The following is a 141,844-nucleotide window of genomic DNA, read 5'->3' on the forward strand; positions in this document are numbered from 1 at the left end:
AACCACTGAGCCTAGGGCTTGCTGATCAGAAGGTCGGCGGTTCGAATCCCTGTGACGGGGTGAGCTCCCGTTGCTTGGTCCCAGCTCCTGCCAACCTAGCAGTTCAAAAGCACGTCAAAATGCAAGTAGATAAATAGGAACCGCTATAGTGGGAAGGTAAACGGCGTTTCCATGTGCTGCTCTGGTTTTCCAGAAGCGGCTTTGTCATGCTGGCCACATGACCTGGAAGCTATACGCCGGCTCCCTCGGTCAATAATGCGAGATGAGCGCGCAACCCCAGAGTCGGTCACGACTGGACCTAATGGTCAGGGGTCCCTTGACCTTTACCTTTTATCCCTCATGTATTCAATGTATTTTTGTAATATTTAGGCACAGTCTTGGAACAGAGCCCATCAGTTATAGAGAGTTACATTGTGAACTGAGATATGGAGCTGATAGGGCAGTGGTGATTGGTGCTGAGAAACCTGTGGCTCTCCAAATATCGTTGGACTCCCATCAGCGTGAGTCTGAATGATTCATGGTTAGCCATGATGGGAGTCATAGACAAGCGAACTAATGCCAGTGTACTGGAAGAAGCAAAGAGCAGCAGTGTCGAAGCAATGATTCTTCAACATCAATTTCGTTGGACTGGTCATGTTGTTCAGATGCTTGATTGTCGTCTTCCAAATCAACTACTCTATTCCGAACTTAAAAACGGAAAGCGTAATGCTGATGGTCAACAAAAGAGGTTCAAAGACTCTCTCAAGGCAAATCTAAAAAAATGTAGTATAAACACCAACAACTGGAAAACACTGACCTGTGAGTGCTCCAATTGGAGAACAGCCTTTACCAAAGGTGTCATGGGCTTTGAAGACACTTGATCTCAGGACGCAAGGGAGAAACGTGCTAAGAGGAAGGCACGCTTGGTAAATCCACACCGTGATCAACTCCTGTCTGGAAACCAATGTCCACACTGTGGAAGGATGTGTGGATCCAGAATTGGCCTCCACAGTCACTTACGGACCCATTGTTAAAATCTTGTTTATGGAAGGAAAGACAATCTTACTCAGCTACGAGGGATCGCCAAAGAAGAAGAAGTCCAGCATCCTGTTCTCACAGTGGTCAAACAGATACCTTTGGGATTCGAAAACAAGAGCCCTCTTCCCTCCTGTGGTTTCCAGCAATGGGTGTTCAGAGGCATTGCTGCCTCCGATCATGGGGGCAGCAAAACATGTTCATCACGGCTAGTAGGAATTGGCAAATCTGCCAATTCTGGATTCTGTTTCTCACTTTTCCATTACCAACACCAGCTTTTCCACATTTCCACATCAGTTTACACACTCTCTCTCTTTTTTTAAAGACCTCATGAAAATTCATCAGCATTTTGCTGCAAATTTCTCCTATCAGACACGTGTTTATATGCAATTTTGCTTGATGTACACGTTTTTCAAAAACATATTTTGCCTGAAAATGGGAAACTATTGCTTAGCAGAAGGTAGAACAGCTGGATGTCACCGCAGAGTGAATATTTAGAATAATTTTTTTTTGTATGTAACTGATAGATGGAAAATTGGAAGTCATTTTATCTCTTTTCCCCCTTTCTCTCTCTCTCTCTCTCTTATATTCCTCTCTTAATTTTTTCTTCCTTATTCTTTCTTTCTTTGCTTGTTTTTTGTTTTCCTTGGAGTCCTCTGTTCCGGGTCTTTACTGGGATTATATACACATGAAGGTGATGGATGTTTAACGAAGGACCCTGCGTGAGAGGCAGGGAAATGAAGATCTCCCATTGGGAGAAGAACGGGAAGGCTCCCAGGTGAGAGCTGGGTGGGTCCACCTCTTCCTGTGTGAGACAAGAGCTACCTTTGAGAGAGCACTCTGCATTTTCCTTTCTTTTTCTGATTGCATTTAGATTAGCTTGTTTTTAAGTGCATTATGTTCCTGCCAACCTAGCAGTTCGAAAGCATGTCAAAAATGCAAGTAGATAAATAGGAACCACTACAGCGGGAAGGTAAACGGCGTTTCCATGTGCTGCTCTGGTTTTCCAGAAGCGGCTTTGTCATGCTGGCCACATGACCTGGAAGCTATACACCGGCTCCCTCGGCCAATAATGCGAGATGAGCGCGCAACCCCAGAGTCGGTCACGACTGGACCTAATGGTCAGGGGTCCCTTGACCTTTACCTTTAAAGTGCATTATGAAACAACCTTAATAAAATATTATGGACAAAACACATCTTTTGCCTAATATAATGGATGTTTGTGCGTTCTTTTCACTAGCACATGCATTCTTATTCACACTTCCCCATAGTGTGTGCATTTTTGCACACCTCGGGGGGGGGGGGGAGCACTGCGTTGCAAAATCCACATTGCGGATTTCCAAAGGAGTTCTGTGTTTCAGTACAGATATCGTTTCGGAAGGAGCAGATTGGGTTGGTTTGCCTCTAACTGTGAGCTGAATTGAATTCCCCCCATACCCAGGCAGAAGAAAACGTCTCTGTGTGTTTTAAGGGTATATCTTTGTGCAATAGATAGATCTAAAAACAAACATACAGTCCCATTCTTTTTTATTAATTCAGATAGCTGATCCTTTTTGTAAATTCTGCCCCTTATTCCTGAAGAGACCAGCCAGAGCAGTTCTTAGTTTTAAGTGGAATCCAAAGAGCAGTGGAGCCTTTAGGGGGCATGGACAGAAATCTGATTAAAATCTGCAAGCCGTCGTATCTTGCACTTAGGAGCTGGTTTACCTGCAGAAGAAGGAGATGACTCTCTTCTGTAAAATAGGACACGTGTCCACTCTATGTCTTTGCATGGTACTAATCACAATCTGAGCTCTCACAATGGCACCCATTAGCTGCCTGGAGCTGCAAATGCAGCTCATTACGCCAGCTCCAGGCCTCGTAAAAGTTCTTCAAACATCTTGCTTTCTCTCTAAGTCCTCCTCTGAAGTGATAATAATAATAATAATAATTTATTATTTATACCCCGCCCATCTGGCCGGGTTCCCCCAGCCACTCTGGGCGGCTTCCAGAAAAACATAAATTCTAAAATACAGAAATCCATCAAACATTAAAAGCTTCCCTAAACAGGGCTGCCTTGAGATGCCTTCTAAAGGTCTGGTAATTGTTCTCTTTGACCTCTAGTGGGAGGGCATTCCACAGGGTGGGTGCCACTACCGAGAAGGCCCTCTGCCTGGTTCCCTGTAACTTGGCTTCTCGTAATGAGGGAACCGCCAGAAGGCCCTCGGAGCTGGACCTCAGTGTCCGGGCAGAACGATGGGGGTGGAGACGCTCCTTCAGGTATACCGGACCGAAGTGAATGTATTTCCAGTGTTTTCTTGCCTCTATAAAACTCATCAAACTTTTGCAACATGTCAAAGTTGGCCTTCTCAGTCTGGCAGTTGCATGCTATTAAAAAAAAATGTCAGCTGCTTCAGGTCTTGCAAAATTGAGGAGTAAAGTCTTTCCTACTCTTTTTTTTTTTTGTCACAGCGCTAAATCTCTTCCAAGGTTCTTCAGTGTGCCTTGAGAACTACGGTTCCTGTGGGACCTTCAGATGCTTCATCCATTCAGCGCTCTCACTTCATCGCGTCAGTTTTCTTTCTGATCAAAGTTGCCTTAGAGATCCCACTTCTGGCGGCATGCTAAGTTCTCCTTCATTAAAACCGATGGAACCGAAGGCTATCTTAATGTAATTTGTGTTGGTGTAGCAAATAGATTCTCGCCCCAACTCTCATCTGGCATATTTTTCTCCCTGTTGCTCTCATGTGCCTTCATCTCGACTGAAGATGGTGTGTACGGCCATTCAATGAGCGACGGGGGTCTGTTCAACTGGGACCGTCTTCACGCCCAGACAAAAGTGTGGCAGGCAGATGCACCTCTTTTTTCCCCCTTTCTTTTTCTTTGAAATCATTTTTCTTTGATTTTACAAATGCAAAATTATAACAACCGAGGAGACTCTTGAGAGTCCCATGGACTGCAAGAAGATCAAACCTCTCCATTCTGAAGGAAATTAGCCCTGAGTGCTCACTGGAAGGACAGATCGTGAAGCTGAGGCTCCAATACTTTGGCCACCTCATGAGAAGAGAAGAATCCTTGGAAAAGACCCTGATGTTGGGAAAGATTGAGGGCACAAGGGGAAGGGGACAACAGAGGACGGGATGGTTGGACAGTGTTCTCAAAGCTACAAACATGAGTCTGACCAAACTGTGGGAGGCAGTGGAAGACAGGAGTGCTTGGCGTGCAGTGGTCCATGGGGTCACGAAGATTGGACACAACTAAATGACTAAACAACAACAACAAATATATGTATTACTCTGAACCTCACAACTTCCCCTCACCCCTCCGTGGGTCTTATTATCAACTTTTACAACTGCATATTATTCCATAATCTATATTTTATATCAATCCATGTTATTCATTACAAGTGAGATTAAAATCCTGCTAATGTTCCCATCTGCTTGCAGTGGTCTCCTAAATAACGGATAGATTTTCCCCATTCTCTTTTAAAGTTTTTGTCCTCTTGGTTCCTGAGTTTTCTAGCCAGCTTTGCCATTTCCATCAATTTAGCTTGCCATTCCTCTCTGGTAGGGACCTCTTTTCCATCTCTGGGCTAATAGCGTTCAAGCGGCTGTTGTCTCATACATAAAAAGTCTTCTCTGACCTTTTGGGATGTCAGAACACAAGGAGAGCCTGATGAATCAGGCCAATGGCACATCTAGTCCAGCCTCCTGTTCTCATAGTCAGTGCCAGATTTATGTATAAGCTAAACAAGCTATAGCTTAGGGCAGGCATCCCCAAACTTTGGCCCTCCAGATGTTTTGGACTACAATTCCCATCATCCCTGACCACTGGTCCTGTTAGCTAGGGATCATGGGAGTTGTAGGCCAAAACATCTGGAGGGCCGCAGTTTGGGGATGCCTGGCTTAGGGTCCCACTCTCTTGGGGTCCCCAAAAAAATTAAAGAAAAAAAACTGGATGTACATTTCCAAAATATAAGATAAAAACAAATAAAATAAAACCTACATACAGCAACCGTGTTTTGTGTTGTGTAGGCTCCTATGATGTAAGTCGTGGGCCCCGCCTGCTCCCTAAAATATCACTGGTTTGCTCATCTCTCTAGCAATTACTTTGATAAAATACATATTTTGTTATGTGCAAATGGCTTTAGATACCTCTTAGGTCCATAAATTACCATATAGCATATATTCAACACACAAAAACAGCAACCATTTGTTGTTGACAAAGGACAGCTGGACATATAAAGGGCCCCATTACCTTCAGTAGCTTAGGGCCTCATCCAGCCTAAATCCGGCCCTGCTCATAGTGGTCAAACAGATGCCACTCTAAGGGGAGATCATTTCAGACAGAGGGTCCTTGCTCATTCCCTAACCCCAAATCCTGGCAAGGGACAGAAGAAGAGCTCCCCAGTGCCCCCAATATGAACGATTGAATTAGCTGGTTTTCATAGAATCATAGAGTTGGAAGAGACCACAACGGCCATCTAGTCCAACCCCCTGCCAAGCAGGAAACACCATCAAAGCATTCTTGACATATGCCTGCCAAGCCTCTGCTTAAAGACCTCCAAAGAAGGAGACTCCACCACACTCCTTGGTAGCAAATTCCACTGGTTTTGGAGAAGCCCTCCTGCAGTTGTGTCCATCCTTCAGCCTTTCGGATTATGAGTGTAAATTGTGCATGTTGCATTAATTTTGTTTCCAGCGTGGGTGGGTGCCCAGGGCCCCACCTGCCCAGGCGTCACGTTCTGCGTCACTCCACTACTTCCCTCCCACGCGCAGAAACGTCTTCTCTCCTTTTCAGTTGCAATTTTCATCACGATCCCCTCTGATCCTCCGCATGACTCTCCCCTGGGTTGCACATCGTTCCTGATGCCGCGCCCGTCTGGCAAACACCAGCGAATGGAAATGGCATTCTGAGTGGCAGGAAGCACCAAAAGGAGCAGAGGGAGGGAGGGATAGCAGTCTCAGCATCGACTGAGCCTGCCCCATGTAGTATCATACATGGAGAAACAAGAGGAAGACTATTGAGAGGCTAAAAGTAATAGTATCACTCTATTCTGCTTTGGTCAGACCCCCACCTGGAGTCCTGTGTCCAGGGCCGGATTAAGATGATCAAGGGTCTGGAAACCAAGCCTTATGAGGAACAGTTGAAGGAGCTGAGTAACAGGAGGCTGAGATGAGATATGATGGCCATATTCAAATATCTGAAAAGCTGTCACATGGAAGATGGAGCAAGCTTGTTTGTTGCTCAGAGGGTAAGACCTGAACCAATAGATTCAAATTACAAGAAAGGAGATTCTAACTAAACATCAGGAAGAACTTTCTGACAGTAAGAGCTGTTCAACAGTGGAACAGACTCTTGGGATATAGTGAGCTCTCCTTCATATGAGGTTTACAAACAGAGATTGGATGTCCACCTGTTAGGGATTCTTTAGCTGTGGTGGTGTAGTGGTTAAGAGCGATAGACTCCTAATCTGGGGAACCGGGTTCGCGTCTCCACTCCTCCACATGCAGCTGCTGGGTGACCTTGGGCTAGTCACACTTCTCTGAAGTCTCTCAGCCTCACTCACCTCACAGAGTGTTTGTTGTGGGGGAGGAATGGAAAGGAGATTGTTAGCCGCTTTGAGACTCCTTCGGGTAGTGATAAAGCGGGATATCAAATCCAAACTCCTCCTCCTCTTCTTCTTCTTCTTCTTCTTCTTCTTCTTCTTCTTCTTCTTCTTCTTCTTCTTCTTCTTCTTCTTCGCTGTGATTCCTGCATTGCAGGCGGTTGGACTGGATGGCCCCTGGGGATCCCTCCAAACTCTACAATTCTATGAATCTGTGGTGCTTCTGCAGAATGTTCAAGTGAAGCCAAGGCTTCCCTCGAGGGGAGCAATTTCCCACCTCTGTTAGCTGTGGGGCACAGCCAGGTCTCTAGAATCCGTCACAACCAGAAGTCGGTGATGTTCATTAGTGGCTCTGCATGGATGGAGACTGGTCCATTAGAGTTGCTGTTGTAGAACTCGGCAGGAAGACAAAACCAGAATTAGCGCCACATTCACACCATACATTTAAAGTACTTTGAACAGTCCCCCCCCCCAAAAAAAATCCTGGGACCTGTAGTTTGTTATGGCTGCCGAGAGTTGCTAGGAGACCCTTGTTCCCTTCAGCATCCCCCCCCCCATCCCCCTTTGTTTTGACAGCTTGGAGGAGGCTTGGGAGTGGCGGGCAGGCCACACACCAAATGTCCACCATTGGCGGCTCACTCCACCCCCGTAGACAGCTTGTTCCGCCCCTGGCTTCAGGGCGCACGCGCCGCTCCGTGCACCCGAGTGGCTATTCCGCACCTGGAAGGGCACCCACTACACCCCACTCCCCTCAGGAGCATGCCCGCCCTGGGCAGCGTGGGCATATGCTCTGCCACTGCTCAGTGATTCGAACCCTGGCCTCCCAAGTCCTAGTCTGCCTCTCTAACCACAACACCAGCTCCCTTATCGCACTACCGTTCCTCCGAGGAGCTTAGGTTGGCACATATTCTTCACAACAGCCCTGTGAGGTAGGCAAGGCTGAGGGCAGGTGGGTGACCGGCTTGATGTCACCCAGTGAGCTGCGTGGCTTGATTGGGAGCCGTCAGGTTCTCCCAGCCCAGCTCCACCCACTATACCACGCTGTGCCTATAGCGGAAAACAGACAACAATGATGGTGATTTTTTAAAAAAATCTGCAGAAATGTGGGAAATGAACCGTTTTCCCCCATGGAGGAAGAAAACTAATGTTATCCTGCCCTCCCCAAAAATCAACAATACAAAGCTCTCTGTGTGTCTTTTGTGGGCCTTGATGCACAACAGTTTTTTCCATTCAGTGTTTCCGACAGTGGTATAACTACACAGAGCAATAGACAAATGGAGGAGAATAGAATAGTGTGTTTCTCATTTGTAGTGGAGGAGGAGGAGGAGGAGAAGATGGTATTTTCTCCAGCGCAGGTTGCCAAACACCCTGCTGGCCAGAGCAAAAGTGTCAGGATGTAGCAATTTCAATTCTTTTGCCCGAACTGTTCTGCGGGAACCCACGTGGGAAATAACAACCTAGCGAGGTAAAATTGCTTTCGGGGGTCACGATCGACGCGGATAAAATTTTGGGCTCGGAGGAGGTGCTGAAAACTTGCTTTAAATAGCGCAGCAGCCTCCTGGGGTCGAGCAGGGTGTGTCCATGTGTGAACTTAGGGTGGCACTGACGGGGGTCTTTCGCAAGATGACCAGAAGGAAGCAGAAAAGGAGATGAGAGATGAGCAAATTGGGCCACAAATTGCTCGTACGCTTCACAGCTTGATATATCGCATCCCACCCACCCTTTACTGTCAATGCTCCCTGGGGCAGCGCAGGAGAATGCAGAAAGCCATCAAAATAAGCTGGCCGTTCGGGGGGGGGATATTAAAAGTGCCTTGCAATAAAACCATGGAAGCAACAGAGGGAAAAGGAGAGCGAGAAAGAAAGAAGCAATGTAGTATTTTAAAAAGTCAAGGAATTTGTCTGGGGCTGGGAGGATAGAGACTGGGCCATCATAGTAGTTAAGTTGTCAGGCTGGGACTGGAGAGGAACTTGGGTTCAAATTCCCACTCAGTTACAGAATAATTGAATCTGAGAATTGGAAGGGGCTCCCAAGAGTCGAGCAGTCAAATGTTATTTAACCGTTATTTATTTGCGTAGTCGAAGCCATTACAAAAAAAACCCCAAGATACACAGAACAAAATAAAATGCATTACATTGTTGAAATTATTAATAACAGGCATTTAAGAGTTCGCTCCCCTGAAGAATTTATCTTATCACCCCCACAAAATTTTCTCCCTAAAATTTATCGCTCTAAAAGCAACACAGGCCACTTTTTTGGAAGTGTAAGGGGACTTGGTCCCTAATAAAATGTTACCCAAACAAACTATCAGTGGAAAGATTTAAAGTCCTCGTAGACTGGGCAAACCAGTAAGGCTCATCTGGTCCAGCCCTAATTTATTTATTCATTGCATTTAAATCCCACCATTTCCTCCAAGGACCATGAGGTGCTGTACTACATAATTCTCCCCCTCCTCATTTAGTCCCCACAACAACCCTGTGAGGTAGGTTAGGCTGAGAGGAAGTGGACTGACCCCTAGGTCAGACCCAGCGAGCTTCATGGCCAAGCGGAGCTCTGAACCCTTGTTTCCCAGGTCCTAGTCCGACGCTCTAACCACTACACCACACTGTCTCTCTGAAGCGGACTAGACGAGAACAGGGATGGGGAGCCTGTAACCCTCTGAATGTTCTTGGGAGTCCAACTCCCACCAGCTCCAGCCAGCAGAGGAAACCATCAAGAATGATGAGTGTTGGAAGCCTATAGGGCTGGCAGATCAGGTCGAGGAGGCTCCATATCAGACTGGGTTCACTCAGGAGAGATCTGGGGCAGTTGAGCAGCAAGGGGGCCGGAGGAGATGCATGCAGGTTTTGGAGAAGGATCCTAGCAAGGTGGGAGGCTCTGTGGGCGAGTGATTCCCAGGTCTGGGAAATCAATCTATTGCCTGCCCTAGAAGGGGCCGCACTCCCCCAAAGAACAAGCTCTGTGCATAGCTGTCAAGGTCTCCCTTTTTTAAAGGGAAATTCCCTTACGCTGAATAGGCTTCCTCGCGAGAAAAGGGAAAACTTGACAGCTATGGCTCTGTGGTCTAGAGGGGTTTTCCTTGACCCATCACTGCCAATTTGCTACCAGGACATGCTCAAGGTGTCGGTGCAAACATGTAAGGCCCTGTACAGCCCAGGACCAGGGTACTTGAGAGACGGCGGTATCCTATTCACCTGCTCTGGTGAATTTGAGATTAGATCACTGCAATGCATTATATGTAGGGCTGCCTTGGAAGATACTGTATTTTTCCGTGTAGGTTTATTTCCGGAAAAATAAGGTCCAAAATTTGGGGGCATCTTATACACAGGGGCCATCTCCCCCCATTTTCTTAAATCGGAGTCCCCCCCAAATAGGGGGCGTCTTATACATGGGGGTGTCTTATAGACAGAAAAATGAGATAGTTTGGAAACTTAGGTTAGAGCAGAATTTAGTGGCCAAGTTGCTCAATGGAGCAAGACGGTTTGAGCATATTACACCGATCCTGGTCCGACTGCACTGGCTACCAATTAGTTTCCGGGCCCAATTCAAAGTGCCGGTTTTGACCTATAAAGCCTTGCGCTTGTTGCAGCCTTCTGCAAAAAGATGAAGGGCAGTGTGCAAATTTAATAAATAAAATAATAAATAAAAATATGCTTCCTATTTTGCCCTAGGATCTGTCAGGATAAAGGAAGGTTGGCCAGATGGCTGGGAGGTCGCCTGCTCTGGATGGGGTTACGCTTCCTCTGAAGGATCAGGTTCGTAGCTTGGGGGTCCTCCTGCATCCTTTGCTGTCGCTCGAGGCTCAGGTGGCCTCAGTGGCCCAGAGCGCCTTCCATCAGCTTCGGCTGGTGGCCCAGCTACGCCCCTATCTGGACAGAGATGGCCTAAATACTTTCGTCTATGCTCTGGTAACCTCAAGGTTAGAGTACTGCAATGCGTTATACATAGGGCTGCCTCTGAAGGCGGTTCAGAAACTTCAGCTAGTGCAGAATTCAGCAGCCAGGTGGCTCAAGACGATTTGAGCATATTACACCGATCCTGGTCCGACTGCACTGGCTACCAATTAGTTTCCGGGCCAAATTCAAAGTGCTGGGTTTGACCTATAAAGCCTTAAATGGCTCAGGACCGCAAAACCTCAAGGACCGCCTCTTTCCATATGAACCTACCTGGACCCTGCAATGATCAACATCTGAGGCCCTTCTTCAGGCACCTCCTCCGTGAGAGGTCTGGAGGGTGGCAACACGAGAACGGGGCCTTTTCTGCGGTGGCTCCCTGTTTGTGCAATGCTCTCTCTCCAGGGAGGCTCACCTGGTGCCTTCATTATACACCTTTAGGCACCAGGCAAAAATGTTCCCCTTTAACCAGGTCTTGGGGTGATTGACATCCAATGCCCTTTTAAAATGTGTCGGGGAGATGGGGGTTTATTGGGTTGTTTTTATTTTTATTTTTATTATGTATTTTCTGTTTTTACATTGTGATTTTATGTTATGGACACTGCCCTGAGACCTTCAGGTATAAGACGGTAGACAAATTTAATTAATTCTAATAGCGATAATAATTTTCCTTTATACAGACAGTAGGTCACTGCATTCTTCAGGAGCGTTTATCATTAAATTCTCGAAAATACCAGAAGCCTGCTGCACATCAACGGGGAGAAAGGCTTTTAGTATCTGCCTTAGGCTTTTAAAAACAAAAGCACACACACAAAAAAAATCCAAGGCAGAATAAACACCGATCTGTGGTTGTCATATTCTGTAGTGCTTTTAAAGCTGTTTTTATTTCTTTTGCTGTTGGTCACCTTGGAGACACATGTGGAAGGCAATCCATAGATTAATATAATAAAAAAATGATATTGTCTCTCGTGTGACACCTGCATTTAAAATTTGATTTTCATATTTTACTGTAACCTGCTTAGGGATTCTGGGTATTAAGTGTATACATCTATTATTTTTATATAATCAACATAGATTTGGAGGCTAGCAGGTGTGTCCACACACACACACACACACACACATCAAGTTATCTTGATATTCCTGTATTGACTTTTTAAAATCTGGAACAAGGCAGCGTAGGGATCATTTGATTGAAAGGCAGGGTTTAAATCTTTAAAATTAACAACCAAATGGTTCTGCTTGCGCTGCTCTGACTCCTTTCTTGTTCCATATCATGTTGTTTTTCGGAGTACATACGCAGTGGAGCTCAGCGGGACTTCTCCCTGTGTTCCCAGATCTGCTGTTGCAAAAATGAACCGTCATGCATGTTGCATGGGCTGGAGCTCAGTGGCGCAGCATCTGCTTTGCATGAGAAAAGTCTCTGTTTCAAACCCCGGCATCTCATGATGCTGAAGTTGGTTGCTAGCTCCCAGTTCTGTCTTTGCTCAAGATTCCGAAGCACTGAAAAGTGAAAGTTTGTGTATCCCCGGACTCCAATTTAGGTTAGTAGACCCTGAAGCCCCAAATAATCACTGGAATGCTCATATACGGTATTATAGATTGATACACACACACACACACACACACACACACATTTGGGATTTTAATAACCAAGCAGTGAATAAATATGATAAAAGAAAAAATTGAAAAGATTATTTTGATTGAATCACATTATTGTTGAGATCAAAGGTGGGAGAGTCCCCTGATCCAAAGAACTTAAGAAGAATCTGCTGTTCTCGTGGTGGCCACCCAGATGTCTGTGGGAAATCTGCAAGCAGGATCCGAGCGAAAGAACAACCCCCCCCCGGTGGTTCCCAGCAACTGGGATTCAGAAGCATAGATGCCTCTGACACTGGAGGCAAAACGAAGCCATCATGGCTAATAGCAATCGATAGCCTTCTCCCCCAATGAATTTGTGCAATCCTCTTTCAAGGCTATCTGGGTTGTTGGCCATCACTGCCTCACGTGGAAGTGAGTTCCACAGTTTAACTGTGCATTGCGCGAATACGGTTTTTCTTCTCTGTCCTCCATCTTCCAGCATCAGCTGCTTCATTGGATGCCCATGAGATCTATTATTATTATTATTATTATTATTATTATTATTATTATTATTTGAATTTATATACTGCCCTATACCCGGGGGTCTCAAGGCAGTTCACAGAATAAAATCAAGATATAAACCATAAAATACCTAATGAAAACAAAAACAATAACCGTAGCCCCCCCCCCAAAAAAAACACATTTTAAAAGGGTATACAATCAGATCAGCCAAAGGCCTGGTGTACAATGAAGGCACCAGGCAAATTTCCCTGGGGGATAGCATTCCACAGACGCGGAGCCACCACAGAGAATGTTGTGTTGAACCCTCTTGTGTTGAACCCTCCGGGCCTCTGGCAGAGGCGGCACACAAAGAAGGGCCTCAGAAGATGTTCTCAGAGGCATTATGAGAGAGGGAGAAAAGCTTTCCCCTGTCCACTTTCTCCATGCCATGAATAGTTTTTAAAACTTCCATCTATGCCATCTCCTACTCGCCTTTTCTGTAAACCAAAAAGTCCTTTCTCCGTGCATATTAGGTATTATTATTATTATTATTATTATTATTATTATTATTATTATTATTCTGCTGTGTACCCTTTGAAACCCTTTCCTATACCCTCTGGGGAATGCATGCCACACTTTGGGAAACATAGATAAGATAAGATATCTTTATTGTCATTGTCCCCTTGCGGGAACAACAAAATTACTCATAACGAAATTACTCACATAGGATACTACCTCTCCGTTTTTCTCAAGAGCGTCTGCGTTGTGTGCAAATAAGGAACTGGGAACCACGAACCGCGCCCTGGGCATCTCCGGCTGGGTGAGACCCGTGCTGGGCAAGACCCTGGATAGCAGCTGCCAGTCAGTGCAGACAATAACGGTTTGGATAGACCAAAGGTCTGACTCGGTATAAGGCAGCTCCCTGTGTGGCTCTGCCTTTTCGGCAAGGGTCGTGTGGTGGAGCAGATGGTCTTTGGGGATCCTTCCCTTTCACAAACTAAAAAGCGCGCAGCCCTCCCTCGCCACCTGCTGCCCTGAACGCGAAGCAGATCGCAAACGGAGGGGGGATCATCGGGGCCGCTAGCGGTGAGAGGAGAAGCCCCGGGGGTAGGGGTGGGGGCGGAGAAAAGCAACTTGCAAGGAAGGCCGTGTTATCTGGAGACAATTTTAAGGCGCTTAAGAGGCGAAGAAGCCACTGCCCCTGAACGCAGGCAGGAGGATAGCGGATGAGCCGGAGATTGCGTGCTCTGAACGGCAGGGATCACTCGAAGGCGAAGGAAGGAAGCCACGGCTGACCTGGGATTGCAAGTGTCACGTAACAAAAAGATGTTGTTGTTTTATTGAAATGGCTCTTACAACAGTGCCAAAAACTCAATCCGACCAGCGCGCCCGGCTCCCTCTTTTGCTGCTGTCCTGCCACTCAGCTAGTTAGCAAAAACGGGCGTGGAGGCGCATTTGAAACGGAACCTGTTCTGCAGGAAACATTTGCCAGTATATTAAAGGGAGGCGGATAGGGGAGTTAGACGGTTGCCGTTGCCGCTGACAGGCTCCCTGCGCGGAGCGAGGGTTACACTTCGCTGCAAAAGAGAAAAGAATTCAAAATTGCCTTTGCTCCGCCTTCCCTTGGTCTCTGCCATGATGCGGCTTCCTGCGTGCATCAGAAAACACGCGTGTCTCTCCATCAGCCTCCTAGAGAAACAACCCTAGCACACACGTGTCTTTGCTTGCCTGGTAATCAAATTAGTTAACTATTAATGGATGGTATCTGAATTTAATGGTATCTGAAGAATATTATTATATTAATGGTATCTGAAGAAGTGTTGCATGGACTCGAAAGCTCACACCAATGACAAACTTAGTTGGTCTCTAAGGTGCTACTGGAAGGAATTTTCTTATTTTGTTTCGACTACGGCAGACCAACAGGGCTACCTACCTGTAACTATTAATGGATGGGCCAAACCTGGTGGGTTTAGTTGCAATGCTCTGTTTTTCTGTTAAGAATCCAAGGGGCTGCTCTGCCTCATCAAGGGTGGAAGGATTTTAGCTTCATGGTAGAGAGTATCCGCTTTGCATGAGGACCATAGTTCAATTCCTCATCACATCTCCAGTTGGCACCGTCTGAAATCCTGCAGGACAGCTGCTGCCAGTCAGTGTGGACACTACTGAGCTAAATGGACCAGTGGACTGACTCAGTATAAATCCATTTCCAGTGTCCCTGAGTGCTGTGCAATGTCCAGAGAGTGATGCCTGTCTTCCTGCACAAATGAAAAAAAGAAACAGCCTTTTCTTTCAAACTTCTTGCAAAAACAGCCAGATCAAATAGGGAGGGTGAGCCACGCCTCCCGGCCAGAATTCATGCGGCACACCCAGATTTCTTTCATTTGCATGGTAGGTTCTGTTTGATGGAGTTTCATCTCTGGTCGGTGGTTTTTGAGTCCAGGCAGGAAAGTGTCCTCACGCAGCCACAGACTAAGCTACCCGGACAGTGGCGTATTCTGAATGCTCCTCTGTCTTCCTTTGCTTAGGTCTCCGCAGGCCGCTGGGATCCTTCAGGTCTGCATAGACAATCTCATTATTGACAACACCCTGGAAGAAAAGAAAAGAAAAGTGTGATTTCTCCTCTTCAGGGCTGGCATTCGGGGCAGGACAGCATATGCTGCAGTTCTCTCCAATAGCAGGATGTAATCCTGGATGAGGCTTCCTAAAAGTTCTGGCTTCTTCTTTTTTAAAAAAGGATGGTTTTTCTAGCCCTTAAGATTGTAGGTCGTTTAGGAATTGCTAAACATGGATGTTCCGCAACAGGCCTGTCAAGAGATTCAGGTGTGGTCTGTTGCTATGACCGAGAAAGTGACCTGCCAGATAATCGAGGTCAGAGGCAAGATGAGTGCTTTATCCTTTTACAACACCTGACATCCATTCATCTCCTGTGCAAGACAAGATGTTCGGTCCAGACAACATCCCCAGACCCATGGCAACTTCGGGAGAGATTTATTGCATTAAAGACTTTATGTGCATCGTAAAGTAAAGGCTCTGATTTTAAGACGTTGTTACGCTTCTCCCCCTGAGATGACAGGCTAGCTGCTGCTGCTGTTGTTATTTATTGTAGTTTTAATTATGTTTATTATGTGTGAAAAAAGGAATAAAACATATTCTCAAGCCAACAAAAATAATAATAGATGCTTCAAAGTGATGGGACCTGAAAGCCAGACTGGGAACTGAAGAAACTCTCCAAGGATTTGGTTTAGGTGTCTCACCCCCTCCTGAAAACTAGCAGAACCAGCATGGTGCCCCAAAGGAACATGATAGAATAAGTTATTTAAAAAATCAACCTTTTCTTGCAACAGGATTTCAGAATTCCTGAGCACGCAGCCCCAGTTAATTATTATTATTATTATTATTTATTTATTTATTTATTTATTTATTTATACCCCGCCCATCTGGCTGGGCTTCCCCTGCCACTCTGGGCGGCTTCCAACAAACATTAAAATACATCAAATATCACAGATTAAAAACTGCCTTTAGGCAGTTAAGCTAAGGCCACATCCACACCATGCCTTTGAAGCATTCTTTCACCACTTTAACACTTCCTCTAAAGCAGGGGTCAGCAAACTTTTTTAGCAGGGGGCCGGTCCACTGTCCCTCAGACCTTGTGGGGGGCCGGACTATATTTTGGGGAAAAAATAATGAATGAATTCCTATGCCCCACAAATAACCCAGAGATGCATTTTAAATAAAAGAACACATTCTACTCATGTAAAAACATGCTGATTCCCGGACTGTCCGCGGGCCGGATTTAGAAGGCGATTGGGCCGCATCTGGCCCCCGGGCCTTAGTTTGGGGACCCCTGCTCTAAAGAATTCTGAGAATTGTTTGTTTTAAGGTGCCAAGGGTTGTTAGACTCTTCACAGAGCTACTATTCCCAGCACTCGCAACAAACTGCAGTTCCAAGGATTCTTTGGGGGAAGCCAAGACTGTTATGGTACAATGGTGAAGGTGTGCTTAAAAGAAGACCTTTGGCTGCATTCATGTGAACCTGTTGCTACCAGGACCCCTGCATTGTGACCCCTGAGCTGCTCCAGGGACTTGTGAATGAAGCTTGCAGAGGGCAGCCAACGGTATGGATCTCGCTGCCCAGCTGGGAGAGAAGAGACATCTAAACAAATGAGACGTTCATAAAGTTGCATCAGTTCCCCACCCCCACCTCCAAGCAAACAACATTGAATCATAGAATTGTAGAGTTGGAACTTGGAAGGGACTCCAAGGCTTCTTCAAAACATGCAATGGGCCTTGTGTATAATTCAGTAACTCAGGGGGCTTGCTTATGGGTCTGTGAGAGCTGGAGGCTGCTCAGAGGTCCTGGGGTGGGTGCCATAGGACCCCCCCCCACACACACACACCTGCTGAAGGACACAGCCTGACAATTTGAACTTAGCCATGCATGGGAGGGAGGGAGAGAGAGATGGATGGATGGATGGATGCTTGGAGTTTTTGCAACCCACGGGCAATAAACCGTGGAGAAGAAAAAGTTCCAGGGACCTTCTGTTTGCTTTTGGGTACACTGAGGCTTATTCACATAAGACATGGTCTTTCCCCCTCCTTCTCATCTTGCAGTTTGCAAATAAACTGACATTACACCAACACGCCAATGTTTTTAGCCCTCTTTCCTCCCAAGGGAACTCATCCTGAAAAAGCTGTCCCAGTGACTTCCTGGTCTTTAGGGAAGGGGGAGGAGAGTGCAGACCAATATTATTCTTCATACCTGTTTAGGAAGTCTTGTGTTCTCTCGGGTGGGAGCTTCAGGCCTGGGGAGGGGAAAAGCACACCGAGCAAAAATCATCAGCAAGGAGAATTCTTGATTATATACCCTCTTCAATTTTTTTGCAGTAACAAGGGCCCTTGCTATACAGGTTGTGTATCCTTTTCCACACACCCCACCCAAATCCCAGCTTCTCTGCCCGCAAAACCCAACATTTGAGCACCCCAAAGCATCCAGAAATGATACAGAAAGATGCTCCATTTTTCATTAATTTCTTTGTATGCTTTCTGATGAACCAGAGATCCAGGTTGGGGGAGAAATTCATTGGAGAAGGAGCTGTTTACTAGAATTTAAAGGTAGAAAACTGAGTGTTAGAATCATAGAACTGTAGAGTTGGGAGGGACCCAAGGGTTATCTAGTCCAACCCCCTGCAATGCAGGAATATGGTAGATATATAGGAGACTATGGACTGAGGCAACATGAGAGGGGGCAGAACAGTGTACAGGCCAAAGTGCTCTTAAATCAGTTGGTTTAGAGCATGCTGCTGATAATGCCAAGCTTGAGGGTTCAATCCCTGTAAGGGCCAGCTGCACATTCCAGCATTGCAAGGGCTTGGACTAGATGACCCTCAGGGTCCTTTCCCAACTCTATGATTCTATGGAGTGATTAAGTGGCCAAGGGCCAATCCACCTATTGCAACCCTTCCGGGGGCTACATGGGTGGGCGTGGCTAAGCAAAGATAAGCAGTGTTGAAGCAATGATTCTTCAACATCAACTTTGTTGGACTGGTCATGTTGTGCGGATGCCTGATGATCGTCTTCCTAAGCAGCTACTCTATTCCTAACTTTAAAAAGGAAAGCATAATGCTGGTGGTCAACAAAAGAGGTTTAAAGACTGTCTCAAGGCAATTTTAAAAAAATGTAGTATAAACACCAACAATTGGGAAACACTGGCCTGCAAGTGCTCCAATTGGAGAACAGCCTTTACGAAAGGTGTCATGGGCTTTGAAGACGCTCAAACTCAGGGCGCAAGGGAGAAACGTGCTAAGAGGAAGGCATGCTTGGCAAATCCACACCATGATCAACTCCTGCTCGGAAACCAATGTCCCCACTGTGGAAGGACGTGCGGATCCAGAATTCGCCTACACAGTCACTTACAGACTCATTGTTAAAAACCGTGTTTATGGAAGACAATCTTACTTGGCTACGAGTGAAGAAGAAGAAGAAGAAGAAGAAGAAGAAGAAGAAGAAGAAGAAGAAGAAGAAGAAGAGTAGTTTGGATTAGATCTCTTACCTTTCATTCCCCTTAAGGAGTCTCAAATCGGCTATCAATCTCTTTTCCCTTCCTCTCCCACAAGAAACACTCTGTGAGGTGAGGGGGCTGAGAGACTTCAGAGAAGTGTGACTAGCCCAAAGTCACTTCACAAGCAGTTGCTTGTGAAGGAGTGGGGAAGCGAACCCGGTTCACCAGATTACGAGTCCACCGCTCTTAACCACTCTTAACCACGCTGGGTGGCCGTGGCTAAGAAACTGCCCATGGGCACTCCATATCCTCATGCACATGCCATATTTGTATATCAGAGTGTGTGCACACACCTGCACAGAGATGGAGACAGACACAGAAGTCGAGCCGATTCCTCAGCTGGTCTATGCTAGCCATGACGGCTATGTTCCCCCTTCACTACAGTGTTTCTCACATTTTAAGACGTGCCTATAAAATAAGCCATGGCACGATTTTCATGCGTTGAAAAAAATATAAGACATACCCCGAAAATAAGCCATAGTGCTAAGTGCAGTTCTGGAGGGCCTCGCCAAAACACCCAGCAGCGTGCACCGCGTGGAGCCCCAAGGCAGCGGGACCCAGCAACGTCCGCAGCGCGCGCCGTGTGGAACCCCGAGCCAGAGGGACCCAGCTGAAGCGCCGACAAAGCGCCCGGCAGCGCCGCGCAGAGCGCCCCGAGCCGCAGGAGGAGGAGGAGGATTCAAAGTGCTACAGAGCACTGCTGGGTCCTGCTGGCTCGGGGTGCTCCGCGTAGCGCTGCTGGGCGCTTTGTCGGCGCTTCAGCGGGGCACCAACAAAGCGCCCAGCAGCGCCATGCGGAGCACCCTGAGCCAGCGGGACCCAGCAGTGCTCTGTAGCACTTTGAATCCTCCTCCTCCTGCGGCTCGGGGCGCTCTGCGCAGCGCAGCCGGACGCTTTGTCGCCGCTTCAGCGGGTCCCGCTGGCTCGGGGCTCCATGCGGCACGCACTGCTGGGCGCTTTGTTGGCGCTTGAGCAGCAGCAGCAACTTACCGGTTAGTAAAAAAAAATAATAAGACACCCCCCGAAAATAACCCATAGACTTATTTTCTTGAGTAAAATAAATATAAGACGGTGTCTTAAAATGTGAGAAACACGGGTATCAGATGCAGCATGTCTCTGAGAAGCCATCGCTGGAAACCACAGGAGAGGCAAGGGCTGAGGTCCTGATGGCTGGTTTTCCTGTTGGGGCCTCTGGTTGGCCACTGTGAGAACAGGATGCTGGACCAGATGGGCCAGATGGGCTCTTCTTGTATTCAAGTGTGGCATAGCAGCAGGTATTTTCCTCCCCATCCTTTGAACCTGTGCACTTAGCCCAGGTGGGCATACCTGCAGAGCAGAGATGGCTCCACTGCCCTCTGGCATCCCCTCCACCAGCCCACTGCTGCAATGTTGCCTGACACAGATCCTGCTGCTGCCACCATAAAAAAAGCCACGTGGAGGAAAAATGGGCACTGGTGGTTTGCCACACCTGTCCGAAATGTCAGAGTCCTTTGAGGACCCCCTGTTGCAATATATCTCCACCTCTAGGAGGGCAGGGTGACTCTGCTTCCTAAATTCTGGAACTCAACTTCTGTATCTGCGCACGGGATCCACGTGGGATTCTGTGAAATGAGCATAGCAAAGCAAAACGAAAAAAAACCAAGGGGGTGGGAGCTGTTGTCTTTCACTCTGTGTCAGAGTTGATTTTTAAATAACCCTCAATCGCACTAAGCTGTCCGCTGGAATTATAGCCTGAAGTTTTACGCAATGAAAATAATGGAGGCAAATGAGCTGCATTTTATCCATTATTAACGTAGTGGACATGACTCCATTTGATTTCCCCAATGCTGCCTCTTAATAGGCACTTGGACTAAGATTTATTAAGCCTTAAGGCATTTGCGTTTTTCAAAGCACTTTCGAACCTTTTAAAGTGTCTAGTTTGGGGCTAATTGGAAAAATGTGTGTGCAAGAGAGAGAGAGAGAGAGAGAGAGAGAGAGAGAGAGAGAGAGAGAGAGAGAGAGAGAGAGAGAGAGAGCTCTTAAAATTTGGATTTGTTGCATGCCACCCCAATCTCTCAGGAGTTCCTTGGAATGAGGCACGGCGGAGACTGTGGAGTCTTTATGATACAGTATATCGTTTATTTACATATACAGTGGAACCTCGGTTTTCGAATGTAATCCGTTCCGGAAGACCATTCGACTTCTGAAACATTCAAAAACCAAGGGGCAAAGGGCCGTTGGCAATTTCCACTGAGAAAATGGAAACACACGCAGCGGAAGCCGTTTCACTTCCAAGGCGCGTTAGAAAACGGAAGAAGAAGAAGAAGAAGAAGAAGAAGAAGAAGAAGAAGAAGAAGAAGAAGAAGAAGAAGAAGAAGAAGAAGAAGAAGAAGAAGAAAAAGAAGAGGAGGAGGAGGAGTAGTAGCAGTTTGGATTTGATATCCCGCTTTATCACTCCCCGAAGGAGTCTCAAAGCGGCTAACATTCTCCTTTGCCTTCCTCCCCCACAACAAACACTCTGTGAGGTGAGTGGGGCTGAGAGACTTCAAAGAAGTGTGACTAGCTCAAGGTCACCCAGCAGCCGCATGTGGAGGAGCGGAGACACGAACCCGGTTCCCCAGATTACGAGTCTACCGCTCTTAACCACTACACCACACTGGCTCTCACACTGGAAGCATTCACTTCCGGGTTTTTGGCATTCGGGTTCCGAAACCTTCAGCTTCTGAGACGCTCAGAAACTGAGGTTCCACTGTATATATAACCTGGGCTTGCAGTCGAGGGTTTCCCCAAACACTAGGGAAAGTTAATGAAATTGCATTTTTAAATATATACAGACCTTGAGGTTTCTTGGTTTCTGCCTAGATACACACACGGGAGAAGAGAAGAAAAGAGACAGTAAATTGGCTTTCAAACATTGAATGCTAACTAGTTTTACTACATTTACACCCCTCTGCTCTTCCAGGGATCCCGGGGTTAGCAGTTCTGGCCTTTCCCTTCTCAGATGCCATGTCATTCTCACAAGCACCCTGCGAGGTAGGCCAGGCTGAAAAGAGCAGCTGGCTCAAGGTTGCCCAGTGAGGTTCATGGATGAGCAAGGAGTTGGATCAGGGTGCCTCAAGTCTGGAGGCCAAACTGTACATGGCATCAGTTGTGTGTTTAAAATAAACACTCTCCATTGGGCAGCTTCATATTCTTGGGGGGAAGCAGTTGTGGGCCCCTGATCTGGCTCTGGGCTCTGAACCAGTTTTCTGCTGAAAACGATCCCTTCCTTTCTCCTCCACAATCCCCCAAGGGGGTTCTCAGCAAAAAAAGCAGCCAGGGAAGGGAGCGATTTTCAGAGTTAGGCCACAATCTGGATCGGAGGCAAGTTCTGGATCAGGGCCACATGATGTTTTCCCTTCTCTTCAAAATAAAAGCAACCTGGCTAAGCAGGCTGGTGTTTTGTTTTCAATTCAGAGCAAACACCAAAAAAATGAACACCAGAATGAAACCACGCTGTATTCAGAACTCAGAGCATCAGTCAAGCACGTTTAAACACATGATGAGCATCGCATGCCGACAGCATCTGCACTATACATTGAAAGCAGTATCATACCCCTTTAAATGGACACGGTTTTTCCCAAGGAATCCTGGGAATTGTAGTTTGTTAAAACAATCTGGGAATCGGGGCCAGCCTGCCCATGAGGCAAACTGAAACAGACACCTTGGGGTGCCAACCCAAAAGGGAACACAGCGGCTTCCGTCGAGATCTCATGGAACTCTCGCAATCTTGCTGGTTTCGGTGGAGAGGAGCAGCACCTTCCCGTTTTGCTTCGGGCTGGGCCACCCCACCTCTGCGAGGGGACTAGGAGCCTCCAAACAACTCACAGCACCCATAAGAAACCACAGTTCCCAGAATTCTTTTGTATGGGGACCCTGGCTGTTTAACGTGGTATAAAGGTAAAGGTAAAAGGACCCCTGACCGTTAGGTCCAGTCATGACCGACTCGGGGGTTGCGGCGCTCATGTCGCTTTATTGGCCGAGGGAGCCGGTGTACAGCTTCCAGGTCATGTGGCCAGCATGACAAAGCCGCTTCTGGCGAACCAGAGCAGCACACGGAAACGCCGTTTACCTTCCCGCCGGAGCGGTACCTATTTATCTACTTGCACTTTGACGTGCTTTCGAACTGCTAGGTTGGCAGGAGCAGGGACCGAGCAACAGGAGCTCACCCCGTCGCGGGGATTTGAACCGCCGACCTTCTGATTGGCAAGCCCTAGGCTCTGTGGTTTAACCCACAGCGCCACCCGCATCCCCTTAAAGTGGTATGGCACTGCTTCAAATGTATCATGCAGATGGGGCCCAAGGCTGATCCCGCAAGGTAGACTAGTCTGAGCAGAAGTGACTGGTCCAACATTTGGGCGCCACATTTTTCAGAAATTCGGGGTGGGGTGGAAATATAGGGCCCTCAAAGACTATATGGGAAGGATTTATTCTGCTCCGCTGACTCGAGGGAGAGGAGGGGCCAGTTGCTTCCAAACATAGGTGCTAAACTCACCTCTCCTCTTCTTTACGTAGATGTAAACTGCCACGAGGAGCAAGACAGCGAGGAGGAGGATGCTCACCCCGGCAACCAATGGGATGGTTTTGGGAGGTGGTGACGAATCTAGATGAACGTAGCGGTGTAAGACAGAAAGTTAGGACCAGAAAATAATTGACCTTGAAAATCAAACTTCCTTGGTGGTGGGCAATGCAGGGGGTGGGGGTGGGGACAGAGTCCAACACAAGAACAACTTCTTCATTTGGACTCTCCTTCCTTAGAGAGGCTTTTAAGCAGAGGTTGCATGATCATCTGTCATGGATGCTTTAGTTGAGATTCCTGCACTGCAGGGGGTTGGACTAGATGGCCCTTGGGGGTTCCAACTACAATTCTATGATTTATGGAAGGAATGGCTAGCCACTCTTTTTTTTGGACCAAGGGTTAGAGTTAACCCTGGACAGTTAAGTCCAGCCCCTTCATGGATCAATGCCTTGTCGTGGCGAAGGGGCTTGAATAACTCAGAGAAGCTATGAGCTATGCCATGCAGGGCCACCCAAGATGGACAGGTCATAGTGGAGAGTTTTGACTAAACGTGATCCACCTGGAGAAGGAACTGGCAAGCCACTCCAGTATCCCTGCCAAGAAAACTCCATGGACAAAGACAACAGGCATATAAAAGTTATGACGCTGGAAGATGAGCCCCTCAGGTCGGAAGGCGTCCAACATGCTACTGAGGAAGAGCGGAGGACAAGTACAAGTAGATTCAGAGCTGATGAAGCGGCTGGGCCAAAGCCGAAAGGATGCTCAGTTGCGGATATGCCTGGAAGCGAAAGGAAAGTCCGATGCTGTAAAGAAAAATATTGCATAGGAACCTGGAATGTAAGAACCATGAGTGGAGGTAAGCTGGATGTGGTCAAAAATGAGATGACAAGAATAAATATCGACATCCTGGGCATCAGTGAACTAAAATGGAAGGGAATGGGCGAATTCAGTTCGGGTGACTATCATATCTACTACTGTGGGCAAGAATCCTGTAGCAGAAATGGAGTGGCCCTCATAGTCAACAAAAGAGTGGCAAAAGCTGTAATGGGATGCAATCTCAAAAATGACAGAATGATCTCGATACGAATCCAAGGCAGACCTTTTAACATCACAGTAATCCAAGTTTATGCACCAACTACCGGTGCTGAAGAAAGTGAAATTGACCAATTCTATGAAGACCTACAACACCTTCTAGAAATGACACCAAAGAAGGATGTTCTTCTCATTACAGGGGATTGGAATGCTAAAGTAGGGAATCAAGAGATAAAAGGAACAACTGGCAAGTTTGGCCTTGGAGTTCAAAATGAAGCAGGGCAAAGGCTAATAGAGTTCTGTCAAGAGAACAAGCTGGTCATCACAAACACTCTCTTCCAACAACACAAGAGACGACTCTACACATGGATATCACCAAATGGGCAGTATCGAAATCAGATTGATTATATTCTCTGCAGCCAAAGATGGAGAAGCTCTATACAGTCAGCAAAAACAAGACCTGGAGCTGACTGTAACTCAGATCATCAGCTTCTTATAGCAAAATTCCAGCTTAAACTGAAGAAAATAGGAAAAACCACTGGGCCAGTAAGATACAATCTGAATCAAATCCCTTATGAATACACAGTGGAAGTGAGGAACAGGTTTAAGGATTTAGATTTGGTGGACAGAGTGCCTGAAGAACTATGGATGGAGGCTCGTAACATTATACAGGAGGCAGCAACGAAAACCATCCCAAGGAAAAGGAAATGCAAGAAAGCAAAATGGCTATCCAACGAGGCCTTACAAATAGCGGAGGAGAGGAGGCAAGCAAAATGCAAGGGAGATAGGGAAAGATACAGGAAACTGAATGCAGATTTCCAAAAAACAGCAAGGAGAGACAAGAGGGTCTTCTTAAATGAGCAATGCAAAGAAATAGAGGAAAACAATAGAATGGGGAAAACCAGAGATCTGTTCAAGAAAATTGGAGATATGAAAGGAACATTTCGTACAAAGATTACCATAATCAAGGACAAAAGTGGTAAGGACCTAACAGAAGCAGAAGACATCAAGAAGAGGTGGCAAGAATACACAGAAGAATTATACCAGAAAGATATGGAGGTCTCATACACCCCAGGTAGTGTGGTTGCTGACCTTGAGCCAGACATCTTGGAGAGTGAAGTCAAATGGGCCTTAGAAAGCACTGCTAATAACAAGGCCAGTGGAAGTGATGATATTCCAGCTGAACTATTTAAAATTTTAAAAGATGATGCTGTTAAGGTGCTACACCCAATATGCCAGCAAGTTTGGAAAACTCAGCAATGGCCAGAGGATTGGAGAAGATCAGTCTACATCCCAATTCCAAAGAAGGGCAGTGCCAAAGAATGCTCCAACTACCGCACAATTGCGCTCATTTCACACGCTAGCAAGGTTATGCTTAAAATTCTACAAGGCAGGCTTAGGCAGTATGTGGACCGAGAACTCCCAGAAGTGCAAGCTGGATTTCGAAAGGGCAGAGGAACCAGAGACCAAATAGCAAACATGCGCTGGATTATGGAGAAAGCTAGAGAGTTCCAGAAAAACGTCTACTTCTGCTTCATTGACTATGCAAAAGCCTTCGACTGTGTCGACCACAGCAAACTATGGCAAGTTCTTAAAGAAATGGGAGTGCCTGATCACCTCATCTGTCTCCTGAGAAATCTCTATGTGGGACAAGAAGCTACAGTTAGAACTGGATATGGAACAACTGATTGGTTCAAAATTGGGAAAGGAGTACGACAAGGTTGTATATTGTCTCCCTGCTTATTTAACTTATATGCAGAATTCATCATGCGAAAGGCTGGACTAGATGAATCCCAAACCGGAATTAAGATTGCCGGAAGAAATATCAACAACCTCAGATATGCAGATGACACAACCTTGATGGCAGAAAGCGAGGAGGAATTAAAGAACCTTTTAATGAGGGTGAAAGAGGAGAGCGCAAAATATGGTCTGAAGCTCAACATCAAAAAAACCAAGATCATGGCCACTGGTCCCATCACCTCCTGGCAAATAGAAGGGGAAGAAATGGAGGCAGTGAGAGATTTTACTTTCTTGGGTTCCTTGATCACTGCAGATGGTGACAGCAGTCACGAAATTAAAAGACGCCTGCTTCTTGGGAGAAAAGCAATGACAAACCTAGACAGCATCTTAAAAAGCAGAGACATCACTTTGCCGACAAAGGTCCGTATAGTTAAAGCTATGGTTTTCCCAGTAGTGATGTATGGAAGTGAGAGCTGGACCATAAAGAAGGCTGATCGTCGAAGAATTGATGCTTTTGAATTATGGTGCTGGAGGAGACTCTTGAGAGTCCCATGGACTGCTAGAAGATCAAACCTATCCATTCTTAAGGAAATCAGCCCTGAGTGCTCCCTTGAAGGACAGATCGTGAAGCTGAGGCTCCAATACTTTGGCCACCTCATGAGAAGAGAAGAATCCTTGGAAAAGACCCTGATTTTGGGAAAGATTGAGGGCACTAGGAGAAGGGGACGACAGAGGACAAGATGGTTGGACAGTGTTCTCGAAGCTACGAACATGAGTTTGACCAAACTGCGGGAGGCAGTGGAAGACAGAAGTGCCTGGCGTGCTATGGTCCATGGGGTCACGAAGAGTCGGACACGACTAAACGACTAAACAACAACAACAACAAGTTAAGTCCAGTCAAAGGTGATTTTGGGGTGCAGTGCTCATCTAACTTTTCAGGCTGAGGGAGCTGGTGTTTTTCGACTGACATTTTTTCCGGGTCATGTGGCCAGCATGACTAAACCGCTTCCGGTGCAACAGGACACTGTGATGGAAGCCAGAGTGCATGGAAACACTGTTTACCTTCCTACCACCATGGTACCTATTTGTCTCCTTGCACTGGTGTGCTTTCAAACTCCTAGGTTGGCAGAAGCTGGGACAGAGCAACGGGAGCTCACCCCGTTGTGGGGATTCAAACCACTGAGTTTGCGATTGGCAAGCCCAAGAGGCTCAGTGCCACCCATGAGAGCCAGTGTGGTGTAGTGGTTAAGAGTGGTGGACTCGTAATCTGGGGAACCGGGTTCACGTCTCCGCTCCTCCACATGCAGCTGCTGGGTGACCTTGGGCTAGTCACACTTCTCTGAAGTCTCTCAGCCTCACTCACCTCACAGAGTGTTTGTTGTGGGGGAGGAAGGCAAAGGAGAATGTTAGCCGCTTTGAGACTCCTTCGGGTAGTGATAAAGTGGGATATCAAATCCATGTCAATGTAGGCATGGGCAAATTCCAACAGAGTGCATGGCCAAGTTGTTGTCAAAGGGGCATATTTTGTGGGTCTTAGGTGGGTGGGGCATCTTAGAACCTTTTGGCATCTTAGAATTACTCACATCAGTAGACCTACAGGGGTGGTCAGGGAAGCATTTTTTAAAATAATAATTAACATTTGGAGGGATGAGGTTTTCGGAAGGCCATAATAGACTCTTAGGCACACAGGAAGCTGGTCTCTCTAGCCATTGGTCTCTCTAGCTCAGTATTGTCAATACTAGGGACTGAGAGCCTGCAGCCCTCCAGAGATTAGTGGTCTTCAACTTCCTTCAACCCTGGCTACCGCTTATGTTTGCTGAGGCTGATGGGAGTTGTAGTTCGGCAGCATCTGGAGGGCAAAGAGTGCTCCACTTCTCACACACACTGGCTGGCAGTGACTCTCCAGGGTCTCAGACGAAGGTCTTTTGCACCCCTGCTACAACAAAACATGTCTCTCCCACATCGGTAACTCTCCAATAGTTTGACTTTGACACAGAAGGAGCATGCCTTCCATTGTCTCCCGAGACAGATGGATGGCAACAACAACAGGAACTTCCAAGTTCCTGGGGCAACCCAGCCAGATAGGTGGGGTATAAATAATAAAGTAATAATAATAACTATTATTATTATTATTACTACTACTACTACTACTTCACAAAAGTTACCCAAAGCTACTTACAAGCACCACCATGCTCTCCGAAAATAAGACACCGTCTTATATTTATTTTTCCTCAAAAAACACACTATGGCTTATTTTCAGGGGGTGTCTTATTTTTTCCTCCTCCTCCTGCAGCGGCCAGCATTGCTGCTGCGCCTATCACTATGTCTTATTTTCGGGGTATGGCTTATATTCCTTGAACGCTTAAAAATCCTGTTATCACTTATTTTATGACTACGTCTTAAAATAGGGGAAACAGGGTATCAAAACACTAAAGCCAATTGCAAGAAACACAACCATTAAAAATCTCGAAAACACATCTCTACAAATGCAAAATGGGTCTAACAAATCCTGCAGCACTAAAAAAAAAAAGTCCACAAGTACTTGATTCCTTCCACTTCAGGGCCAAAAGCCCAGGTAAAAAGGCAGAGCACTCCACAAATGGGGAGCCACACTGAAAAGGCCCCTTCTAACATTGGCACTCCCGTGATGGAGGCACACAGAGAAGGGCTTCGCCTGTCAGCCCCAAGTTCCCTATATTTTCTTGCTACACTGAGGCTCACCAACCTGGTGCCCTCCACACAATTCCCAAATATATCGGGGGCACTAAGATATTGATGGTGGTGGTGGTGGTGGTGGTGTTCCAAATAGAGGGAAACGGCAAATAGAGGGAAACGGCAAAGAGCCACTCTCTGTGAGTCAGCATGGTGGTGGTTGATGGGGCTCCTTTTGTTGTCTGCTCTTTTAGATGCCACTGCCATCATGCCATGACCCATGGACTCCATTTTGTGACTGGTGTCCACAGAACTTTATCAGAAATCCTGATGTGCCCACTGGGCTCAAAAGACTAAACACCCCTGTCCGATCATATGGTGAGAATGAATTTGGCCACTGCTGGGATGCAGGGACTATATTGGGAGGTGGGGAGCCCTGGAGAACTCAAAAAACCTGTAGCTGGACTTGACCACCACACTAATCCAAGGTGGCTCTAAGGCAATGAAATTTTTAAAAAAGAAAGAAATTCCATTAGTCTTCCACCACTCACCTGTCACAACCACCTCAGTTCCACTCCCAAGTAATATGATGTCTTCTCTTCCAGATTGTGACTTTACCTTCCCACAGTAATAAATACCAGCATCCTCCCAGGTAACATTACGGATGACAACGGTGAAATCTTCATTGGAATTTTCATTATTTCTTGTTACTCTCTCAAAACGTCCAGCACCTGCATAGATAACCTTCTTTGTGGGACCTTCTCTCAGGAACCACCTCACAGGTCCTGGCGGACCCTTCCCAGTCACCCGGCATTCCAGTGTAAGATCCTCTCCGATTTGTACTGAGATAGGATCCTTTGGCTGGTACACCTGTAACGGCGGCTCCTCAGCACCTGAAAAGAAAGACACTCGGCAGTCTGTTGTGACAGCTCATCCTCCTAACAACCTTTTTGACCCTTTGATTTTGTGGGAGCAATTACTCTTCAGCTGTGGTCAACAACCACTGCTGCTCTGTGGTGGACGTTCCCTGGAGCGAGCCCAGGCTGAAAATAACCAAGGAAGGAAAAGGCTAGCCAACATGAAATTCAGGCACTGCATTCTTCCCCTTGATGCTGGTGTTGCGTGTTTAGACCTTTAAAGCTCCCCCTTAAATAAATTCAGACAAGAATTTATCTGAATTGCAATGGATTCAAACTACAAGAAAGAAGATTCCACCTAAACATTAGGAAGAACTTCCTGACAGTAAGAGCTGTTCAGCAGTGGAATTTGCTGCCAAGGAGTGTGGTGGAGTCTCCTTCTTTGGAGGTCTTTAAGCAGAGGTTTGACAGCCATCTGTCAGGAATGCTTTGATGGTGTTTCCTGCTTGGCAGGGGGTTGGACTGGATGGCCCTTGTGGTCTCTTCCAACTCTATGATTCTATGATTCTAAGACTCAAATTTTGGTTTTGTTTTTGGGAGAATTTAGGCCACAACTTTATTGATTACATCAGGTGAGTGGTTGCATAGGCTCTGGTTCGACTAGCTCTCTGCACCGTTGCAGGTAGCACTGACCCAGGGCACCACCATAGGTCAGCCTAGGGTGAACACCTGGAATGGCAGAAAGCTGAGGGCTTGCTATGTCCACCACCCAGATGTCCCCCTGGACTCAGACACGGGCAGAACCCCTCGCAGGGTTGACCAAACCATTGAGTCCCTGGATTCCTTTAATGGAATACCCCTTCACATAGGGATGGCGAGAGCGTTCCCCCATCTCTATCACCTGAACCAGAGCTTATCCGCCACATGAGCCCCGCGCTTGCCACCTACCACTCACGCCTGTAACCAATCCCTTAACCCTGCTGACACGGAGGTCAGCCATAAATCATTCCCAGTCACAGACAGATGAACCCCAGCAAGCCTGTAAAGGGACGCATTGCGAAAGGAAATGCCCCTGTGATGGATCACCGTCCAGCCCAAGGCCAAAACCTTCTTGGCCACTGCACTCTGGACGCACCTCCTGGCCCTCTCGGTAGCAGCTGGGCAACGACTTCCTCTCCATTCGCGTCACAGCAGCAGTTGTGACCAGAATAGTTTAAGTCCAGGAAGAGCTGCCTACAACTCTTCCAGGTCCTCTTGCATGCGGGTCCGCAAGTTTAAGCCAGGAGCTTCCGGCAGGTCGTTCTTGCCCAGCTGCACCCATACCTGCCAAGTTGCTGTCGGAGAAATAAGGGACCGGGCTGGAAGTAGCAAACCGGAAGTAGCGCTGCCGCCATTTTGGAACTGGGCGGAGCATGCTCAGAAGTGACTTTTGATGCTGCTTTGCCCAGTTCCAAAATGGCCGCCACGCCAGAAGTCGCACTGCAGCCATTTTGGAACTGGGCAGAGCAGCATCAAAAGTCGCTTCTGAGCATGCTCTGCCCAGTTCCAAAATGGCCGCCGCGCCAGAATAAACAGCTGGAAAAACGGGGATTTCCCGGGGAATACGGGAGACTTGGCAGCTATGGCTGCACCACCATCACTGCAGGCGTGCCTTCCACAGACTCCTTCACCCGCACCATTGGAAGAAGCTCCTCCCAACGCATTCCACGTCTGGATACCTATTCTTTCCTTCTTGCATCTAACCTTTCTGCTTGGGCAAAGCAGCTTCTAATGAAAACGACTGCAGCTGAGGTGTTGGTGGTTCCTCTTTTGGAGTTGTACATGTCTGAGTTTGTGGGTGAAAAAAGGAACTAGGCCTTTGTAAGAGTCATGCTTGCGTCAGACTTGCAATTTTCTTTGTCTGTAGCACAAGAGGGAGGAATCTTTGCCCTTCCAGATGGTGATGAACTATAACCAGTGCTATTTTTCTAGAAAAAGAGGTGCTGGGACTCACCGTGAACAATTCCCTTGTTCTCTTATAATGTAAAAGGCGCCCACCTGACAGGTGCCGGAAACATAGCTGCCAAGTTTTCCCTTTTCTCGCGAGGAAGCCTATTCAGCATAAGGGAAAATCCCTGTAAAAAAGGGATAACTTGGCAGCTATGGCCGGAAATGAGTTCTGGCAAGTTCCTGCTGAAAAAAAGCCCTGACTCTAACTTCCACTTAGCCAGCAAGGCCAATGGCCAGACTTGATGGCAGCTGGAGTTCAGCAACATCTGGAGGGCCGCAGGTTGCCCCACTCCAGCTATCTCAAGTGGTTAGTAAGAATATAGAACATCTTAGGGAATTGTACGTAGGAGAGAAAAGCCCAGCACAAACCGTTTGGGTGTCTATTTCAGAAACTCAATCTCGGAGGCCTGCTTCTGCACATAGAACAGTCTTCTCGGATGACTGCGCCGTGACAAGTGGTCACTTTCATCTGTGAATGAGCCATCAGAGGTCAAGCCCACACAGACCCAACTGAGGCACTGCCACAAATAATCTGATTGGTGTTTTTCAATGGAGCCAGGAGGTCACACATTCAGCTGGCAGCCAGAGACTCATAGAGTTGTAGAGTTCATTGGATAGTAAGTTCTCGACAAACATGGACCCCAAATCCACATTCTTCCTTTTAAAAACTTCCCTCAGTGCCTTGTACTTTTAATATTTTGTTGGGAGCCGCCCAGAGTGGCTGGGGCAACCCAGTCAGGTGGGTGGCATATACCGTATTTTTTCCATCTATAAGACGCCACCATGTATAAGACCCGCCCCCTATTTGGGGGGACTCAGTTTTAAGAAAATGAGGGGAGATGGCCCAGAGTTGTTGAGCTTCTCCCACCCCCCCCACCCCCCCACGCAGCTGTGGGCAGGAAAAACTCCCTAGATTATTTCCCCCGTGCAGCATCGGAGGAAGTTGCACTCCCGCCAACCGCTGGCAGGCAGGCGCACTGCTTCTCCCCCTCCCCCCATACCACTATCCGTGCATTGGACGACAATCCGTTTTTTGACAGAATTTTCGAGTCAAAAAACCTTGTCTAATACACGGAAAAAGATGGTAAATGATATCGTCGTCATCATCATCATCAACTACCACCACCAGGTGATAAGTGTTTCCCACCACTTATCTCCATGGCTTGAAAGAGCTTCACCTGTTAAATTTCTGTCTGTCAGGTTGTAGGGGCCAGTAAGAATTTGGCAACCCAAGTCCCAGGGAAGACATAGCTTATGGGTCTCCTCTAACTTTCCCATGAGCATCTGGTGGGTCATTGTCAGAACAGGAGACTCTCGCTGGAGCATCAGGGTAATAAGCCATCAATAGCTCTCTCCTCACTGAATACTGGGCCAGATGGACCACAAACCTGGTCCAGCAGATTCGTCACATGTTCTTCCTCTGGAAAGCAGCTGACAGTCAGTGTAGACATTACTGAGCTCGAATAGGACCTAAGACCCGATGATCTAAGGCAGCTTTCTGGAGTCCTCTATCTCTAGCTGCTAATTGAGAGGCAAAAGACAAATGGAGAGGCCTTTGTGTCTTTGTAATTTGGAGTTTAGGACTTCAGCTCTTAATCCTGCAGCTCTTTTTCAGAGTGAATCGCCACCGAAATTAGTTCCTCTCTGAGAAAAAATTAAGTGCTTCTTTTATCTACCCATTATCCTGCTACACACTGATCTTCCACAAGCACTCCAACATTATTTCAGGTACTTAAGCAATAAACAATAACAACGAATAGATTTAAAGCATAACATGGGAGGATTTGCAGTGATCCAGACTCTTAAGGAATCATTCACAGATAAAAGTCTAAGAGAGAGATTCAACTAAGACATGGAGCAGACCCACTTTAATCAGAGTAGAGGCTCAAGTTATTAAAGTCAGGTGACATCAGTGTGTCTACTCAGAGGTGTGACTTATGTTTGATATCACCTGTATTATTATTATTATTATTATTATTATTATTATTATTATTATTATTTGATGCCACTAAAATGATCTGCAAAATGTAATAGAGGGTTAAGAAGTTATGATTATTTAAATAATGGGAATTGCTCAGTCCATTGATGTTAACATATTCAACTAAACAAGCAGGAAGGACTAAAGGAGATCGGACTGAATGGGAGAATGGTTTTGCTTCATAGAATCAGAGTTGGAAGGGACCCTCAAGGGTTATCTAGCCCAACCCCCTTCAATGCAGAAATCTCAGCTAAAGCATCCCTGACAGATGGCCACCCAACCTCTGCTTAAAAACCTCCAAGGAACAAGGATTCAACCCCTGGTCTCCCAGGTCCTAGTCTGACACTCTAACCACTACAGCACACTAAGAAGGTAACACGCACACACACACCAAAAAACCCAGCCCCATTGGGATGGAGCAGCCTCAATGGTCACAGCATGCTGTCTGAAAACCAGGGGGGAAGGAATGGAATGGAGTTTCTCACTAAAGGGCATGTCTGGCTGGCTGTAACCCTGACGAGGAGCAACGTTGCTGGTCTCACTTCTTCAATATAATTTTCCTAGGAAGTTCACACTGTGGCCGTGTACTCACCTTCCATTCCTTTTGAAAACTGGCTCATCAGCACACTGAAAAGCAGGCACCCAAGGGGGCCCTTGAAAGCCATCTGAGACGCTGGTTGCTATGAAAGGAGAAAGAGTCCTGGGCGCCTTCGGCACTGGCCACTTGAATGTGGCATGGAAGAGGCTGCTGCCCGCAGATCACCAGGCACCACCTTGGGCACTTCTGCTGCCTTGCGGCCTCTGGGTTCAGCCCACAAAGCACAAACAGGAAGTCGCAGCAGGAAACCGAGTCGCGCTGGATTCAGAATGTGGTTTGAAATATACTCGGAGTCGAGAGTGAATTTCATGCTCTTTATTCAGCTCATATTCATCAAGGAGAAGAAGAGAAGACGAATGGCTCTTTTCCCAAAACCATCTGCTTATATACATTATTTACACAATGGGCCTTGCGTGATTGGCTACTTCAGGGCTACACCTGTGGGCCAATTATATTGTGGATTGACTTCTGCCTGCAGCCTGATTGGCTGCTCCTACAGGCCAATCAGGTAGCAGATTCACTTCTGCCAGCCGCCTGATTGGCTGCTCCAGCAGGCCAATCAGGTTGCGGATTCACTTCCACCTGGAGTTGGATTGGGTAGCTCCCGCTGATTCTGAATCCTATTGTTCTAGGATTCAGCTCAGTACATAACACCCCTCCCCTCTAAGTTCCAGTCCTGCCCGGGAAGTTGCATTCGTAGTCACCAAGGTCTGCTGGCCGCCTCCGTGTGCGTTGTGGCCTGGGGTGTTCCTTGGTCAGGGGTTCTGGTTCTGGCTCGTGTTCCGAGGCTGCTGGCTGTGCCGGGGCTGTCTGGTCTGGCGCCACTGAACCACTAGGTTGTGACTCTGGTTCCGGTGTCCTTCCAGCCTCGGGGCGCCCCTCTGTGCCTACTGCTTCTGCTTCCCCTGCCCACCCCTCTCGCTCTACAGGCCTCACTGCCCTGCTGTCCCCTTGGGACCCCTCTGTCCCGCTCTCCTCCCGGGTTCCTCCTGGGAATCGTCGCCGTAGCTGGTCGCAGTGGCGGCGCCAACATTGCCCCCCTTCCGTTAGTACCTCGTACGACACGGGACCGGTCACCTTGGTGACTGTGGCGGGTACCCATGCTGGGCCTGCCCCAAAATTCTTTGCATACACTGGGTCCTGGGCCACAAATGTCCGGGGGTTCCTGCCTTTCCCCACCACTACCTCATCCTGAGCTCTGTCGGGGTGAAGTCGGTCCAGTCTAGTTGCAAGGCGCCGGCCCATGAGTAGTTCAGCTGGGCTCCGGCCCGTCGTTGTGCTTGGGGTGCTGTGCTGTGCTAGAAGAAATGCGGCAAGGCGGTATTCCCAGTCCCCTTGTGTTATGCGGCGGAGGCTGTCCTTGGTGGTCCGCACCATGCGCTCCGCTTGGCCATTGGTGGCAGGGTGGAATGGTGCTGAGCGGATGTGGCGGATGGCGTTCTGCGCTGTGAAGGTCTGGAACTCCTCTGACGTGAATGCGGTTCCATTGTCTGAGACGAGGGTGTCAGGGAGCCCGTGGGTTGCAAACAGCTTACGTAGTACCCGGATGGCTGCCGCCGTAGAAGTGGACGGTACCAGTGCGACCTCCAGCCATTTGGTGTAGGAATCCACCACTATGAAGAATGTTTTTCCCTGGAAGGGGCCAGCGAAGTCCACGTGCAAGCGTGACCATGGATGTCGGGCGGACTCCCAGGGCTGGACTGGGGCCCTTGGGGGATCCGGGCGGGATTCTTGGCAGGTCTGGCAGTGTTGGACCCAGGCCTCTATCTCTCTGTCAATCCCCGGCCACCACACATAACTCCTGGCAAGGGCCTTCATCCTCACTACCCCTGGGTGTGTCTCGTGTAGGGCTGTGAGGACCCTTTTGCGGAGGGGCTGGGGAACAACAACCCTGCTTCCCCATAACAGGCACCCCTTGTGGGCCGACAGTTCATGTTTGCGGTTTGTGTAGCCAGCGAATTCTGGCCCGGGGCTGCTGCTGGGCCATCCTCGCCACACCCAGTCCAGGACCCGGGAGATGACCCTATCTTTTGTGGAATGGTGCGCAACTTCTTGTGCCTGAATGGGTCGGTCGGGAAGCAGCTCCAGGGTCATAACCTCTTGCGCAGGCGCTGGGTCGGGGCCTGTTTCTGGTAGTGGTAGCCTGCTGAGTGCGTCTGCGTGGCCCATCGCCTTCCCAGGGCGGTGGATTAGTGCATACTGGTAGCCGGCAAGGAAAATTGACCACCTGAGGACACGTGGAGACAACACTTGGGGGGTCTGCTTCTCGGGGGCAAACAGGCCAAGCAACGGCTTGTGGTCAGTCACTATGGTAAAGGGCCGCCCGTACAAGAAATCATGGAATTTTTTTACGCCCTTCACGATTGCCAGACCCTCCTTGTCAATCTGTGAGTAGTTTCGTTCGGCTGCAGCAAGCGTCTGGGAGAAGTATGCCACCGGCACCTCTCTTCCATCCGGGAGTTGGTGTCCCAGGACAGCGCCGATGCCATAGGGAGAGGCGTCGCATGCCAGCACCACTGGCAGCCTCTCGTCGAAGTGTGCCAAGACCGAGTTTGAGACGAGCAAGTCCTTGACTGCCTGGAATGCGGCCCTTTGTCGCTGGCCCCACACCCAAGGGGCCCTTTTATCTAGGAGTCTGTGTAGGGGCTCCGCTACCGCTGCCTTATGGGGAAGGAAGGCATGGTAAAAGTTCAATAGTCCCAAGAATGACTGAAGTTCGGGCTTGCTCTTGGGCGCTGGGGCCTCACAAATGGCCCGTACCTTGTCACCGGTTGGATGGACCCCTTCTGCATCCACCTTAAATCCCAGAAAGTCCACCTGCGGCACTCCCAGTAAACACTTTTCCCGCTTCACCTTGAGGCCCGCCGTCTGGAAACGGTGCAGGACGGAGCGGAGGCGGTCCTCAAATTCCTCTGGTGTGGGCCCGGCGATCAGTACATCATCGAAGAAGGGGGTGACGCCAGGAATCCCTTTAAGGAGAGAGTCCATTAGATTCTGGAATATGCCTGGTGCCACGCTAACGCCAAATTGCAGCCGCTTTACTCTGAATGCCCCTCTGTGCGTCACAATCGTCTGAGCCTCTGCTGTGGCTTCGTCCGCAGGCAACTGTTGATACGCTTGGGCCAAGTCCAGTTTGCCAAAGATTTTTGACCCAGCCAGGGTGGCGAGGACATGGCTGACCACTGGCACTGGGTATGCATGGGCCGTGAGAGCCTTGTTTATGGTGCATTTGTAGTCTGCACAGATGCGGACCGAACCGTTAGGCTTGACGGGTGTGACAATTGGAGTTTCCCAGGGGGCGTTGGGCACCGGCTCCAGCACTCCTTGCTCCACGAGCCGGTCCAATTCCTCGTCTATGCGGGGTTTCAGGGCGAACGGGACCCGGCGGGCCTTGTGCCTGATGGGTCGTACAGCGGGGTCTAGCTGTAGGGCAATGGGGGGTCCTGTATATCGTCCCAATGCCCCATCGAAAACCCCTGGAAACTCTTTGCATATGGCGTCCACGTCCACTTGTAAGCTAGTGCGGTTCACCCCGGTAACGGCTAGCCCCAGAGGTCCAAACCATGCCAGTCCCAGTAAGCTAACGTAGGGGCCCTTAACTACCAGCAAGTCCAATTGTTGCTTTCGCCCTCGATATTGCACCCTGAAGGTCCCCACCCCCATTGTAGGGACCTTACGTTTCTGGAAGTCCCGGAGGGTGAATGGGGCCGGCCTTAGTTTGGGACCCCCATTAGGGCACAGTTCCCTTAATGTTCGGGCCGAGATTATGGATAGAGTTGAACCCGTGTCCAGCTCCATGCGGCATGGGGCTCCCTCTATCTGTACCTCTATATAAATTTTCTCTGTGCTGGGATGGGGCAACTGGAATACCTGGTAGTCCGTGATCTCCGTCGAGTTGCCTTGGTGCATGGTGCCGTGTGACCTGGGGCTCCTGGGTCGGTCATCTGATGCTTGTCGACGGGTGAGTCGAGCCCGACACACCCGGGCGATGTGTCCCAATTTTCTGCACTGCCTGCACTCTGCGTTGCGGAAACGACAGGTCCTCCTCTCGTGGTTCTCCCCGCAGCTTGCACAGTTCCCTCCTTCTCGTCGAGGCTGCTGTGGTGTGTGTGCTGCTTGAGTGCGCCGCTGTACTCGGTGTACTTCCTCCCTGTCAGATTCGGATTCGTCGGTGAGGTCTTCGTGGTAGACCCTCGGTTGGGATGGCGGGGCCGGTCGTGCCTCTTGCGTTGACCTCTCGGCGGCTTCGGTTGCCAGGGCTTCCTCCAGAGCAATCTGGAACGTGAGGTCTTTTTTGGCGTAGAGGCGTCGTTGCAACATCTCGTCCCTCAGGCCACCGACGAGGCGGTCACGAAGCATGTTCTCCAACTCTGAGAAGTTGCATAACCGGGCGGCTTGGCGGAGGGAGGTCACAAACCCAGTTATGGTTTCCCCCGGGGCTTGCCGCTTTGCGTAGAAGGCATTTCGGCAAGCTACCACCGAGGGCTGTGGTGAAAAGTGCTCCTTCAGCCGTTCCATTATTGTTTGGTAAGAGACGGTAGCGACATCTCTAGGTGCAAGGAGAGCCCGGGCGATTTCAAACGTCTCCTCTCCACAGACGCTGAAGAATGTCGCCCTCTTCATGGCATCGTTGGTGACTTCTTTCGCTTGCAGGAGGAAGTTGAAACGGGCGGCGTACCCTTCCCAGTCTCCTGATGCTGGTTTGAATGGCAAGAAGCTGCTGTCGGTTGCCATTCTGGGTTCCTTGGGTCCTGGAGCTGAAACCTGGATGCACGGTGCGATGCAGCGGTGCAGCAGGTGGCGGTGCTGCGGTGCAGTGCGTGGTGGCGGTCAGCTCAGCAGGATCCCATCCTCGTCGCCAGTGAAATATACTCGGAGTCGAGAGTGAATTTCATGCTCTTTATTCAGCTCATATTCATCAAGGAGAAGAAGAGAAGACGAATGGCTCTTTTCCCAAAACCATCTGCTTATATACATTATTTACACAATGGGCCTTGCGTGATTGGCTACTTCAGGGCTACACCTGTGGGCCAATTATATTGTGGATTGACTTCTGCCTGCAGCCTGATTGGCTGCTCCTACAGGCCAATCAGGTAGCAGATTCACTTCTGCCAGCCGCCTGATTGGCTGCTCCAGCAGGCCAATCAGGTTGCGGATTCACTTCCACCTGGAGTTGGATTGGGTAGCTCCCGCTGATTCTGAATCCTATTGTTCTAGGATTCAGCTCAGTACATAACACCGTTCAATCACTGTTCGCTGTGCTACAGTCACTTGGCAGTGGTGGGGAGCAGCCTGCTCACAGACAGTGCACTGCGATTCATGTAGACAAAACATCCAGCAGGGTTGGTTTTCCATGGTAGACAAAGGCCATAGGAGGCACTGGGACAATATTCAGAAAGTGTTTTGATTTGCGGATCATTTAATTGAGTTTCCCCACTGAAATCTGCTGGAAGATTGAAACTAATGAAGCTTCGGCTTCAGAGCCCCTAATCCATGTGTGTGTGTGTGTGTGTGTGTGTGTGTGTGTGTGTGTGTGTGTAGAAGCAACTTTAGTCCACATTGCTTTTTTAAAAAGAAAAGAAATAGAATAGGTCTAGTAAACCTGATTTGAGTCACACAACTCAAATCAATTAGGTATGGGGGGGGTTGTATATATTTAAACAATCCCAAAGTTTGAGAGTCACTAGCACATTTTCCCAGTAGTGATGTATGGAAGTGAGAGCTGGACCATAAAGAAGGCTGATCGCCGAAGAATGGATGCTTTTGAATTATGGTGCTGGAGGAGACTCTTGAGAGTCCCATGGACTGCAAGAAGATCATAGAATCATAGAGCTGGAAGAGAGACCACAAGGGCCATCCAGTCCAACCCCCTGCCAAGCAGGAAACACCATCAAAGCATTCTTGACATATGCCTGTCAAGCCTCTGTTTAAAGACCTCCAAAGAAGGAGACTCCACCACATTCCTTGGTAGCAAATTCCACTGCCGAACAGCTCTTACTGTCAGGAAGTTCTTCATAATGTTTTTAGGTGGAATCTTCTTTCTTGTAGTTTGAATCCATTGCTCTGTGTCCACTTCTCTGGAGCAGCAGAAAACAACCTTTCTCCCTCCCTCCTTTATGACATCCTTTTATATATTTGAACATGGCTATCATATCACCCCTTAACCTTCTCTTCTCTTCTTCTCTATCAATTCTTAAGGAAATCAGCCCTGATTGCTCACTGGAAAGACAGATCCTGAAGCTGAGGCTCCAATACTTTGGCCACCTCATGAGAAGAGAAGACTCCCTGGAAAAGACCCTGATGTTGGGAAAGATGGAGGGCACAAGAAGAAGGGGACGACAGAGGATGAGATGGTTGGACAGTGTTCTCGAAGCCACCTACAGGAGTCTGACCAAACTGCGGGAGGCAGTGGAAGACAGGAGTGCCTGGCATGCTCTGGTCCATGGGGTCCGACACAACTAAACAACTGAACAATAAAGCACATATGTTGTAAATGAGGTGAGTCATGTTAAGTTGGCTGTTCTGCTGTGACCAATGTAATTCCCAACCCCCTTTTTAACAGAGGTCAAGAAGAACAACACTGAGTTCACGAAAATACTTGCGGATACCCAAACCGCAAAAAAAATGGATTCATGGAAGATTTGTGGTGAACTGTCGTGAAACAACGCCACTGAAGAAAATAACAGTGGTTGTGAATGGGGTCTCCATGAAGGTCCAAACTTCAGGCCATCTCGAGTCTGTCTTCTGTGGCATTGCTACCCCTCCCTGTTTGGTGTCATCTGCAAATTTGATAAGCATCCCCCCAATTCCTTCATCCATGTTATTTATACATTGAACAACAACTGGCCCAGGTCAGAACCCTGCGACACCCCACCTATCGCTTTTTTCCGAGACGATGAGGAACCATTAGTGAGCACCCTTTGAGTTTGGTCAGTCAGTGTCCTGAAACCCAGCATACTCTGTCAATCTAGAGAGGTAAAAGGTAAAGGACCCCTGGACGGTTAAGTCCAGCCAAAGGCGACTATGGAGTTGCAGCGCTCATCTCGCTTTCAGACTGAGGGAGCCGGCGTTTGTCCACAGACAGTTTTCTAAGTCATGTGGCCAGCATGACTAAACCGCTACTGGTGCACTGAGGACCATGACAAGTGCCAGAGCGCATGGAAATGCAGTTTAGATAGATACTGTAGATAGAAGATAGATAGATAGATAGATAGATAGATAGATAGATAGATAGATACCGGAACTTTATTGTCATTGTACATAGTACAACGAAATTGAATGCCATCCCACAAAAAACAAAACTAAAACACAATCACCGCCCCACACACACGCATACATACCTTCCTGCCGCAGTGGTACCTATTTATCTATTTGTGCTGGTGTGATTTCGAACTGCTAGGTTGGAAGGAGCTGGGTCAGAGCAACGGGAGCTCATCCCATCGCAGGGATTCGAACCGCCGACATTCCGATCGGCAAGCCCAAGAGGCTCAGTGGTTTAGACCGCAGTGACACCCGCGTCCCTTCTGTCAACCTAAAGCACGCCGAGTCTCAATTTCCTTTCCCTGTGCAACTTTCAGGGTTTTTTGAATATCTATACATGTACTGGGTTCTGCCAATAAGCATCACATGGGCATATGTCAGCAACATCAGGTTCCCCATTCCTGGAGGACAGCAGTCCCAATGAAAGTTCATTTGCTATGATTTAGGAGGAGGAACTAACAGTCCCCCCCCTTCCTTCTACAAAGGCAACATCTGACGGGAAATGAGATGATGCCAGACACAGCCCTGAAGGGGTTCATTTCTGCCGTCCTGGTGACTGCCATGGGCTCATTCCCTGGGTCTCCTCGTTCATTTCTGCTGCTCCTTCTCCTGCAAATGCTCGGTGAGTGTTCAAAGGTAGACATTGAACTTGCAGGCTTGCTCAGATTCTTAGCTACGGTAAAATCCAGTATAACCCATAGCTTTCCAGAATCTGCCACTCTGGTACCCCCAAGATATATGGCAATTGGCTATGGACAGCACCAGGTTAGTGAGCCTCAGAGTAGCAAGAAAATACAGGGAACCTCCAGCAGCCATCCAAGGTCCTTCTCTGTGTGCCTCCATCATGGGAGTGCCAATGACAGAATGGGCCTTTTTGCTGGGGGCTCCCCATTTGCAGAATGCTCTCCATTGTAACCTGGACTTTGGGCCCTGAAGCTGTAAGGTTTCAAGTACTTGCAGACTTTTTTTTTAGTGGAACAGGATCTGTAAGACCCACCTTGTATTTGTAGATATTTTAAATGGTTCTAGTTACAGGTAGGTAGCCGTGTTGGTCTGAGTTGAAACAAAATAAAAAAATTCCTTCAGTAGCACCTTAAAGACCAACTAAGTTTTTATTTTGGTATGAGCTTTCGTGTGCATGCACACTTCTTCAGGTATCTGAAGGAATTTTTTTATTAAATGGTTGTGTTTCTTGTAATTGATCTGAGTGTTTAGAGAGTGTTTCTATGTAGCTTTGGGTCACATTTGTGACTTAAAAGTAATAAAGAATAGTGCAAGGCAAAGTAAGGGAAGCTGTTCAATCTCCTCACTCTTGCCCCCTCCTTTCTTGGTCTGAGAGGGCAAGTGGCCAAGCACAAGAATAAGGCTGACCTGGGGGCCGACAGCAGGTGCCTAACACTGCTGAGCCCCATGTGAGGGCCGGCAGAAATAGACCTTGCATCCTTTCAAAGCCATGGTCCTTTATTATATGCTTGCTTTAAATTCTCCTAGAGACATTAGAAACTGGCTTGTCCGAAATGAACAGCACCATCTCAGACAGGGTGACTTTCCCTTGACCACCTACTCGATCTTCTGACATGGGCTCTGTCTTGCTTTGCACAATTGTGTTCCTCATATCCACAGTGCTATTTTGGTTTCTTCCTTGTTAAAGGGCCCTCCAGGCTACTGTTTTATTGTGGGTGGGTGTGCTCTGCAACATGTTATTGAAACATACTCCATCTATGTGCTGGAGAGGCTGGAGAGAGGGGGCAGCTAGAGGCACTTGTGGTGGACATGCCCAAAGGTGTCAAATTTGGGGAAACCAGTATTTTAATGATGTAAGTAAAGTTACTTTGCTTATCACAAAGTCTCCAGAGTTTGCATTATTGAATTTGCATTTCCATGAAAACCAGAACCTGGAGACTCATAAGACATTGGTTCTCTCTTCGGCTTCTTTTTGAAGAAGAATTACAAGACTTCCTGCATTTTGCAAGTCAGAATTTTTTATCTCCTACTGTGCTTGAAAAGCTCATTTAGTTGGTTTGAGTGCCTCATTTCCAAATGTTCCTCCTAGTTTCCCCATTACTGCTTTAAATGTAACAAATAATAAAACACAAGGCAGTATTGGAGAGAATTTATATCTTTGTCTTTGTTCTGTTTTTACTGACTTCCCGCTTTTCAAACAAAATATCCACGCTAAAGGACTGTGATTAGAGTTGAAACCATTTCCTACCCCTTGATTCTCCTAAAAATCAATTATCCTCTATGAACAGGTTTCATGCTGATTTATTATCTGAATATTCAATTATTTGCTGAACATTTCACATCAATATATTTGCAGTATTGAATAATCACCTCCCTCAGTATAAGCAACACTACAGTATTTGGGAGAAAGAAGGGATGCAGTAGCAAGTAGTACTTGGCAGGACTTGGTAACAGCTGCTAAAATGAGAGAGAATTTAAAAAACAGAAAAGGGGAGTAAAATTTATTATTACCAGCTAATCTGAAATAGGAGTGCCATGTGTATTGAAGATAAAATAATTGCATAAATCATAACAAAATAAAAAAATCCTTCCAGTAGCACCTTAGAGACCAACTAAGTTTGTCATAGGTATGAGCTTTCATGTGCATGCACACTTCTTCAGATACACTGAAACAGAAGTCACCAGACCCTTATATAATTGAGAGGGTGGGGAGGGGTATCACTCAGAAGGGTGGTGGGAATGGGTGGTAAACCTGTTGACGACTGTTAATGACTTTTAATGACTGCAATTGGTCTTGCAGGAAAAAGCAAGGGGTGAGATGGCTAAAGAAAGCTTGATCATGTATAATGAGATAAGAATCCAGTGTCCTTATTCAGACCAGGTCTCTCCATGGTTTTAAGCTTGGTAATGAGTTGCAATTCAGCAACCCCTCCCCACCCTCTGACTATACATAAGGGTCTGGTGACTTCTGTTTCAGTGTATCTGAAGAAGTGTGCATGCACACAAAAGCTCATACCTGTATACCTGAAGGAGCATCTCCACCTCCATTGCTCTGCCCGGACACTGAGGTCCAGTGCCGAGGGCCTTCTTGTGGTTCCCTCATTGCGAGAAGCCAAGTTACAGGGAACCAGGCAGAGGGCCTTCTCGGTAGTGGCATCCGCACTGTGGAACGCCCTCCCACCAGATGTCAAAAAGAAAAATAACTACCAGACTTTTAGAGGACATTTGAAGGCAGCCCTGTTTAGGGAAGCTTTTAATCTTTTAGAAATTAGTGTATTTAAATATTTCTGTTGGAAGCCACCCAGAGTGGCTGGGAAAACCCAGCCAGATGGGCGGGGTATAAATAATAAATTATTATTATTATTATTATTATTATTATTATTATTATTATACCAATGACAAACTTAGTTGGTCTCTAAGGTGCTACTGGAAGGATTTTTTTTATTATTATTTTTTACTGCATCAGACCAACACGGCTACCCACCTGCATAAATCATGCACCTCTAGTGAAATGCTTTTGAGAAGAATTGAGGTGAGCAGGGCTGTGCTGTCCTTCACCTTGCTTCTGTTCCCCCATCTTCATTCCCTGGATTAAATGCATCCTTGTGGTCTTCCGGTCCTGCCTGCCTTAATGGAGGCAGCCCCCACAACAGTGGGGGATCGTTGGCAAAAAAAAAAAAGGATGACTGAGGATAAATCATCCTTGCAAATTCTCCCCCAGGGAATTTGCTTTACTCACAGTTCTCCTTGGTACCTGGCTCCCGCTCCAGCATGGAATGCAAGAGGCACGGAGGCACAGAGTAATAATAATAATAATTTATTATTTATACCCCGCCCATCTGGCTGGGTTTCGCCTGGCGAAAACCCTCCTACGCCACCATTAAGAAGCAGAGGTTCTCCATTTAATTTGCCTTTTAATTGGCTTTAAAGTACTGCCGTGTGATGGGAAAGGGTTGCAAGTTACAACAACATACTGTGGAATATACCAGCTACATGGATTAAAGGTTTGAACTGAGATAAGATTTTATTCGGCCTGAGAGTTGATTGGAGAGAGGGAAGCCCATGATTTACTTATTTTATATATTTATGATTCGGCAGCCCTCTCCAGAATATAAGATATAAGATAAGATATTTACAAGTGAGGAAGGGATGTTGGAGTAATATTGATATTGACAGGCAAAAATGGAAACTGTGTGTGATCTGAAATGAAGAAAGAAGTGGGAGGGGAAGCTCAAGACTGTGTTGGAAAGACAGAGTAATTCCTGCCTCACCTCCGTTTAAAAACAACAAACACTGTAAATGGACAAAAGGTATCTCCACGGACCTAACAGTTTCAAATGCAGGGCAGAATAAAGATAATAGTTTGAGTTCCTCACTTGAAGCTTTATAAATTGTATATTGCAACATCACGAATAGAAATCATTAATTACAGTATGTTGCTGTTGACAGAATTATAAGCCTGATAGATGAAGGGAACGCTGTGGATGTAGCCTATCTTGATTTCAGCAAGGCCTTTGACAAGGTGCCCCATGATATTCTTGTAAAGAAGCTGGTAAAATGCGAGCTAGACAATGCTACCATTCAGTGGATTTGTAACTGGCTGACTGACTGAACCCAAAGGGTGCTCATCAATGGCTCTTCCTCATCCTGGAGAGTAGTGACTAGTGGGGTGCTACAGGGTTCTGTCTTGGACCCAGTCTTATTCAACATCTTTATCAATGACTTGGATGATGGGCTTGAGGGCATCCTGAGCAAGTTTGCAGATGACACCAAATTGGGAGGGGTGGCTAATACCCCAGAGGACAGGATCACATTTCAAAATGACCTTAACAGATTAGCCAGCTGGGCCAAAGCAAACAAGATGAATTTTAACAAGGAGAAATGTAAAGTACTACACTTGGGGGGGGGATGAAAGGCACAAATACAGGATGGGTGACACCTGGCTTGAGAGCAGTACATGTGATCTAGGAGTCCACAAACTTAACATGAGTCAGCAGTGTGATGCAGCAGCTAAAAAAGCCAATGCAATTCTGGGCTGCATCAATAGGAGTATAGCGTCTAGATCAAGGGAAGTAATAGTACCACTGTATTCTGCTCTGGTCAGACCTCACCTGGAGTACTGTGTCCAGTTCTGGGCACCACAGTTCAAGAAGGATACAGACAAGCTGGAACGTGTCCAGAAGAGGGCAACCAAAATGGTCAAAGGCCTGGAAACGATGCCTTATATGGCTTAGGGAGCTGGGTATGTTTAGCCTGGAGAAGAGAAGGTTAAGGGGTGATATGATAGGCATGTTCAAATATATAAAAGGATGTCATATGGAGGAGGGAGAAAGATTGTTTTCTGCTGCTCCAGAGAAGCGGACACGGAGCAATGGATTCAAACTACAAGAAAGAAGATTCCACCTAAACATTAGGAAGAACTTCCTGACAGTAAGAGCTGTTCGGCAGTGGAATTTTGTTCTATGATTCTATGATTATTATTATAACTGAAATGTAACTGACATTAATTAAGATTATGGAACACAGGGATATAAGATCGGAAATGCACCCAAACCAACATGTGGGGGGGCACTTTAACTAAAATGTATTAATTGGAAGTTGATTGGCATTTTGATAATTGTATAGTTTGGGAATTAATTGTTATTGTTTTAATTTGTCTGTTATTGGGGGTATATTGGAAAACTAATAAATAAATAACTGCATCATTGTGTGAGAGGACGTCTGCTCATGCTGTGGGATTCCACTTTCCTCTTCTTCCACTGCAGCCCCTCGTGGACCCTCAAATCCTGCTCTAACCCTCTCAAGCAGATTTTGAGGGCACTCGGGGGCTGCAAGGAGGAGAAGAGAAAATGAAGCACGCCACACATATGGGTGGAAGTCAGTTTCACTCGCATACAATGCTGGATACAAGCCCAAATTCTGGAGATAAAGAAGAAGACGGTGCCACTCATTTTGTTGCAGGTGCCAAAGGCCAAGATTTGGAAGTTCTCCAGCCCCCAGGACCCTTGTGTGTGTCAGCGGGAGAGAACCTCATTCTGACATGTACAGTAAGCGGAAATGGTCCACCAGGAGGCGTGATATGGCACAAGGGCTTGGGCAGAAACCAACCCACCATTTTCAGTGGAAGAGGACAATCTCCCCCCCGTGTGACCAGGGTTGTTCCTGGATCACAAACAGACTTCACCATCCTCATCAGGAACATCCGACCTGAGGATGCTGGAACCTATTACTGTGTGAAGTACAGGGCAGGAGCCCGAGACATAGAATATAAATCAGGAGGGGGCACTGAGGTTTCTGTGATTGGTAAGTATCCCACAATTTCTCTTTGTTTCCTAGGAGGACAATCCGCCCCCCCCCTCACCCCATAAGCTCCACGTTATATAGAAATGCAAAGGCATCTAATGAGGCTCGGACCTTTTAAAAAAGTGAAAAATAGCCGGGAGGGGCATGTTTGAGTGAAGCAGTGGTGAGAGGAGAAAGGGTACATCACTCCTTCCCTGTTGACGGTTTTTCTGCACAAAAATCTATTTTCTTCCCCTTCCCCAAGGGTCGAAAAGCTGCTTTTCATTCTTTGAAAATCTACACTTATAAGCATTTGTATGCAATGTAAATTTAACCGGTACAGAACCGCAGCCCAATGGAGAGCCTGCTGTGAGATTGGGGGTGAGGGAGAGATGGCAACCTTTTTCATCCTAAGGACTGTATTCCCTACTGGTCAACTTCAAAGGGGCACATGCCAGTGGACGGGACAGTGTCGAAAAGTGGGAGAGTGACCAATGTGAAATTTTACCAGGCCAGCAAACCATGACCAATGAGGGCATGGCCTGGAAAGAAGGGGTGTGCCTGGGGGAGTCCCAGGGGCGAGGTGGTTCTGTTTCCACTCCAGCAAGTTCTCTTATGGCTATCCTTTCTAAGAAATCCTGCTCTCAGGATGCCTGCAAGATACCTGGGTCTTTATTCCATGGGAATAGGTGTACCTGACTCCGCCCCAGACTGGTCTGATTTCCTAATTGATCAGTTAATTATTTGGGCCTTTGAGGGAAGAGGGAGAGGGGCAAAAAGGATCTCTCTTTGATGAAGCACAGTGGGGGCTGATGAAGGAGTCTTTTTTTTTTTTTACTATTGATTGCCACCCTGGATAGAGCTGGTTAGAGCAGGGGTAGGCAAACTAAGGCCCGGGGGCTGGATCCGGCCCAATCACCTTCTAAATCCTGCCAACGGACAGTCCAGGAATCAGCATGTTTTTACATGAGTAGAATGTGTCCTTTTATTTAAAATGCATCTCTGGGTTTTTTCTGGGGCATAGGAATTCGTTCTCCCCCTCCCCTCCCAATATATATATATTCCGGCCCCCCACAAGGTCTGAGAGACAGTGGACTGGCTCCCTGCTGAAAAAGTTTGCTGACCCCTGGTTAGAGCATGGTGCTGATTGTTAAGATTCATTCCCCGTGTTGCAGTCATGGGATTGGTTTTCATTCCACATTGTGGGAAGTGACAGAGACAGGATGTTTATATAACTGTGTATCTGTGGTATGGGACATTTGTCCTATTATTTTTTCTCTTTGCTGTCTGATGCTGAAGAGGAAGGAGCTGAGTTACGATGCTCTGAGTGTGTATATGTAAATAAACATAGTTTAGCCAACATAATACTGTATAATAATAATAATAATAATAATAATAATAATTTATTTATACCCCGCCCATCTGGCTGGGCTTCCCCTGCCACTCTGGGCGGCTTCCAACAAACATTAAACTACATCAAATATCACATATTAAAATCTTCCCTAAACAGGGCTGCCTTTAGGTATTTTCTAAATGTCAGGTAGTTGTTTATCTCTCTGATCTCTGATGGGAGGGTGTTCCACAGGGCGGGTGCCACTACCGAGAAGGCCCTCTGCCTGGTTCCCTGCAGCTTTGCTTCTCGCAGTGAGGGAACCGCCAGAAGGCCCTCGGCGCTGGACCTCAATGTCCGGGCAGAAATATGGGGGTGGAGACACTCCTTCAGGTATACTGGACCGAGGCCGTTTAGGGCTTTAAAGGTCAGCATCAGCACTTTGAATTGTGCTCGGAAACGTACTGGGAGCCAATGTAGGTCTTTCAAGACCGGTGTTATGTGGTCACGGCAGCCACTCCCAGTCACCAGTCTAGCTGCCGCATTCTGGATTAGTTGTAGTTTCTGGGTCACCTTCAAAGGTAGCCCCACATAGAGCGCATTGCAGTAATCCAAGCGAGCGATAACCAGACCATGCACCACTCTGGCGAGGTAGTCCGCAGGCAGGTAGGGTCTCAGCCTGCGTACCAGATGGAGCTGATAAACAGCTGCCCAGGACACAGGAATTAACCTGCGACTCCATGGACAGCTGTGACTCCAAAATGACTCCCAGGCTGTGCACCTGTGTCTTTCAGGGGCACAGTTACCCCGTTTAGGACCAGGGAGTTCTCCACACCTGCCCGCCTCCTGTCCCCCGCAAACAGTACTTCTGTCTTGTCAGGATTCAATCTCAATAATAATAATAATAATAAATTATTTATACCCTGCCCATTTGGCTGGGTTTCCCCAGCCACTCTGGGCGGCTTCCAACAGAAGTATTAAAATACAACAATCTATTAAACATTAAAAGCTTCCCTAAACAGGGCTGCCTTCAGATGTCCTCTAAAAGTCTGGTACAGTGGAACCTCTACTTACGAATTTAATCTGTTCCGAATGCACATTCATAAGTAGAAACATTCGTAAGTTGAAACGATGTTTCCCATAGGAATGCATTGGGAATGGATTAATTCATTCTGGGGTCTAAAAAAAGGCACTTTAAAGACTGGCGGGAGGTCGCCAGCAGGAGGCAGCCGGTGGCGGCTGTGAGGGCCCGATGCGGCCCTATGGCCGGATCGACAGGTGGGGGCGGCAGCAGGAGGCCAGCGGCTGCAGCGGGGAGGGCCCGATCCGGTCCTATGGCCGGATCAGTAGCTGGGGGTGGGCGGCGGGAGGCTGGCAGCTGCGGCGGAGACGGTCCAATCTGGCCGGGCGGGAGCCGGCAGTGCCTTCGGATGTCAAAAAAATTCATAAGTGCTCGCCAATTATTTTAGTTCGTAAGTCGAATATTTTGTAAGTCGAGTCATTCGTAACTCAAGGTACCACTGTAGTTGTTTTTCTCTTTGACATCTGGTGGGAAGGTGTTCCACAGAGCGGGTGCCACTACCGAGAAGGCCCTCTGCCTGGTTCCCTGTAACTTGGCTTCTCGCATTGAGGGAACCGCCAGAAGGCCCTCGGTGCTGGACCTCAGTGTCCGGGCAGAACGATGGGGGTGGAGACGCTCCTTCAGGTATACTGGACCGAGGCCGGGCCCCCCACAAAGTCTGAGGGCCAGTGGACCGCCCCCCTCTGAAAAAGTTTGCGCTACTGAGTCTGAACACTGACTGCCTATACCAGGGGTCAGCAAACTTTTTTCAGCAGGGGGCCGGTCCACTGTCCCTCAGACCTTGTGGGGGGCCGGACTATATTTTGGAAAAAAATATGAACGAATTCCTATGCCCCACAAATAGCCCAGAGATGTATTTTAAATAAAAGGACACGTTCTACTCATGTAAAAACATGCTGATTCCCGGACCATCCGCGGGCCGGATTTAGAAGGCGATTGGGCCGCATTTGGCCCCCGGGCCTTAGTTTGGGGACTAACTAAGGTCTTGCAGAATGACACCAAATAAGGAGGGCACCAGGAAGGGAGGAGCTTCCAGTCACCCAACACTGTCCAGTCAAAGTGCGTAAGTTGTTGAGATTTTTTACAAAGCTAAGTTTTTCAACTATTTTTAAGGAAATTCACCCAAAAAAAACCCCTTCCCTTTTGACATGGGTTGGCACATGTCTCAGTTGTTCCCTGAATATTGCTTTGTCAGAGTCTTCAGACAGAGGCTCTCCTTGCTGTTGGGACAAAGTTTTTCTTGGTGGTTAATCTCCTGTCTTTTCCCTTGCAGATCATTTTCTGCTGTCCTCCTTCGGTCTTTTTATCGGACTTATTCTGGCCAACAAGCTTATTGTTCTCGCCCCTTTCCTCATATACCTCTTCCTCAAAAAATAACGTGGCAAGACAAACCTGAGAAACAGCTGTGAGCACCTAGGGACAGGAGCTGGAGGAGACCTTCCTAGAACTTGTCTACATCTCAAGGTGCTGGCACGGGTGAACAAAGACCTATGCGGTTGGGGGGCCAGGATATATTGGAGATCGTCTCACCCCTTACCATCTCATGAGATCCATTCTGCACAATGTGGGAATGGCGCCAGCTACCTTTGAAACTTCCTTCCATCATGTATCAGAAAGGCACCCTCCATAGTGCCCAGGGGCGTACCCAGAATCAAAACTGGGGGGGGGGGCAAGCCATGGTCGTTCAGGTTGTGACATTTCAGCACGGAAAAGGCGAATGAAACCAAAATTTTAAGAAAATTATATATAATTATAGGAGAGGCAACTCTGGCTTACTTTCCTTTTTGGAAAAGAGGTTCAGAGATAAAATAAACCAGCGATCGGAAATAAAGCAACTGGGGAGAATTGGACGTGTACAAGTCGGTGCGCACGCACGCGCACGGGCAGCCCAGAAGGAGCGAGGTCTCACCATTGCAGGGAGAGCAGCCCGGACGCCCCCACCATGGTCCCCGCTGCCCCGCTGCTCACGTGGTCGGCTGCATCTGCTCTGCAGTGGTTCTTCACGCCGTCATCTCCTCCGGATAGAGGCGAAGCGGGTGTCTCGCATGGCGGGGAAGGAGCGTGCCGCCTCGACGATTCGCTCCGTCCTGCTGTGCGAGACACACATAGATTCTTCTACCAGTCGCTAGGTGGCTCTAGATACTTCTCGGGTTTTACACCATTTCAGTGTGGTAAACAACTGATTATTCGCCATCGCCCTACCTAATTTTGTTTTGTTTCATCACTTTATAACCCTTTATTTTTATTTTGCTTCTGGGGGGCAGCTGCCCCCCCTGCCCCTCGCTGGGTACGCCCATGCTAGGGCCATTTCTGTGCCCGCTGAAGTCCTCCTTTTCTCAACAAGTCTTTTCCCTGGAGATGTTTGTCCTGTTATGTATCTGTATTGGATGATAAACTGTTTCCAGGGATATTTTTCATTGTCCACCCCCACCCCCCCCACCCCTGTGTTTTTTATTGTGATTTTCCAGCATTTCAGAAGTTGATGCCCCTTGTACTGGAGCAACAGAAATTGTTGCTGTTGTTTAGTCGTTTAGTCATGTCCGACTCTTCGTGACCCCACGGACCAGAGCACGTCAGGCATTCCTGTCTTGCACTGCCTCCTGCAGTTTGGTCAGCTTTGAGAACACTGTCCAACCATCTCGTCCTCTGTCGTCCCCTTCTCCTTCTGCCCTCAATCAGAAATTATTAACACCTAATCAACTCTTTCAGATTTCTTTCCTGGAGACACTACCATGCTAACCAAGTTATTCTCTTGCAGTAGAAGCAAGTTATATTACAGCGAGAAGCAAATAAATATAGTTGCTTGTTTGACCTTTAAAGCCCTAAACGGCCTCGGCCCAGTATACCTGAAGGAGCGTCTCCACCCCCATCATTCAGCCCAGATACCGAGGTCCATCTCCGAGGGCCTTCTGGCGGTTCCCTCCCTGCGAGAAGTGAAGCTACAGGGAAGCAGACAGAGGGCCTTCTCAGTGGTGGCATCCTCCCTGTGGAACACCCTCTCATCAGATGCCAAGGAAATAAACAACTAGAGTGGTACCTCAGGTTACGAAGTTAATTCATTCCGGAGGTCCATTCTTATCCCAAAACCATTCTTAACCTGAGGCGAGCTTTCACTAATGGAGCCTCCCGCTGCCGCTGGCGTGCGATTTCCGTTCTCATCCTAGGGCAAAGTTCTCAACCTGAGGTACTACTTCCGGGTCAGCAGAGTTTGTAACCCAAAGTGATTGAAACCCGAAGCGTTTGTAACCCGAGGTACCATTGTATTGGACTTTTAGAAGACATCTGAAGGCAGCCCTGTTTAGGGAAGCTTTTAATATTTGATGAATCATTGTATTTTAATATTCTGCTGGAAGCTGAGAGTGGCTGGGGAAACCCAGTCAGATGGGCGGAGTGTAAATATTATTATTATTATTATTATTATTATTATTATTATTATTATTATTTACACTATCCCACAAACGGGTGTACACCTTTCATCTTCCGGTGTGTTTGTGAACATAATGAAGTTCCACCATTCTCTGGTGAATGTCCCCTTGTCTTTTATTCCTCTGGATAGTTTCAGGTTTTGTGTTTATTTCTCCATGAGGGTTATTTGCCACACTCTCTCAGAGCAGGGTGCTACGGGAGCTCCTTTGAGGTCTTTCCAGAACTTGGCCATAGCCACACACGCTCCCATCAACACAACTCCAGTTAAATGTTTGTTCACCAGCTCTTGGCTTTCAATTGTATGAAAATTCAGCAAGGCTACCTCCAGAGTTTGGGTCAGAAATGTTATCTATTTGACCCATCACCTGGTTCCAAAATTTCTCGAGGCAGAAATTCTACAAATCTCATGATCGTTAAGGCTACGCTTGTGTATGTTAAGATTACAGCCTGACCACTAAAGTGGGGTGGGTGGGGAGGGGGCCAGTTTAGAGGGAGCCTGACTGCTTGGGTTGAATAAGTATTTGAAAGGACTATATTTGGGGATTGCTGGGTAGAGGATGGAACACGCAAAATGATGGAATGCTCTCACGGACCCTTTTGGACTCTGTCCTGTAATACATTACTCAATAAAAGTCTGATAATTTAGTTTGAGTCTCAGAAATGAATTTTCTCCCACAGTTGCCACCTTTGGTCGCGTCAACCACATGTGCCTGTAGCTGTCCCTGTTGCCTCTGCCATGCCAGCACAACTGATTATTATTATTATTATTATTATTATTATTATTATTATTATCATTATTATTATTCTCCGCCCATTTGCTGGGTTTCCCCAGTCACTCTGGCCAGCTTACAGCACATAAAAAAATGTAAAACATTACACATAAAAAAAAAATCCAATACAGGACTGCTTTCAGATGTCTTCTAAAAGCCAGATAGTTGTTTATTTCTTTGACATCTGATGGGAGGGCGTTCCACGCGGCAGGTGCAACTACCGAGAAGGCCCTCTGCCTGGTTCCCTGTAACTTGGCTTCTTGCAGTGAGGGAACCGCCAGAAGGCCCTTGGAGCTGTACCTCAGTGTCCGGGCTGAACAATGGGGGTGGAGACGCTCTTTCAGGTATACTGGGCCAAGGCCGTTTAGGACATTAAAGTTCATCACCAACACTTTGAATTGTGTTCGGAAACGTACTGGGAGCCAATGTAGGTCTTTCAGGACCGGTCTTATATGGCCTTGGCAGCCACTCCCAATCACCAGTCTAGCTGCTGCATTCTGGATTAGTTGCATTTTCTGGGTCACCGTCAAAGGTAGCCCCATGTAGAGCGCATTGCAGTATTCCAAGCGAGAGATAACTAGAGCATGCACCACTCTGGCGAGACAGTCCACGGGCAGGTAGGGACTCAGCCTGCGTACCAGATGGAGCTGATAGACAGCTGCCCTGGTCACAGAATTGACCTGTGCCTCCATGGACAGCTGTGAGTCCAAAATGACTCCCAGGCTGCACACCTGGTCCTTCAGGGGCACAGTTACCCCATTCAGGACCAGGGAGTCGTCCACACCCGCTCGCTTCCTGTTTCCCCAAAACAGTACATCTGTCTTGTCATGATCCAACCTCAATCTGTTGGCCGCCTTCCATCCTCCAACCGCCTCCAGACACTCACACAGGACATTCACAGCTTTCACTGGTTTTGATTTATAAGAGAGGTAGAGCTGGGTATCATCTGCATACTGATGAATACCCAGCCCAACCCCCCTGATGATTTCTCCCAGCGGCTGCATGTAGATGTGAAAAAGCATTGGGGAAAGGACAGAGGCCTGAGGTACCCCACAAGTGAGAGCCCAGGGGTCTGAACACTCATCTCCTAACACCACTTTCTGGACACGGTCCAGAAGGATGTCATGGTCAATGGTATCAAAGGCCACTGAGAGATCCAGCAGAACAAGGAAACAGCTTTCACCTTTGTCCCTAACCCACCGGAGATCATCGACCAGTGGGACCAAGGCAGTTTCAGTCCCATGATAAGGCCTGAATCCCAATTGGAATGGATTCAAATGGCCCACGTCCTCGAGGCATGCTTGGAGTTGTTCAGCGACCACCTGCTCAACCACCTTATCCAAGAATGGAAGATTTGACACTGGGCGATAGTTGGCCATGTTAGCCAGGTCCAAAGATGTTTTTTTAAGAAGCGATTTAATGACCGCCTCTTTCAGCAGGTCTGGGAAGGCTCCCTCAGCTCCAGGGGAAACCATGGGGCTGTCTGGGCTCCATGCAATTGGAGAGGGCATTTCAGAGCGAGACAGTCGATAGCCCTGGTTAACTCCACATTCCAGTGGGCCACCAGGAAATCAGCTGAGAAGCCATCAACATGGGATAAAACATCCCCTACCACTCTTTGGAATCATTTGGATCCATTAAGTGGCGGGGGTGGACCATCTGAATCAGTTCCACCTCCCTGCAGAGGGGAAGGAGTGCAGAGAAGTCCTGTTGTACCAGGAAGTGATCCGACCATGCCACTTCTTTTGTTTCACTTTTACTTAGTGTCAAATCACCAGCATCCATAGAGGAGAACACCAGATTTAAGGCATGTCTGCGGCTAAGAGTTGGGCCAAACTTATTTAGAGACGGCCCCATGGAGGCCATGCTTTCCACAAAGTCCTGAACAGCCCCATGTAAGGTCATGTTGGCATGGAAGTTAACAGGGGTCAGCAAACTTTTTCAGCAGGGGGCCGGTCCACTGTCCCTCAGATCTTGTTGGGGGCTGGACTATATTTTGAAAAAAATATATGTATGAATTCCTATGCTCCACAAATAACCCAGAGATGCATTTTAAATAAAAGGACACATTCTACTCCTGTAAAAACACCAGGCAGGCCCCACAAATAACCCAGGAATCCTGTACTGCCCCTACTGGGACTTCACAATAGGACGCCTGGTGTAAACTAATGACTTCCTAAAAATCACTGCAAACACACACACACACACCATATGACCTGGGTTGCTGTGTGTAAGAGAAACCTGGTGGACAAGCAGTGGAAGAACAGTGGAAGCCCATCTGCCTCGTCCAACCAAGTCTTTGTTACACATGCCAGGTCAATTCCTCCATCCACGATCAAGTTGTGGATGACAGCGGTCTTGTGAATCACCGACCTGGCATTGCACAGCAGCACCTTCAGGTCCTGTGGGTCTCCCTTGTTGATTCTAGTGGGTCTCCCTTGTTGATCCTTCTAGTCAAGACCAGACCTGGAGGTAATGACCTGGTCTGGTCCTAGCATAACTTCTCCTACCTGTGATCACTGAGATGGGGTGTCCCACTGCATCGCCACCCCCACCCCCCGTGGAACCTGCCCCAGCCATCTGTTGGCTGGGGCCTACTCCCAGGCAGCCTTGACCTTCTCCCCTTCAGAACACAATATGTTATACAGACTATACAACAAAACAGTAGAAACTAATAATAAGAAACACAATTTACAGTTATTAAAAACTGAAATAATCCCCAACCCCAGCTAAACATTTATCCCACCCCCAATACAGCAAACCAAAAACCAAAAACAAGCCACAATTTAAAACAACACAGATTAAAAACTATTTTAAAACATTTAAAAGCATTTTAGATAGTTGCCCCAACCCCAGAATTTGTTCCAGCGAGTCTGGGCTCTTCAGCACTCACAGCAGGGCAATGAAGTTTTACTGTGGTTTATTACCATTTCTGCGTTATTTCAGGTATCATTCCTTTAATACTGGCTGAGATAGATTGGTAAGGGAATTTCTCCTGTGTCTTAATCCACTATTCATTTTCAATTTCAGTTTCTCAATCCTTTTCCTACAAGTGTTTCAATCTCCTTGTTGTGCCCATATCCTGATGAGTATTTTTTTTTGAGACAATGCCTTTTTTCCTGTATTTTATCAGTGCTTCAAACCCCCTATTGCTTGCTTGCTTATTTATTTATTTATTTATTTATTTATTTAGATCGTTGATTCTTTACAATGTTTCATGCTAACAGTTCATAATGCGTGGTTAGTGCTGGCCTGGGACAGGGCCTTTTTGGTGTTGATATCCATGTTAATAAAGCATTCCTGGTAAGGCAGATCTCTCTTATTCAGGAGAAATTTAATAACATTCCATTTTACCCAGACATTTGATGGCCAATAGATACGAGCCATCGCAAAAGTAACATTAATAATGTGAAGGTATGTGGTTGCTTTTCAGTCCTTTTAGATGTTCTCAATTTTTTCCATGTTTTTAAGTTGGTTTTCCTTTCTTTAAAAAAATGTACTGTTTAAACATTTTGCTGTTTGCTATTCTGGGCTTCTTTGGGAAGAAGGGCAGGATAGAAATTTGAAATACATTACAAGCAAACAAAAAAATGCCCTGCTGTCTTCGTGAGCATGACTTGATTTTTACAATGGCATGACAATATTGGCAGTTTTATTTTCCATCCCTAGCATGGCATTTGGCATGTCATCATACGGTAGATTTCCCGCAGCGGCATTCAGATATCGGTACGGTTGTTTCCACCCCTTTCCTAATGACCCCTAGCGTGGCATCCACCTCTTTCATTGAAGCTCACCATCTTCACTGAGCTCTCAGATAGAGCTGCTCAGTGGCTCTCAAATCCAAAGGTCTTGCTGCACGGCAAGATGATCAAGGGTTTGGAGACCAAGCCTTATGAGGAACAGTTGAAGGAGTTGGGCATGTTTATCCTGGAAAAGAGGAGAGTGAGCGGAGATATGATGGAAGATAGCTATCATCCAAAGGGCTGTCTCATGGCAGATGGCGCAAGCTTGTTTTTGTCATTGAAATTCTACTCAATATTGATCCAGTGTAGATTCCAATGTATAGTTAGGAGAGTAAGAAGCACGTGGCAGGATTCCCCCCAAAATAGACCAGAGGCAATTAATATTTCATCCAGCCGAGCTTTGCTGCTACTGAAGGCAAATGAGCATAATGGTCACAGATCCAATACATTCAGGATTGGCACTGTCCATAAGGAATCCAGTTGCAGCAGACTTAACTTAAACTTACAATAACTTCTAAGAAGACTAAAACTTAACACTATATACAGAACTAGTGTCGTTCAGCCCGTTAAATAAACGGGCGCTAGAACATATGTGAACACTGTGTGGAGCACCGGATCAAGGAGCCATTCTGCAGAGTCAGCGCCCAGCAACGCCACACGGAGCAGCGCCTCCTCAATTCAGCACGGCGTTGCTGGGCGCTGACTCTGCAGAACGGCTCCTCAATCCGGTGCTCCCGGGACCTCTCCTTCCTGTCGGCGGCAGGGGGACAGGAACGAAGGAGGAGAAAGCAGCCCTTTCTCCTCCTTCCTTCCTCTCCCCCATCCGCCGACAGGAAGGAGACATCCCGGGGTTTGGAGAAGCGCTTGCGCAGCGCTTCTCCAAACCCCGGAACCTGTCCTTGCTGGACGCACACATGCGCGCGCTCCCCCCCGCCGCCGCCGCCAACGCTCAGTCCAGCCGGGAGCGGTGGTTGACGGCTGCAGGGAAACGGTAGGTGGGGGGGTGGGGAGAGCGCATGCGTTCCAAGTCTCTGTGTCCAATCCCTGTGTCCGTGGGGCACATGCGCAGTAGTGCAAACACAAGGACACAGGGAATTCTGGAGGCAAAGACACTTGCACTTTATTATATAGGATACCACACCAGAAGTAAAAGAGATAGAAACAGAAAGTGTAAAACTCAGGCTCCTTCTGGCCTCTTATTATAGTCAGCATGACCTTGACAAAAGAGGTAAGAGAACCAGTTTACGCCAGCTGTACTCAGCTTCTCCGAAGGAACAACCCAAACACCAGGAACCTTCTGCTTGTTCCTTTCACACACAGAGACGCTTCCAGAAGGTTCCAGAACCCTCTTGAATTAATTAGAATCGGAAAGCTCTCTACACATCAGACCAATACTTTCTGCACTAAGAAATGCAAACTGACAGTTTTCTCCTGCCATGGAAGGTAGGTCTCGAACCAATGGCTTCAATTTGCAAAAGGAGATTCTGACTAAACATCAGGAAGAACTTTCTGAGGGTAAGAGCTGTTTGACAGTGGAACAGTCTCCCTCGGGAGGTTGTGGGCTCTCATTCTTTGGAGGTTTTTAAGCAGAGGTTGGATGGCCATCTGTCATGGATGCTTTAGCTGAGATTCCTGCATTGCAGGGGGTTGGACTAGATGAACCTTGGGGTCCCGTTTAACTCTGCAGTTCTGTGATTCTGTGATCTGCAACCTCCATCTCTTGTGCAATTTCCAGGGGCTTTTAAATAATCTAAACAGGATTGCTTGGAACTAGATGAAGCAACCGTTTCCTCTTCCTATCTGCGGAGGCAACATCTGATGGGAAAGGGTTGAGCTCAGACACAGCACAGAAGGGTTTCCTTTCTGTCACCCGGATGGCTACTTTGGGCTCCTTCTCTGCATCTCCTCACTCATTTCTGCTGCTGCTCCTTCTCCTGCAAATGCTTGGTGAGTGTTTAAGGGTAGACATTGAACTTGCAGGCTTGCTCACATTTCTAGGTATGGTAAAGTCCAGTATGACCTACAAATTTCCAGAAATTGCCACTCTGGTGCCCCCAATATATTTGGGGATTGGCTGTGGAGGGCACCAGGTTGGTGAGCCTTGGTGTAGCAGGAAAGTATAGGGAACTTGTGGCTGTCAGCCAAGGTCCTTCTCTGTGTGCCTCTATCACGGGAGTGCCTATGTTATAAGGGGCCTTTTCAGTGGTGGCTCCACATTTGTGGAGTGCTCTCCCTTTTTACTTGAGCTTTTTGGCCCTGAAGTAGAAGGTTTCAAGTACGTGGCCTTTTTTAGTGCTGCCGGATCTGTTAGACCCATCTTGCATTTGTAGAGATGTGTTTTCTAGATTTTCTAGATTGTGTTTCTTGCAATTGGCTTTAGTGCTTGTAAGTTGTTTTGGGTAACTTTTGTGAAGCGATGATGATGATGATGATGATGATTTGTTGTTGTTGTTTAGTCGTTTAGTCCGACTCTTCGTGACCCCATGGACCATAGCATGCCAGGCACTCCTGTCTTGCACTGCCTCCCACAGTTTGGTCAGACTCATGTTCGTAGCTTCGAGGACACTGTCCAACCATCTCATCCTCTGTCGTCCCCTTCTCCTTGTGCCCTCCATCTTTCCCAACATCAGGGTCTTTTCCAGGGATTCTTCTCTTCTCATGAGGTGGCCAAAGTATTGGAGCCTCAGCTTCACGATCTGTCCTTCCAGTGAGCACTCAGTGATGATGATGATAGAATAGTGCTATAGACAGTTGTGGTGGACATGACCAAAGGTGGTAAATTTGGAGGAACCAGTCCTTTAAGTATTCATAAGCATACCTCAAAGTCTCCAGAGTTTGCATTTTATTGAACTTGTATATTTCAAAGTCAGGCCTTGGCAATAAGTTCTCATAGGACATTGATGCGCTTGTTTCTGAAGATGAATTGCAACGCTTCCTCCATTTTGCAACAGTGAAAGCCCCATTTCCATATCTTCCCCATAGGTTCCCCATTCTTGATTTCAATGTAATAAAGTAATAAAACACGAGGCAGGATTTGTCTTTGTTCTGCTTTTTAAAATCACGGCTTTGTAGTTTTTCAAACAAAATATTCAGGTTAGAGGACTGTGGTTAGAGTTGAAACTCCGATTATCCATCAGTTATTCTCTTTGAACAGATTTCCTGTTGACTCTTATAATAAAAATCTGCTCCTTTTCCCTTGTGGGGTATCCAAGAGCCCGTATAGAGTCCTTAAGTGGGTTCCCTATCGGTAGGAGAAAATAACAGAGGCCAACCAGAGAATACTGAGAAGCAAGGCAGCTAGTAAGCCTGATCTTTATTAACTGTTGCAACAGGGTCCTCACTCACCACACGCAGGAGGGACCCAGAACAATGGTGTGCAAGCCCTTGAAATTGCCCTCCCTGTAGCTCAAGACCACCTCCCAAAACATCATACATACATCACTGAAGGAGGCGGTCTCCAACAGAAATCCTGTTTGTCAGGATACCTGATCATGGTCACTGGTTGCTTTACCTGGGCAGCCTGGCTGTTCCTTTTGAGATGCTAAATACTTAGTCCCTGAATCCAGGTCACAGGCTCACCCTATTCATACACAAATATGCCCGTGAGACAAGATATGTAAGCAAACGCTTCCGGTCTGTCGCGGCGGAGAGAAGGACGCATGGACTTCGCGCGCCGAAGTCCCTGGCTTCGCGGAGGGGGGGGAAGTCCGCAGAGCGAGCGGACTCCCCGTAAAAGCACCGGGTAGAGAGTCCCGGTGACTCACGCGCCCAGCGGCTGCTCCGTTTTGCGGATCCCCCGCTGCCCGAGAGCTCAGTAGAGCGATCGAGAGCCGGCGGGGTGGAACCGCGGGAGCCATTTTGGGCTTAATCTTACCTCCGAGAAGTGAAGCTCCGAGTCCTGACCCGGCAAGCGGCAGATTCTTCCGAACAAAGTTAAAGGTTTCCATAAAGTAAGTGGAATTTTGATTACGGACTCTAAATTCATTAATTGGAAAAATAGGAGAGACTTTAAAGAAACGGAAGTCGGTCTCTTCCTAATGGAAAACTGGGAGGCGCTTTAAAAAATCTTAAGCCGAACGACGAAAAGTATTTGGAATTGTGGACCCGAGAGAAAGAAAGACTTTTTTGAACCCTCTCAACTCCCGAGTCCGGCACCCCTTGAGGTACAGCATTATCAAGGGGGAGAGTGCTTTGACAGCTGTCAAAAGCTGTCAAACTGTTAAAAGACCGGGTGGATTTATTGCACTGTTGTGATTAGTAAAAATTGACTGAAAACGTGGTAGAACTATTTAATATTGGAACTAAGAATGGATTTGTGATTGAATCAAAAGACAAAGGAAAAGAACAGCCAAAATGGAGTCGATCGTCTAAGGAAGGAATTTTCCAGCACCCTTTGTTCTCCACCTCCTGTTTGTCTGCGGTTAGGAAAAGTATGAAAACAAAGTACTCTCGAGCCTTCCAGGAGGCTGTGCTAAACTATCTACAAATATGGGAGGACATTTACAAGGAACGGCAACATCCCAATTCACCAGCAGCTGAGGTTGAAGTCCAAGTCCAGGACTTAGAGGAAAATTTGAATTTGGAGACTGTGGAGATTGAGACTGGATGCCAGGAGAAACAATTTGATGAAAATTTTAAAGAGGACTTGGACTATAAAAAATATGCTTGGGATGAAGCAAAGCATGGACTTCAAAAGGAAGAAAAACAAGCAGAGCAAGAAAATGAGAAGCAAAGGAACTTGAGGTTTAATGGACTTGAAGATCCTGGAGGGGTTGGAATGTGGGGTGATGTCAGTGAGGAATGGGAAAGACAGGGGCAGAGGGGGACAAGGGCCTGGAGACGGATATGGGAAAGAATGGTGTGGGATGAAAATTTTAGTTAAAAGTTTTACTTTTAGTTTTTGAAAGACGGTTTTCGAAATTTTGGCCTGTTAACGGAAATGCTGATCCAATTGGGGGAAAAGACTTAGGGAGAGGAGATGGAGTGTAAAAATGAAAGAAAATAAGCTGGGTTTTCTGGAGGGAGACATAAGAACGGCTTAGGAAAGTATTTAAGTTAATGTAAATTTTTGTAAGTTAAGTTAGGTTATAGGCAGAAAGCTGCCTACTCTCCTCTCCTTACTCTGAGATACTCAGTGGCAGGGAGTGCTCGGAGGGGTGAGGAGGGGATATAATGGAACCTTGGAAATGCTGTGCCCTACAGGTTCCTCTTGTGGCAGGAGGGGGCCTGTGGGAGGGCAGCACGGAAAAGGAGGAGGATTGAGTTAATATTATAAGAAAAGGATTTTAAACTGAAATAGAAAACCCGCCATAAGCTTTTAGATTTTGTTTAGGGAAAACCAGGAGGAAGACTATCGAGGAAGTCACAATTATAAGGTTAAGATAATAAGAATTGGGGAGTTAAAATTCTCCCCTATTATTGTTATGTGTATATTTGTTTAAGTATGTTTATGAAAGAGCTGGGGAAAACCAATCCTCAGAGCTCCTCCATTCCTGTCCCTTCAGTGGCAGGGGGCGGGGAAGAGGGGGGAGGAGGGAGGGGGGAGGTCAAACCCAACTTACAATGGACCCCCTTTGATTCTCAAAGCGCACGGGTTTCACTGGTGGCAGAGGTGGACCAGTGGGTGGAGGGAAAACGAAGGGACAGTGTTGTATTGTATGTTTGTGTAGTTGTGTAGTTTGTTTAGTTTTGTTTGAAAATTAATAAAAAATTATTATAAAAAAAAGATATGTAAGCAAAGTGGCAATGGGAAGGTTTTCCCCATTTCCTTCTTCCTTGCAGAGAAATACCGTATCTGAGAGTCAAAATGGCTTCAGGATTGCTCTCCTGTACTATTTCCGACACGTGGTTTATATACTTATGTATGTGTTTGCCTTGTACATTTATGAACATTTAATTTATATATTTGAGACCTTAAATACTTATAACATATGCAACACTATTTCATAACAGAAATGCAGGGAGAGAAAGGCATGCGGTAGCAGTTAGTATTTGGCAATACTTGGTAACAGCTTTTGAGGTGAATTAATTTTTGCCTGCTAAAATGAGAGAGAATTTAGAAAAACGGAAAAAGAGAACAAAAAACAATCATTGCCAGCTAGTCTGAAATAGGAATGCCATGACTATTGGAAGTGGAATACTTGCATAAATCATGCACCTCTGGAGAAATGCTTTTGGGAAGAATTGAGGTGAGCAGGGCTTTGATGTCCTTCATCTTGCCTCTGTTTCCCTATTTTCATTTCCTGAATTAAACACATCCTTGTGTGTCTGGATGTCTGCATATGTAGTGAGATTTCACCTTCCTTTCCTTCTGCTGCCGCCCGTTTGTTGTTGTTGTTGTTGTTTAGTCATTTAGTCATGTCCGACTCTTCATGACCCCATGGACCAGAGCGCACCAGGCACTCCTGTCTTCCACTGCCTCCCGCAGTTTGGTCAAACTCATGTTCATAGCTTCAAGAACACTGTCCAACCATCTCGTCCTCTGTCATCCCCTTCTCCTTGTGCACTCCATCTTTCCCAACATCAGGGTCTTTTCCAGGGAGTCTTCTCTTCTCATGAGGTGGCCAAAGTATTGGAGCCTCAGCTTCACGATCTGTCCTTCCAGTGAGCACTCAGGGCTGATTTCCTTCAGAATGGAGAGGTTTGATATTCTTGCAGTCCATGGGACTCTCAAGAGTCTCCTCCAGCACCATAATTCAAAAGCATCAATTCTTCGGCGATCAGCCTTCTTTGTGGTCCAGCTCTCACTTCCATGCATCACTACTGGGAAAACCATAGCTTTAATTATACGGACTAAAATATACTCGGAGTCGAGAGTGAATTTCATGCTCTTTATTCAGCTCATAGTCATCAAGGAGAAGAAGAGAAGAATGGCTCTTTTCCCAAAACCATCTGCTTATATACATTATTTACACAATGTGCCTTGCGTGATTGGCTACTTCAGGGCTACACCTGTGGGCCAATCAGGTTGTGGATTGACTTCTGCCTGCAGCCTGATTGGCTGCTCCTACAGGCCAATCAGGTTGCAGATTCACTTATGCCAGCCGCCTGATTGGCTGTTCCTGCAGGCCAATCAGGTTGCGGATTCACTTCCACCTGGAGTTGGATTGGGTAGCTCCTGCGGACCAATCAGACTGCTGATTCTGAATCCTATTGTTCTAGGATTCAGCTCAGTACATAACACGGACCTTTGTCGGCAAGGTGATGTCTCTGCTTTTTAAGATGCTGTCTAGGTTTGTCATTGCTTTTCTCCCAAGAAGCAGCCGTCTTTTAATTTCGTGACTGCTGTCCCCATCTGCAGTGATCATGGAGCCCAATCTCTCACTGCCTCCATTTCTGGCGCCCCTTATGGACTCTCAAATTCTGCTCTAACCCTCTGAAGCAGATTTCAAGGTGCACTCGGGGGCTGCTAGGGGGAGAAACAGAAAACAAAGCTCTGCCCCATGCGTGGAAGACAGTTCACTCTAAATAGCCAGGAACTGACCTATGGGCCCCACGCCAAGGGATCAAACCATATTGATTTGATCTTGAAAGAAAATTACAATCAAGTATTAGAAGATAATTTGCAAGGCCCCCCCTTTTTTTTTTTACTACCTAGGGGCCTCCACAGGGTTCAGTCTGGTACTATTTTACTCACACACAATGTTTGATACAACCAAAAGAAGATGGTGCTATCAGACCCTCCAAGTGTCCCTATTTTCCAAGGACAGTCCCGCATTTACAGAAGCCATCTTGGTTTCTGATATGATTGCAGAATGTCCCGCTTTTCCTTACGACGTCCCTATTTTCATTGGATAAATGTTGGGGGGTATGGAGTTCCTCGATCCCCAAGCTCTCTGAAGGCAGTCTTCTATGGGGAAGTTTTTTTAAAAAAAAAGTTTAATACTTTATTATGTTTTTACATACATTGGAAGCTGTCCAGAGTGCCTGGGGCAACCCAGTCAGTTAGGCAGGGTATAAATAGTTAAGTCATTATTAAGGAATATGAAGTTCCTCTTTCATCAGAGAAATGTTGGAGGTTACGTGCTACTCATTTTGCTGCAGGTGCCAAAGGGAAAGATTTGGAAGTTCTCCAGCCCCCAGGACCCTTGTCTGTGTCAGCGGGAGAGAACCTCATTCTGACGTGTACAGTAAACAGATCTGGTCCACCAGGAGGCGTGAAATGGCACAAGGGGTTGGACAGAAGGCAGACCCCCATTTACAGTGGAAGAGGACAATCTCCCCACCGTGTGACCAGGGTTGATCCTCGATCACCAAGAGACTTCAGCATCCTCATCAGGAACATCCGACCTGAGGATGCCGGAACCTATTACTGTGTGAAGTACAGGGCTGGAGCCCATGGCATAGAATTTAAATCAGGAGGGGGCACTGAGGTTTCTGTGATTGGTAAGTACCACAATTTCTCTTTGTTTCCTAGGAGGACAATCTGCCCCCCCCCCCCTCACCCCAGAAGCTCCACGTTATATAGAAATGCAAAGGCATCTAATGAGGCTCGGACCTTTTAAAAAAGCGAAAAATAGCCGGGAGGGGCATGTTTTAGTGAAGCAGTGGTGAGAGGAGAAAGGGTACATCACTCCTTCCCTGTTGGGGGTTTTTCTGCACAAAAATCTATTTTCTTCCCCTTCCCCAAGGGTCGAAAAGCTGATTTTCATTCATTGAAAATCTACACTTAATAAGTATTTGTATGCAATGTAAATTTAACCGGTACAGAACCGCAGCCCAATGGAGAGCCTGCTGTGAGATTGGGGGTGGGGGGGAGATGGCAACCTTTTTCATCCTAAGGACTGTATTCCCTACTGGTCAACCTCAAAGGGACACATGCCAGTGGACGGGATAGAGTCAAAAAGTGGGAGAGTGACCAATGTGAAATTTTACCAGGCCAGCAAACCATTAACAACTAGTGTCATTGAGCCCGTTAAATAAACGGGCGCTAGAACATATGTTGTCAAACATTTGTAAAAACCCTTGCGAGTGCCTGTCGCTTGCTGGCTCGCGCGGGAGGGAGGGTGGAGGCACACACGCGTTCCCTCCCTGAAGCCCCAGCACTTCACCAGCTTTTAACACACCCACCACAGCCAACCCGCCCCCACCCCCGAACCTGCCCACCAGTGCCGCGGCTTCCCTCCTTCTCACCTGTCCTCAGCGGCAGCAGCGTTGCTGCCTGCGCCCATAGAGTCCTCGCTCCCACTCGGCAGCCGCCCCCAATACATTCCAGAGAGAGCAGGCGAGGCGGACGGGACCCTCCATCCAACACCGACCAACCAACCGGCCAGAGCAGATCGTCCCGTCCTGCTCCGCCACCGCCACCAACCAACAACACACGACTCTCAAGCACTGACAAACTGAGGGAGGGAGCCGAATGCCTTGTGTCTCTGCGCTCCAAGTCCCAACTGCTGCCCGTGCGGCACATGCGCAGTAGCGCAAACCCACGGACACAGGGACTGGACACAGAGACATGACACTTGGACTTTATTATATAGGATGAGGGCATTGCCTGGGAAGAAGGGGCGTGGCCTGGGGCACCGGGGCAAGGTGGTTCTGTTTCCGCTCCAGCAAGTTCTCTTATGGCTATCCTTTCTAAGAAACTGCTCTCAGGATGCCTGCAAGATACCTGGGTCTTTATTCCATGGGAATAGGTGGACCTGACTCCGCCCCAGACTGGTCTGATTTCCTAATTGATCAGTTAATTATTTGGGCATTTGAGGGAAGAGGGAGAGGGGCAAAGAGCATCTCTCTCTGATGAAGCACAGTGGGGGCTGATGAAGGCCCTTTTTTTTACTATTGATAGAACCATTGTCACCCTGGACAGCTCAGCTGGTTAGAGCGTGGTGCTGATAATGCCAAGGTTGCAGGTTCACTTCCCATAGGGGACAGCTCATCTTCCTGCATTGCAGGGGGTTGGACTAGATGACCCTCGGGGTCCCTTCCAACTCTATGATTCTATGCCCACATCATTTTGTCGCCTTCTCTCTTTTTCTGCTTTTAGATGTGACAGACATTCTTACATTCCTCCCCGCACCCAGGCAGCCATTTTGTGACTGGCGCCCGCCCGACAGCACACTCTCAGAATTCCAAATATGCCCACTGGACCAGAAAAGGATTTCCCTTGGGATCGGTGGCGGGTCCTATCCTGCAAGGGTCACCAGGTGATGTGTCGATGCTTCCTCCCGCAGCCCTGCCATCCCAGCCATCTATCAAGGGTCCCACGAGCAGAGTCTTATCTGGGACCTCGGCGACTTTCAGCTGCACCTCGGATGGGTTCTCCCCCCGAGTCATCAAAGTCACTTGGCTGAAAGACAACACCCGGATCACGTCCCCACAGCCCACCATCCTGCCAGAAGGAGACAGCATCTCCTACCAAATGCTGAGCACCGTGCAGGTGCCACTTGCAAGAGACGATGTGAAGGCTCAGCTCATCTGCCAGATTGAACACAAGACCTTGCCGAGTCCCCTGCGGAAGGTTTTCAAACTTGAAGATATCCTACGAGGTACGGGGACTGGTGGGGATCTGGCTGTGGGGTGGAGGATCATTGCAAGGAAGGGGAAGAAGCTGTGGATCTTGGGTGCCAGGGAGAAAGAGAGATGAGCTGGTTGGTGCTCCAGGGTCCTTTGGGAGGAAGGGTAGAGTATTATTAATTTATACCCCACCCATCTGGCTGGGTTTCCCCAGCCACTCTGGGCGGCTTCCAACAGAAATATTAAAATACAACAATCTATTAAACATTAAAAGCTTCCCTAAACAGGGCTGCCTTCAGATGTCCTCTAAAAGTCTGGTAGTTGTTTTTCTCTTTGACATCTGTTGGAAGGGCGTTCCACAGGGTGGGTGCCACTACCGAGAAGGCCCTCTGTCTGGTTCCCTGTAACCTCATTTCTCGCAATAAGGGAATCTATCTCCATTATGCATTCTCTAGCTTCCAAAGAGTATCTGGCTAGAGTATCTTTGTACTCTATACAGTAAGAATCAGGAACAGTCTACCGGTAGTAGGACTTTGAGCCAGATTTGGTATGAAGAAGGGATAGCATGAAGGCTCAGATCCAGCTTCTATCTGGACTGTGTGGCTTGATTGGCTTTCCTTCCGTCAGAGAAATTACTGAAACTATAGGAACTATGGAGTGAAAATTGAAATATGTGTGAGAAGGGCTGAGCAAGTGGAGGCTGGAATCTGAAGGCTGTGTTTGCAAGGAAACTATGAGAGAAACTATGAGAAACAAAGGAGGACAATAGCTGGACCTTGTTATTAGGAACTGTTGTAGGGGAAGACTGAACCAGTAGAAGCTAGTAGAAGGAAGGATTGCCATATGTGGGCATGCCTTGCTTGTAAGTGTATAAATACTTGTGCCATTTTCATATTCTTTGTGCCACCCCTCACTCCTTGGAGGCTGTTGTGTCACACTGGCCTTACAACACCTAAATAAATGTCCTGTTTTGCTGACCTCTGGAGTTTGGATTTCACTGGCTGTCCAAGCTGAATGCACAGGGTATTGGGTACTGAACCACAATATTTCCCTGACACTTCTTGGTAAGACTGACAATTCATGCATAACTTGGGAGATTTCTGTAATTATAAACTGGTTCACCTGGCTTGTCAATAACTCTTGCTTGATCCCAGTGAGTTGACTGGAGTGATTGGCCAGGAGACTTGGGGACCTCAATGTACATTATTGGCAAAGAACATTCTCCATGTCTTCATTAGGAACAGATGAACCTTTCCTCTAAAGCAGGCATCCCCAAACTGCGGCCCTCCAGATGTTTTGGGCTACAACTCCCATGATCCCTAGCTAACAGGACTAGTGGTCGGGGAAGATGGGAATTGTAGTCCAAAACATCTGGAGGGCCCAAGTTTGGGGGTGCCTGGTCTAAAGTATAGGTGGGAATTTTGGGTCAAGTGACACATTACATGCACGCTCCTTATTAGTCCCCTTGTTGGAGAAGCTTCATTGGAAGGGGGGGGAATGGGAAAAGTCTGTGGGAATATTCAGGGTGGCAGGAGAGGATATATGGCACCCCCCCTGTGAAACGCCCTCCCACCAGACGTCAAAAAGAAATATAACTACCAGACTTTTAGAGGACATCTGAAGGCAGCCCTCTTTAGGGAAGCTTTTAATCTTTAAGAAATTAGTGTATTCTAATATTTCTGTTGGAAGCCGCCCAGAGTGGCTGGGGAAACCAAGCCTGATGGGCAGGGTATAAATAATATGTTGTTGTTGTTGTTGTTGTTGTTGTTGTTGTTGTTGTTGTTGTTGTTGTTGTTGTTGTTGTTGTTGTTATATTTATTAATATCCTTCCAAACTTGCATTAGTAAGTTTCTTTACTTAACAAAGTGCTTTCTCCTTTACACAGCAGAAAACTAGTTGCAAACTCGTGTGAGTTTCTTAAGACAATACGCAATTCAATCTGGCTTGTCCAGATTGAAATGTGTTCTAATATTTTCCTGGGAAGACCCCTTGAATCCCTCCTAAAAGAATAAAGACACCACGGTCTTATTCTTAAGAAATAAAATGAAAGTTTACTCACGATCAGGCAGAGCACAGTGTGATCCCTGAAGGCAGCTTTAAGGCTTAAAGTTACAAGCGTACAAAAACAGGTTTACCCCATAAGGGAGATGACCTGAGGGACTGCTTGGCTGGCAACCAGCAGTTCATTCCAGGAAGTTTGCAGGATGAAAAGAAGATTGTAAAAAGGGAGAGTGGCAGCCTGCCTTGGCCTTTTACAAGGTCTGGAAAGGTCACGCCCACCCACTAGTCACATGCAAGGAAGGATGCTCCAGGCCAGGAGGAGAGGAACAGGAAGTTTCAACTGGCTGGACCAAACATTCCCTTGCATGTCCACTCTAGGAAAACAAGGAATGTTGTATTTGACTGCTCCCAGTGGATTACATGCCACAAAGTCAAGGGGTCAGGTGCCCCTTCTGCCTCCACCATGCTGCTTCTTCACTCTCAGTTGCTCCTCACAAAAGACTAAGAAAAAAGAGCCACTGGTATGTATGTAGCATCCGCTTCAGTCCTTAGATATGTTCATTGAAGGGAAATGCAATTCCTGCTATTAAGATGGAGGCCAAGGCACAGCCAAACATCGATTCTGAAGGAGATTAGATGTGCGATTGATGCCTGCCCAGCCTCCACTGCAGACATGGACAGTAGCATCCAACCAAGACCACCTGATATTGATATCTTAATGGGGCTCCATAGATCACCCATTTGCCACCCTGGTATCTTCCAGACATTTTGAACTATAACTCCCATCTGTCCCAGACAGCACAGCTGTTGATGTCTAAGACCTCTAGAGGCATGGGCATAGCCAAGGGGGGCAGGGAGGGGCAGCTGCCCCCTAAATAAATAAAAATCAATATAAATATATAGCTAACTGAGGTTCTGCCCCCCCCAAACAAAAATCCTGGCTACGCCCATGTCTAAGGATCTTGATCTCAAGGAGGGGGTGGGGCCACATTTGCTTAAGCCCAATCCTCCATTTTCTCCACCCTGTCCATAATCTTATATACCTCTATCAGGAGGAATGCAATTCCAGCACACTTGAGATTCTAGGAACTATTCCCTCTCAGGAACAGCAAGGCCCTGATGAAGGTTTTTTTGCCTTTGCCCGCATAGTTCCACCCAAAATGAAACTGGAAGTCAGCCCCGTCCTGCTGAACGAATTGGTGACCTTCAGCTGCAGCGCAGAAGGATTTTACCCAGAAGACACAACCTTGGCCTTGACTCTGAACAGCAGCCTAAGTGAAACAGGAACGGCTGAGCCCATGGCCCAGAATGGGGATGGGACATTCACCCTCAGGAGCTCCCTGAAGCTGAATGCCACGGAAGACAGGAACCAGTCTGCATTTACTTGCCTGGTTACGCAAAACTCTCAGCCTGTAGCGACTGAAACGTTCGTGCTGAACATCAGGGTGCCGACTGAAGGAAGTGAAAGCGTCAGTATGGAGCCAGGTAAAACATAGAATCATAGAATGTGGATCCTGACACCATTTTTCCTTGGTGTTTCGCCCCCATCCCTCAATGCATGTTTACTTTTTTGCCAACACGTATGTCTGCTTGTGTGCTGGTCTTCTTATCTTCAGACCACTTCACACCTAAAGGTGAGGATCTACAGCTCATCGGAAAAGCAACCATGATCCATGCAGTAGTTCCCAGGAAAAAAGGCTTCTGCCCGAGACCCTGGAGAGGCACTGCTCGTTAGTGTAGACCAGATATGGAAACTGGTTGGTCCTCCAGAACTTGCTGAACTACAGCTCCCATCAGCCCCTGCGAACATGACTATTGCGGGGGGTGATGGGAGTTGAAATTCAGCAATGTTTGGAGGGCGAAAGGTGCTTCCTCCTTGGAATAGATCAAATGATCCCTTTGCTTCATGGGATGCCCACTTTGATGCCCAATAAGGCTCCCTTGCCTCTTCTCATTTTGGAGGGGAATCCTGAGCATCACCAGTTTTTCTTTTGTGAAATGCGTTGGGGTTCTTTTGTTGCCTGCGGCACACATTCTTAGATTTCCAAATCTGGCCTTGGAACCAAAAACATTTGGGGTGCCCCTGGTGGAATTGGTTTCCAGGAAACGTTCTGAGGGCCACATGCCAGTGGCGGGAGGGGCCTGAGGCAAATGTTTGTGGAGCAACAAACTACTTTCACATACCCAACTCTGACCCCCATCCAGGAAAGCAGGAGTCATTATCAGAGTCCAAGGTGACATTTTGATGCTGTCCCCAGTTCAGTGCATTTCTGGATTGATCTGAAGCAGATGGGTCAATCCAGGGCAGTTCAGAACAATCTGGGGCTCAAAACACTAGCTAAGAAAGCCAGACAGCCTGCCTACAAAGTCTTGCAGAATGATACCATATAAGGAGAACACCAGGAAGCGGGGAGCTGGGTTGATAACTCTGGCATCCAATTCAAGGCTAGCACCTCACCCAACACTCTCCAGTCACAGTGAAGTGTTAAGATCAGCAGCTTGCTTTAACTGCCTTTCTATTGAAAGTTCTCTGAAGATTACCTTGCCAGAGTTTTCAGAGAGAGGCTCTCCTTGCTCTTGAGCTTGGTGTTAAATCTCCTGTCTTCTCCCTTACAGGTCATTCTCTGCTGTCCCCCTTCGGTCTCTGTATCGGTCTTATTCTGGCCAGCAAACTCCTTGTTGTTGCTCCTTTCCTCTTATACCTCTTCCTCAAAAAAGAACATGGCAAGAAGAACCTGAGAAACACACCTGTGAGCACCTAGGGACAGGAGCCGGTGGACAGACCTGCCTAGAGCTTGTCACTAGGCACTAAGCAGCTGGGGTACCTAGGAGATCGTCTCACCGCTTATATCCCTTATATCCATAGCTGCCAAGTTATCCCTTTTTTTAAGGGATTTTCCCTTATGCTGAATAGGCTTCCTCGCGAGAAAAGGGAAAACTTGGCAGCTATGCTTATATCCCAGTCTGTCATTTTCCTCTGCCAGAGAGGATTCCTGCAGATCCCATCTCATGAGGTCCATTTTGTACAACATGGGAACAGTGACATCTTCCTTTTGAAACTCCCTCCCTAGTGCCTTTCCCAATCCTGTTGAATGCATTCTTTTTTCAACAAGCCTTTTCCCTGGAGAGTTTTATCCTGCTCTGTATGTCGATTGTATTAGAAATTGTTTTCAAGTATGTGTAACGGTCACTCTCAATCAGGCATGGTATAGAAGGAGTTAACAAGGGATGTCACCTAGGGGAGCGGAGTCAGGAGGCCTATAAAAGCCCACCCCTGAGAGGAGTTGAGGAAGAGGAGGGCTGTTGGTTGTTTGAGTGGAGAGCTGGGAGTTAGAGCTGGGTTGGAGTGGCTGAGAGAATCATAGAATCATAGAGTTGGAAGAGACCACAAGGGCCATCCAGTCCAACCCCCTGCCGAGCAGGGAACACCATCAAAGCATTCTTGACATATGCCTGTCAAGCCTCTGCTTAAAGACCTCCAAAGAAGGAGACTCCACCACACTTCTTGGCAGCAAATTCCACTGTCGAAGAGCTCTTACTGTCAGGAAGTTCTTCCTAATGTTTAGGTGGAATCTTCTTTCTTGTAGTTTGAATCCATTGCTCCGTGTCCACTTCTCTGGAGCAGCAGAAAACAACCTTTCACCCTCCTCTATATGACATCCTTTTATATATTTGAACATGGCTATCATATCACCCCTTAACCTTCTCTTCTCCAGGCTAAACATACCCTGCTCCCTAAGCCGTTCCTCATAAGGCATCGTTTCCAGGCCTTTGACCATTTTGGTTGCCCTCCTCTGGACACGTTCCAGCTTGTGAGTATCCTTCTTGAGATAGATATTGTGGCTTAGAGTCTGAAGGGAGGCATAGGTGGTTAATTATCAGAAAGGATAGAGTGTTTGAAAGAATCATTAGTGGATTTTAGAGGTAATAGGCCGGTAATATAATTAGAGGTAATAGGCCGGTATAGGAACAACTGTTAAAAGAGTATTTGATGACTTTACTATATTGAAACCACATGCGTATGTACCTTTAATAAAGAAACATCTTTTATTCCAAACCTCATCCTTGTCTGGAGTAGTGTATAGTTACCAGCCTGATTACTGGTTGGTGGTAGCGGGATAAAAAGTCATTTGGCAGGCATCAACAGACATTCTTAACTGTTCTTTCCCAACATTTCAGAACCTGGTGTCCCATGTGCTAGAGCAACAGAAATTATTAATGCCTAATCAGCTGTATTAACTTTTTTTTTAAATTGCCCAGTAGCACCTTAGAGACCACCTAAGTTTGTTCTGAGTCCATTTTGCACACGAAAGCTTATACCCAGAACAAACTTAGTTGGTCTCTAAGGTTGTTGTTGTTTAGTCGTTTAGTTGTGTCCAACTCTTCGTGACCCCATGGGCCAGAGCACGCCAGGCAGATGCCTTGTCATGGCAAAGGGGCTTGAATAACTCAGAGAAGCTATGAGCTAGGCCATGCAGGGCCACCCAAGATGGACAGGTCATAGAGGAGAGTTTTGACTAAACGTGATCCACCTGGAGAAGGAACTGGCAAGCCACTCCAGTATCCCTTCCAAGAAAACTCCAGGGACAAAGACAACAGGTCTCTAAGGTGCTACTGGACAATTTTTTATTTTTTAAATTTATTTTGACTGCATCAGACCAACACGGCTACTTACCTGTATCTGTATTAACTTTGTTCCTGGATGGCCATCTGTCACCCCTCTCAGAGATAACACCTGGAGCGGGACACCCCCACCGCCCCCCTTCCTATGTGACTCCCAGCAGCTGGCTGGGGCTGGTGGATGTCATGCTTGGAGGGCACCAGGTTAGTGAGCCATGGCCTGGTGAGAGACTACAGGGACCCTGTGACTGCCATCTAAAGCCCTTCTCTGTGTGCCCCTCTGTGGGAGCGCCAAAAGGGGGTGACAGAACAACAGTCCTTTTCAGTGGTGCCTCCACACTTGGGAGATGCAAGGAGACTCACCTGGCGCCCTCTTTATCTTGAAGCATCAGGAAGAGGAGGAAAAGTCTGCATGTCTGCAGTGTTGCAGCTATTAGGACAATAAGATCTGAAAAGCAACATGTGGGCATCTTCTGCGTGGAGGGCAGCTGCTGGTCCTAGCAGGCAAAAGAGGCCGCGGTTTTGTTGCTCTTCACAGTTTCAAAAGTTGGCATGAAGTGTTAGGATCTTAGAATCATAGAATCATAGAATCGTGGAGTTGGAAGAGACCACAAGGGCCATCCAGTCCAACCCCCTGCCGAGCAGGAAACACCATCAAAGCATTCTTGACATATGCCTGTCAAGCCTCTGCTTAAAGAACTCCAAAGAAGGAGACTCCACCACACTCCTTGGTAGCAAATTCCACAGTCGAACAGCTCTTCCTGTCAGGAAGTTCTTCCTAAAACTGACAGGTTTTTTATCTCCCAATTGTCCTCTGTGCAAAAATTCTACTTACGTGTGTTATTCTTAATTGCAATGCTAGCGCAGGGGTCGCCAGCGTGATATCTGTGGGTGCCAGTGTGCCCACCAGTAGAATCATAGAATTGTAGAGTTGGAAGAGACCCCCAAGGGTCATGTAGCACAACCCCCTGCAATACAGGAATCTCAGCTAAAGCATCCCTGACAGATGGACATCCAACCTCTGCTTAAAAACCTCCAAGGAGAGTCCACCACCTTCCGAGGGAGACCGTTCCACTGTCAATCAGCTCTTACGATCAGAAGGTTGTTCCTATTGTTTCGTCAGAATCGCCTTTCTTGTAACTTGAACCCATTGGCTTGGTTTCCACCCTCTGGAGCAGCAGGAAAGAAGCTATGTGACAGCCCTTCAGATATTTGAAGATGGCTCACAGTCTCCTCCAATTTGTTCCTTCAAATCACGACCCATATTTGGCCAAGATATTGAGGCTGTGACAATGTCAGTCACAGATATGAGTGTCTACATTCAGTGTGGAGAAACGAGCTTCATCAGCCTCGACCCTGCAAGGCTCCATGGCCAAGGGAGCTTATTTCTCCGTCGGCGTGCTGGGTGCACAAGGCTGGGGTGCTCATGCAATGCCCCTGAGCATATATAGTGTGTGAGTGTATGAAATAAACTAGTGGATTATGGGTTGAATCTAATGCACGGCTGTGTAAACTGTGTTAGCGCAAGGGTTCATTACTTGCACAATGAAACTCCCCCCCCCCCTCCTTTGCTGCTGTGCACCATCTAGAGCAGATTTGGAGAGGGTGTGGGGCACACGCGGGGGGGGGGAGAGAAGAGGGGGGGGAAATCTGCTGCACAAGCATAAACCCTACTGCTAATGGAACTGTTGCATTTCATGAAATTCCTAAGCAGCCTACATCTCAACAAAAAACACCATTTATTACATAAAGGCACCACACTGAATACAATCTCAACTGCTAATAATAAAAGTCCACATTTTAAGTTGGATAATTAAGCAATACATCTCTCTGCACAAATGTACCCGAGTACTTAAGTAAAATAAACAAGAGAGAATGATATTAGAAAAATAAATACATCAAGATAAGCACTGGAGTACAACGTAATTACTATATATATATATATACACACACACACATATATACATACACACACACACACACACACACACACACACACCACACACACACACACACACCTCATAAATATTGCAAAACACTATCACATGTAAATATACAGTTCAGGAGCCCTGCTGTGTTCCCCAAACACACTTTGCACCAACCATATTGGTTTATTTACTTCAATAAAACACTTGAGCACTCATCAACTAATTTTTCTTCTTCTGCCATCACTCATAAGGACCTGAAGCTTATTGATGAACTTTTGGACGTTCACCTGTACGTGAGACAAAGCCATAGGCTTACAGCAGAGCACGCTGTCTCAAACAGACCTTTATCAAATTATATACAGTGGTACCTCGGTTTAGGAACTTAATTCGTACTGGAGGTCCGTTCTTAACCTGAAACTGTTCTTAACCTGAGGTACCATTTTAGCTAATGGGGCCTCCCGCCACCGCCGCGCGATTTCTGTTCTCATTCTGAAGCAAAGTTCTTACCCCCAGGTACTATTTCTGGGTTAGCGGAGTCTGTAACCTGAAGTGTCTGTAACCCGAGGTACCACTGTAAAAGGTAAAGGGACCCCTGACCATTAGGTCCAGTCGTGAACGACTCTCGGGTTGCGGCGCTGATCTCGCGTTATTGGCCGAGGGAGCCGGCATACAGCTTCTGGGTCATGTGGCCAGCATAACAAAGCCGCTTCTGGCTAACATGGAAATGCTGTTTACCTTCCCGCTGTAGGGGTACCTATTGATCTACTTGCACTTTGACGTGCTTTTGAACTGCTAGGTGGGCAGGAGCTGGGACCGAGCAACGGGAGCTCACCCCGTCGCGGGGATTTGAACTGCTGACCTTCTGATCGGCAAGCCCTAGGCTCTGTGGTTTAACCCACAGCGCCACCTGCATCCCTGTACAGAGGTACCACTGTACATGGGGGGAAAAATCAGGTGGCCTTTCCTAAATTGGAAGCAATCTTGCGGCTATTTCTTAGCTTCATGCTCACTAACTGCTTGGGAGAGAAGAGTTTTTCAAGATTCAAAAGAATTAAAAATGAATTAAGGGCCACAATGTCTCAAGAGAGGTTGTGCTCAGTGAACATTCTGTACATTGAAAGTGACAAACTTAGACAAACAAATTTCGATGAAGTTTTCTGGTGTCCTTTAGAGGAGAAATTGTGAATTGCAGAACTTTAAATACCCACCATCATCCTTGGCTTCACTCAATTTTGTTTATAACACTCTTCCATTTTCTTCCAGTCCTGAGGGTGGGGGATTGGGGGGTGCCTCACAAGTGGAGTAGCCTAGGGCCTCTCTTCATCTCAATGCGGCCCTGGATATAACAGTACAATATATTACAGCAATAGTGCATGAGAACACACCCAAAAGGAAATAATCACGTAACCTGTGTGAAACAGACTCACGCTGTAGCAAAACAACACTCAATGGGCAGTGGGCCTGTGCAACTTTCTAAATCTGGGCAATTGCTTTCTGCGTTGCAGCTTCCATTGAACAATAAACCCCACTTGGGGAAGTTTTGCTGGTTAAATAACTGCTGCTTAAGCAACTGTGCATGATTCACATCAGATAATACTCTTCTGGAAAAGGGCACAGCAGACGGCAGAGCCTGTTGGTCGTGTTATTTTTAGCAGCCGGACACAACAAATTGCTCATCTTAAAACTCAGCTTTGATGAAGCAACAACACGAAATGTAATCTTGCGATCTTGGGGTCTTTATAATGATGATGATGATGATGATTATTATTATTATTATTTACTAGCTGGCCCTGCCACGCGTTGCTGTGGGTCATTCCTGTGATTCCCCCCACCCACCTTGTCCCAATCCATGACGTATCCCACCCCTCCTCCCTCCAACCCCCTGGCTCATCCCTGTGTTTCGGTAGGACACCCTTCCCTCTGTTTTCCCCGGGGAGGCTTGTCCCCTCCCCCCTGTATTGCCATACATTGGCCCCTGCGCATGCATCGTGAACATTTTTATATATTTAGATTTTAAAAAGTTGAAATAAGAACATGAGAAGCAGAAGTTATTATTGTTTAATTTTATTTTTGGGGTTGTCATTTATTTTGGTGGGTATTGTATGATTTGGGCGTTGTTGTGTGTTTTGGTTTTGTGTGTCTCTCTCTCTGTGTGTGTGTGTGTTTGTTTGTTTGTTATTTGGATTTTCTAATTTTGGAGTAGTTGACCCAGAGAACCTAGAGAACTACTTTAATAATCCCAACCGGGGGGGGGGGGGGAATCACAGCCCCGTAGCAACAGAAGGCGAGTTCCGAAGCACCCGAGCTGTTCGGTTCAATAAAAAACCCAGGAAGTGGCAAGGGGAAGGTAGGAGATTGTAAAGGGGGGGGGGGTTGGCCACGGCAAATATCTGAGGACTTAAACTGGGGAGAGAAAGTGCATGGTTGTTGTTTTTTAAAGTCGCAGAGGCTTGCAATCAGTCATAGTATAAAGCGTAGGTTAAAAGGGGCATGACTGCCCTTACTTAAAATGGTCGCGGAGACTCGCATGTGACACAACGCCCACTAAATTTTAAAGTAAAAACCCCTTGCTGTGCCCCCAAGTCCAAGTGCGTTGCTGTGGGTTATCCCCCCCCGGCCTAGTGGGGGCCTGGCAGGGGCCTACATAAAACAAAGGCTGTGCTGCGGCCTGCGATCCATGCGCTTGCCCTCTCCCCCTCCCCAGGCCTAGTGGGGGCCTGGCGGCCTGGCAGGAGCCTACATAAAACAAAGGCCGTGCTGTGACCTGCGATCCGGGTGCTCGCCCTCTCCCCCCCCGGGCCTAGTGGGGGTCTAGCAGCCTGGCAAAGGCCTAGGGGGTCTGATAATGGCCGCCTTGGTGGTTTCAGTTGCTTGTTTGGTGATGTCATTATTTGGTTTGTGGGTGTGGTGTAGATTTCACAGGAAGGGAGGGGGTGTACTGTGGGAGGAAATCCACTTGAGGGCACTGTTTTACTTTGTTGAAAAACAGGTTTTTACCTGCGGAGATGTGAGGTGTGTGGGGTTTTTATTCTAGCAACACTCGGGGAGTGGCCTGGATCCTTGTGTCAAAATTTCAGGATGATCGGTCAAGCGATTACGGAGAAAAGTGGAGCTCACACTTTCATGATTTTTACATTTATATATATATATAGATTATTTATACCCTGCCCATCTGGCTGAGTCTCCCCAGCCACTCTAAAGAAAGCTCAAGCATTCTAAAGAAAGCTCAACAACTTTTGGGGAGTCCTGGTTTGTATTTTTTAAAATATGACAACCCTAGCTGGTGGTTCCTTGGCTACTATGTTATGAGGCCATTTCAGGTGTGTTCTTAGGAATTGTTGCCGTAATGTCTGGCTATTTATTTATTTATTTATTTATCTAACCAACTTGCATCCTGCTTTACATTCTGGCAGAACTCTCAAAGTGGTTTGCACATCTCAACAAAAAAGCACATTCCACATTCAATGCTACTGCTAATATTTAAAATGCCACATTTTAAGAGACATAACAAAACAAGGATATGTCAGAACAACATACATTAGTATATAAGACAAATAAGTATCTGTAAGCAAAATAAATGCTAAATGCAAATCATATAGAAAATGTCAAAATAGCAAGATACATCAGGAAACAACACAACTAAAATATATAGCTTGAAAAATCTCATAAATACTATCCCTCCAAAGGGGAGGGGAGGATAATTATTTGTACAATAACATTGTACAAAAATGTATATGTTAGGGGACAATAGGCATAAAAATGCATTATTATTAGTAGTACAGTGGAACCTTGGTTTATGAACACCTCGGTTTATGAATTTTCGGTTTACAAACGCCCCGGACCCATCTGGAACGGATTAATTCACTTTCCATTACTTTCAATGGGAAAGTTCGCTTCAGTTTATGAACACTTCAGTTTATGAACAGACTTCCGGAACCAATTACACCCATGCTTTGGGTTAAGTATACTTCAGGTTGAGTACTCCGCGGACCGCTTCAGGTTGAGTACTCCACGGACCCGTCTGGAACGGATTAATCCACTTTCCATTACTTTCAATGGGAAAGTTTGCTTCAGTTTATGAACGCTTCAGTTTATGAACAGACTTCTGGAACCAATTGTGTTCATAAACCGAGGTACCACTGTAGTGGTAAGTGGTAGTATTTAATTTAAATACTGCTTGATTTCCAGAATGGCTTCTAAGCACTTTGCAAGTAAAAAAAAAAAGTTATGAAAAAATAATTATAAAAATATAATGTTGGTGGAAAATGACAGAATAAAATAGATTATATTAAGAAAATTAGCAAAAATGTGCCTATTAGGCAAAAACATGCCTACAAAGGGGTACCTGTTGGGGGAAATGTGCCCTAAGCAGCTGATTAATTTTCATCAATACTTTTTTTTAAAAAAAATCTGCTAGTGGACGAAGGAATTTGGTGGACTGAATTTAAGATTAGAAAAGATTAGAAAAATGAGAAACCAAGGGAAACACAAAGAAATACTATGAATGAACAAAGTGGGCAGGGTCGTTCAACCTGTGTGTGCCTTGAATGTGTGCCAGAGTCCTTGGATGGGCAGATCTCCTGTCTTTTCCTCGCAAAAGAAAAGCCTTTATTCTAGCCAAACTGGTAGCTGCCTTTTCCCCTCCTGCACCTTTTCCTAAGGAAAGGGCCCGGCGAGATGACTCTGAAAGGTGTAACTGTGAACACCAAGAAGCAGAGGGCTAGCAGAGTTCCCTGCCTAGAGCTCGTCTGCGACTCAAGGTGCTGGTCTGCAAAGCCCTGCCCAGTAGGGTGGGTCATAAAAAAAAAAAAAATCCGAAAATGTTTTCTCTCTTGATCTTATCTCAGGCATATGGTATAATAAACATAGTCAAATTTCAAATTTGGGACAAATTGGTTAATATTTAGACCCTGCTCCTACAGATTGAAATTTTGCCTCACTACGAGTGATAATAAAAACATAGGAATTTGACTCATTTAATTCTCAGTATGTTAAATTGTGAACTAATAAACATAAATTTTAGGTTTTATGTAGAGCAGTAATAGTTGCATACTATTATTTTCTGCAATATTTATTTATTTAAGATAAAACATGTTGATAATTTACATGAAAAACCAATGGTTTTGAAAAAATATATATGGAACAATTAAGCAAACGGTGTACTAAACAAGTAAACATAAACAATAAAACTCATATTATGTGTTGCGTCAAAACATCACATTATACTTAATTACTTGGTATAAATTGTACTAACTGCTTACATTTTGTATAATTAATAAAATTATGCCTTATGCAATATATACATTGTACATGTACACCATATTATATCATGCTAAAAATATGCTTTTATGCATTACACTAAACGTCTATTTTGGTGCAAAGTCCTTCTTTGTCTCTTGTTTTGGGAATTTAGAGCGATTGTTCATTGTTGTTTTGATGGTAGCAATTTTTTATGACCCACCCTACTGCCCAGCCAGGGACCAGAGATCATTGCATCCCTTATAAGCCCACCTGATCCTGTTCTCTACACGAGAGAGACTTCTGAAGATAGCATCTCACTGAAGTGAATTCTGTATGATGTAGGAGTCGGGGCCTTTAGAGTGGTGGCACCTACCCTTGCGATTCTCACCATCTCAATTGCCTTTCTGTGCCTATTGAATAACTTCCTTTTCCAACCATCCTTTCAAAATGTGGGTTTTTAAAAATTCTACTTGGTATCAGGATTGGATTAGCGGTTGTTTTTATGTATGCTTTTGCTGTTGCTTTTTATTTTTATTATTGTTAATGGCTTTGGAATGTTTCCTGCAAACAGTTCATGAATGGAAGAAACAAACAAATTTCCTGCCCTGCTGCCTCGTTCTAGGAGTGATACTGCAGCAAATAAATTGATGGAGAGCAAATTCATTTCTACTCTGCAAAAGGTCCGGGTTATGATTCTGTTGCAGCAACTCAAAGAAGGACATAACAGATTTGTTTCGGCAGGTACAAATAATATTTTTTATTATTTGTACCCTGCCCACCTGACCTGGTTGCCCCAGCCACTCTTGGCGGCTTGGTTGCATAAGAGGGATCTTTCCTCTTATGTGAAAGAAAAGGAAGAAGATCCTGTTTGCCATCTGTGATTTGTATAAGTAAATGCAATAGTAATAGAATTATCACCATTAACATCATTAATAGCACATTGAAATCAATTAAAATGTTTAATAAAATGATTCAATGATTAAACATTCTGTCTGTTAAATCAGCTATGTATACGTATAGCATCTATTTTCATTTTTTTACAATTGAAAATGTTACTCCTGACATTGCCTTTTTGCATAAGTCCCCCTTCAACAAAATCCACACCCCTAAAAGATCAGAAGGGCACCAGGTTGGAGAATGCTGAATTTGGGGAAGGGCTTCCAGATCTGAGATGTGGGGCTTCCAGACATATCTGAACTTTGCCTCTTTTAATTATCGATGCTTTATAATTCAGTGATGTTTGTGTCATTGGCTTTTGTACGTTTAAACTCCTTAGAGCCCTATTTTGCCATGACATGGTGCATGTACAGTACATAAATATGCGTCTTCCTATGTACATAAAAATTGCTAAACATCCTCATGTTCTGCAGTTTGAGTGTTGTGACTGCATTGAGGATGAAAGGAGGGGGAAGACTGCTGGGTGAAGCCACTCCCCCTTTTAAAAAACGGGGGAATTGGAGTGAGAGAGGGGAGGGGCTTTAGGTAAGAGGGGCGGGGCTTGGGGCAAACTTTGGGGAGATAGGTGAGGGAATGGGTGAACTGCAAAGGGAGAGGGGTTGGTCAGGTGTGAGGACGGGCAAGGGGTAAATTAATTATTATTGAGAATTTTATGTTTTTCTTGGAAATGACTTCACATTTGTCCTTTTTGTTGTTTACAGTCAAGCAGTGGGGATGGCAAGTGAGGCAAGCAGGCGTTTCAGCCCCTGGTATGTGGGTGTGTGGATATCATTCTGGGCAGGGGAGCCTGAAAGCAAAATAGACTTTCCAAATTTGGGGAAGCGAAACTGGCTTCTATTAATTGCAGAAGGAAGTGCCACAGCCAAAAGAAAAGAAAATGTGAGCAACAGCAATGGCTAGCACACAGTCTGTGTGTAAATATTGAGTTTTATTCCAAATAGACAAAACAAAGGCAAGTAACCACAAGAAAGACTGCAACTTCCTGCTCAAGACCACTAGTTAATCAGATGATGACTCATCTAGCTCTCTAGCGTGAGTCCACCTCCTTTTATTCCTACGCTCGAACAACGCCCTCTGCCTCTCTCTCTGTAATTGCCATTTCCTCTTATCCTGTAACCCTCCCCTCCTACGTTCCTGTAACTTTAAAGAACTAGGAACAGACTCGGACAAACTCTCTTCTGAGGTTTGAGTTATTTCTGCCATTTGCTCACCCCTCCCAGCCAGTTCCTTTATCAAAGCAAGCCTCCCTTCCAGTTCCGGGCTATCAGCCAAGTCCGACAGCTGAGCCTCATTAGTTATCGGCTCTAACCTAACATCATCCCCCCCTCTAGGGGCCTCCTCTCCTTCCTCCCGCCTCCGCACTTCCTTACTTGGGGCGTTATGAGATACCTCCCACCATTCTCCCTCTTCACTTCCCCAATAACTGCAACCCGGTTGCGACTCTTCTACTTCTTCCTCCTCTTCAAACCCACCATTCACTTCAGCTTCCCAGTCTGCCTGTTCTGCCTGCTCCTCTACCCAACCCCGGGGTTTGGGTTTATTAGGGTACCTATGGTGAAACTCTCTCTGCAGCCTAGATGCATGTATATCACTCGCATTCACCCATGAGTTCTCCTCTGGTCCGTACCCTTTCCAAGCCACCAAATACTGTACCCCCCTGCCCCTTCTACGAGAGTCCAATAGCTGAACCACTTCATATTCCGGTTCACCCTCCACCCAGATGGGCAAAGGTGGTGGCTCCTTCCTCTTCTGATACCGGTGTCTTGGCGTTACTGGCGATAAGAGTGACCGATGGAACACCGGATACATCTTCATTGAAGTCGGTAAACGTAACTTATATGAAACAGGATTTATTTGTTCCAACACTTCGAATGGCCCTACCCGTTGCGGCAGTAACTTCTTACAACGTCCCTTGCTCGGCCAATCTTTAGTGGATAGCCAAACTTGGTCCCCTACCCTTATCTCCTTGCCCACTTGCCGGTGTTTATCAGCTTCTGCCTTATACAGAGCCTTCGCTTTTTCTAGCTGTTCTCGCAGAATACTGTGCAACGCTTCCATTTCTTCTGCGAACTGTTCAGCTGCAGGCACTGCCAGTCCATCTCCCTGACCTGGAAACACCCGTGGATGTCGCCCATGGCAGGCAAAAAATGGCGTCTGCTGTGTAGAAGCATGCACAGCATTATTATAAGCAAACTCAGCCAACGCTAGTTTCCCAACCCAGTCATCCTGTTGATAATTCACGTAACAACGTAGGTACTGTTGCAACGTCGCGTTCGTCCGTTCGGCCTCTCCGTTTGTCTGAGGATGCCGAGCCGATGAGAGGCACACCTCCACCTTCAGCAATTGCATCAGTCTCCTCCAAAACTGGGAGGTAAACTGCGTTCCCCTATCAGACACAATCTTCTGCGGCAATCCATGCAATTTGAACACATGTTCTATGAAGAGTTGCGCGGTCTCCTGTGCCGACGGTAATTTCTTGCAAGGAACAAAGTGTGCCATCTTGGAGAACAGATCTACTACCACCCAAACCACTGTCTGTTTCTGCGACTCGGGCAAATCAGTGATAAAGTCCATAGCAATGCCTTCCCACGGTGCTTGTGGTGTGGGCAGTGGTTGAAGTAGCCCGGCTGGTGTTTCGCGAGGTCTTTTGGACCGTTGGCACACTTCACATGCCCGGACATACTCCTTGACCTCCTCCTGCATCCGTGGCCACCAAAAATCCCTTGATACCAGACGTTCCGTCTTCCACTGCCCAAAATGTCCTGCTGTTGGACTGTCATGGCATTGTCTCAGCACCCTCGCACGAAGCTCTCCCTCTGGCACATAGAGAGCTTCCCCCTTGTACAGCAGCCCTCCTCTCTCAGTAAACTCCTTCCCTTGGACTTCCCCCTTACGTATTGCCTTCCTCTTCTCTTGAGCGAACCCATCCTTCTGCGTTTGTTGGAGAAAGTCTGACCGTTCTAATGCCGTCATTGTTGCTAGCTGCAGTTGTTCGGGGCTCAGGATCAATCTCCGTTCTAACCCGGTCTCTATTTCGGAATACTCCGGTTTTCGGGACAATGCGTCCGCCCGCTGGTTCTGAGCACTAGACACATACTTAATCCGGAAATTGAACCTGGCAAAGAATTGCGCCCACCTAATCTGTCGTTGGTTCAATTGACGAGCCGTCTGCCAGTACTCTAGGTTTTTATGATCAGTGCGTACCTCCACCTGATGCTGCGCCCCTTCCAAGAAATGCCGCCAAGTTTGTAGAGCATCCTTTATTGCCAACAACTCTCTCTCCCATATAGTATAATTTTGTTCTGACGAGTTTAATTTCCTTGAGTGAAAGGCACATGGTCTCAGTTCCCCTTTGTCATCTTCCTGGAGAAGCACCGCCCCAATGGCTTTGTCCGAAGCATCGGTTTCCACGACCATCGGCTTGTACGGGTCTGGATGAGCCAAGTATCTTTCCTCCACAAACAAGTTCTTAAGTCTCTCAAACGCCCTTTGGGCTTCCTCAGTCCATTTAAACGCCTTTTTGCCTTTCAAACAATCTGTTATCGGTGCTGTAAGGCCTGAGTACCTTGGTATAAACTTCCGATAGTAATTGGCAAACCCCAAGAATCTTTGTACATCTTTTCGAGTCTTGGGTCTTTGCCATGACACTACTGCCTGAACCTTTGCTGGATCCATGTGCACCCCCTCTGGGGTGATTCTATAGCCTAAGAACTCCACTTCTGTTACGTGAAAGTGGCATTTCTCCAACTTAGCGTACAATCGATGTTCTCTTAGACGCTCTAACACTTCCTTCACATGTTGTACGTGTTCTTCCAGACTCTCCGAGTAGATTAATAGGTCATCTAAATAAGCAAGGACCGAACGATCCAACAAGTCGGACAACACGTAATTAATAAATGCCTGAAAGGTGGCCGTGCCCGACTGTAGTCCAAACGGCATGACAAGATATTCAAATGTGCCGTACCTGGTGTTAAAGGCCGTCTTCCATTCATCTCCCTCTCTTACTCGTATCAAATTATATGCCCCCCTCAAGTCCAGTTTTGTAAAAATTTTAGCCGACCGTAATCTTTCCAGCAAATCCCCAATTCGTGGCAACGGGTAACGACTGGGAATCATGCGCTGGTTGATCTTCCTGTAATCAACTACAAGTCTTTTCTCAGAAGTGTTCTTCTTATCCACAAAGAAAATTGGAGCTCCTCCCGGAGTCTTGGTAGGCCGTATGAAACCCCGTTCCAAATTTTTTCGCAGGAACTCCCTCAGTTCTGCCAACTCCACTTCTGACATAGCGTAGATACGGCTGGCGGGTATCTCAGCCCCTGGCACCAGATCTATTTTGCAATCGTACTGGCGATGCGGTGGTAACCGATCTGCCTCCTTCTCGCAGAATACGTCTCTAAAAGACTTATACTGTGGGGGTATTTGTCTCTCTTCCCCAGTGAGCGGACCACAGTCTGGCGTACCATTGGCCTCACCATTCTTCTCCGCCCTGATTCCCAAACAATGTAGTCGGCAATACACTGACGAAAAGGTCATCGATCTCTGGCCCCAGGAGATCATCGGATCATGACGGGATAGCCAACTCATCCCCAAAACCACGGGGTAGGAGTTCAACCTGGTGATATGGAATGCAATGACCTCTCGGTGTCCCGGCAGTTCTAGACCAATTGGCATTGTGGCCTCTGACACACAGCCAGACAGCAACACTCTACCATCAATTGTTCTAACTTCTAAAGGTTCTTCCAATGACTGTGTCTCTATTCCCAACCTGCTCACCAAGTCCATGTCTATAAAATCAGTCGAGGCTCCAGAATCAATAAGAACTTCCACACGCTCGCCCCTTCCATCTGGGAGTCGTAGCATTGCGAATGCTGTAATTACTGGTAAGATCGGTCCAGGTGGAAGCCCTTTGGGTCTCTTTTCCCCCAACCCGAGGCCTCCAGAACGGGCTGGGTCATCTCGTTTCCCGACTGCTCCACTATGCCCTCTCCAGGTGTTGTTACATTTGTGCCAGACAGCGCACCTCGGTTTCTTCCTACAGTACACTGACGAGCCATGTGATTGGGGGAGCCGCAGATAAGGCACAACCGATCTCTCCACCTTCTCTCTCTCTCAGCGTGTGTAATACTAGGTGTTGTACCCCTTCTGATAGAACTACGTTGCATGGGTGCTTCTTCCTCCACCCTTCGTGAATCCGGCAGCTCTAAGGGCACAAATGTCCTGCGGCTCTCTGACCTTCCTTGGCCCCTACGCAACCTGTCCAGCGATTGGAACCTCAGGTCTAGTTGCAATGCGACTTGTGCCACCTCTTCCAAGGTCTTCAACCCAGGATTTTTTGCCAACTCCACCCGAATCTCTTCACTGAGTCCCGCCTTAAACAATCCAACCAAGGCTTTTCCTTCCCAGCCTAGTTGTCTAGCAAGTCTCACAAAAGAGTACCAGAACTGTGCTACAGTTCCCTTTCCTTGCTTAAGGCTCAAGAACTCCCGTTCCCACTCTGCTTCTTGTGCAGGATTCCTGAACATGCTATCCAGAAGCTTCAAGAAGGCTGATAAGTTGGTGAGCACTCGGTCATTAGACATTAGGTAAGGGGCAATACACTGCCGCGCCTTCCCTTCCAAAAGCCCCACCACCAAGGCCACTCTGGCATCATCATCTCTGTATTCTTCTCCCTTAAGCCTTAAATAATACAAGCAGGAAGCCCGAAATGAATCATACTCTGCACCGCTCCCACTAAAACGTGGGGGAAGGGGAACAAAATTCTTTGCCACTTGCCTGCCAGATAAGTCAGAGAGTTGTCTTGCTTGTTCTGAGGTCACTCCTTCCAGCCGTGCTAATCTTGCCTTCAACTCTTGGTTCTCTGCCCAGAGAGCTTCAGTATTATCTTCTAACTTCATCTCCATTGCTGTTGCGCCGACTGATAAATCCCCAGCCGGTTGCTGCTTCCCCTTTTCTTCCATTCTTGCTTAAATCCACATGCTTCCCCTTCAGCAGCAAGTTAGATGAGTCATGCTGTGAGCAACAGCAATGGCTAGCACACAGTCTGTGTGTAAATATTGAGTTTTATTCCAAATAGACAAAACAAAGGCAAGTAACCACAAGAAAGACTGCAACTTCCTGCTCAAGACCACTAGTTAATCAGATGATGACTCATCTAGCTCTCTAGCGTGAGTCCACCTCCTTTTATTCCTACGCTCGAACAACGCCCTCTGCCTCTCTCTCTGTAATTGCCATTTCCTCTTATCCTGTAACCCTCCCCTCCTACGTTCCTGTAACTTTAAAGAACTAGGAACAGACTCGGACAAACTCTCTTCTGAGGTTTGAGTTATTTCTGCCATTTGCTCACCCCTCCCAGCCAGTTCCTTTATCAAAGCAAGCCTCCCTTCCAGTTCCGGGCTATCAGCCAAGTCCGACAGCTGAGCCTCATTAGTTATCGGCTCTAACCTAACAGAAAAGCCTTTCTTCTGCAACTGGAACGAGAGTTCCCAAGACGCAACGCAGGCGGGAATGTTGGTTTTTCTGCCACTTTGATGGCCACTTCCAACCCTTCACTATGGCTGATCCGTCTGTTCCTACAGCTCCACCTCTTCCTGCAAACCCCTGGTGAGTCTGGAACAAACAAACTTGTAAATGCCATTAAATTGACTAGGACCTGCTTTCTGAGCTTAGTGAATCCCGGTGAAATACGCTCTCTAGGGAGGGAAGTGATCTGCGGCTTCACGCTGCTTGCGCGCAGTAGAAACCCAGATGAAGAGGACCTTTCAAGTCTCTTCATTGTGGTCCATTTCAGATCCTTCCAGAGTTGGGTTCAATAGTTTGTTGATAGGGTTGCCACCGGGTCTCCAGAAGATTAGAACCTGAGATTCAGAGGGTGGAAATTAGGACCTCCATAGGGGTTAGATACTAGAAGGAGCAATTTATTATCAAGGGCTATTGGTCATGTTGACTACATTAACACATAAGTGCATTAAAAACAGCATGCTGGATTGGACCATCTAGTCCAGCATCCTGTTCTCACAGCAGCCAACCAGATGCTTAGGGGGAAAGAGCCTGCAAGCAGGATCCGAGCACAAAAGCCCTCTCCCTTCCTGCAGTTTCCAGCAACTGGTATACAGACACATGCTGCCTCCAAGAGTGGAAGAAGGACACCAGGGCTAGTAGTCTTTTCCTGCAATAACGTGTCTAACCCTCTTTAAAAGCCTGCAAAGTTGGTGTCCGTCAACAAACAATTCTTTCAATACATTAGTAGCTTGTGACTACTTAGGGAATATGCCTCTGAATGCCATTGGCATCTGTCTGTCTCAGGAGACAGTGGAGGAGTGTGCCTTTAAGGGTGAAGCCAGACTGTTGGAAGTTTGCAGCACCTGCTGTGGCCGTAGAGACCAATACGGGAGAGGCATGTTTTGTTGCAGCTGGGGCAGATGAAGGCATGGTTGAGTTGTGCCGATGCAGATGCACCAGGGTGTTTCTCCTCTTTGCTCCTCCCAGCGGTCATTTGTCCTCTGGTGATTGCTATGGATGTATCCCCCCCCCCAAGTGTCCTCCCCGGGGCGCAGTGGCAAAGCTGCATGCTCCGCTACCGGGGGTGGAGAGCAGGCGGGGGTGTGGCTGGCGCCCGCAGGGGCATAACTGGCATCCTGGGGGGTTGGTATGCCGCCCACAAGGACGTGGCACGGCGCCTGTGGGGGTGTGGCACCTGGCATGCGGGGTGTGTGCGGCTTGTGTCCAGGGGGCGCCGTGATGGTGCCCTACTGGAATAGTGGTGCAGGGGGCGGTCTGCTCCCTCTGCACTTCTGTTCCTCCGCCAGTGTGTGTATGGAGGTCTGGGCTGCCCAGAGGACAAGAGCAGGGCTGGCCCTACGGCCAGGCTGGGTAGCGCAGGTCACCACGGCGCCGGCCCGCTGGCCTGCTGGGAAATGGGGCGGGGGGGCACTGGAGGGATCCGTCGCTCCACGGCACCAGGGGCGCTTAAGACGGCCCTGGACAAGAGCCCTCTCTCAACCTCGCTGATGTGGTCCAAAGGAAAGCAGAGCAAGACATTTGGCACCGGCTTGGCTGCAGGAGTTGCTGGAAGGAGGCGGACATCCAACCATCTTAGGGACTCGACTCTAGATTTGTGTAGGGTTTACGTCTCAGCCTTTTCTTCTCCCAAAGTGTTTGGGCTTGGGGTTGGGGTTGTTCTTCCATGGTTTTGAACTGGAGGTCAAAGGCTGCCTCCAAAGTGATTAAAATGTAGGAAAAGCAGAATCTGGAGAGGAACCAGAACTCTATGATGTTCTTTCAGATGCCGCAAGGATCTATGGGAAGGTCCAGCAGAAGCCCAAATTTCTCTCCGCATCCATTGGAGAGAGCATCACTCTGCACTGCCAACTGACCCGGGCAATTATCCGTCCTACCATGAAATGGTACAAGGGGTCCCAAGCTCTTGACACAGGAACTGATTCCCGGGTGAGAAGAGTCCATCCTGGCTCGCAAGCAGACTTCTCCATCCTCATCCCCAACATAGAACGCCAGGATGCTGGGACCTATTATTGTACGAAGGAATTCCTCGGACTGAAGCGCAAGGGGAAAGGCAGCGTGGTTTCTGTGGTTGGTAAGTGACTGACAAGTTGTTCTTACATCGCTCGGGAAGAACATTATCTCCAAGCAATGCCTTCCTGTGTTTTTCCAGAATTTTGTTTCCTTCGAATGAAGATCAGCAGGAACTGTTGGGTCTTTATTTACACATATATACATAAAATCATAGAATTGTAGTTTGGAAGGGACCAATTCTGCAATTCTCCCCCCGAGAATATACCTCAGGGAAGGTGGGGTCACCAGGCTATTTATCAAGGGACCAGCAGGGCCATTTTTATGACTGAGCAGTCTGTTTCCATCCGAGTCAGCACCCTGTCAGTTAAAAGGAGACCCTGGTGACGTAAGTTTGATTGATTTCCTTTTCCATTTCCTTTTTCCTTTTGTGTTGTAGCATTTTAGATTGACGTCGTTGCTAGTTACTGCATGTTGTGTTTTTTTTTGAGCATCGCTATATGAGCATCGCTTTGGGAGCCTTTCTGGCTGAAGAGTAGGATATAAGTCCTATTAATTAATTATATTGATTTTTCCTTAAAAGCGCAGAGCACAAAAAGTCCACATTTTAACAATTGGCTTTGTCTGCTCAGTTCCACCCAAAGTGTCGCTGAAAATGGACCCTCCCTCACCTGTCCAGGTGAATGACACTGTGACAGTCACCTGCTACGTGGAAGGCTTTTATCCCAGAGACATCCTTTTTAACTGGCTGAGGGACCAGGAGGAAACCCCCCTGGAGGCGCCAGTTTTCAAAATCCCAAATCAGGATGGGACCTTCTCCCTTCGGAGTTCCCTGGAAGTGACAGCAACTAAGCAGAGAAGCTCTTCTGTGTTCACTTGCTGGGTTGTGCACAACTCCCAGCCCCCCGTTAGCAAATCTGCAGTGCTAAAAGTCATAAACAGCACATCGGAACCAGGTAAGCCTGAACCCCATTTTCCCCAGAAGTATCTGGGTATATGTGAAGGCTGCTTTCTACCAAATCAAACCAATGGCTTGCTCAGCATTGCCTAGTAGTGACTCTGAAGATCTCCACGGCTTCCCAGTCCTGCTACTGGACCTCCCACTAGCCGGAAATAAGGACATTAGTAAGAAGAGCCCTCCTGTATCGTATCAAAGGTTCATCTCCTCCATCCTTCACCTGTCAAGGAAGGTGCTCTGGAGTTCAACTCCCATCAGCCACAGGCAGCAAAACTGTGCTTGCCAGGGCCGATGGGTGTTGTAGTCCAAAACATCTGGAGGGCACCACGTTGGCCAAGGCTGATTTAGTCCCATTCCCTTTTCTCCAGAGTGCAGAACGGATGCTGTTGAGACACATACTGGCAGGGCAAGGTGGCCAATAGTCCTCTCCTGTTGATGCTTCCTCATGACATGAAGGTCCCATGTAGCTATCTCCACTTCCATCAATTTGCCTTCTCCCCTTTTAAAGTCATCTAAGACAGTGGTCTTCACCACATCTTGGGGCTGATGATGATGATCATGATTTTGATGATGTTTACAGTTATACCCAAATTAAAATAACCAACCTCAACTAACATTTAACCAACACCAGGCACCCCCAAACTTCGGCCCTCCAGATGTTTTGGACTACAATCCCCATCTTCCCCGACCACTGGTCCTGTTAGCTAGGGATCATGGGAGTTGTAGGCCAAAACATCTGGAGGGCCGCAGTTTGGGGATGCCTGACCAACACCAACCCAACAAAATCAAAACAGAGGAACCAAAATTAAAACCATTTAAAACCCCATAAATACAACCTGAGACCATCTTGATGCAACGCATGTACTCTTCCAGTGTGGTTTGAGGCCTTTCCCCAAACTGCAGATTGCTTTGGAATGAAGCTACTTTGTCCATCCAGGCCAGTATTGTCTCTCTGATGTCATGGACTGGTTGGGCACAGAGGAATGGTGGGGGGAACCAGCTGGGGAATCAAAAAGAGAAGAAGACCCAGAGTCCAAAGACTGGTGGTGTGACAATGTTGAGTGGTCAAAGGGAGAAGACAGAGAAGAGGTATCAGAAGCTGAAGAAATAACAGGAAGAGATAACAGGGAGAGTCTGTGGCAGAGAAGAGGCCAGAATCAGAGGCAGAACCTGAAGCAGGAGGGAATTGAAGCCAAGAGACAGAGATGAGTCTGGCCGTTGAAGAAGCAAGGGTGTCTCTTCCTTTTGCTGTGATAAGTTCCCCTCCCCACTTGTTCCCCAGAACCAGAAGAGGCATGAAAAGGGAGGAAGAGAAGTTGTCTGCACGCTGGCGTAGTCTCTGATTGCTTGGGGAAAGCCCTGGAGAGGAGGGATCTTAGACAACTGTAGGGAAGCAGCAACTAATTGCTTTCAGTCTCATAAACTAATTTTAAAGGAGAAATGCCACTTGGAATGAACTGCTCTGACACTCAGCCAGGTCTATGGAGGTCTTGTTTTAGCTGGTAAAAAGTCAACTCCAACTTTGAACTGGGTGATTACTGACCAGCCTGTGACATCTGACTTGTGGGATTTTTCGAGGTTTTGGCTTTAAGCTGGCTACTAGAGATGCTCTTATGCTTGGAACTGAGCCAATGAAGGCTGGTCTATTAGGAAGAATGGGGCACTTTCCTACCACCCCTGAATCTGAGCTCAGCCGACCATCATCCGTCTACCTTCTTCCTTATAACCAATGCAGGGTTTGGCCTTGTCTCTCAGCTTCCTCCTCCTTAGGCTCAGCATTGGCCTTTGGTTGAACTCAGCAGGGAAGAGAATTAGGACAAAACTTGAATGAGTTGGCTCTGTCCATCACTGGCCTGGTGCCCCTGCCTTCTGCGCCACCAATCCAAAAGGGCACCAGTCACCACTGCCGAACTTGTGACCTTCTGAAAGCAAAGCGTGTGGTGGCTCCTTCTCTGAGGAAACTCCCTGAAGATTGCCCAATGCAAGTGACTCATGACGAATGAATGGGTTCATGTAAAGGGTCTTCTGTTTCCAACACTTCCCAGCAAATAACATGTCGCCAAGGCAACCATTTCCATAGCCAACTTTTTGGGCACAATCCTAATCTCCATGTTGTTGTTGTTGTTTAGTCGTTTAGTCGTGTCCGACTCTTCGTGACCCCATGGACCATAGCACGCCAGGCACTCCTGTCTTGCACTGCCTCCCGCAGTTTGGTCAAACTCATGTTCGTAGCTTCGAGAACACTGTCCAACCATCTCGTCCTCTGTCGTCCCCTTCTCCTAGTGCCCTCAATCTTTCCCAACATCAGGGTCTTTTCCAAGGATTCTTCTCTTCTCATGAGGTGGCCAAAGTATTGGAGCCTCAGCTTCACGATCTGTCCTTCCAGGGAGCACTCAGGGCTGATTTCCTTAAGAATAGATAGGTTTGATCTTCTAGCAGTCCATGGGACTCTCAAGAGTCTCCTCCAGCACCATAATTCAAAAGCATCAATTCTTCGACGATCAGCCTTCTTTATGGTCCAGCTCTCACTTCCATACATCACTACTGGGAAAACCATAGCTTTAACTATACGGACCTTTGTCGGCAAAGTGATGTCTCTGCTTTTTAAGATGCTGTCTAGGTTTGTCATTGCTTTTCTCCCAAGAAGCAGGCGTCTTTTAATTTCGTGACTGCTGTCACCATCTGCAGTGATCAAGGAGCCCAAGAAAGTAAAATCTCTCACTGCCTCCATTTCTTCCCCTTCTATTTGCCAGGAGGTGATGGGACCAGTGGCCATGATCTTGGTTTTTTTGATGTTGAGCTTCAGACCATATTTTGCGCTCTCCTCTTTCACCCTCATTAAAAGGTTCTTTAATTCCTCCTCGCTTTCTGCCATCAAGGTTGTGTCATCTGCATATCTGAGGTTGTTGATATTTCTTCCGGCAATCTTAATTCCGGCTTGGGATTCATCTAGTCCAGCCTTTCGCATGATGAATTCTGCATATAAGTTAAATAAGCAGGGAGACAATATACAACCTTGTCGTACTCCTTTCCCAATTTTGAACCAATCAGTTGTTCCATATCCAGTTCTAACTGTAGCTTCTTGTCCCACATAGAGATTTCTCAGGAGACAGATGAGGTGATCAGGCACTCCCATTTCTTTAAGAACTTGCCATAGTTTGCTGTGGTCGACACAGTCAAAGGCTTTTGCATAGTCAATGAAGCAGAAGTAGACGTTTTTCTGGAACTCTCTAGCTTTCTCCATAATCCAGCGTATGTTTGCTATTTGGTCTCTGGTTCCTCTGCCCTTTCGAAATCCAGCTTGCACTTCTGGGAGTTCTCGGTCCACATACTGCCTAAGCCTGCCTTGTAGAATTTTAAGCATAACCTTGCTAGCGTGTGAAATGAGCGCAATTGTGCGGTAGTTGGAGCATTCTTTGGCACTGCCCTTCTTTGGAATTGGGATGTAGACTGATCTTCTCCAATCCTCTGGCCATTGCTGAGTTTTCCAAACTTGCTGGCATATTGGGTGTAGCACCTTAACAGCATCATCTTTTAAAATTTTAAATAGTTCAGCTGGAATATCATCACTTCCACTGGCCTTGTTATTAGCAATGCTTTCTAAGGCCCATTTGACTTCACTCTCCAAGATGTCTGGCTCAAGGTCAGCAACCACACTACCTGGGGTGTATGAGACCTCCATATCTTTCTGGTATAATTCCTCTGTGTATTCTTGCCACCTCTTCTTGATGTCTTCTGCTTCTGTTAGGTCCTTACCACTTTTGTCCTTGATTATGGTAATCTTTGTACGAAATGTTCCTTTCATATCTCCAATTTTCTTGAACAGATCTCTGGTTTTCCCCATTCTATTGTTTTCCTCTATTTCTTTGCATTGCTCATTTAAGAAGACCCTCTTGTCTCTCCTTGCTGTTTTTTGGAAATCTGCATTCAGTTTCCTGTATCTTTCCCTATCTCCCTTGCATTTTGCTTGCCTCCTCTCCTCCGCTATTTGTAAGGCCTCGTTGGATAGCCATTTTGCTTTCTTGCATTTCCTTTTCCTTGGGATGGTTTTCGTTGCTGCCTCCTGTATAATGTTACGAGCCTCCATCCATAGTTCTTCCATGTTAGGTTGATCTATTCCTCTCACTGTGCAGGTCACATGCCTGGGTTATGCATTCCAGCCAAGATGGTTGGAATCATGGGAGTGGATGTTTGCTGTATTCTGTTTCCATTTGTTTCTCCGCCTCCTTCAGACTTCTCCCAGCGAGTGGAGACATGTTTTTCTTTTGTTCTGCCTTACCCTTAATAAAGCAGCTTTTAGTACACAACCTCAGCCGGTGGGCTGGGCAACAAGCAGCATAGCTGCCAAGTACCCAGTTTTCCCCGGGAAACCCCCGTATTTTCTTACCATTTCCTGCAGGTGTCCTGAATGGCAAAATACCCCTTATTCCCCCAGATTACGGAGCTCCTGCTGGCAGCCATGTTCTTCTGGTGCTGCGCCGGCAGCGGAAGTCACTTCTACGCACTTCCGGACATGCGTGAAAGTGACTTCCGATGCCGCTGTGCCCATTTCCAAAATGTCCACCGCGCCAGAAGTCGCTTCTACGCACTTCCGGACATGCATAGAAGCGACTTCTGATGCTGCTGTGCCCATTTCCAAAATGTCCGCAGCGCCAGAAGTCGCTTCTACGCATGTCCGGAAGTGCATAGAAGCAACTTCCGGTGCCACAGCGCTGCTGATCCCAGATTTTTCAATCCGGAACTTGGCACCTATGGCAAGCAGGAGTGGAGGCAGGGATCTCTCAGCGTGAAGCCTCCACTCCACTTCTGAGAGATCCCCACCTCCACTCCTGCTTGCACACGAGCCCTCCTCTCCTCCTCACCCCCACCCCCGAAGCTGGGGCAACGGTGTGCGTGTCCAGAGGGCTCCGAGTGCCCTCTCTGGCACACGTGCCATAGGTTCGCCACCACTGATATAGGAGCTTGCCGATCAGGTCGGCGGTTCGAATCCCCGCAATGGGGTGAGCTCCCGTTGCTCAGTCCCAGCTCCTGCCAACCTAGCAGTTTGAAAGCACATCAAAGTGCAAGTACTGGTTACAGGTAGGTAGCCGTGTTGGTCTGGGTCGAAGTAAAGTAAAAAAATTCCTTCAGTAGCACCTTAAAGACCAATTAAGTTTTTATTTTGGTACTAGTGTATTTCAGCCCGTTCAATAACGGGCGCTAGAACATCCTGGGGTTCGGAGAAGCGCTTGCGCAGCGCTTCTCCGAACCCTGGGACCTGTCCTTGCTGTCGGCGGCAGGGGGACAGGAACGGAGGAGAAAGCGCTGCTTTCTCCTCCTCCGTACCTCTCCCGCAGCCACCGACAGCAAGGAGACATCCCAGGGTTCGGAGAAGCGCTTGCGCAAGCGCTTCTCCGAACCCTGGGACCTGTCCTTGCTGTTGGCGGCAGGGGGACAGGAACGGAGGAGGAGAAAGCGCTGCTTTCTCCTCCTCCGTACCTCTCCCGCAGCCACCGACAGCAAGGAGACATCCCAGGGTTTGGAGAAGCGCTTGCGCAAGCGCTTCTCCGAACCCTGGGACCTGTCCTTGCTGTCCTTGCTGTTGGCGGCAGGGGGACAGGAACGGAGGAGGAGAAAGCGCTGCTTTCTCCTCCTCCGTACCTCTCCCGCAGCCACCGACAGCAAGGAGACATCCCAGGGTTCGGAGAAGCGCTTGCGCAAGCGCTTCTCCGAACCCTGGGACCTGTCCTTGCTGTTGGCGGCAGGGGGACAGGAACGGAGGAGGAGAAAGCGCTGCTTTCTCCTCCTCCGTACCTCTCCCGCAGCCACCGACAGCAAGGAGACATCCCAGGGTTTGGAGAAGCGCTTGCGCAAGCGCTTCTCCGAACCCTGGGACTTGTCCTTGCTGTCCTTGCTGTTGGCGGCAGGGGGACAGGAACGGAGGAGGAGAAAGCGCTGCTTTCTCCTCCTCCGTACCTCTCCCGCAGCCACCGACAGCAAGGAGACATCCCAGGGTTCGGAGAAGCGCTTGCGCAAGCGCTTCTCCGAACCCTGGGACCTGTCCTTGCTGTTGGCGGCAGGGGGACAGGAACGGAGGAGGAGAAAGCACTGCTTTCTCCTCCTCCGTACCTCTCCCGCAGCCACCGACAGCAAGGAGACATCCCAGGGTTTGGAGAAGCGCTTGCGCAAGCGCTTCTCCGAACCCTGGGACCTGTCCTTGCTGTCCTTGCTGTTGGCGGCAGGAGGACAGGAACGGAGGAGAAAGCGCTGCTTTCTCCTCCTCCGTACCTCTCCCGCAGCCGCCGACAGCAAGGAGACAGGGAGGGTTGTCCGCGAGGCGCCGGGCTCCTCAAGGGCGGCCAGGCTTTCCCCGTCGCCTACGGGAAACGTGGTCCCCTTGGTCCGCCGCCGCCGGGAAACGGGAAGTGACAGGAAGGAGACATTGCTGGACACACACACGCGCGCTCTCTCCCCCCCCCGCCAACGCTCAGTCCGGCTGGGATCAGCGGTTGGCGGCCGCAGGGAAACGGTAGGTGGGGGGGAGAGCGCGCGCGCGTGTGTGTCCAGTCTCTGCTGTCCAATCCCTGTGTCCCTGGGGGACATGCGCAGTGACCCAGGGACACACGGGACAGCTTGGACGCAGGGACAACTTGGAAATTATTATATAGGATGAGCTTTCGTGTGCATGCACACTTCTTCAGATACCTGAAGTGCAAGTAGAAAAATAGGTACCGCTCCAGCGGGAAGGTAAACAGCATTTCCGTGCGGTGCTCTGGTTCGCCAGAAGCGGCTTAGTCATGCTGGCCACATGACCTGGAAGCTGTACGCCAGCTCCCTCAGCCAGTAAAGCGAGTTGACCGTCGCAACCCCAGCCGTCTGCGACTGGACCCAATGGTTAGGGGTCCCTTTACCCTTTATATAAGAGGCAAGGGCGTGTCAGGGGGGTACTATAAATGACTCTTGGACTGCTATTGCTGGATCAAGTTCACTTTTGTGAATTAATCTAGTTTTCATTGGATTTTGAATAAATTAATCATTACTCTTTTGAGAGCCAATTCTCAACCCCACAATGCCAGAAAAAGGGGCTCCCTTCTCCAAAGTACTTTTTGTAGGGTTCAAATGAATAATATTTTATTTCAGTTTTTGCATCCCAAGCGGTGTTGGTGCTGGGAGTGGGGTTTAAAATGTTTCCCGAAAAATAAACCTATAATTGTGAATAACAAACAAGAGCTGATCTGCCTTCTTTCTTAACAGGCGAAGGTCATCTATTCTCCAGTTCTGCTTTCTGGATTGGATTTATCCTCAATAAGGTCATAGCTGCTTTCATTCTCCTATGTCTTTTCCTGAGAAAACAGCATAGCAAGATGAATCCGCAACAACATAATGGGAGTGAATGAAAACAAAAGTCCTTTATTTGAGCAGCGGATGAGAAGGTTGTAACCAACACACAAGAAGCAGCTGAAATCAGTTTGCAAACTTTAAAAGAGATATGTTAGTGGGAAGCTATTGAATACATTTGTTTGTGAAAATTTGTGTGATGTTACAGGGAGCTCGACAGCACATTATACATAAATGAAACTTAGGGAAGAGGGATCTGCAAGGCAAGGTGCATGCAAAAAAAATGGTTACAGGAAAGACAAAATAGGATGTGAATATGCAGCTTTTCAACTTAACTTGACAGAATATTGTTGCATGCCACACACCCCTTTCAGAGCAGTGCAAGATTCCAGTGGCTCTAGGCATTTACCTGGGGTTCGTGTTCTATTTTGGAAATGAGGCACAAAGGTTTACAGTGGTGCCTCGACTTATGAATTTAATCTGTTCCAAAGGCACCTTCGGTTGAAAAATTTGTAAGTCGAAAAGCGCCATTGGAAACGCGATTTCCCATAGGAATGCATTGGAAACGGAAAAATTCGTAAGTCGAAGCAACCCTATCTAAAACTGGCGTGGTTTCCGTTCAGATGTCGAGAAATTCGTAAGCATGCGGCCATTTGCCGCACTCGTAAGTCAAAAAATCCGGATGTCGAGTCGTTCGTAAGTCGAGATACCACTGTACTTACACATATATATGACCTGAGCCTATGTTGGAGGAACTTACAGCATCAACATGCCAAGCTGATTCAGACAGACATCAGCCATATCTCTGAGTCTTTCTCCAGCTAGCCGCCTCTACCAGAGTGCAACCTTTCCCCTCCAGGTCACATTCCAGCCAACTCTAAACCCTGGCTTTGATTCTTCTCACTCACTCTGAGCTGAGGACCCTGTGACATTATTAATGGCTCATCACATTCCTTTTGTCCTCCTAATGGTCCATCACCCCAGGCAATTTCCTGGTCAGGAGAGTGGCCTGGTTTATATTTTAAGGTTTGGCTTGATTAAATTCTAACACTTACTAGACCCAAGAATTTAGGATGTCTAGCACCCACAAACACATAACAATGTTGACTATTGCTCAAATAACTATGGAGCGTGCAGTTGAAAAGAACCAGATAGCCACAGAGCACAGTTAGGTGGCACTACAGCATCCTTTTTTGGTGAGCTGGAGAGATTGCCCCACCAGGCTGAGAACCAACACAGACTCCTCGGGAGATGAATCAAACACTCAATAGGTCTAGGGCCTTAAGCTGTTGGCAGGATCCTCTGGAGCCAAGGCAGAGGATCTTCTGAAGGGGCTGGCCTAGAGAGACCTGCTGAAGAAACCCTGCAGCTGTGGAGCAACCCATCTTCAGAAACACTGGTGCCAAATGGTATGGGTCCAGGCTGAAGCAAGACATGGCATGCACCTATGGACCCATAGTCAATATGTGACTTTTGTGAAAGGGTTCTCCACTTAAGGAAGCCCCGAAACTCCTTTATTACCAGCAGCTATGATCTAGGAAGCAGATAGATCTACTTCTTGAGAATTCCAGATGTTGGAAACAAATATTTTTTGCCCCCGAGTCTAGCACCCTTCCCAGAACTCCCTGCAATATTAACCGTGGGACTTTTGCAGTTTGCCTCTTGTTGGGATTCTGGTGAACACAGAGTTAAAACACTCTGGAGGCGTTCTGATTCTCTGGGTGTCTGCCCACAAGTGATACATATGTGCAGTTTCCTCTGTTTCAGATTTCAATGTTTTGGTTTTGAGCCTGAGAGTTTCTGCCGGAGAGGAGTGTGTAGGAGAGAGTGCTAGAGATCAGAGCTGCAAACATGCAGCTAGCTTCTGTTGGTTTTGCTGTTTCTTTTATGCTTCTGTAATAAAGTTAAGTTAGTTTAGAAGCAATGGAGTTGAGTCTGTTTTATTGAAGACACAGACTGCCATTGTTCCAGCTGTGCTGTAACTCTGCTGGATCCGAACAAGAAGAAGCTTTGCAGAGCGAGCTGGGGAGTGTGCTGGGCAGCCATCGAAGGTTGGCTGTGTGGGTCTAAGGCTTTACGACCCACTAATGAACTTTACAACACTACATTTACTACAACACCTCTGGATCACATTTTGAACCTAGACCTGTTCAATGTGCTTAGCCTTGGTTTGTTTGTTTGGACTGCACTGCACCTTCAATGCTGCTGCACTTGCCAAGAATTTTGCAAAGAAGTTTCTTTTTTTCTTTTTTTAAGTATTTTTTAACTTTATTGAAAATCAAATCAATACACATAAAATGCACATAAAATTACAAATCATATCACTTTTCAAATCAAATAATAAGTAAATAAATAATATACAGATCCACTATCCTTTCTTTTCATTTACTCATTCTAAGTCATATTAAACCAATCATAAAATAAACATTACAAAAGCAAACAAAATTAACCTCTGCCTCCATAAGACTTCCACTTATCTTCATCTCGAGTTGACTAAACTAAACTAATTACTGCTTCCAAAATCGTAATATATTTCCCTAATATTTCCTCTTATAGATATAATTTGCATACAGTACAGAGTATTAGAAGTAGATCCAGGATTTTAGCGTAGGGCAATGTCTCTTCATATAGTCTCCAAATTTCTCCCAGCTTTGATAGAATTTTTGTTTGCTACAGCCTCTGATTGAAGTTGTTAATTTCGCTAGATCTAAATAGCTAAACAATTTCTCCTGCCACTCACTAATTTTTGGTATTTCTTGTTTTTTCCATTATGTGGCAATCAATATTCTTGCGGCTGCTATCGTGTAGAGAAATATTTTTTCATCATTTTTATGTATACCTTCATCTAACATTCCTAATAGGAAATATTCAGGGTTCTTCTTTATATTATACTTCAGTATTTTTTTTCTTCTGGTTCCAAAAGGGTTTGATTTTTTTCACATTGCCACCACACGTGCACGAAGGTCCCTATTTCTTTTTGACACCTCCAGCGCAAGTTGTCTTTTGTTTTATACATTTTGTGTATTTTAACCGGCGTCAGGTACCATTTATATAACATTTTTATCATGTTTTCCTTTATTCCCTCAGAGGCTGTAAATTTCCATGAGACATTCCATAATTTCCCCCATTGTTCTATCTGGATTGTTTCCCCCAAATCAGATGCCCATTTAATCATTGTCTCCTTTGTTATCTCATCTTTGACTTCCCATTCGAGTAGACCATTGTACATTTTAGAAATGATCTTTGTTACTTTGTAATAGAAGCTGGTCATCACAAACACTCTCTTCCAACAACACAAGAGACGACTCTACACATGGATATCACCAAATGGGCAGCATCGAAATCAGATTGATTATATTCTCTGCAGCCAAAGATGGAGAAGCTCTATACAGTCAGCAAAAACAAGACCTGGAGCTGATTGTAACTCAGATCATCAGCTTCTTATAGCAAAATTCCAGCTTAAACTGAAGAAAGTAGGAAAAACCACTGGGCCAGTAAGATACAATCTGAATCAAATCCCTTATGAATACACAGTGGAAGTGAGGAACAGGTTTAAGGATTTAGATTTGGTGGACAGAGTGCCTGAAGAACTATGGATGGAGGCTCGTAACATTATACAGGAGGCAGCAATGAAAACCATCCCAAGGAAAAGGAAATGCAAGAAAGCAAAATGGCTGTCCAACGAGGCCTTACAAATAGCGGAGGAGAGGAGGCAAGCAAAATGCAAGGGAGATAGGGAAAGATACAGGAAACTGAATGCAGATTTCCAAAAAACAGCAAGGAGAGACAAGAGGGTCTTCTTAAATGAGCAATGCAAAGAAATAGAGGAAAACAATAGAATGGGGAAAACCAGAGATCTGTTCAAGAAAATTGGTGATATGAAAGGAACATTTCGTACAAAGATTACCATAATCAAGGACAAAAGTGGTAAGGACCTAACAGAAGCAGAAGACATCAAGAAGAGGTGGCAAGAATACACAGAGGAATTATACCAGAAAGATATGGAGGTCTCATACACCCCAGGTAGTGTGGTTGCTGACCTTGAGCCAGACATCTTGGAGAGTGAAGTCAAATGGGCCTTAGAAAGCATTGCTAATAACAAGGCCAGTGGAAGTGATGATATTCCAGCTGAACTATTTAAAATTTTAAAAGATGATGCTGTTAAGGTGCTACACCCAATATGCCAGCAAGTTTGGAAAACTCAGCAATGGCCAGAGGATTGGAAAAGATCAGTCTACATCCCAATTCCAAAGAAGGGCAGTGCCAAAGAATGCTCTAACTACCGCACAATTGCGCTCATTTCACACGCTAGCAAGGTTATGCTTAAAATTCTACAAGGCAGGCTTAGGCAGTATGTGGACCGAGAACTCCCAGAAGTGCAAGCTGGATTTCGAAAGGGCAGAGGAACCAGAGACCAAATAGCAAACATGCGCTGGATTATGGAGAAAGCTAGAGAGTTCCAGAAAAACGTCTACTTCTGCTTCATTGACTATGCAAAAGCCTTTGACTGTGTCGACCACAGCAAACTATGGCAAGTTCTTAAAGAAATGGGAGTGCCTGATCACCTCATCTGTCTCCTGAGAAATCTCTATGTGGGACAAGAAGCTACAGTTAGAACTGGATATGGAACAACTGATTGGTTCAAAATTGGGAAAGGAGTACGACAAGGTTGTATATTGTCTCCCTGCTTATTTAACTTATATGCAGAATTCATCATGCGAAAGGCTGGACTAGATGAATCCCAAGCCGGAATTAAGATTGCCGGAAGAAATATCAACAACCTCAGATATGCAGATGACACAACCTTGATGGCAGAAAGCGAGGAGGAATTAAAGAACCTTTTAATGAGGGTGAAAGAGGAGAGCGCAAAATATGGTCTGAAGCTCAACATCAAAAAAACCAAGATCATGGCCACTGGTCCCATCACCTCCTGGCAAATAGAAGGGGAAGAAATGGAGGCAGTGAGAGATTTTACTTTCTTGGGCTCCTTGATCACTGCAGATGGTGACAGCAGTCACGAAATTAAAAGACGCCTGCTTCTTGGGAGAAAAGCAATGACAAACCTAGACAGCATCTTAAAAAGCAGAGACATCACTTTGCCGACAAAGGTCCGTATAGTTAAAGCTATGGTTTTCCCAGTAGTGATGTATGGAAGTGAGAGCTGGACCATAAAGAAGGCTGATCGTCGAAGAATTGATGCTTTTGAATTATGGTGCTGGAGGAGACTCTTGAGAGTCCCATGGACTGCTAGAAGATCAAACCTATCCATTCTTAAGGAAATCAGCCCTGAGTGCTCCCTGGAAGGACAGATCGTGAAGCTGAGGCTCCAATACTTTGGCCACCTCATGAGAAGAGAAGAATCCTTGGAAAAGACCCTGATGTTGGGAAAGATTGAGGGCACTAGGAGAAGGGGACGACAGAGGACAAGATGGTTGGACAGTGTTCTCGAAGCTACGAACATGAGTTTGACCAAACTGCGGGAGGCAGTGCAAGACAGGAGTGCCTGGCGTGCTATGGTCCATGGGGTCACGAAGAGTCGGACACGACTAAACGACTAAACAACAACAACTTTGTAATAGATGTCCCTCTAGCAGCGAAGGTCTATCCAAGAATCCTCTTTGTGTTTTATCCTTATTAAATTTACTGTTTATCTGGTGGAATTGGATCCATCCCGTCAAAAGATGTTTTATTTCCTCATATTCTTTTAATTTGAGCTTCCCTTCCTTTTCCTCTGTTAGATCTTTATATTTTCCCCACTTCCCATCTGAGTTCTTCTTCTTCACTGTTATTATTTCGACCGGTGACAGCCATCTGGGGTTTTTGGGTTCTAATAGTCTTTTGTTTCTCCCAAACTTTCAACAGGGATATATTTATAACATGGTCGTTAAACCCTTTATTCACTTTTATTTTGTCTTCCCCCAGGTAGGCATGCCATCCGAATTTATTTTCATGCCCCTCCAGATCTAATGGTTTATGATTGTCTAGCATAGTCCACTCTTTCAACCAAAGAAAGCCCACCGCATCATGATATAAATTTAGGTCTGGCAAAGATAGACCTCCTCTGCCTTTTGTATCGATCATTAACTTGTATTTAATTCTTGCAGGTTTGCCATTCCAGATAAAGCTGGTAATATCTTGTTTCCATTGTTTAAAGATATAAGGTTTTGATCCTAAAATTGGCAGCATTTGAAATAGGAATAGCATTTTACTTTGCAAAGAAGTTTCATACCTTGCCCTGCTCATAAAATCTTGGAGCAAATTTGAACATCACTGAGACAGAGGGAGGGGTTCCCCCCCCCACCTGGGCATCCCAGGACCTCCATACACACTGCCCAGGCTTGTGCCCTGAAGCCACTTCAGTGCTGCTGTCAATTCACCACACTGCAGAGATGGGCAAAGTCTAGCCACTGTCTGCAGAAAAACTTAGATCTCATTATGGGGCAGCTGCTGTTCCAAAGACACAATTTTCCTTTTGAGTCAGGTCCCTGTTTTGCTGTTAGGTGTGCTATATACAGCAGTTATCAGCCAATGAACTTCACAAGTGACCCAAATGTTTCTATTACTTCTGTCCCAACGCAGCTTCCATTGATGGAAGGGGCGCTCCTTTTGCTCCCTGAAGGCACCATGATCCAGCAGGCGCTTCCACTTACGGAATGTGATGCTTCCCCCTCTTGCACTGCCCTCTGTGCTGCTCCAACCTCCCAAAGCAGATTCTCATGAGACTGCAGGGGGAAGGGAGCAGTGGCAAAAACAGCTCTGACACAAAGCCCCCTCTGTGGACGGAACTCTTCTTTCAGGTCTTTGGAAAAGTCTGCAACTGCAGCCAAACGGTGGATCAAGCAACACACGGCCTACTTTGATGAACCCCTCGCTAATGAACAATAAAATATGAAAACCCAGCAAAAAGTCTGAAACATTTTTTATTTTTAAATTATCAACTTTAATGCATTAGCAAATGTAAGCCTCAAATGTATGTGTTTATTGATCTGCCTCTGCCCGTGTTACATCTATATACAGTGTCTGTTTGAAATACAGATATATAGTACCTCCAGTTACGAACTTAATTCGTTCTGGAAGTCCGTTCTTAACCTGAAGCATTTTTAACCTGAGGCGTGCTTTCCCACAGAAAGTAATTGAAAATTGATTGATCTGTTCCAGACGATGAAAAACAACCCGTAGAACAGTACTTTAACATGAGTTTTATCTAATGCAAGGGTCGGCAACCTAAGGCCCATGGACCACCCACTTGGTTGGCTCCTGTGCGCTGTGTTAAACCGGTGCAGATCAGAGCGGGGACCGCCTTACGCGACGCTGGCTGGCTTTCCATTGGCTGCAGGAACCTCCTGCAGCCAATGGGAAACTGCGCACGCCTCCTCTGCGCCAGAAGGACTACTGGAAATAGTGTTTGCGCATGCGTGTGTGCACTCCAGCCCACTGCACCGTCTGCGGGACTGTGAACTGGCCCAAGCCACAAAAACTTTACTGACCCCTGATCTAATGAAACCATTGATCCAGAAAATGAAAGCAATAAAAATGTACTGTACTGTAAAATCAATAAAACCGTACTGACAATTTTTTAAAAAAAATGAAAAGTGCTTTTTTTTTGTTACCTACACTGATGATAGTCATTGTTTGGATCCTCATCCAGATTCACAATCAGTGTCTCCCCTCCTGCAATTCCTTCCCTTGCTTTTTTTTTACACCACTGCTACCTGGTCCAGCCTCACTGGATCTCTTCCTTACCCAAAAATATTCACAGGAGACTTCTGCCGATGTTTTAAGATTTGTCTAAAGTGAGACATAGCGAAATCATTGAAAGTGTTTGTGGCATGACTCACAGAAGCTTTATCAGGGTGATATTTTTCCACAAAAGCTTGCATTTCAGCCCATTTTGCAAACATTTCTTTGATTTTTGCAGTAGACACACTTTCTCTGCTCTCCTCCTCCTCCTCCGAAGATATTTCCTGAGTTGCCACTTTTTGCTGCTCCATCAGAATGTTTTGGAGTTCTTCTGTGGTTAGCTCAGTCCCGTGTTCCTCCATTAACTCATCCACGTCAGCACCACTCACTTCCAAGCCCATGAAATTCCCCAGAGACACAATATCCTGAACAATACGAGCATCCTCTTCAACAGCCTCCGTTACATGTTCTGGGACAGCATCTGGCCACAATTTCTTCCATGCTGCCTGCAGTGTCCTCTGAGTCACATCCCTCCATGCTTTGTCTATAATATGCAAACATTGAAGGATATTAAAATGATTCTTCCAGAACTCTCTTAGGGTTAGTTCTGTGTCCGAGGTCACCTCAAAGCACCTTTGGAACAGCGCTTTGGTGTAAAGCTTCTTAAAATTAGATATGACCTGCTGGTCCATGGGCTGAATGAGAGTTGTTGTGTTGGGGGGCAAAAACTTTACACTGATGAACGCAAACTCTTCCAGCAACACCTCCTCCAAGCCTGGAGGGTGACCTGGAGCATAATCCATAAGCAGCAGGCACTTCATTGGAAGATTTTTGTCCTGGAGGTATTTTTTCACACTTGGCCCAAACACTTCATGAACCCACTCAATAAAAAATTGCCTGGTCACCCAAGCTTTGCTGTTTGCCCTCCACATCACATGCAATTTGCTCTTTATGACGTTGTTCTTCTTAAAAACCCTGGGGTTCTCAGAATGGTAGACGAGCAAAGGCTTCAACTTAAAATCTCCACTTGCATTCGCACATAATAAAAGAGTTAGCCTGTCTTTCATGGGCTTGTGTCCTGGCAATGCTTTCTCCTCCATTGTAATGTAGGTCCTCCTTGGCATTCTCTTCCAAAAGAGGCCCGTCTCATCACAGTTGAAAACTTGCTGGGGAACGAAGCCCTGCGACTCAACGTAATCTTTGAATTCCAAAACAAACTGGTCAGCATCCAATTTGTTGCCACTGGCACCGTCACCATGTTTGCTGTGCATGCCACTTCTCCTCTTAAATTTTTCAAGCCACCCTCTGCTTGCCTTGAAACTCTCGGCCTCAGCACTTGCTCCGGGAGTGTTTGCGATGAGCTGGCCATGCAAATGTAAAGCTTTTTCACAAATGATGCTCTCGGAGATGCGGTCGCCCGCCAACTGTTTTTCGGTTATCCATATAAAGAGCAGTTTTTCCATTTCTTCCATGGTCTGTGTTCGTTGCTTGAGCGTTTTAACACCCTTTGCAACACTGGCTCCCTTAATGGCATCTTTATTTTTTAAGATGCTACAAATTGTAGATTTGGCCATACCAAACTGCGTTGACAGTTCACTTACACGGACCCCGCTTTCATGTTTGGAAATAATCTGCTTCTTTACCTCAACGGTTATCACAGATCTCTTGCCTCTGCTGCTTTTATCCATGTCAGCAGTCCCACAGTCAATCAATAAGAAGCTGAACTGGGTTCCACACAACCCCCAAAATAATGGCAGGAGGCAGCCCCCCAAAAGTCCCCAAAACAAACGAGCAAAGCAGAGACAAAGGCACAAGGTACTCACAGAAACAGATCCCCAAATCCCTTGCAGAATCCCAAAATTTTCCACTCCTCCCACAGGGTGGGTGGGCAGGATTACCTGGCCAGGTGCTACCCACCTTGCTACCAGCTGGGGTGGGGGCAATGGCCGGTAAAGGGCTAATGCTTTCTGGCCCAGGCTGACTTTGTTTACTTACTAAGTTCACCGCTGGACTTCATTAGGTAAGTGTTCCTTACCTAACATTTGGGGCTGGGATGCGACCTGCTAGGCCTCCTGCGGCTGGAGCCCGGTAGCAGAGGGCTCCGTAGGCCCCGTGGATGTCAGGGCCTAGCTCTGGGCTGCAGCGAGGCACCCCCGAGACCAAAACCCTATAGCGGAGGCCTCGGTAGGTGCCAGAGCCTAGCTACAGGCCACGGCGGGGCCTACCGAGGCCTCGTTCACATGCCGAAATAAATTCACAAGAAAAAAACCCCAGAAACACTCAGTTCCAGGTTAAAAGTGTTTGTAACCTGAAAATTCGTAACCAGAGGTACCACTGTAATGAGATGGTGTTGAGGAAATATAAACAAGCCACACTCCCCAGTCGGACTGCTGAAATCCAGTTAAAGCTGCCAGCTGCGTTCTGACTTTGTTCTTCCTTGAGGTAGTCTGACAAAAAAACGATTATTTGCCAGCGGGATATATTCATAAGAGGCCGTGCATCGCTCGCTCACTCAACAGTTCTGTGCTTTCATGAAGCTTTGAAACACCGGGAATTCCAAATCTAAACATGAAATCTTCTGAACCTATTACAAAAAGAAAGAAGAATTAATGGTGTACGTTCTGCACCGGTTTCAAAAGACTGGGATAGGCAAAGTAAAATAGTCCCTTGGGGAAATCTGCAGTGTTTAAAGGCCAAACGCTTGATGACATTTCAAAGTGTGGAATCGGTCAACATGTTTTAATTTGTTGGAAGTTGCCCAGAGTGGCTGTGGCAACCCAATCAGGTGGGCGACATATAAATAAGCTATTATTATTTATAGCTGGGGGGGGTGAGTGCATGCCCTCAGATTCGGAGAGGCAGGAGAGCCTGGCACCAGTGTCTGCAGAAAAACTGTCCCCAGAGCCCACAAAGGGCCCTGAAGCCCATGGACGGCAGATTGTTGCTGTGGCAGCTGCTTGGACCACTCCCTGCCACAGGAAAGGCGGGCAATGAATTTGACACAGCTGCAAAGGGCTTCATGGGCTGAGCCAGGCAGAAGAGAATTTGTGCAGGTCGAAAAAGCTCCGCTTACCCCAACAAGCAGAGCAAAAACAGGACAAACTAGAAGGGGACATTAAAACAAGCATGATCTCCAGCAGCAATCCCCCTTGTATATCAGTTTGAGCCTCCTATAAAATCCAGTTTAACTGCTGGGCTGCACCAGTTCTCACCTGGTTCTCACCTCAACTGCTGGAGAGAGCCTCCTCTTTAGGCAGAAGCATCACCATGGTGCTGGCAGCTGTCTGTTTAGCCAGGGAAGGCCTAGTGAGAAAAGGTGGGGAGGAGAAAAATTGGGGTGAGGGCATAATCTTTTTTTTCATGGCCTGCACATCTCTAGGAAACCCCTTGGAAGTCAGGTGCTCTACTCACCAGCACACCTCCTGCTCTGCTCTAGTGCCATCAAATTGTCAGCCTGGATAGCTCACTTGGTTAGAGCGTAGTGCTAATAATGCCAAGGTTGCAGGTTCGATCCCCGTATAGGACAGCTGCATATTCCTGCATCACAGGGGGTTGGACTGGATGATCATGAGGGTCCCTTCCAACTCTAGAATTCTATGTGTCTAAATGAAGGTCCTCCAGAAGGTTCACCAAAGGGCAGCATTCCGAACACGAGAAATCTGGGCACAACAAGAAGACAGGGAAATTTTAAAGAGACAGGGAAATTTTAAAGAGAGATCTCAGCACTCAGGCAGATAAGGTTACGAATCAGGAAGTTAAAAGAAAGGTTTATGCCAAAGAGATATGCCCTCTGAAGAGATGGTACCTGTAGGATACCAACTCATCAACTCCCTTTGGAAAACCTTGTAAACCAGTTTGATCCTCCTTTAAATCCACAGTTTGAATCAGTTTACATCTCGCATGTGCAGCACAATGAAACTGTCCAACCTGGAGGTAACAAGCAAATGGGTTACAGTGGTCAGGCTCTCCTGGGCCAAAAACTGACCTAGCTATCTTACCAACCAAAACAGATACAAGACAGTCTTAGCCAGACAGTATTTGCTAATGAGATAACCCAAGTCCAGAGATGGACCCAGCAGCATCCCTAGAGTATGAGCCTACGGACCGCCCCAAATCTCTCCAGTAACAGGACTCCACTCAGGGGTTTTTTTTGGGGGGGGGGTCAGGGGAGGCAAACACTAAAGGATTGGAGGGGCAGGAGAGCCTGGCACCAGTGTCTGCAGAAAAACTGTCCCCAGAGCCCACAAAGGGTTCTGAGGCCCATGAACGGCAGATTGTTGCTGTGGCAGCTGTTTGGACCACTCCCTGCCACAGGAAAGGCGGGCAATGAATTTGACACAGCTGCAGAGGGCAGAGTCAGACTTGCTAAGAGGAGTAGCTGTGTACTATTAACAAGCAAAAGAAAAACGGGACAAACTGGAAACAGATCCTAAAACAGGCATCCCCAAACTTCGGCCCTCCAGATGTTTTGGACTACAATTCCCATCATCCCTGACCACTGGTCCTGTTAGCTAGGGATCATGGGAGTTGTAGGCCAAAACATCTGGAGGGCCGCAGTTTGGGGATGCCTGTCCTAAAATGAGCAAGTTCTGAACTTTGGGACCCCTTGTAGACTAGTTTGATTCTCATTCAAATCCAGCTTGTGTTGGGTTGTATCAATTCTCACCTCACCTCGCTCTTCCAGATCATCCATCCATAGCATAGTAGACTTTAGGCATAAGCATTAAAACACATCTTTCTTATTCACTGTGTCACCTGGGAGCTTGCTCTGGTCTCCCTTCATTGTGCACTCAAAGCCTGAGAAAGATGAAGACAGTTTAGTTTTTAAGCATTGATACAGAGGATTATCACGGTGCTTAGAAAGATAGCTTACTAACAAGAAATCCTTTTTAAAAGTTTATTTCCTTAAAACGTTTATGCCAAAGAAATATAACTTATTCCCAGTTCTGTGATAGAGATAACCAAGTTGCATGTGTGGAATTAGACAAATAATATAAGCAGAAGCATGTTAACCTCATTGCACAACAGAACAGTGCTTGTAAGGTAATTTACTCCCTTCTTCTGTTTTTAAGTCACTGGTTTGCCCTGGGCAAGATAAGAGCAACTAGTCAAATGTAATAAAAATGTGAAATAAATAGCTTTTACAGTATCCTGCACCATCCCAACTTTAGTTACAGGTAGGTAGCCGTGTTGGTCTGAGTCGAAGCAAAATAAAAAAATTCCTTCAGTAGCACCTTAAAGACCAACTAAGTTTTTATTTTGGTATGAGCTTTCGTGTGCATGCACACTTCATTTTTTATTTTGCATCCCAACTTTAGCACTGGAGGCTGCACCGAGGCCCCTGGTGGAGAGGAGAAGAGAGGCAGGAGCCATATCGATTGTTGTAAATGTAACCGATTGCAGGGGCCACGGGGCGCCAGGCAGCAGCTCTCCTACTCGCCCACTCCCAGCTCCACATCTGATCCTTTACACCAGGCGTGCCCAAACTTTTTTCAAGAGCGCCGGACCAAAGTTTAGGATTGAAGTTATTGAGCTTATTATTATTATTATTTTACCCAAAAGTTGTTGAACTTTTTTTAGGATTGAAGTTGTTGAGAAGGCATGGGCAAACTCTGCCCTAAAGATGTTTTGGGACTACGGTACAACTCCCATCATCCCTGACCACTGGTCCTGATAGCTAGAGATGATGGGAGTTGTAGTCCCAAAGCATCTGGAGGGCCGAGTTTGTCTATGCGTGTTGTTGAGCTTTTTTAGGATTGAAGTTGTTGAGCTTTTAAAAGGATTTTACCGCAGGAGACAGACTGCCACAGGGGCCAGATTAAACCGACCGGCGGGCTGGATTAGGCCCCCGAAACGGACTTTGGACATGCTTTACACAGAAATTAGGAAAGAGGCTTCTGGGTCTGCCAAGGTGGCCCCGCGCCAAGGTCAAAGCGGGGCGGCCCCAATCCCGGCTCCCCTCCCGCCAAGCTGCTTTCCCCTTCGACCTTTCCCGCCCTTCAGTTTATTCAGTTTTTTCCAGGCTAGCCCTCCCCTCCCCAAGATCTGGGAAACCGGACTAACCTCTTTCCGTCTTTCCCAGCGGCCCCTCATTCCTTTCACCGTCCAAGCGCAGCTTCGCACACGTGCGCTCAGGGCAAAAAGAAGAACAACAGGAAAGGGCCATCGCGCGGGCTGGTGCGTCACTTCCCCTGCGACGGGAGAGCGCTCTCGCTTGCCCTCGACTGCTATTGGCTTGCGAGAAGGAAACCGCTGGCGCCATCTTTGTGGAGGGCATTTTTCCCTTTCTGCTCACCCCGCTGCCCCTCCCCAAGATAGAAATTCAGAATAAGGGCCGAGCTACCCCTCTTCCCTACCTCCATGTTTCTCCTAGCGTCGGTTACCTCAGAAATCGTCTCTCCGCAGGATTACAGAGCGACGGTGCGGGTGCGGCTCTCCCCTTTTTCTATCTCTAGGGCTCGACCCTCTCTCGTCTCCGAACTGGTGCTCAATCAACCGGAAGCGGAAGTTAGAGGGGGCGGAGCTTGGCGCTAGGCAACGCAGCCAAGGGGCGGGGCGCTCCGGGGACCTTTCGCCACGCACATAGCTGCTGGACTTCAATTCCCATCAGTCCTAGCAAGGAAGTCTAATGGCCGGGGATGATGGGAAGTGTAGTTCAACATCATCTGGCGGGACTGAGGTTCTCCACAATTGGCCCACGTGGCTGCTAACGTCTCATTTGAGTCCAAGTATATTTAATTGTTTTAATAAATATAAATTTATTACATTTATGGACCGCCCTTCATCACAGGGCAGTTTGCAACATAAAATGGCAAAGACCTGGCCAATTCTGCACATCTTTTAAGTCCAGGGACCTTATTCAGGCAGAGGGCCAATTGCTTCCTGGGCAAGCTTTTGGGGGCCACATTGTCATTGGTGGGCAGAGCCAGAGGCAAAAATGGAAAGGGCAACAAAAGCAACATTTCCCTTTTGGTGCAGCAGCCTCAATCCTACAAACGCTTCTGCAACCCTCTCTATCCTCCACCCATTGCCCAGCCAGACAAAACACAAAATCCCCCCTTTTCTGTCTGCTGCAACTCCCGGGGTAAGGGTGGGGGGCTACTGAGCAGAGAGGAAGGTGAGGTGGGCAGTCCCAGGTGGAGCCTTCACACAGCAGCCCCACAACCAAAGAACATCAGGCGGTACCACTGCAGTTTCCAGCAACTGGCATTCAGAAGCCTCTGCAAACAGGAGACAGCCCTTTTGTTCTCTGGGAATTTGTCCAATTCTCTCTTAAAGCCATCCAAGTCTGGGTGACACCTGGCTTGAGAGCAGTACATGTGAAAAGGATCTAGGAGTCTTGGTAGACCACAAACTTAACATGAGTCAGCAGTGTGATGCAGCAGCTAAAAAAGCCAATGCAATTCTGGGCTGCATCAATAGGGGTATAGCATCTAGATCAAGGGAAGTAATAGTACCACTGTATTCTGCTCTGGTCAGACCTCACCTGGAGTACTGTGTCCAGTTCTGGGCACCACAGTTCAAGAAGGATACTGACAAGTTGGAACGTGTCCAGAAGAGGGCAACGAAAATGGTCAAAGGCCTGGAAACGATGCCTTATGAGGAACGGCTTAGGGAGCTGGGTATGTTTGGAGAAGAGAAGGTTAAGGGGTGATATGATAGCCATGTTCCAATATATGAAAGGATGTCATATGGAGGAGGGAGAAAGGTTGTTTTCTGCTGCTCCAGAGAAGCGGACACAGAGCAATGGATTCAAACTTCAAGAAAGAAGATTCCACCTAAACATTAGGAAGAACTTCCTGACAGTAAGAGCTGTTCGACAGTGGAATTTGCTACCAAGGAGTGGGGTGGAGTCTCCTTCTTTGGAGGTCTTTAAGCAGAGGCTTGACAGGCATATGTCAATAATGCTTTGATGGTGTTTCCTGCTTGGCAGGGGGTTGGACTGGATGGCCCTTGTGGTCTCTTCCAACTCTATGATTCTATGATTCTGCGGCCAACACCACCTCCTGTGAGAGCAAATGCCAACTAGATGGAGACGTGGGCAAAGTCTCGGTTTTCAAGTTGTCTTGCTTGAATTTTACTGCAAATAGCCTTGAGAAGTTGCTTATAAGCGGAGGCCCTGTTTCCCAAACGCTCGTTATATGGAAATTTACTTATCCAAACATAAGGAATCAGTACCAAAACCTCACTACACATGGAGCAGATTCAGATGTCCAATCTGCTGGACCTTTGTGTCGTGCTGTAAAAAAATAAGCAGTCTTAAGTGAGCCTTATTTCTTGTGTTTTGCTGGTCTGCGGCATTTTGCTTGAAATTATGGTGGGGAGGAAGAGGGAGCAGTCGGACATGTAAGAGAGCATTTTTTTCCTTCCATGTTTGCAAGGTTTCAGAGGGTTTCCCTGTCCCGTCTCGTCCCGTCCCGCCCATCATTTGGAGGTCAGAATTCTGTGGTCAGGAACGGATTTGATATTTCCCCACAGGAATTAATGGAAATCGTCAACTCATCATGCAAACGCTCACCAAACAATTCATTGAGAGCATATTATGTTTGGAAAGCGATAACTGTATCTTTGAAATAGTAGAAGGGTTCCAATCAAAATTAAAATGAAGGGAAGGGAGGAGTGACTGAACAATTAAAAAATAATTTCTATCCCATCCTTTTTTTGAAGATGGACAGGGTGGAAAAGTGAAGATGACAAACCACTCAGGTTGGGTCACATTAGTCATATAGGACCGCCCAGAAAGGACTCTTTATAGCAGGCATAGGCAAACTTGGTCCTCCAGATGTTTTGGGGACTACAACTCCCATCATCTCTAGCTAACAGGACCAGTGGTCAGGGATGATGGGAATTGTAGTCCCAAAACATCTGGAGGGCCGAGCTTGCCTATGCCTGCTTTATAGGCTCCATTGACAAACAGCTTGGAGACACCAAATTATTTTTACCCAAGTTACAGTAAAAGAAAAAAAAAGCAGATGGCACTTCATCACCCTCTGCTGGCCAGCCTTGTCCAAAGAAATAAGCCACAGGCACAACGCCATTCGATTCTTTGATTAGCAGGACACAGAAAGAACAGAACCAGTTGGCTGGTGACTCAGCCTGGTCAATACTGCTGCAAATCTTGAATGAGAGTGGTTTTTTTTTGGTTTTTTTTTGTGGAGTCAGTCTGTCTCAAGAGACAATGGAGGGCACCTCCAGAGATGAAGTCAAACCACTGGAGAATCACAGAGCCTGCTGTGGCTACAGAGACCGGTAACTCATAACTTCCTCCTACATTGTTTTGGTTGTTTGCAGCACCGAAGTGACCTCCCCAGGGTGCAAGCCTGGGCAGTATGTACAGAGGTCCTGGGATGCCCAGATGACAAGACCCCTCTCTCGGCCTCACTGATGGGGTCCACAGGAAAGCAGAGCAATGCATTTGGCACCAGCTTGGCTGCAGGAGTTGCCAGGAGGAGGCATACAAGGTGTCATCCAGATTTGTGTGAGGTTTACTCCTAAGCCTTTTCTTCTCCTGAGGATATCTTGCAAGGCCGCAGAGGTTAAGGGTCAGAGATTTCCTTCTCTTAGATGGGCTTTGTTCCCAGGTGGACAAGCTCCACCTGCCCCTCACTTCCCTCTACCACATGTGCAGAAAACCACAAAATCCTGAGGATTCCCACTACCACCTGCTTTTAAAATGGAGCGACTACTGGGCTGGGGTGTAGTTTAGTTTCAATTATTTTATTTTTAAAAAATTAAAGACCTCCATGGCACAACTTCTTCCCAGCACAGTTAAGGGTTAGTTCTGAACAAGTACAATACAATTACAACCAATAAATTCAAAAGGAAAACAACAAAATAATAATAATAATCTAAATTTCAACAGATAAAAATAAAAAGGATCACTTCAAACAAGATTAAAAAAAACTTTTTCTTTTCTTCTTTTTAAAAAAACCTTTTTTAAAGTTAAGTTGCCAACACGGCTATCTGTACTGGCAGTTGATTTTCCTGCCATCTAACACAATGTGTGTGGGGGGGGACCAGGAAGTGCTGAGAAATCCTTTTAAAAAATGTGTTCTGATACAAGGTATACAGATGAGGTAATTTACAACACAGATGCTGTTAACAATCTGCAGTTTCCTCGCGCTCCTTTCAAGACTGCTGCATGGATGGGCAGCAAAACTGGCATTAAGCACGGAGAAGGAAATTTGTTTGCATCGCTCCCTGAATCAGAAACCTCCTGATCTCCCCCACCTTCTCATGATTTAAGGTCGGAAGCTTACTGAAATTTGCACCCTGGGTAGGGCTCTCCCCTCAACTGGTCTGCGACATTAGCCCAATCTGCCAAGTTAAATAGAGAGGTGACGGGAGGGAAAATTATCGCCTGCTTAAAGAGGTTTTTTGTAGGTCTCTCCATGCCGGTGCAAAGATGGACACACAACATTTCTGAATGCTGAATCTTTCACAGCCACCGACTGTTGCCAAGAAGAGGTTGTCCAGCGTGGGCCTAGCTTTCACATCCGCAGGAGGCCATGAACCACCACAATTACCCACCAGAGTTTCCAATAAGCTACTGTTGCGTGAATTTTTAAGTCCAAACTAACTTTCCAAGGTGGTGGTGGGGAGGCCACGGAGAATGCAGCCCAGGATCTCATGCTCTTCGCTATGCAATTCACTGAGGCTTCGACCACACCCTCAAAAGTGTCACAACCCAGAAGAACAAAGTTAACAAAACAGGAAGAAATACGTGGTTACCTAACTCCGACCCCCAAAAGTTGCATATATTATTGAAAAATCAAGTGATCGGTGCTCCTCCCCCCGAGGCAAACTGCCTCTTGTAGTGGTTGTCCAACGAGGAGGCAACTCTGGAGGAAACGGGAAGGGGCTGCTGTGCCTCCAAGTCTCCCCCGTCAGTGGTTTGAATCAGGCGCTGAACAGCAGCACGCAGAGAGCCACCCCTCTCTCCATCCTAAATTCCAGCACTGCCGAGGCGCGAAAGGAAAAAACGTATGCCAAGGGTCCGGGCGATGCTTTGGCTTGTGAGATGCTTCTTGTAAGGCTTCTTAGCGCTGTTTGCTACTAGAACCAAATCTGTGCACGGTGCAAAATAGATAGTGATGGAGAAGCGGCCTGAGCCTGCCCGCCCACTTACCCCCAGCCCCCTGGTTCGTGGTTTGGAGGGCCGCAAGCGGCATTTAAGACGTGTGGCGCTGGCTCAGAGAGAACCTCTGCACAGGAAACGTAAAACCTAACCTTTTGATAAATTAAAAAAAAAAAACCCAAGAGTTTTATTTACATCAAGGAATTCCAACACTGGATCTTTCAGTATAGGAAGGACAAGAGTTATATACACACACGCACACAGGGGGGAAGCAGATGCTCTCCATGGCTAGGGTTTCTTACAGGTCTACCATTTTGTTCTTTGCTCTCTTTTCCTTTCTCTGTCAAAAGTCTCGAGGCTGCTCATTCCTCCCCCACCCCTCCTCCGCTTTCTATTTACAAGACCACGAGTTAGGTTAAAAATGAAATGAAAAGCAAAAAACAAAACCCCACCATACAACAGCATCTCTCATCACATGGCACATGGGAAGAAGGTGGGCGGGTGAATGTCCCGCTGTCAGTTTGCATGGTCCAGTTTGGGCGGAACCAACCAGCCGACCAGAAGCTTGAGTTGCTTTTAAAGAGAGATACCCACTGACAAACTCATTTCCAAAATACCAAACCAAGAAGACATTGATGGATCTTGCCAGGAGGGCAGCGGGAAAGAGAGAGCGACTTTTGAGAAGATGCCAAGACCCCTTTCTAGGAGTCAAGGCAGCTTCCTTCTGACTTGGACCTGAAATCTGAAAACTTCCAAATGAGGACACGTGCAAGGGGGGAGGTGCTGCTGATGAGCCAAGGGGGCTCACAGGAGAAGACCCTGTTCCTACACGGAAGCTGCCGTCCCACAAACCTTTTGCTGCAACTTGAAATATTTATTTTTGGTAGCGGAAACTCCTCCCCCTCTAGCTATCAATCGCAAAGAGGCAAAAACGACGCAACCACTGCTTAAAGACCTTCGTCCTTCCCTGCTGCCTTTTAAGGAGCACAACTCAGGAATTCCCAAAAGGGGGAGAAAGCGAAAGGTCCTTGCTAATCTCACCCCTCACCCCATCCCTGACGTGGCATCAGCCAGCAGAAAGGAACGGGGAAAGAGGGAGAGCTTTCCAGCAAGAACCGAGACCCTCGAGAAACACAGTTATCTTGCCTTGGATCTTACAAGTAATAAAATGAACAGGGAAGGTGGGGGAGAGAGAATTGTCCACGAAATACTCCATCTGCAGATTTTGTCAGGGAACCCCCTGAGATACGAAAAGTTCAAGTAAAAAAAGGGGGAAATCGGCCTATATATTTTTCTTTTTTTTATGACTGAACTACTATAAATCCACAAGCAACTGTTCAGACATAACTCCTCCAAAGCATGCCGTCCCCTCCCTTCTCCCTCCCCACAACGCCTGCCACAAGCGGCTGCTGTTGTCCTGGGGAAGGATGTGGAGGAGGGACCTCGGCCTCAACCCGGCTCCGGTCAGGCATCTGGGAGACGGGGCGTCATCCTTTACTGCTGGGCTCCCGCGGCAGCTGGAACTGGCATACCTAGGGTGTTGGCAGCAGCTATCACAGGCGAGCCGGCTAGAGGCCCCAGGGGTGAAGACGTTGGCACTGAAGAAAGCCCTAGATGGGAAGGAGAAGAGCGTTAGGGCCACGGAGGGGGCAGTTTCGCGCCAGAGCATGGGGCCAGTGGCCCTGTCAGAGCCCAGCACCTTCGGGCCACCACGGAACGCTTGATAACTCACTGCTGAACACATAAGCCAGCCCCACAGAGAAAGCAGCAAAGCAATGTTTTTTTGTTTTTTTTAAAAAAACCCAACCTGCAACGGTTCTTTCGCACGTACCACCACCTGACGATTAAGCTATCAAGTGATAAGCGAGCCGTGTGCCAGCCAGCCCTTTGGGGAGTCCTGGCACTTTGAAAGCATGTGGGGGAAAAAGGAACTGAGTTGGGCTCTGTCTTTCGTGTATCTGTGTTCCGAACTCTTTCTGGAAGCTGATTTGGCCACAGTTCCATTGTGGGAAAGCGGCATATAAGTAAACTCAAATCAATCAACCAAACTCATGCAAGCAGCTGGAACAGCGGGGTTTAAAGCATTTCCCAGACTGTACCACCTCTGGCTGTGGGATGAGGCTCGCCCGGCAGAGGCCCAGTAGCCCATGCAGACACGAGCGTGGCCGATCGTGGACCCACCTGACAACATACTGGCGCTGCTGACGGGGGTGCTGCTGCCCGGCATGTTGGTTGAGCCCATCCGAGCCTGGTCCTTCACTATGGGGTCTGCAAAACACAAACAAACCAGGCATCTCAATTAGAACAGGGGGTGGGTGCACTCCCGTTATCTGCATCATACATATTGCATGCCATTCAGCTGATTAGATCTGGGTGATACATTGGTAAATTGTCTGAAACCAGTATGGCAATGCCAGTTTCAGACGTTATGAGCTGGAAAGACACTGCAGTGGCCAGGAAGCCACGATGTATTCCCTGCCCAAATTGCCTGCAAACGGTGGCCAGGAAGAAGCAGCCGAGATACATTCCATACATCACGATATATCAGCAGACTGTGGTATTTAGCTGCCGATATATCACAATTCATGGATCACTGCCTTGTCGTGGCGAAGGGGCTTAAATAACTTAGAGAAGTTATGTTTTGACCAAACGTGATCCACCTGGAGAAGGAACTGGCAAGCCACTCCAGTATCCCTGCCAAGAAAACTCTATGGACAAAGACAACAGGCATATAAAAGTTATGACGCTGGAAGATGAGCCCCTCAGGTCGGAAGGCGTCCAACATGCTACTGAGGAAGAGCGGAGGACAAGTACAAGTAGATTCAGAGCTGATGAAGCGGTTGGGCCAAAGCCGAAAGGACGCTCAGTTGCGGATATGCCTGGAAGCGAAAGGAAAGTCCGATGCTGTAAAGAAAAATATTGCATAGGAACCTGGAATGTAAGAACCATGGATAGAGGTAAGCTGGATGTGGTCAAAAATGAGATGACAAGAATAAATATTGACATCCTGGGCATCAGTGAACTAAAATGGAAGGGAATGGGTGAATTTAGTTCGGGTGACTATCATATCTACTACCGTGGGCAAGAATCCCGTAAAAGAAATGGAGTGGCCCTCATAGTCAACAAAAGAGTGGCAAAAGCTGTAATGGGATGCAATCTCAAAAATGACAGAATGATCTCGATACGAATCCAAGGCAGACCTTTTAACATCACAGTAATCCAAGTTTATGCACCAACTACCGGTGCTGAAGAAAGTGAAATTGACCAGTTCTATGAAGACTTACAACACCTTCTAGAAATGACACCAAAGAAGGATGTTCTTCTCATTACAGGGGATTGGAATGCTAAAGTAGGGGACCAAGAGATAAAAGGAACAACTGGCAAGTTTGGCCTTGGGGTTCAAAATGAAGCAGGGCAAAGGCTAATAGAGTTCTGTCAAGAGAACAAGCTGGTCATCACAAACACTCTCTTCCAACAACACAAGAGACGACTCTACACATGGATATCACCAAATGGGCAGCATCGAAATCAGATTGATTATATTCTCTGCAGCCAAAGATGGAGAAGCTCTATACGGTCAGCAAAAACAAGACCTGGAGCTGACTGTAACTCAGATCATCAGCTTCTTATAGCAAAATTCCAGCTTAAACTGAAGAAAGTAGGAAAAACCACTGGGCCAGTAAGATACAATCTAAATCAAATTCCTCACAGTGGAAGTGAGGAACAGGTTTAAGGATTTAGATTTGGTGGACAGAATGCCGGAAGAACTATGGATGGAGGCTCGTAACATTATACAGGAGGCAGCAACGAAAACCATCCCAAGGAAAAGGAAATGCAAGAAAGCAAAATGGCTGTCCAACGAGGCCTTACAAATAGCGGAGGAGAGGAGGCAAGCAAAATGCAAGGGAGATAGGGAAAGATACAGGAAACTGAATGCAGATTTCCAAAAAATAGCAAGGAGAGACAAGAGGGTCTTCTTAAATGAGCAATGCAAAGAAATAGAGGAAAACAATAGAATGGGGAAAACCAGAGATCTGTTCAAGAAAATTGGAGATATGAAAGGAACATTTCGTACAAAGATTACCATAATAAAGGACAAAAGTGGTAAGGACCTAACAGAGGCAGAAGACATCAAGAAGAGGTGGCAAGAATACACAGAGGAATTATACCAGAAAGATATGGAGGTCTCGTACACCTCAGGTAGTGTGGTTGCTGACCTTGAGCCAGACATCTTGGAGAGTGAAGTTAAATGGGCCTTAGAAAGCATTGCTAATAACAAGGCCAGTGGAAGTGATGATATTCCAGTTGAACTATTTAAAATTTTAAAAGATGATGCTGTTAAGGTGCTACACCCAATATGCCAGCAAGTTTGGAAAACTCAGCAATGGCCAGAGGATTGGAGAAGATCAGTCTACATCCCAATTCCAAAGAAGGGGAGTGCCAAAGAATGCTCCAACTACCGCACAATTGCGCTCATTTCACACGCTAGCAAGGTTATGCTTAAAATTCTACAAGGCAGGCTTAGGCAGTATGTGGACCGAGAACTCCCAGAAGTGCAAGCTGGATTTCGAAGGGGCAGAGGAACCAGAGACCAAATAGCAAACATGCGCTGGATTATGGAGAAAGCTAGAGAGTTCCAGAAAAACGTCTACTTCTGCTTCATTGACTATGCAAAAGCCTTTGACTGTGTCGACCACAGCAAACTATGGCAAGTTCTTAAAGAAATGGGAGTGCCTGATCACCTCATCTGTCTCCTGAGAAATCTCTATGTGGGACAAGAAGCTACAGTTAGAACTGGATATGGAACAACTGATTGGTTCAAAATTGGGAAAGGAGTACGACAAGGTTGTATATTGTCTCCCTGCTTATTTAACTTATATGCAGAATTCATCATGCGAAAGGCTGGACTAGATGAATCCCAAGCCGGAATTAAGATTGCCGGAAGAAATATCAACAACCTCAGATATGCAGATGACACAACCTTGATGGCAGAAAGCGAGGAGGAATTAAAGAACCTTTTAATGAGGGTGAAAGAGGAGAGCGCAAAATATGGTCTGAAGCTCAACATAAAAAAAACCAAGATCATGGCCACTGGTCCCATCACCTCCTGGCAAATAGAAGGGGAAGAAATGGAGGCAGTGAGAGATTTTACTTTCTTGGGCTCCTTGATCACTGCAGATGGTGACAGCAGTCACGAAATTAAAAGACGCCTGCTTCTTGGGAGAAAAGCAATGACAAACCTAGACAGCATCTTAAAAAGCAGAGACATCACCTTGCTGACAAAGGTCCGTATAGTTAAAGCTATGGTTTTCCCAGTAGTGATGTATGGAAGTGAGAGCTGGACCATCAAGAAGGCTGATCGCCGAAGAATTGATGCTTTTGAATTATGGTGCTGGAGGAGACTCTTGAGAGTCCCATGGACTGCAAGAAGATCAAACCTATCCATTCTTAAGGAAATCAGCCCTGGGTGCTCACTGGAAGGACAGATCGTGAAGCTGAGGCTCCAATACTTTGGCCACCTCATGAGAAGAGAAGAATCCTTGGAAAAGACCTTGATGTTGGGAAAGATGGAGGGCACTAGGAGAAGAGGACGACAGAGGACGAGATGGTTGGACAGTGTTCTCGAAGCTACGAACATGAGTTTGACCAAACTGCGGGAGGCAGTGCAAGATAGGAGTGCCTGGCGTGCTATGGTCCATGGGGTCACGAGGAGTCGGACACGACTAAACGACTAAACAACAACATATCACAATGTTGAAAACCAGATATCGCCCAGCCCTACAGCTGGCGATCACAGGTTTCATTTATTTAAGCAGGGAAGTCTCCAGCCACGGAGGCTGTGAAGAGAAGCTGTAATATGGATGGGAAGGCCTGGCAAGAGTCCCACATCACACATGCGGTCTTGCATGTTGGGAAGGCAAGTATCGCTGGAGATGCAGCTTGGTGATCAGGGTTTGGGCATGACAACTGCTGAATTACTCTCTGTTTCCTAACAGGTACAGTTCAGACAAGTTGCAGAACCCAGGTTTCGTTGGTAGGTACAGAAGGCCAGGGCTGCTGCTGTGCAGAGAAATCTCATCCCTGAGCTGAAGGTTATCCGAATGGAGGCAAAGGAGGAGCGGCAAACTGTCTGCCTTCTCTTAAAAACATCCCTCATCAGTATGGCAACTCGCCGGTAGATCAATTGCGGAGTGTGATTTGGGACTGGTGGGATCTAAGCAGGTTTCACTACCCAAGAGAGCTTCCCACTGGCGGGGGGGGGGGAGCAAAATCCCCAAACACTTTTATTCCCACAAGCCCTTGTGACAACAGGACATATACAGGGTGAGTCCTTTAAAAGACTCATCCTGTAATATTGAGAAACAAAGCACCACCTTCTGCTGTAAAATTGCCTGACTGTCAAGAGGCAGATTCTTCATTAATGTGGAATATTTTGACAAGAACCGCAGGATTCAGTTGGGCTGTTTGGGAAGCTCAGGGATGGGAGGGAACGGGCAGCTTATTTTCTCCCACCTCCTTTTACCGCCCCAAATCAAGCTCGGCTCCGATGAGATTCTGCCATATGCAGCTCACAAATTTCAAAGTTATTTTGTGTCACCGTCAACATGGCTTTTCAAGGTAGGAGAAGTAGGGGTCAGGATGCCCTTTCTGCCGTACCTCTCCCTCCTCCCTGACCTTTGCCCCTTCGAAAGTCTGAAAAGCTGGGCCCACGGAGGGCCAGACTCACAGAAGTAAGGGTGCTCCATGGCTTCTCTTGCCGTCAGGCGGGATTGGTGGTCATATCGCAGCAACTTATCCAAGAAATCCAGGGCCTCGGGGCTGACCAAATGCTGATTCTCACTGTGGACGAAGCGTTCCCATCGCTTGCGGGAATGCCTAGGAGTCAGGTGGGGGGAGAACACAGAGTGAATGGATGAGGTCCCCTTGGACAGCCTCTGTTAATTTTACCAGCATACAAGTATTTCTGCACATTCTCAGCGACTCTTAAGAATGGAAAGAGGAACGCACACAACTAACTCAAAGTCAAGTCGCCTGCTGCCATTTCTATAGCACCTTACAAAGCACTTTCGGCACTGGATCGTTTTGGAGATGCAAGTGGAAGGAAGCAAAAAGGACACGTCCCTTCCAGACCACTAAATAGACACAGAGAGAAGACATCTCAAGGCAGCCCTGTCTAGGGAGGTTTTTAATGTTTGATCCTTAATTATGTTCTTTTATCTGTTGGAAGCCGCCCAGAATGGCTGGGGCAACCTAGTCAGGTGGGCAGCAAACTATTATTCTTATATTATTGGTTTATGGAACTGGGGAGGGGATGGCCCCAAAAAGTTTGGGAACCACTGTGTTACATCAGTCTCATCTTACCTGCCCAAGATGTCGTTGAAACGGGGGTCAAGCTCAATGTTGTATTTGTCAATGTAGTCGTATAGGTCTTCTGTCCCGAGCACCTTAGCTATTCTCACCAACTGTGAACAGAAGGCGTAAGCCAGCATGTGGAAGTGTAGCGGCTGGGAGACAGAGCAACGAATCGGGGAGGTCTCCAGTTCAAATCTTGCCTCTGGCAAGATATCGCTTTGGGCAAGGCACTCTTCCCTCTCGGCCTCAGTCCACCCATCCACCCGCCAATATCGGGAAGAACATTACTGAGTTCCCTTACAGGGTCACTGTAAGGATCACAGCGCTCTGAACCCTTGAAAGCACTATATGAGTGTTAATGATAATGACAACTCATCTTTATATTTGAGATATTTATCTATCACCCTGTGTACAAGCCACAGGATGGTTGACAACAAGCAAATGGGATTAAAAAAAATCCATAAACCAAATAATGCTTAAAAAAAACAAGTAGTAAATCAATAAAGAACAGCTGCTAATAACAGCAGCCGTCAGGTTTCTCCTTCTCCAAATGCCTGCTGAAAAAGATGTGCCTGAACTATAGAGAGATGGGGCAAAATGCACCTCATTAAGGAGCGAGTTCTAAATACACACAGAGAAGAGCCTCCCTGTGCCAGCCACAAACAGGCCCATGTGACACAAAGTGCCATTAAAAAACCTTACATGGGAACACCAATCTTGGCTTGGGTGAAATGTGATTTCCCCAAATAAGCATCTTCAGCTGGAAGAGGGTGATCACAGCCACTTCAGGCACCAGAAAGTTAACTTCCCCCATGGTAGAAACACAAGCTTCTATGGGCAGTTGTGAGATATTAGAAAGCAGGATATGATCACTGTCATCCGCCCGACAATCCCTGGCAACTGCTCGTCATTTCCCCGCAGAGAGTATTTGCAGGGCAAGTCAAGAGCAGTGGCGTCGCAAGGTGGGGGTGGGCGGTGTGCCCCAGGTTCCACGTCTGGGAGGGTGACAAAAGGGCACCCTGCGGGGTACTTGCCCTGCTGCCCCAGCCCGGGTGTGGCGGCACGAGTAGCCATTGCACCGCCGCAGCCGCATGTGGAGGATCGTCCGTTCGCGGCTGCAGCTGTGAGCAGAGGATCCCGCCACCGACCGTACGGCTCTCAGGCGGCGCCAGCGGCAAACCGCTACGTACAGCGCATGTGTGGTGTTTCATGCATGCACCGTGCGTAGCGATGCCGCACATGCGCTGTGCATAGCGGTCTACCACCAGCGCCACTGGAGCGCCATACGGACGGCGGTGGGATCCCTCCTCCCCGGCTCGCCGTGAGCGGCTCCTGCTTTGCCCCTTTACAGCGAGCCAGGGAAGGGCGGACAGGAGCCACAGCTCCCCCTCCCTCCCTCCCCGGCTCGCTGTAAAGTGGCAAAGCGGGAGCGGCTTACGGCGAGCCGGGGGCCCCCCTCCCAGCCTCCCTCCCTGCCTTGCTGTAAGCAGCTCCCACTTTGCCGCTTTACAGCGAGCTGGGGAGGGAAGAGTATGGACGGGAGCCATGGCTCCCGAGAGGACGAGCTACGCAGCTTTACCAGCGCCCCGGCAAAGCGGCATAGCTGCCCCCTTCCCCCAATAGCTCGGGGTACTTGGGAGTTGTGGGGGTGGGGCACAGAGGCGAAAAAGGGGGGGCGGACATCCGGTGCCTGCCCGTGACTCCCAAGCCTACCCCGAGCTGTCAATGTGGGGGGAGCGGGTGACAAAAAAAATTCTGCACCACTTGGGCTTGCTACGCCTCTGGTCAAGAGATCTGTGTTTGGCAAGGGAGCAGGTAACCTTGGATGAACATGGGCTGGCATTAGACTGCCATACTCAGAGCACACCCAGTGAAGTCTAACTCTTGAGTCTGGGCTTAGCCGAATACCACCCATGTACATTGCTTCATGTCAGCTTGCAGCCAATACGTGCTAGCTAAATCTACTGGAAACCACAGAAACCAGATAGAAAGAGAAATTGAAATTTTTATCTGTGACCCATGGTAGCACCATTCACATGTGCAGGTCCTAACTGGAGGTGGCGGCAATCGAATGAGAAACTTGCATGTGAACCAATCCAGTGAATTCTTGATTTTACCATCTCCTGGGAAGCCGAGAACATGCAGATCACAGAAGTCACAGAGGAAGAGAAAGCCCTATGCCTGAACATCACCATCACATCTCTTTCTCTCTCTCTCTCTCACCTGATCATAGTTATCATGACCATGGAAGAAGGGCTCCTTTCGGAAGATCATGCTGGCGAGCATGCAACCCAAGCTCCACATGTCCAAACTGTAGTCGTACATCTGCAAAGGAAACAAAGGTAGGCCCATCGGTCTGGTGCACTTAACAGGCGTGAAAGGGGCAAAAAGGACACCGCAAACAAAGCCTATTGCGTGTGAAAAACACATCCCCACGACAAGCTGACAGCAACCAGCTTGGCACAAAGAAAATAAACACTACGGGGTGAGGAGTCCCTGTAGTTCTTCAGTGGTTCTTCAAATCTGAGTGCTCATTGGAAGGATTGGACTCTCCTTCATTGGAGGTGGATGTCGTGGGTGCCTTAGTTGAGATTCCTACATTGCAGGGCGTTGGACCCTTCCAATTCTCTGACTCCGTGTTAGTGGAACCAGGCAGAGGGCCTTCTCAGTGGTGGCGCCCTCCCATCAGATATCAAGGAAATAAACAACTATCCGACTTTTAGAAGACATTATTGTATTTTAATATTTTGCAGGAAGCAGCCCAGAGTGGCTGGGGAAACCCAGCCAGATGGGTGGGGTATAAATAATATATTACATTACAGTGGTACCTCTACTTACGAATAACTCTACTTACGAATGTTTCTACTTACGAATGGAGCTCCGTCTGCCATCTTGGATGTGGTTTAGATAGGATTTTTTCTACTTATGAATTTTTAGATGGGGTTGCTTCTACTTACGAATTTTTTCTCCCAATGCATTCCTATGGGATTCGACTTACAATTTTTTTCGACTTACGAATGTGCGTTCGGAACACATTAAATTCGTAAGTAGAGGTACCACTGTATTATGTTGCTGTTGTTGTTGTTGTTGTTGTTGTTGTTGTTGTTGTTGTTGTTGTTGTTATCATGGTTCTTTCAAGGAACAACACCCAAGTGAGAGAAGCAGATTCTTCCATCTGCTGAGACAGAGCTGCTGTGACACCACTGCCATGTTACAAACAGGGACAATCCATACCTGATTCAGGCCCAGAGGCCGGTCCATTGGGAAGAATGGGGCACTTCCCCACCAACCTCAATCTGCATTCAAGCCAGCCCCAACTTGCCTGCCTGCTTTCTGGCAACCAGAGGGAGGCAACGGGCGTCACCTTCTTCCTCTTTAGTATCAGTGCTGACCTTGCAGAACTCAGCGAGGAGGAGCGCGGTGTGGGCAAAACCAGAATTAGTTGGCTCTGGCTCCACCTGCTGGCAGCCTCCTGCCTTATACCCCTGCAAGTCCCAGACGGGAAGCAGCCAGCGCTGTTTGGAGCAGAGTAAACGAAATGAACCCTCCATCAATTCCACACCCAAACTGAAAGCTAAATAGGTAAGGGTGCAGTTAGCACCAGGGGTGTCTAAAATGAGAATGGAAGGAAATACAGTTCTACCTGGAGGGGAAGGGGGGAAAGAAACATTCAACTGATTTTTCTAACTGTAGGGCTGAACGCGCAAGTTCTTGAGCCTGCTTGTGTTCTTTGTTTGTGCTTCTTTTCCACAAACCTGATTATTTGCGTAGCTGGGACACAGTTACCTGATAATCTACAAGGAGCTCTGGGCCTTTGAAGTATCTAGAAGCCACTCGGACATTGTACTCTTGGCCAGGATGATAGAATTCAGCCAAACCCCAATCTATTAGCCGGAGCTAAAAAGAGAAAAGGGAAAGAAGATTGAGGAGGAGGAGAAACCTCTTTACCTTGGTCTGCATCTTCCAGTGACTGTGCAGATTGCTTGCTGGAGGAAATAACAGCATCCATCAGAAATAAATGGAATGTTATGAAATGATGCGAAGATTTAATTGAGCGGAAGCGCAAAACGTAACTGACACCATCTGGCGTGGTCAGGGACAAAAATAGTGCAATCGAACTATTGAACTGTGAGTGAGAGGGAGGAGTAGGAGGGCAGAGGATAATTCTGCTCTGATAAGTAGCCAAGGCCTGGAAAATAGGAGGCAAACCACTGAAAAGCAGTGTTTCTCAGATGAAAGATCAATAATTATACAGCAATGAATAGCTTTGGCTCAAAGTTCACACAAGGGTGAATTAGACAAGCAGGCTAGGGGGAAGAGAAAAATACAAAACGGAAGAAACTAAAAAAAAAATCAATTTGACCCTTGAAGAGTTGAAATGGGAGCTGCAGAAAACATCCTTCTTCCTTCTCAGCACACCATGCACGAGCCTTTGCCCAACCTGGTGTTCCTCCTCAATGTTATGGACTACAACTCTCATCAGCCTTAGCCAGGACAGCCAATTCTCAGGGGCTATGGGAGCTGTAGTTCAAAATGTCTAGGAGGAAGCATATTGGGGGATCCTGCTGTACAACATCTCTGCTCCTTACCAATATATTGTGAACTGCCCTGAGATCTACAGATGAAGGGTGTGCAAATTTAATAAATAACGAGAATAATAAAAATAACAGTATCTTTAACATTTTGCATTGTACCTTGAAATGAGTGGTCATGTTTCCCCCCAAACGACAAACCAACCAAATATCACCAGCCTCCCCTTGTGAGGTCCCCAGGAGGGACATATCTTAGAACTTACCCTCAGTTCACAAATAATGGTGGTGAAGTCCCAATAGGCTTGACCAGTATCCTGTATGAACCAACTCTGTTCTGGGACATGCTCCAGAACCCATGCAACACGAAAGGGTTCCTGAGCACATATCCAGAGACACTTTGGTAGGTAAAGTACTCAATGAAGGTAAAACGTCTGAATGCCAACAGGGGTACTGCAGAAGCTAAATATGCAAGATTTCACTCCTACCCTCCATTCTAATCTCTTTTTGGAAATATATTTTCCACTCCTGCTACTAACAGGCCACAAAACACACACCGCAGCAGCAGCAGTAGTGCACCAAAGGAAATTTGCTTCTGCCACAATTAAATCCCAACTAGAAACAGAGGACAAAGACCCCCCAAGCCTTACCTTTCTGTGCTCATGGTCAATCATGACGTTGTGGGGTTTGACGTCTCTGTGCATTATCCCCATACTGTGGCAATAATCCAGGGCCTGGGGAAGAGAGGCATGTTGATCATGCACGAGAGCCTAGGAACATCAGAACAGGCCAGCGGCCCACCTAGTCCAGCATCCAGCTCTCACAGTGGCCAACCAGATACCCGTGGGAAGCCCGCGAGCGTCAGAGAGTAGATCCCCACCTTGCTCGCTTTAACTTTATCCGTATGAAAATCCGCATGGTGCTTTGCAGCCCTTTTAAACAGAGCCTTCCCAAAGGTCGTCACAATGCAAAAACCCAAGAGCGGAATCGAACAGCAAGAGTGCCAGTTGAGCAGGGAGACACAGACTTTTCACAAGGGAATGTCAGCTGAAGAGTTCCCAATAGCCGGTCGAAAAGGAAGGAAGCTAAGTAAACCTCCCTCAAGAGGGAGTTGCACAACTTACAACGCCACAACAGAAAAAGTATCGTCCCAAGTTCCAACCAGAAATGCCTGTGATGCAGCTGCGATGCTAAATAAGGCTCCAGAGGTTGACCGGGCAGGCAGGATCGTACAAAAGTCAGCCCTCCTTCCTACTGAAAGCCTCTCAGATTGCCACGTTACTGGAAGCTACAGTAGGTAGCTGTGCTGTGAAGCAGGAGTGGGGAACACGTGGTCCTCCAGGCACTGTTAAATTACAACCCCCCAGAAGCCCCTGTCACCATGGGCAATGGTCAGGGATTATGGGAGTTGGAGTCCAACAACATGTCAATGAGCACAGGTTCCCCACACCTGATTTACTGGGAATGTTGGGAGAGGCCAAATGCTTCAGCAGCATCTATCGCCAAGCCCGATATGTATCCATTGCCCTATATGTAAGGCATCAACTTCCTAGCTCCAAGGCACTGGTCTTCAACTGGTTGGGGTTGGGACCTGCTAGTGGGTCATGGCCAGTTCCAAGGCAGGTTTTGTCTACGGAAGCAACACCACCGTGCAAATATATGGTAGATGATTAAGAACTGGGTCCTCAAAGGCACGCTTGAGTTAAAAGTGAGTCCTGGGCCTCAAAAAAGTGGAAGGTGTCCTTTTAGAAGACATCTGAAGGCAGTCCTGTTTAGGGAAGCTTTTAATGTTTGACAGAATATTGTATTTTAATATTTTGTTGGAAGCCGCCCAGAGTGGCTGGGGAAACCCAGCCAGATGTGCGGGGTATAAATAATAAATTATTATTATTATTATTATTATTATTATTATTATTATTATTACTACTCCAAGGCATTTCCATCAGCGTTAGAACCTCAGATATTTAAGTTCACCGTCAAATGGCACCTTAAACCTAGGCTATGTTTGCCACAATTGGAATGTCCAGGCACCTTTTTTAAAAAAAAAATTGCAGTGGGTTTTATTATAATTATTCATTTCATTTCTATACCGCTTTATATTTTGAAGAAAAATCTCAAAGTGGTTTACCACACATTAAAACATCAAAACAGTCCAGAATAAAACAAATTTAACCTTCAAGGATAGTATTTCAGACCCTTCTCTAAGGGGCATTTTGCTTTCCCCATATCGATCTGCCTACTTAATTTATATTGCTGCACCATAAAGTGGTGTAGAGGTTTAAGAGTGTCAGACTAGGACCTGGGAGATCAGGGTTCAAATCCCCACTCAGTCATGAAGCTCACTGGATGACCTTGGGAGTCAGGGTCGTTGTGGGGATTAACTGGGGGGGGGGGTTAAACCTTGCACTCCTTGGAGGAAAAGGTGGGAGGTCAATGCAATAAATAAGCTCTTCTGCTTCCCTGCATAAGAAATCTGGAGGCGCCAGAGGCAGACAGAGATGTCCGCTGCCAACCTGGCATCTAGAGATCTCCATGTCGTTGCAAACGGACCCGTGTCAGTCGCAAAACGCGCCTAGCTAATTTCGAACACTGATTTCAACCATGTGCATGGTAGAGGGTGCCATAGGCTGCACCAGAGACCTCAAAGGGCCTGATAAGGCTCTCGGCCTTATGCTCCGCAGCCCTGCTCTAATAAATCACATACACAGTCCGCATGGCACTTAGAGCGAAGTACTGACAGCCATCAAGAACAGGTGCCAATATCCATGCTAAATATTACCAGTGCTAAACATTACTAGCACTTCTGGTAATCATGGTAATGGATCAATGGAACAAGTGACGGCTCCGAGGCAAGCAGGATCTGCCCCGGGTAATGCTAGGCTGTGTCTGGAACAAAGATTCCGCAGAAGAACGAACGAAGATAGATGTCCTCCAACTCCTCAGGGCAGCTGGTTGCCATTTCTCAGCCAACCTCATGCTTCACCTCCCATCTCAAACAGGAAGGGGAAAGGCAAACTCACCTTCAAGATTTCATACATGTAGAACCGGATGTCGTAGTCTGTTAACGTTTGGTATAATTGCTGTAAGACATCAACGTTAAAAAAGTAAGTTTTCAAGCAACAGATTATGGGGGTTAGGGGTTTGCTCGTTTTTCGTCATCCATTATGGGGCGTGTGATGAGGAGGGTAATTCAGTATTTGGGGACATTATTGAGGCTTTGTCACACATTATGCAGAGACCAGTGGATTTTTTTTCAAGGGGTATTCAAGGGTGCGCAGTACCGGTACCCCTTTTTGTTGCTGTTAAAGTGTGGCACTTACTGTAACAACTTCATGGTGAGCACCAGCACCTATTTTTCTAGAAGATAAACCTGGATTGCTACCAAGTGTACACTCAGGACAAAGCTGCAGCCAATTGTGATTCCCTAAGTAACACATGTGCACCTGCATGCATGCACACTAAATAACTGCTTCCTGTATTCATCTCTTTGCCATAGATGAACATTAAAAGAGTTTTTGAGTGTATGCACTTGAAGCACAGAGAGTGCCTGGCCTACATCACAGGTTGTTGGGAATATAAAAATGGAGGAAAGGAGGGGGAGAACTACCTGTGCTACCCTGAGCTGCCTGGCAGGAAGGGAGAGACAGAAACACAACAAAATAAAGAAATGAAATGCCCAGTACAAAGTGCCTTTTGTGCACTGGACATGGGGGTGTTACTGTTATCTGATGGAATAAACAAACTTTTATCCGATGGAAGTAATTGGCCTTGGATAACTTGATCGCACTTTACCAAAAATGACTTACATTTTTAATTTCCTTTTCATTAAAATCAGAATTGGGAGGGACCTCAAAAGGTAATTTGGGTTGAACCCTCTGCCGATATAGGACGTTTACTATTGCAGCATCCCAAAACCAGACATGCACCCAACCTTAAATACTCTAAAACCCCAAAGGCTGAGTGACAAACAGTACCTTAAAGTCTGTGTTGTTTACATGTTCGAAAACCAAGGCTGGGGTCCGAGACTAGGAGAAGGAAACCAAAACAATCAGTTATGTTGCGACTTTCGCTGCTTCACAGGCCTAATACTTATCAACACAGACATGTCCTCCCTTCTCCGCCATCCTTAGCAGGTTTTCAGCATCTGACTAGTTGCAGTTACAGCAAATGCAATAGCCCACATTTCCACAAAATCTAGAAGGAACTGCGGGGAGGGGGAGCTTCCTCTGAGAGAAGCTAATCTGATTAAAAGGCCTGATCTGATTAAGCAATTCGAAAATAGGATTAGAGGAAAACCAGAGAGCAAACAGGGAACAGGGTTGGCGGGGGGGGGGGGGGGTTAACACTGCATCTTATGATCAATAGATGCCTGAAATGCCAACATGATTTATCTTTAATAAAGTACTAGGAGTTCTCCTACTGTGTCATTACTTGCAACGACAAAAGCAGCTCATACATGCAGACAATTCTGCACTTGTTTTCACCTGCCGCCCCATTCCAGTGAAGCATTTGCCACCTCTTTCTCACAGTCAGGTGGATAAATTGGGAGAAGGGGGGGGTTGTAATTCACAAGCTTTAACCCACTAAAAGCAAAGCCCACCCAGAGCTCTTCCACAGCCCACATTTTCTGTGAGTGCACCTCTGCTCCCTTCCACAAAAGGACCGCGTAACTGGAAATGCCAAGATATACCGCTTGACTGCACACTTTCATTCCTAACCCTGAGCACCAGACACACACACACACACACACACACACACACACACAGAAAGTCATCGGTGTCAGAGACACAAGCTAAGAAGCTGTTCTTCGACAAACTGCCTTGTCCTACTGGCATCTGAAGCTGAACACCTTTCTCGGCATCCTGCCAGAAAGGAGGCGAGGAACTTGTGGAGCTTTGATCGCTTCTGGCCCTCACGTTCCATCATCCTTGCCTATTAGCCCAACTGGTTGGGACTCAACAGTTGAGGTCCAGTGGACCTCTGGAGGGCCAAAGATTCACAACAAAGGGTCTCAGGGCAGTTCACAACATAAAAATACAAGGTAAAAAAGCACCAAAGAAATAATAATAAAAATAAGAGCAAAAACAACCCAATAACCCCCTTCCACCCCACACAAAAAATAATTAGTTGGAACAACCAAATCCCTGGTTAAAGAGGAATGTTTTTGCCTGGCGCTTAAAGGTGTATAATGCAGGCGCTAGGCGAACTTCCCCGGGGAGAGCATTCCACAGACGGGGAACCACTGCAGAGGAGGCCTGTTCTTATGTTGCCACCCTCCACACCTCTCGAGGAGGGGGAACACAAAGGAGGGCCTCAGATGATCATTGCAGGGTCTGGGTAGGTTCATCTGAAGAGAGGTGGTCCTTGTGGTACTGTGGTCCTGAGCCGCTTAAGGCTTTATAGGTCAAAAGCAGCACTTTGAATTTAGTACTCGACCAAAGGCCCAGTCCAGTCTAGCATTCAGTTTCCAACAAATTGCAGCTACCTCTTGTTTGTCTCCAGCACCTGGCACTCAAAGGCAGGCTCTCTCTGCTGAAGCAGGTCCCACTGGGCTACTATGATGACTCCTAAACACAGATGGATCTCACTCCCCGGAGTTTGTCCAGCCCTTTTACAAACCAACTGTCACAGCTTCCTCTCTCCCCTCCGCTTTCCGCACAGTCCTGGAGCTGCTCCAGAATCTCAGAGCTACTCACCACAGGGTCTTTCACTATATCTGCAAGGGTGATGATGTTGGGGCCGCCTCGCAAGTTCTCCAAGATTTTGATTTCACGCTTGATTTTCTTCTTTTTCACAGGCTGGTGAGAGAAAAGCCCATTTACCCAAGGCAACATTTCAAGCCCAAGTAAAGCCAGTGGGAGTGTGGGGAAAGAATCCCACTGCAGCTTTGAAAGTACTGCTGCACCTGGTTTTGGCTCTTTTTAATTTTACAAAGAAGAATCTAGCTGTGAGTTCCTATCCAATTTTCATTTTAAACTGTTGACTGCAACTTGGAAGCCTGTGGCACACCTGAAAAAGTGTGTGTGTGTGTTTATCTTATGCACACACACCATGGATTCCTATACCAGTCCAGATGAATACTTCAATCAGCTCCGAGCATCTGATCCGAATGGAATGAATGAGGCAAGCCAGGAAGTTCATAAGCAGCATAAGATGACCATCTCATTCAACACCAGGAAGTTCCGTATTGAGATTACTATCATTTCCACCTCCCACAGCTAGTAGCCCTAAATAAGGCCACCTTTCATGTATTTGCCCAACCCTTTCTGAACGGCCCAGCAGCCATTGCGACATTGCATGAACCCAAAAACTAAGCTCGGCAGCATGTGAAGAAGAAATGCCACTTTTAATTTCAATGGCTGGGCCACAAAGAACCATGCCTTAGGGGATTTGGGCTTGTTTCTCTCAAAACTGCAACACACACACACACACACACACACACACACACACACACACCTGTTGCATGACAAAACACTTCTTAAATGAAGGGGAAACTGAAAAAACAGTTTGGAATATTGCGTGGAAGGCTGTGGTTATGAAGAAAAACATGCTCAAGCCCTTGAGAACATCTAAAGAGACTCTTTGGATCTTGGTGAATAAGACTTAATTGCTATCCTCCAACTCGTAATTAACGAACCGTGTAATAAATACTCAGGAGCCCAAATAGTTCAAGGCTTCCCCAGCCTGGTGCCCTACAGATGTTTTGGACAGGAACTCCCATTAGCCCCAGCCAGCGCAGCCGTTGGGTTTGGAGTCCCGAACACCTGGAAAGTTGGGAGTTTATTGAAAGCTTGCATGAAGCTTTCTGCATAAGAACATGGGATACTCACCTGCCTGCCCTGTTTGCTCATTTCTAGCTCTTCTCTGTCCTTCCCACTAAAACAGGCCATCTCAGCCACTTACAAGATAGTGCATGTCAACCACAAGTGCTTGTAGCAGCTTGGTCGACAAAGTGTTGAACGTCAAAGCTCTTGCCAAGGCAGCTGTCGTGTCTGGGGGGAGCTAAGCCAGGCCACCTGTTTCACCATCTGCCTTAACCTTGGTCAAAACCTAAGCTTCATCAGAGAGACGCAAGGCAACTTTATTCCATTCTTATGCTAACCCATCATTGTGGTTACTGGCTGCCTGCAATCAGGGCTGCCCAGGCTCAAGCACACACACCCCAAATTTGCTGCTTGAAATGTTTTGCGATTTTAGGCCTGTGTACCTATTTTGATTCAGCTTGCACTACCTCCTCCAATTTTATTGATCAAGCTCACACAAATGGGAATATAAATTGTCAGCAATCTAAAAGGAGATTTCCTGCTCTGCTTTATCCTAAAGTTTAACTCGCATCTCCTCAAGGTTTAAATCCGTTGCTTTTTATCCCATTCTCAGCACACACAGTGAGTAGCATCTCCCCCTCCCCACTCCTTCGCAGTCATTTAGCACACACACTAACAAGCCACCTTCCAGGTGGAACCCTAGAAAGCACTTGGAACCTGTGAGACACTCAAGAAAAGCTTCTGACAGGTTGGGAGAACAGGGAGAGGAATTTTAGGATTCAGCTGCACTGCAGGCGATGTTGTGCCATATGCCAGATTATGTTTCAAGCGGCTTCCAGATCATGTCTAAAACTTCTCTGAGAGGCTGGAAACCACCAATTGTAGGGAAATTCTGTGTGAAGTTGCAAGTGAAGTTCTACTAGCCAAAGAGAACACTGGCTACAGAAAGCCAACATCTGCCGCTAAGAAAGCCACTCAAAACCAGATGGTGAACATTTGCAGAGGACGAGTAAGGCCAGAGCATCATTAACATTCAGGAAGCTCATTACTGCCTCTACTTTAGAGAAAGCTGGCTTCATGCAAGCAGCTCTAAACGGCCATTTGGTGTCAACCTAAGGAGTGGAGACTTTAACAACTTGTTATTCTCCAGAGGGAGATAGAGGGGTTTTCAACTACTGTTGAAAATACTACAGCGTTGTTGTATTTTCATTCCAGTTGAAACATTTGCTTTGCCAGAAGCCCATCTGCAGCTTATGTTCTCTCAACTATTCTGAGCATTTTCGGAACATTTTCCAAATTAGTTCCAACGTCCCCCTATTTCCCCTAAATCTCTCAAAACCACCCACTTAGTTTTGAAAGCTTGCACCCCTAAGGGCGGAGTGCTTCATTTCTTTCCCCCATGCCTTCTCGAATTAGGCTATTCTGATTCTCGTTGGTTTGCATGTTGTAGTGTTTAATGCTCTATATTATGTATATATTCTTATTTCCATATGCCTTTCATGTATCCTATAAATGTAGAGCAGCTTTAAAATCTTATAAATTGGGCAAGGTGGTTTTCACTTCACTTCAGTTTATTTATTAAATTTATATACCGCCCTTCAATCTGAGGATCACAGGCTGGTTTACAGTATAAAATCACATCAATCATTCCACCATACACCCAGTGTACATCCACACAACAGTTGCAGAAAATGTTGGGGGATGTGGGGCTGCCAATGGCGACCCACAGTAATGTATCAGGGCAGAGTGCCACCCCCACCCATCACAATACAACATTTAGAAACCTGCCCTCAACAGTCAAATGACTCAAGGTCTTGCACACTGGTTGTAACACGTCCCTCAAAAATATGAACTCTGCGTCCTTTACAAGCGGCTACCCATTATCAAGAACCAACTCGGGCGTACTGCACAAAAATATTTCTGATTGCAGCAGCAGCCACCGAAACATTAGAGGCTCACCTTCAGGATTTTAACAACTACTTTTTCATTATTTGTGATGTTGATGGCTTCGAAGACTTCACTGTATTTGCCCCGGCCCAATTTCCGGACTAGTTGGTAGTCATCTTGATTACTGTAAAGACAAAGCCGACAAAGGACCTTAGCCACGACTCCAAAATCACCATTTCAAAATGTGTTGTCAGATTATTCACAAAGGTGGACACATTAGAGAATGTTTCTAGAGGTCTCACACACACACACACACACACACACACACACACTCCTATAAGGACAATTTTGAAGATATTACTCTGCACTGCTCCATGCACATTGATGGTGCAAGAATAATAAAATGCTATTTTAAGAACAATCTTGGAACAGAGTCACTGCATTGGTCAGTCTAGACCAGTACCAGCTGCTCAGCAATTCTCCAACGTCTCAGGCAGATGTGCATCTCCAATTATCCTTTTAACAGAATTGGCAGGAGCTTAATGTGATAGGTTTGTACCCCACCACTGAGCAACAGACTCTCCTTTGAAGAGCTAAGTAGCCCCTCTCTCTACAGATTTCTTTTTCCCCCTAATAAGAGAATTCCCAGGTTCTCCTCCCCACAACAAAATGTGGGGAATAGCACTAGGTTACATCTACTGAAACAAACAGCACTTTGCAAGTACAGAAGGAACCAGTGCCAATCCCAACTTTGCAAGTACAGAAGGAACCAGTGCCAAACCCAACATGGGCGGCACGTGGCCAGTAAACTAATGTGGGCACTTACCCCCATTCAACAACGTGCGACTCATAATCCCAGTATTCTCGTGGTCTGTGTGTATTTACATCTGTGTAGACTCTGGCCCTGCTTGGCACAGGTCCCGACATTGTGGACAGATTGGCAGGCCGAGCTAGGTTAAGGATCTGGTGTTCGCGCCGCTTCCAATTTCAGTGCAAATCGTGGTGGTGGGCCTCAGGCAGAACTCCGAATTTTCCAACTGTGGACACAAAGCGAACTATTGTTAAAATGAGGCAACACACTGAGACGGTTAATAAGGTAGTTTGCACGGATCCCTGGGGTGGGGTGGGGGGGTGGGGTGGGGAGAATGGCACGGCTGCTTCTCCCAGGCGTGAATTCGGTCCAAATGCCAAGTAACAGCAGCAGCACTTTAACTGGTTCCCGGCAAGCATCTCAACTGCTTGTCTTTTTCAGGGTGAAGATCAATGCTATCACTAGTGATATGAGGTGAGAATATTCTCCGGAGAACATTCTCGAGAATGAGAATATTCTCTGCAGAATATTCTGTAAATTCTAATGTAAGAACCAGTTTTACAACCCACATTAAAAAAAATCTAGTAAACAGTAAGTCAAGCTGTGATATTGCCACTGTAAGTAATGAATAATGTTGTTGTTGTTGTTGTTTGATCCAGTTACATTGCTGGGTATTGTGTCATTGGCAGTTCTGAAAAGTCAGCTACAGAAAACATTTTTTAAAAAAAAGTTTTAAAAATGCTATTCATTTAATTTGATGAACACTTGAATTTGTATGTATTTCAACTATATGTGACTACACTGTGGTTCCTTTACTACCGGTAAACAACAAGTTTCCCTATATGTCAACAGTGCTGACCTGCTGACCAATAAGAAAGAATTTTCTAGACTCCTCCCACTCCCATGATCCCATCCACACTGTCAATCATCTTCAGCATTGCCCCACTGAATAAAAGTATACAGTTTTTGGATGCCATCTGAACAAGTTTACCCATGAATAAACATGTATATTAACTAATTATATCATGTCAATGCATTAAAATGATATCATTTTCAATGCATTAAAATGAATGCTCTGTTTTAAATTAAAATTCTCTAATATTCTCATTAATCAAGAATATTCTCGAGAATTTAACATCACTAGCTATCACACTGCCTATGGGGACCCGTGACTGCAGTAGACACTCTAGGTGAGTCTAATGCCAACTCTTCATATTGTATCTGGATAAAGGCATGGTCTAGAGAGGCATACCTAAAAACAACACCCTGAAACAATGGGGTTATAATACATATGTCGGTCACAGACATGATACACTTCCATGGAAGCCTTGCAATAAGCATTTGCTGAATGTCCAAGTCTTCCTTCCACAACATCTATTTCTGGCATTCAAATCGGAGGTAGCAGATCATTTTACATAGACATTGGTCTGCTGGCGATTTCCGTGTTCACTGTGTTTGGGGCATTTTGTACAAACACTGCTTTTCATGTTTCCCCAGACACACAAAGGTATCCCTCCCAAAAGAGGCAAAGGAGTTTCCGTGTGTTCAGCACGGTGCAGCAGCCCCGAATCTCTTACTATTCAGATTGACTGGATGGCCCTGGGATCCATAAATATGTGTGAGAGAAAAGCTTCTCCCTTGTTCACTTTCTGCACATCAAGCATTATTTGTATACAACTATAGCACATCCTCCTTATCTGCTCCCCCCCCCCCAACTAAATAGCTCCAAACAGGGGAGTTGTTTCAGCCACGTGATCATTGGGCTGCCATTTTCTTAGTTGTACAAGATCCTTTTAGAAGAACAGCAACCAGAAGAGTATTCAAAGTGTGGTGCCCCACAGATTTGCATAAACCTGCTTCAATCCTGGCA

The 141,844-nt window shown here is 46.9% G+C and overlaps 6 protein-coding genes and 2 non-coding genes across 13 annotated transcripts in view; 2 read left to right on the forward strand and 6 right to left on the reverse strand.

The window, feature by feature from the left end:
- Positions 1–13,091: 13,091 nt before the first annotated feature.
- On the reverse strand, positions 13,092–34,213 carry LOC118089484 (tyrosine-protein phosphatase non-receptor type substrate 1-like). Its single transcript, XM_060277365.1, has 6 exons — positions 34,009–34,213; positions 29,144–29,485; positions 23,145–23,252; positions 21,447–21,468; positions 17,333–17,375; positions 13,092–15,159 (listed from the first exon to the last, which is right to left on the reverse strand). Exons 1-6 carry the CDS (start codon positions 34,079–34,081, stop codon positions 15,043–15,045), a joined length of 705 nt encoding a protein of 234 aa, XP_060133348.1. The 5' UTR covers positions 34,082–34,213; the 3' UTR covers positions 13,092–15,042.
- Positions 34,214–34,314: 101 nt separating this feature from the next.
- On the reverse strand, positions 34,315–39,230 carry LOC132592466 (uncharacterized protein K02A2.6-like). The gene has a single exon (XM_060277366.1). The coding sequence runs from the start codon at positions 38,746–38,748 to the stop codon at positions 34,678–34,680; it is 4,071 nt and encodes a 1,356-aa protein (XP_060133349.1). The 5' UTR covers positions 38,749–39,230; the 3' UTR covers positions 34,315–34,677.
- A 2,588-nt stretch (positions 39,231–41,818) lies between these two features.
- LOC132592467 (signal-regulatory protein beta-1-like) lies at positions 41,819–51,984 on the forward strand. Its single transcript, XM_060277367.1, has 3 exons — positions 41,819–41,896; positions 47,200–47,541; positions 51,205–51,984. Exons 1-3 carry the CDS (start codon positions 41,836–41,838, stop codon positions 51,306–51,308), a joined length of 507 nt encoding a protein of 168 aa, XP_060133350.1. The 5' UTR covers positions 41,819–41,835; the 3' UTR covers positions 51,309–51,984.
- A 7,748-nt stretch (positions 51,985–59,732) lies between these two features.
- On the forward strand, positions 59,733–73,677 carry LOC118089483 (signal-regulatory protein beta-1-like). Its single transcript, XM_060277497.1, has 6 exons — positions 59,733–59,817; positions 65,914–66,255; positions 66,979–67,268; positions 67,865–68,357; positions 71,476–71,811; positions 72,943–73,677. Exons 1-6 carry the CDS (start codon positions 59,745–59,747, stop codon positions 73,086–73,088), a joined length of 1,680 nt encoding a protein of 559 aa, XP_060133480.1. The 5' UTR covers positions 59,733–59,744; the 3' UTR covers positions 73,089–73,677.
- A 31,763-nt stretch (positions 73,678–105,440) lies between these two features.
- LOC118089197 (tigger transposable element-derived protein 1) lies at positions 105,441–114,065 on the reverse strand. Of its 5 annotated transcripts, none has more exons than XM_035123659.2 (5): positions 113,937–114,065; positions 112,220–112,350; positions 110,965–111,212; positions 110,766–110,856; positions 105,441–110,137 (listed from the first exon to the last, which is right to left on the reverse strand). In XM_035123659.2, the coding sequence occupies exon 5, from the start codon at positions 109,239–109,241 to the stop codon at positions 107,613–107,615; it is 1,629 nt and encodes a 542-aa protein (XP_034979550.1). In that variant the 5' UTR covers positions 109,242–110,137; positions 110,766–110,856; positions 110,965–111,212; positions 112,220–112,350; positions 113,937–114,065; the 3' UTR covers positions 105,441–107,612. The 5 variants fall into 5 exon arrangements, with proteins under 5 accessions (XP_034979550.1, XP_034979549.1, XP_034979552.1 ...); XM_035123658.2 differs by having other exon boundaries at positions 113,910–114,062; XM_035123661.2 differs by lacking the exon at positions 113,937–114,065 and adding an exon at positions 113,617–113,819 and having other exon boundaries at positions 112,225–112,350.
- LOC118089610 (small nucleolar RNA SNORA5) lies at positions 110,429–110,563 on the reverse strand. Its single transcript, XR_004693163.1, has one exon. It is a non-coding gene; the product is annotated as a small nucleolar RNA SNORA5 (small nucleolar RNA).
- On the reverse strand, positions 111,765–111,899 carry LOC118089609 (small nucleolar RNA SNORA5). The gene has a single exon (XR_004693162.1). It is a non-coding gene; the product is annotated as a small nucleolar RNA SNORA5 (small nucleolar RNA).
- A 3,189-nt stretch (positions 114,066–117,254) lies between the features above and the next one.
- Positions 117,255–141,844, reverse strand: part of CSNK2A1 (casein kinase 2 alpha 1) — a 47,312-nt gene continuing 22,722 nt past the window's right edge. For both annotated transcript variants that reach the window (XM_035122382.2, XM_035122380.2), the window contains 12 exons: positions 139,990–140,200; positions 139,236–139,347; positions 136,209–136,310; positions 134,487–134,537; positions 133,533–133,592; positions 131,163–131,246; positions 129,770–129,880; positions 128,207–128,308; positions 125,993–126,093; positions 125,358–125,506; positions 120,812–120,898; positions 117,255–120,240 (listed from right to left, as the gene is read on the reverse strand). In XM_035122382.2, the coding sequence (XP_034978273.1) occupies positions 120,125–120,240; positions 120,812–120,898; positions 125,358–125,506; positions 125,993–126,093; positions 128,207–128,308; positions 129,770–129,880; positions 131,163–131,246; positions 133,533–133,592; positions 134,487–134,537; positions 136,209–136,310; positions 139,236–139,347; positions 139,990–140,090 (1,176 nt within the window). In that variant the 5' untranslated portion in view covers positions 140,091–140,200 and the 3' untranslated portion in view covers positions 117,255–120,124. The remainder of the gene's footprint in view (positions 120,241–120,811; positions 120,899–125,357; positions 125,507–125,992; positions 126,094–128,206; positions 128,309–129,769; positions 129,881–131,162; positions 131,247–133,532; positions 133,593–134,486; positions 134,538–136,208; positions 136,311–139,235; positions 139,348–139,989; positions 140,201–141,844) is intronic.

Source organism: Zootoca vivipara, chromosome 7 (genome assembly GCF_963506605.1).
Source record: "Zootoca vivipara chromosome 7, rZooViv1.1, whole genome shotgun sequence".
In the NCBI taxonomy this organism is placed as follows: Eukaryota; Metazoa; Chordata; class Lepidosauria; order Squamata; family Lacertidae; genus Zootoca; species Zootoca vivipara.

Bases quoted from the DNA above. Each gene is read 5' to 3' on its own strand.
- LOC118089484 (XM_060277365.1), bottom strand. From the start codon at position 34,081: ATGGCTTTCAAGGGCCCCCTTGGGTGCCTGCTTTTCAGTGTGCTGATG. The intron at 29,486-34,008 runs GTGAGTACACGG...CTTTCTTTTCAG, and splicing joins GTTTTCAAAAGGAATGGAAG to GTGCTGAGGAGCCGCCGTTA. The intron at 21,469-23,144 runs GTGAGTTTAGCA...GTGTGTATCTAG, and splicing joins CTACGTAAAGAAGAGGAGAG to GCAGAAACCAAGAAACCTCA.
- LOC132592466 (XM_060277366.1), bottom strand. From the start codon at position 38,748: ATGGCAACCGACAGCAGCTTCTTGCCATTCAAACCAGCATCAGGAGAC.
- LOC132592467 (XM_060277367.1), top strand. From the start codon at position 41,836: ATGGGCTCATTCCCTGGGTCTCCTCGTTCATTTCTGCTGCTCCTTCTC. The intron at 41,897-47,199 runs GTGAGTGTTCAA...ATTTTGTTGCAG, and splicing joins CCTTCTCCTGCAAATGCTCG to GTGCCAAAGGCCAAGATTTG. The intron at 47,542-51,204 runs GTAAGTATCCCA...TTTCCCTTGCAG, and splicing joins CACTGAGGTTTCTGTGATTG to ATCATTTTCTGCTGTCCTCC.
- LOC118089197 (XM_035123659.2), bottom strand. From the start codon at position 109,241: ATGGATAAAAGCAGCAGAGGCAAGAGATCTGTGATAACCGTTGAGGTA.
- LOC118089483 (XM_060277497.1), top strand. From the start codon at position 59,745: ATGGCTACTTTGGGCTCCTTCTCTGCATCTCCTCACTCATTTCTGCTG. The intron at 67,269-67,864 runs GTGCGGCACATG...TAGATGTGACAG, and splicing joins CCAAGTCCCAACTGCTGCCC to ACATTCTTACATTCCTCCCC. The intron at 68,358-71,475 runs GTACGGGGACTG...TTGCCCGCATAG, and splicing joins ACTTGAAGATATCCTACGAG to TTCCACCCAAAATGAAACTG.